Raw genomic sequence first — 121,896 nt, 5'->3', positions numbered from 1 at the left:
GTGCAGGGACAGGCAGGGACATGTAGGGAGGTGCAGGGACAGGCAGGGAGGTGCAGGGACATGCAGGGAGGTGCAGGGACAGGCAGGGACATGTAGGGAGGTGCAGGGACAGGCAGGGAGGTGCAGGGACATGCAGGGACATGCAGGGAGGTGCAGGGACAGGCAGGGACATGTAAGGAGGTGCAGGGACAGGCAGGGAGGTGCAGGGACAGGCAGGGACATGCAGGGAGGTGCAGGGACAAGCAGGGAGGTGCAGGGACATCCAGGGAGATGCAGGGACAGGCAGGGAGGTGCAGAGACAGGCAGGGACATGCAGGGAGGTGCAGGGACAGGCAGGGAGGTGCAGGGACAGGCAGGGACAGGCAGGGACATCCAGGGACATCCAGGCAAGCAGGGCTGCCGCGCCCGCAGTGCCCCCTCCCCTCGGCCAGGGGGCGCTGCCGCGGGCGGGCGGCCCGGAAGGGCGCTCCCTGTGGGGCCGGGGCCGGCGGGAGCGGCGCGATGCGCGGGCAGCAGCGGGAGCAGCACCGGGAGCAGCAGCGGGAGCGGGGCCGGGCGCTGCCCGCCGCCGTCGGGGCGCTGTGCCGGGCCCTGCCGCCCCGCGCCCGGCCCGCTCCCGACACCCTGCGCCGCGCCAGGTTCGACCGGCCGCAGGCGGTGAGCGCCGGCCGCTCCGCCCGGAGACCCTGCGGGGCACAGGGCAGCGGGGAGCAGCGGGACACCCGAGTCCGGCTGGGCCCGGGCACAGGCTGTGCATGGCAGCGCGGCGGGCACCGAGCCTTGGGCAGGCCCTGCGTGCGGTCCCGGTTCGGTGTGCACCCAGCTGACACGTGTTAGAGAACTCTCAGCAGAGTCTCCGCGCTGGGAAGGGCTGTGCCTTGCTGTGGTTGTAACTTGAGGCTTGGTGTTTCACTCTAGTCTGCGACACCTTCTCGGTGTCGCCTGCTGCCCTTTGCTGTACCCAGCTTGGGTCTTGCTGCTCTGTCTCCGAGGCTTCCAGCGCGCACACAGGATACCTCCCTCCCTCGGCTGTTTTAAGGATTTTACAAGTGTTGACTAAAATTCCAGCCGTAAGAATCACTATTTGAGTTTGTCAGCATGGTGTCCTTGTGCAGCCAAGAAATGATTCCCAGTTCCAGCTCATGCTGTTGTGCCTCTTTGTTTGTGAGTTTCTGACACTGTCGTGGTCAGATCTTACCGGTGTGTTCAGGTGCTTGTTTGACTACGGGTGAGCTGTGCCATATGTGGTTGTGTCAGCAGATTTTGGAATGCTCCTCCACACATGGGTCTCACAGTAGAAGTGCTGGGTGTTGCTGTACAGCCAGCATTAACCCTTTTCTTTCTGGGTGCTCTTTTCTGTAGATTCTGTGTTCATCAGGTAGGAGAACATACATGAACCTGCCTGATCAGATGGTGTTGGCTGGATCAGCAGGTGTGCTGTTCCATGTGTGATGTTCAGATATGGGCTTAATTGCCTAATTAAGTCTAAATAATATGGCAGATATTTTTCCTGCTGATCTCCCCTTCCACCCCTCTCTTTTGCAGAGCCTGGACTTCTGGAAGCTGCTGTACGTGCTTCTGAAGCAGATCCATGGGGGCAGGTGGACAGAGTCTGATGCCATAGGTAACATCATTCTGGTTGACTGCAGTTTCCATCTGTCCTGGGACTGGTTTTGTAGCACCTTTGGCTCCTTTCTCCCTGTAGTGAGCACTCTGTTTTGAACACCTGTGCCACCAGCGTACTGGGTGTCAGGTTTAGTGATGAGTAAATGTGCTGTGAGGCAGGTTTGCTACTCTCTGGTGTGCTTTGTCCTGGAAACGGGGATGTTTCCACAGCCTCTTGCATCCCTGTGACATTTTATTGCAGGTAAATCACTGCAATGATGTTATGCATTCTCAGTATCTGCAAAGACGGAAGCAGATTTGGTTTTCCTTTGGTTCCTTCTTTTCCCATTCATACCGTGATTCTGTTGGTACTTTTCTATCCAGTCCTGTGTCAGAGCCAGGAATTGCAACATGAGAGCCATAAAGGCAGTGTTTTGCATTGAAGTCCTAGACAAAACAAGAAATGGACCGTGTGTGATTATTTTAGGGGAACTGCGAATAATACATTTACGGACAGGGCCACTGCTCCAGAGAGGAGCTGAATACAGATTGACTTCTCAAAATAGCAGAAGACTGTTTGCTTCTTGAATGTTTGTTGTTCCAAGTACAACACTACTCTCCATCTTCTCTCTTGAAACATGTCTATCTAGGGCCTTTTCATTGTATGAGAATTGTATTGTGATGAATCAAGGTCTCCTCATACCAAATCCACTTAATATACTCACTTTTGCACTTGAAAGCAAAACACCCCAAACAGCCCTGTATAAGCCCCTGATCAGCTGTGAGCCTGGTGGCTCTGTAAATGGAATTAAGAAAGGTTAAGCATTGTGGAATGCAGAGCAAAACCACCAGCATAGTTTAGCTGGTGGCTCAGCAGGCAGTCCTGTTACTCGCAGGACTGCTATTTTTCATTTGGCTGTTTTTATTTTTCCACTCATGCACAATCTGCTGTGTAGGGCAAGTCTATTTATTGACTGTCTCCCACAGCATTGTGGATGTGGTCCTGCACTTGTGCAACCTTGTTGGATCCTGGCTGCTCCCATGCTAATTGCCTGTAGCATTTGGGGACAGAATTTCCAAATGCATGTGGCAGGTTCTGGCTCTGGAGACAGCAAACACAGCCTCCACTGGTATTATTGTGAGGTAGCAATGTGTGTTTCTGCTGAGAACTGCTCAGCTGATTTCTGAGCAACCTTTTTAGTCACAACTTGGTGATTAAAGCTGAAATTCAGGCTGGAGAGCTGGGCTGTTTTTCAAATGACACTAATTACTTTTGCTTGGCAAGTGAATGAGTTGTCTGCTCTGAACACAATCGATATTTTACTGCTTTTCTTCTCTGCCCCAGCTCTGGCCTCTTGTGTATTTAATGCAAATGAAATAAGCCTTGGGCATAGGCACTAAATAACTTTCTCAGGTTTGTGTAGGATCCTGTTACACACTAGAGAATTGAAACAGATTCCTCTAATCCAAGTCTAGTGCCTTAGTCCACAGATCAAGCTTTGCTTTTCTCTGGTCTTTTTGTACAACCTCTTAATTACCTTGGTTAAAACAAGGAGAGCAGCAGTTGCCAGATCCCAGAGGAAGGCTGTGAAGACTCCTTTGGTGTAGGGGTTGCTGTGAGCTTAGAAACAGCTTTCTGGAAAAGAGAAGCCATTCTCCAGTGGTCTTGCATCCGTTATTTTTCAGAAGGAAACACTGATCTTTGGCCACTTCAGGAATGCCACTGAAGCCTGCCAGTCAGTGGTTATAGAATTCTGCAACTGGCTCCTGGTTTCTTGTTCGGTGGGAATTTTTTCTTCCCACAGTGAAAAGCACTTAACTGTAAACTTTGCTGTAAACTTACTGTAAAATCCATTGCCTTAAACATGTCACAGCAGTGGGTCACTGGACAGTGGAGAGTCAGAGTAAGCTGTGTGAATACTCTGGGCATAACCTTGCTGATGGAATCGTGATTAGTGGTTTCATGCTGCTTGTTCTTCACAGAGGCTGATGAACTTGGTTAACAACCTGACAGCCACACCAGGTAGCAGTGCAATATGCATTTGGACAGTTGGAAGACACATTTACTTTCTGGGATTGCTGTTCCGTTTTTATAGCATGGGAAAGAGGTCTGAAGCTGCAATAGATTTTTCTTTGTTTGACAAATGTAGCAGAAAATGTTTTTCTGAAGCGTTAGTTTCCCATAATCCCACTCCCTGTGCAGGTGTTCCTTGTCTGAGTGCATGAAGTAATGTATCTGTGTCTGTGCTTGCACTTGGTTTGTAGTTCCTTTCCATTTTAGCCTGCCAGGCTAGTGCACAGCTCTTTTTTGAATGCCATCTTGTAAATCATTGAAAATATTTGTCAGGACTCACAGTGGGAAAGCACAGCTTGAGTATAGTTTTTAGTGAGGTGAACCCTGAGGTTCATCCCCAGCTTGGTCTTACTTGCTGAGTATACTTCTATAAATAATATCTGTGGAGAAGGGGATTAGTTGGAAGCCTTGTCAAGGTCTTTCTGTATAAATTTCCTAATCCTAATGCCATAAGAAAACGTCAGATAGGTCTGATCTTCTATCTGAGTGATATTTTTCCTCTCTCTTGGTCGCGTGTTACGGAAGAATCCATCTTGGTCCTGGGTACTCACATAACCTTTACTGCCATTGATACTTTTGCCTTCTAACTTGAGCACTCTAGAGATGGGGAAAACTGAGGGACTTCTCTAAGGTCACAGGAAGGCTCCTTGAGCCCCAGTTCCAGATCCATGTCTTGACTGCTCACTCCCAGTTCCTGCCTGGTACACCAACTGTACCATCTCCTGTGAGGGTAGCATGTTGCAGAGGGAGACATGAAAGAAGTGGAGATAAAGGACCAGAACAACACTGAAATTCAGGTGCTGAATTACCTTGGTGGATCTGGCCTGAGTGATGTGTCAGAGTAGGGAAATGGTGATAAAATAAAAAAACACCTGACCTGCTCTGCTTTCCTCCACTTTGATACGTTATTTTTTAAGGAGCTACTTGAACTGCAGATGGCAGCATGTGATGCTTATTTGCTTTGAAAAAGGAGGAAAGCATGTACTAATCATCCTTCCTTTTGGAGGATTTCTGCCTTTACCTGTTATGGCAATTCCTTTCTTGACAAATGCACACAGAAAAGGAAAGGATGACATGAAAACCCTGCTCATGTAAGAATGTTCACAAGTTATCAAAATAAAATCTGCAATATCTCCATGCTCCTCTTGTGCTTGAGGGATTGGAGTGCACATCTACAGGAAGATTTTTAGGAAGCCATAGGCATTTCTGCCACCCTGACATGGGGAAGGGAAGCTGCTTGTTTCATTTGCAGGATCTGTGGAAAGAGCAAATGGAGTGATTTAGTCTTTTGCTTTGTAGGAATGCCTGAACTGCATGAAACTGTAGATTCCTCTAGCTCTACCCAGCTGTGACAGCTGTCAAAAGGAAAGAAAAGAGCAAATCTAGAAGGATGGTTTCATGGTGGGGGGATATTCCTTCAGCCTCCAGCAGTTTACATCTCAGACTTTCTATTCCAGAGGGGATATGTTTGTGTTTCATAAGTTTCCATGAACTGTTGTTCTGTAAATCCAGTTTCTCCTTGACCCTGAGTGACTCTTAGGAGTCCATAGAGTCCCACAGTGAGAAATTTCAGAATTTTGCTCTGTGTGTGAAGAGCATCTCTGTTATGTTTTGACTCACATGCTTGCTAACTTTGTTGGCTCACAGTTCTTGTGTTGAGTGTTGTGCAAACAAATAATCCACTCTTCACCCATTGCACAGCACTCAGGATTTTGAAGAGTTGTGTCATATCGATTCTTGCTCTTCTTCTTGGCCTACTTCATTGCTTCTTACAATGCAGCTGTTCTGTACTTGTGATTGCACTTGTCCTTTCTCTTCATTTCTTTCCAAATCTTCTGTAGCCTTAATGGGAGAGAAGAAATAAGGGTCACGGTGGGTATTTGTGTTCTGTTCAGTGTCCTTGGTAGGTTTCTCACACTGAGTTTGCCTTTGGATGCCTGTCAGAACCAATTGTGGTACTGTCATTAAAAATCTTATCATCTGAGATTGTGTTCCTGAGCTCACGGAGCAGATCCACTCTTATGTTGTAAGGCAGTAAAGTTAGGAACATTTCTTTATTTGTGCACATAATTTTTCATTTTTTTCTAAAAATACTTTTATCTGTCTTTTTAAAGCTTGGGCTCAGGGTTCTGCAGTCCTTCATGATCTGCATTCTTTACTACTAATATCACATCAGCACCAAGTTTTCTGTCACTGTCACATTGTCTAAGTGTCATTTTGAGTTGGTTGAACAGCAGCTGTTTAGCACAGAGCCCTCATGTGAAACCACTGTTTGTCCCTGCCCTCTGGTTTTTGTCTGCTGGGTACTTGTCATTGATCCAAGGCTTTTCCTCTCCCTCCACTGCAGTGCCTTGGTTTCTTTGTGCAAGCTGAATCCCAGTGGGAAGTCTAAATGTCTTGCATTGGTTGAATCTTCCTTCATCACTTGCTTCTTGTTGCCCTCAGAGAACTCCAGAAAATTTCTGGACTCCAGAAAATTTCTGGAGTCTTCCTTTAACACCTGTTGGTTCTTAGCCAGTATGTGTTGTTTTCATTGTCCCCCTAATTACGGTCTTTATTCTGTTTTTGACTTAGTACAGAGCCAAGGTTTATTGGGCAGAACCTTTTTTAATAATAACTTCCTCTGTGTTTCTCCAGTATTTTACAGTCCTGCAGTGCCTGTCTTGTAGCTGTCAGGTACCATTTGCTGGTGTGAAGGAATATGGATCAGAGCATTCCTGAGAATTTAATAGCCCTTGTGCTGTGCTGCATTATCTCTGCTCTCTGGTGCTCAGAGATCTGCAGCAGGCTGTGAAACTCCTATCTCTAAATTCCAGTTTAGTTCAGGAGTAGAGTGCTTCAGAGTGTTTGCTAATTCATAGCATGCTTGGTGACTCATAAAAAATGAATAGGTGAATTGGAGTCCCATTGTAGTGGGGGTGGCTAGTTGCCTTTGTTGCCTTTGTTAATTTCCATTACCTGTCTTGATCCCAACTTTGAATTTCTTCTTTTCCCTGAGCAGTAGTTCCTGTAATCAGAATGGGGCTGTATAAAGAAGGCTTTTATCCTTTCCCTCCTGTCCTTCACCAGTTGTTGATTGTTGCATATAGATAAAACCTTATAACAGAAAGGCCTTATAAAACATGGTTTAAACCTTATTGTTCTGGCTAAACTAACCTGTTAAGTTCCCATGAGGAAAAAAATCATAAAAATAAAAATCAGTTTACATAACCATCTATTCTTATGAGAAAGAGTTTGCACCTACCAAAATAAGAAGTCTATCCTGTGAGAATCCATGAAGAAAAAATATAAACTATCTGGAAAGAAAAAAATTTGATCAACATGTGCATTAACCATTACCAACCAATCAACTGAGTTTCAATAATTTGCTGACCTATTAAATTCGAACACGGTGCCTTCTAATACCATATAAAAGTTATCTGTGTACAATAAAGATTCAGCTATTCTACACAAAAAACTGAGCATCTCCTTCATCTCATTTCTCTAACGCGAGGCTGCAAGGACAGTTGATACAGACTAAGTCCCCACTGTCTTCCTGAGGCTGGGTTAAAAATGCTGCCCTCTGAGGAGCTGTGGAGCTGCGTGGGTGACTGCACCGCTGCAGGGTTGCTCTCAGTTGTTACTCTCCGTTGTTTTGCTCTTGCAGGTGCCCAGGTGAGGTTTGTGAAGTGGGCGCTGTGGTACCACGGCTACGGCCGGCCCCAGCTCCAGCGGCTGCCGGCCGACGGCTCCGCGGGCAGCCGGGAGCTGCTGCTGGCCTTCTCCTGGCTGCTGCACAGCCCCGGCCTCCTGGAGCAGCTGCTGGCTCGGAACAGAGTGCAGACTGGGGATGAGACCTCTGTGTGCACGGTGAGCATGCCTGTGTCCTTCCACCCCACCCTGTCCACGAGTCACCTGTGACAGCAGCTGTGTCACCCCCAGTGTGTGATGGGTGCTGTCGTGGTGCCTTGCCAGGTAAGTGACTTCCGCTTCAAAAAAGGCCAGCATCTATTTTCTTTCCATTCTCTAAGCTTTCCGTGTGCAAAGCTTAGGGCTTCTTTCTCTTTATCAAACTCCTACCCTTGCTTGAATTCCCTGATTTCTATTTCTAGTCCAGCTGAGACCACTGTGAAGGTAAGTGAATCTCTTCAGTCTCGCTGCTTCTGGGTTTTGGGCTCCCAGACTGAGCTGTGAGTGGTTCTGCAGGGCAGGCAAACAGGTTAGCAATGAATGCTGGGTGTGTTGGCACTGTTGGGTAGAGCGGGTAAGGGTAAGGCAAATAGTACTTTTTGCAAACAACAACGTCTCAAATGGCAGCTCCTGCTCTTGAGGTAACTAAGGACCTTTGAGAACGCACTGGAGTAGGTTGTTTTTTCCGTTACTAAAAGCTGCTGATATCATAGAAAGTCTGTTCTGAAGTAACCATCATCTAGTCAGACACTAATTACTGCTCAGTCTGCTTCAAAATGACAGGCTCACAGAATTTCTTAATTTTTTGGCAGAGGACTTTGTGGGTCGGAAACGCTACCTGCTGATAATCTTGTGGTGTCTAAGGCCTGTAGTCTTTCTTGAACCCATATATGTTTTTTCCCCTGGTTTTCTGGAGCCTTTTCAGGAGGCAGCAAAGCAGGAAAGCGAAAGTTTGGAAATCTGCAATATAAAAACAGTGTCTTCAGAAGGAAAACCCTTGTACAAATGGAAAACATCTTTCCCTTGTACAAAGGGAAAGAATCCTCTTTGTAACAACAATACAGGAAGTATTTTGAGAAAAGGGACCACACTTGCTGCACTACAATTATTTTCTGCACAGAAGAGGGAGCACAGGAGGCTGAGTGGCAGTGCCATCTACTTATGTGAAGAGTGTCTTGAGATTTCAATAAAAACACACTGCTGGAGAACTTTTTACTTTAAACTTCTCTTTTACCTTTTCCTTGTTTTTCATCTGCAGTACCAGGGTTTTTTTTTTGGTTTTTTAAAATTTTTTTTTGTTAAAATTTTCCTCAATTTCTGTTACAAAAGAGTGACAAATGAAATGTGACACGAATTCAGGGAATGGGGCAGCACCTGTATTGTTTTCTCTGAAGGCTTTAAGTTTTGCATTTCCCAAAAAGGGATGAAAGAACTATGGTAATACAACGTTATCTCTTGTGGCCACACATACTGGTGTGTCCTTCTCACCTGCTGTACTTGTGTTTCTCAAAAAGCATAGAATGCATATTAAATGTTTTTACTCCATAACTGTCCAAAACAGTGTTTGGAAAGGCTTAAGAGTCTGATTTTTTTTTTTTTTTTTTCAATGACCAGACAAAAATTGTATAGAAGTTGGAGTTAGCTTGTGTGTGTAAAGCTCATTGTATTAATGGAAACAATTCTTGTATGGTGTTCATCCAGCAGTTTTCATGCTCCAATAAAAATGGATATTTACAAGGGAAAAAAATAATACAGTTACAGCATAACTAGTGGGTTTTGTGATTCTCCATCACAAGAAAGTTAAAACAAATGGAATTTTGAGGGAGAGGTCTTTTCTTTTATTTGATCAACTAGGCATTGCAACAGCAATAAATTCAGCCTTTAGGTGCCAACCAAATGAAGATCTAGTAAGGCACTGGCAAGGATGCAAGGAGGCAGTGGTGAGTGAGGAGGAGATGGGTGGGTCACACACCTCATTTTGGTCTGTGAATCAGCTCCTTGTAAACCACTCACAAAAGCCTGTTGTTTGTTTGTTTCATGAAGGTGTTAAGTTTTATTGTTGTTAGATAATGTTATTTGCTGGCTGTTGTTATTTTGTGAGGTAACCATGTGGCAAAGCCTGCTCATCAGCCAGTGTTCAGCAATAAGACCCCAAAATCTCAGTAAGAGAGGGGGAAGGTGAGGTTGTTACTTTGCTACCTGACATCTTGTAAGTTAACACACCAGACGTGTCGTCTCTGCAGTCTTAACTCTCTTCTGTTTCAGTAAAGTGAAGGAAAAAGGTAAAAGAAGAGGAAAAAACCTTCACTGGGGAAAGCTCTGTCTCACAAAACAGGAGAAAGAAAAGGAAATGCTCTTTGAGACAATTGAAATGCAATTCTCAGTTGAGAACGTGAAAAATCTTCCACTGAATGGAATCTTTAATGATTACAAACAATTTTCCTGAAGTGAAAATGTCGCAAAACAAAAATACAAACAAACCGTGAAATACATTTGGTTCTGTGCATGCCTTAGATCTCTGCCAAAATGAGCAAAGTGTGAAAGCCAGTACTTGCTGGAAAAGTACATCTGTTGGTCTACCAGTGAGAATAAATTTGGAGAGAATCCTTACCCTTTGTCTTCATTTAAAAGGAAAGGAGTCTCAATAACTGTAGGCATAGCTCTAGTTCAAACTGATATTCATGTGGTTTGCATTTAAAATTTTGTCTGAAATCCACAAAGATGAACAGGGTCTGTTGTGTGAGAAGAGAGAATGGAGCTAATCCCTAAATTAAGTGTACAATCATGTTCTGACTGTTCTTTCAGCCTAAATTTAAAACAAAGCCTGCTGAATTGCTGATAATGTGCCAAATACCCAACATATCAACGACCGATTAATTTAAATAATTTCATTTCAGGCTACCACACTCTGGCCTTTTTTTCCTTTGCAGTTCCTTAGCAACACCATTTTCTTTCCCTGCAAATGGAACACTTCCATCAGCTCTAAAGGATTTTTAGAGGTACAAGGGTATTTATGACACATGTTGGACAAGGAGCTCAAGCTCTGCATGGAATTCTTAATCTTTTGATCCTGAGCTGGGAGAAGCCTTCCACAAGCTGACTTTTACATGTAGTTACATCTTCAGAACCAAAAGTTAAGTGATTCCTGAAATAATAAACTCAAAGATGATAAAAGGTGGTAAGAGGTAGCAAACCGTGTAGCTGTGCAGGAGGAGCAGGGGATCCATAATCCATGAAAAACTGGGATCCATAATCCATGATAAACTTTAGAGATGGGCTGCAGCAGTTCAAGTTCTCGGAATTTACTGTGCTCATCTGTCAGCAGGTTGGTGACTCCAGAGGCAGGAAGTGAAAGTTCAAACCTTGCATGGGCCATCTCTAGAAGAAGTAATCACTAACTCTGTTAGATCTATAAAGACTTAAGTACAGTCTGGATTGGAGGCTCACATCGATGCACTGAAGTGTCTGCTTGGGAATTCTCGCCTGTTAATTGCATTAAAGCGCTGCGCCAGTAATTGATGGTTTTCAAAGGCTTTTGACACCCCTTGTGGATTTCCATCTCAGATATTCACTGCTGTGATGTCTCAACGTCTTCTGTTGCTTTGCTGATCATGTACAGGCAGATTATTCTCAAGTGCCATTTATTGATTCCTATTCACACGTAACAAATCCTAGTGTACAAGACACAGCTGAAAATCTGTAGCTGAAACTGTCTCCTTCACTGAACTTGGGAGGCACACCTGGGGAGTTCTCATTCTCTCTGAGAAGCATATAATTGATATAAACTTGCCTTTTTAGCACATTCAATATTTGACTAATTCATATTTACCTCGTATTTTAAGTTTCAGTGATACCATCCCAGCTTTCTCCAAATCTGATGATGGTTTGGGCAGGTAACAGCAGTACTTTGTGAGCACATATTCCTGTTTCCAGGGAGGAATACTGCCTGTGCTTCTTTTATTTCTACAGCTGAAATTAATCTGTGTCCCCTGTAATTTAATTATGTGTGGAGACTGTTGAGCTTTTTAAATGGGTGTAGTGATGTTATATCCCTCATGATCATCAGGAGATGTTGTACAAACACTGGTTCTTGTTTCCACTAATTCCCTCTGTCTGCTGCTGGCCCTCTGAGTTAAATTGGATGCCCCTCCCCTCTTGTGAATTTGTAGTAATCAACAAATAGAGCTATTATGTCTCTTGTGCTTGGAATTCAAGCATGTGTCTCTAGCATGCCAAAGTGAACTCAGTTTAATTACTTCTGGTGGGCAAAAATGAAGATAAACATGCCTTCTGACCCTTAGGTTTGCAATTTGATTCATCTTTTGTCATGGTCTAGTTTGGCTCACTGGCTATTTTCCAGTATAGTGTAAGGCTTTTGCTTAGCCTAATCTTGTTGTGAAATGCCTTTCTTTTACAGAAAACTTGACAGTCACTGCTGTTCCATAAACCATGTTATTAGAGGAAAGTATTACAGTAGCAGCCAAGCTTGATGTTCCCCCCAGTAGAAAATGAGGAAACCTTGGGCACTAGTTTCAGTGAAAAGTAGTTTTCTGCATTTTTTTCCATGTCTTCATCAATTCCAGTGAGGAGAGAGGAGGGAATTTTATTAACCTTATTGATTCTGACTCAGAGGCGTAATTACTTTCCAGGTCTTTATGGGCTATATTAGTCTGTCAGCTTTCATTTTTTGATTTTCCTCCCTTATTCCCTCAGCTTACACTTCTATTCTCTTTGTCCTTCTGTCTTCCTAGTAACTCTCACCGTTTATGTTTTTGCCCTTTTTCTGCTATTACTGTTGCTGGATTCAGTAGCTGCTAAGGAACACTCTTTTTTTGAAAGCCATCTGTGAAACCTGAGCAGAGGGCGCAGGATCCCTGAGGTTTCTCCTGCAGAATTTTCCTCACCTCAGTGTGGCTGACAAGTCTCTTGTAGCATACTTTGAACTTGTCATGGTACCTTCTTCTTGTGCTACACTAGAAGATGTGCAGTTACCAACATTTGTCTTTGCTTGACACAGTGAATGCACAGTTAAGAAGTATTTTAAATTTTTTTTTTTCCCAGACAGCATGTCAAAGTAAAACACTCTAAAAGACAAGTCTGAACTGATCAGAAAGGCTTATAATTTATTGAATCTGCTGTGTCTCGGTAATGTCTGAATTGCTGAGTTTCTTGAACTTGATGTTACAGCTGACGTGTTCCTGGATGGGGTTCAGCAAACAGGTGCTTGAGCAGTGTGAGGACAAAATGATGAGGACTGGTGTGCTCGTAGGAAGGTTTACCATGGTCGTACTGGTACTTTGCTGAAATCCAGCACAGGGAGCTCCTTCCTGGGTCTTGGGGAAACGAGGGATTTTGAGGTGTTTCAGTGCCTCTCCTGCCCTCCAGTGCCAGGGAGCAGCCAGTGCCTTTGGTATGTTCTGATTATCTTCACAGCCTTTGGAGTTAAATGAGAACATCTGTTTTTGGTGTCCCACTGTAAACAACCTGGGTCTGAGGTTGAGAGGATCCTTTGAAATAAAGCACTTTTCCCTCAGGAGGACTTTTCCTTCAGGAACGTGTGGAGAGGGGCATGGCAGGCTCCTACCTGCTCTACCAGAGCTCTGCCTTCTCTCTCCTGGAGGGCAGATGCTGTTCCCCTGTGTCCCTCTAGCTCCAGGTGTGCTGTTGCTGCAGGGAGCTGCATCTTTCTATCTCCAGGGGCTCCCCTCTTGCCACACTGGAGCAAATGGCCATGGGCAAGGGGAACTACAGCTGCAGGCAGGGGAAAAAAGCAGTGCAAGGCATTATCTGTGCATTGCATTTCATGAGCCCTGCAGAACGCTCTCCCAGTTAAGGTCTACCCTGTCACGTGTTGGTTTTAGGGTGTTTAGTTCCCACCTTCTGTCTGAATATATAACACAGTGAGCATTGGGATTTTAACGTTCTTTTTGACCATGCAGTTCCAAAGGTTAGGCTCTTTTAAAGGCATCGTGCTTTTGCTGTATTGCAGAGCTCTTAAATAACATCCCAAGTGAGTGGGGAGGGATGGGATAAAGGACTGATGTGCTCTAGTGCCTCAGGCCTGTGGCTACTGCCAGAGAGGCTTGTTTGAGCAAGGCAGGCATGGGTAAGAGCTATGTTCGCATTTTCTGTCTTCCCTCAGCACCCTCTCTTTTTCACTCTTTGCCAAGAGTAAGCTCTTGGAGTGCTGTTGTGAGTAGTAATTCTTAAAAGAGGCATAGAAATTTAAAAGCTAAAAGGCCTTGCGGAAACACAGGACTTCACTTTTTTATTTTAATTGCTGAACGCGATATGAGCATAACGTCGACGTTGTGAGCACTTACGTTTGTGGAAAACTTACTCTTCTATGCAAATATCTGGAGATTTAATTGGTATGTGCACTATGTGGAATGGGTTTTTACACTATCTATCTTTCCCTGCATAAATCTAATCTGGATCCTGCCTTGTCTAGGAGGAAATCCATTTAGTGTTGTTTATAGTGCTATTAATGAAAATAGTGCTGTCCCTTTTGCATTCATCTGTTCAGATTGTTCCTTTTCACATTTTCCCCTCCTGCAGATAGATATATGGCTATATTAATTAAGGAGGCATGTCTGATACTGTTATTTCTGGCTATGGTGTTTAATTAGGAAAAAAAACCAACAAAAAACTCTGTTCTGCTTAAAGATGTGTAATTACAGAAGTTAACATATGTTATGTCACATCAAAACCATTGTCTGAATTATGAGTGGTTCGGAATGAGCGCTCAGTGAAAGCTGCAGAAGCACTTTATTGGCTTGATTTATGTGATTGCCTTGCCTTTCCTGAGCCCTGCAGCGAGGATCTAAATGTGCTCCTACCCACCTTGGTGATACCAGGCTGTGGGCTTAGAGTAGTTAAGATCTGAGTGGTAAATGAGTAAATAGTTTCTGTCTAGACCCAGAGTCAGTCCAGTACAGGTGAGCAGTGGGCTGGGAACATGCACTGGGTTCAGCTGGCAGTTGCTTTGTGTTGCTCTGCTCAAGGATTAGTGTCAGGGGGTTGACCTAGTGCATCTACCGTGGGGTTAAACATCTTATCCATGTTCCAGCAGGCTTGTTTCTCCACGGGTAGTGTGAGCAGCAGATTGTTTGCTGCTTGTCCAGATGTGGGAGGCAGAGAGCTGGTGCTTGGAAGGATTTGGAAGATGCCTGGGAAAAGCCACAGCTTGGAGGGGATGAGCTGGGCTCTGTCCTGGGCCGACAGGTGGCAGCTCACAGTCAGAAAAGAGCATCTCTGGGGGAGCCAGCCCTGCCATCACCGTGCTTTACAGCAGTGCAGGCAGCACGGCCTTCCTGTTCCATTGCCTGCACGGGGCACAGTGAATTTATTTAGGTAAGGATTCATAGGCCTTAAAGATTCACTAGGAATAGTATAGAAAGGCTAGATGAAGTTGCACAGCAGAGTGTTTCCTCCGCAGTCCTGCTTATGGCATATTGCTGGATCTGCAAGGAATTTTGCATTATATCAGTTTTTGGAGTTTTAGTAATTCAAAGTGTATGAACAGAGCAAGATCTACTCTGTACCAAGTCACTAAAATCCTCAAACAGAGCAAGTAGTGGAAAAAATGCTCCTGTCTCGCATGTCTGTAAACACACTGGTGCCTGTGTTGTTCTTTGATGAAGTATTTATATGATGAAGTACTTGTTTAATTTATCTCCATCCACTGTTGGTACACCTGCTCTCTGATTTCTGATAACGTGGAGTTGCTTTGTATTTCAAACCAAAAAGAACAGCTTCATTTCTGCTGTTGAAGTTGAAACTTCTTAATCTTTAATTTCTCCCTAAGCACGTTGCATGCACATTGTTTCCTCAGATGTATGGAATGTGACTGAAAATTGATAAAGCACCATGTCTTTTCCACACTCTCCTTTCTCCCACCCCTTATTCTTTTCCTCTGAGTACTTTCATATCTGATGGCTTTTTTCAGTTCACTGTATTTCATGACTCTGACTTGTCTGCTCAGAACAATTCTGCCAGGAGGACTTTGGCAGTGTTGGGGTTTTTTATGCACTTGCTGCATTGTCTAACGACAAGCCTATTCACACTTTTTGGGAATGATCTGACATCTTTTTTTTTATAATATTACTTGAAATAGCTTGGGATGGAATGTTTAGGGCAAAACTTGTGTGTTAAAGACTGAACTCTAGGCTGCCTTGCAGAAATTGTTAAATATATGCTTTTGGGACATAAACCATGTTTAGGTGTATTTGAGATTTATTTGTGAGGCTGGGGTAGGTTTTGTAGTTTGTGAGCTATCTTAACTGGGATGGTAATGGGTGGTGCCTTGGAAAGTGTATTTGTTCTGGGGCTTAGCTGTTTATTTCTCCTGGATCTTTTAGCACAGGAGAGCTGGTTCTGCTGAAGTGTGGGCAGGGTGATAGTTCAGAAACTGGCTTGGAGAGAGCTCGTGTAAATATATGCTTGTCACTTTGATCAGGCTTGTGCTTGCTTTTCTTAGTCTTGCCAATGAGAGGATCCTGAAAAGTTCTAACAGCAGTACTTGGAGCTTTTAGGATAGAAAGCTCCTTTGGGGTGAGCTATGGTGGGAGTGAAATGAGGAGCTTCATTCTATCTTATGCTTAATCAGTTTTCCTAATTCTGCTCAGAGATGCTCTGGCAGGTCCACATCACCCAGTTTGACCAGAGCAGCTCAGGTATCACCAGTAATGGGAAAAAACCTCAACGTGGTGATGAGGGCATTGATATTTATTCATGTGACTTTTGAACTGCAAGGCTCTGGCACCAATTCCTCAAGCTGATCCAAGCACGTCCCTTCTCTGAAATGGAATCAAAGAGAAGCATTAATTGCAGCAAACAGTTTGCAAACAAAATGCTTCTCTGGGAGGTGGAATGTTCTCTTCCAAAAGTGGCGTGGAGCATTCCAAGTGTGGGAAGGCCGTTGAGGTCTCTGGGTAGTTGCCTTGGCTGCTCTCTCTCTGTGAACTGGACTAAAAAAATATGCACCTCTGTAGCTCAGAGTGAATGTAGGTGTGTACCTGGATTGCTGCATAGATTAGATAAATTCACAGTGATACTCGAAGCAAAGCCTATAGCTTGCACTCGTGTTTTAGTGATTTTTCACCCCCTGGGAGAGCAGTAAATAGTCTGAGATTGTAAAGATGGGACTGGAAATTGAGGTCACAGTATAATATGCAAGTCCTTTTTTTTTTTTTTTTTACCTTGTTTACTTTATGCCGGGCTAAGTATTTCGTAGCAAAAGTAAATTTTTTGTGCAGTTTGTGAAATAAATAATGGAGAGATCCTGTTAAAAATGCATTGGCTGGCTTCCTTATTTTAATATTAATAAGGCAGGTTGCTACAATAAAATTAGCTCTGCATGGTGTTTGTCACTGTACTGCCAAAGCAATTGAGTCTAATGCCATTCCTTCCTGAAATAAATCCCCAGGAGAGCAGTATTTGTGCTGTTCTGAAACCTCTAACCAGGAAAGTTGGAGTAGGACTGTAAATTATGGACACTGCAGATTTTAATCTGGGATTCCCAAGTCTGCCTTTGGCCTTGTGGCTTTCTAGCTGCTTATATGAGGTGTTTTAATGTTCTTTACATGGGGGTTTTCTCTGCTGCCGTGACTAATATCCAACTTGCTTGGCTTATCATGCTAATGGAGAGCTTGCAAATCATATCTGCATGGTGTCCTGGTCCTGAAACCATCCTGTCTGGGGCAAAACAGCCTGAGCTGTGGAGGTGCTTGGCTTGGACTGCAGTGTCCTAGGACACAGTGCCTTGGTTTAGGAGCCTGGAGACAAAGGAGCAGAGGAAGAAGAGGAACGTTGGAGTTGGCACAAACTCTTTTTACTTTTTTTTTCTTTTTTTTTTTTTTTTCTGTTAAAGATGAATCTTTGCCTTTAAAAGAAGAAGCCCTTTACCAGCCCTGCACCTCTGTGATTTATAGTATTTGTTTATCTGAGCCACAGAGCAAAAGGGAACAAACCTGTAGTACTGATACAGTTTGGTATGTGACCAGAACAGTGTTTTTGTGCTTATAAATAATAGGAACACTCATTGTAATAGAGGCCCTGTCAGCTGGAGATATTTAGGTTAAAACAAGTGTTAGGGGGTTATTTGATCATGGTTTTAGACACACTTCTGTTGAAATCTGCATTTAAGGCAAGATTAAATCTCTTCATTTTACAGTTTGCATTGTTAGTTTAGGATCCAAATTGGAACTACATTCAAGCTTTGCCTGCCAACTGGATCTTTTGAAGATTTTACTGAACGTGGAAATCTGTGAAGCAGGGAAGCACATATGTTTAAATACCAACAATGTCTGTGGGTCCAAATATCTGCCTAAGTGTTTTCTTGAAAACAGTCATGTTTCAAGTAGGCTTTTAAAATTTCTGCTTAAAAGAAATGTCTTGAGAGTCTAAGAACTGGGAGACATTTCCTTTCAGAATGGCAAACATCCATTCTGAATAACCAGGTCTTTGCAGTTCTGTGTTATTTCTATTTCTTATGACATGTTGTGGTAAAAACGTTTGGAATGATGGGTTGTGTTTATTGTGAGTAATTCCTATAGACTGCATGAAATGGAAGGCTTTACTTTAAATGGTGTTACTGGCATCAGAAGTAAAATTACCCATGTCACCTTCCCCTTTTAATTTGCAATCTGCAGGAGTCTCAGCTGAAAACGGAGGGATCTGTCTGTACATGTGAATGATCTCTTTGTGCTGGGGGCTGGGGGGGTGGAATTCCCCGTGTTCCTGGGAAAGAGATACGACAGAAATGTGCTGCAAAAATTTCATGCAGAAGATGGTGTTGGCTGTTGTTGGGTTTTCATCTGCAGCACAAGGAAAGTGGGACAAGATGAACAAATGGAAACTCTTTGCTTTTCTGTTCTTCCTTCCAAATTACTCTAGAAAAAGGCAAAACAAGCAAGACAGATGATGCAACTGTAGCTGGGAGTGCCTCTGTGGAGTCCTGGCTTCTGCCAGCTGCAGGATTTTTTTCTTTTCCTCAATCCTGCCAGACGGGAAATGCTGGATGGAGAAAAGAAAATAGCTGGGCAAGCACAGGCCCACAATTTTGTCCCTATAGAAGTTATTGATTTACAAAATAGGGTCTCAGGAACACACTGCAGGAGCTAAATCTGTTTTTTATGTTCTTTGACATATTAGAATGTAGTCAAAATACAGTTTTTCCCATCTGGGTAAAGAACATGCTTGCTGTCTCAGAAACACTGTGTCTTCCTGGGCATGGAAAATGAAAGACAGGAGGGGAGACAGCTCACCACGTTACAGCTGAGAAGCTGATATTTATTCCACACTTCTCTACTTGTTTAGTCTGTTCCCAGTCCTGTATTCTAATTTCTCTGTGCTGCTGGAATTGACTTCATTTTCGGGTGATTTTCTTCTTCTTTGGCCTATGTATCTTGTACGTTCACTACTGAATGACTTGAAAATATTGAAACTGATTAAAACCAGTCTGGTACTCTTTCCTGCTTTCAGTGTGAAGATGAACTGCCCAACAGCCAGGAAGGCACAAGTGAAGCAGGACCTGAAGACAGAGTGGATGTTCGATACCTGCAGTGGTTAAACGGGAGGCTGAGGTTGCAGTGGTGCAGTTTGCACGCTCAGCACCAAGAGCAATGCAAACTTTTGCACAAGGTAAATGATTCTTCTAACTCACTATGACATAGTTTATTATTTAAAAGCCTTGTCTGCTAGAGCTAAATGTACAAATTATTCTTGTTTGCTAGTTCTGCATTTTCTGTGGGTAAGAGTGAATTACTCTGAATATAAGCACCTCTGTCTTTCCCCAGTGTGGCAGAGCCATGAGAAAATGTAGTATGTTCAGTGTTTGTAAGGTTGTAATTGTATAAAAGTTTCTTTTGCAGGTTGGCACATTAATCACTTCTGCAACCACAGGCTGCTGCTGTTTTTCCTCAGAAAATGCCTGGTAGAAACAAGACAGAGCATTCTGGTTCCCCAGACAAGAAGTAGTGATGCAGAGCTATAAGTTCACTGGAAATGTGGATTCAAAATGTTAAGCATAAATATTGAAAGTAATAGCAAAATAAAATGCAAAATCTCTCTCCAAAGTACTAGGGGACATCTCAGCAGAACCCAGAATTTACCTGCTTTTAAATCAGGAATCAGTAATGGTCCCTACACTGCTAAGGTTCCAGTTCTCCTCCCATTTATGAGTGTTTAGATGCCTGTCTGATCACAGATATCTGGGAGCATTATATCTGTTCAGGATGGAACCAGCCTTCAGTCCCAAATTTGACAGCGGTGGTGACTTCAGAAACAAATTAAAAAATACAGTTCTTAAGATAGTCCTAAAAGTTATTATGTATTGCTTTCCCTAGGTCCCCTTTCTCCGTTTATACCTCTTTAAATAACTTAAATGGAGCCAGCTATTACTGTACTCAAAACCATCACAGAAAACCTTTTTTTGAGACTAAAAATGGTTTGGGGAAAATTTCTTCCCAAAGTACACATCAAAAAGTTGTCAGAACCATCTTCACCTTTGAATGAAGATGCTTTCTTGGTTTTAATCCTGTGTCTGACAGAGCAAGTGCTAAAAACTCTAATGAGGTTACATTTTGTTCTTTCCATGAACTGATTGCTAGGGCAGATGTCTGATGGACAGCCCTAGGGAAGAGGGATCAGGTGCTGTGTGTGCAGCATCCAAAATAACCTTTTGCTTCTCACTGGCCACTACTGATGTGCTTCCCTGGGCTGGGAACAAAGGTGGCAATTCCCTCTAAGTGCCCGTGCAGTCCTTGGCTTTTTGCACTGTGATCACAGACTGTGATGGGGTTGGGAGAGGTCAATCTCAAATGAAATGATTGGCATCTTCTCCCCCTGATAAGCTACCTCTATTTAAGGTATGCTGGTTTTTCTAGTAGGTGAGGCAAATGCCTCCATAACTCATCATCAGTGCTCTGATTTATGTGAGACTTGACAGTAACAAATCATTAGGCAGCTCCAGTGCCTCAGCTTGCAGTTAATGAGGCCAAGGAAGAATTAAGAGCAGGTCAGACCTGGGAGCTCGAGTACAAACAGAGATATTCTCAGCGGTCCAAATGAGGCTCTGAGGTAATGAAGAGATGTGCTGATGGGGCAACATGCTAAAATCTTGTTGGCAAGGGAGATGAGAGATGATGACCCTCCTGTGGAAGTCGTACTTAAATAAACTTGGACTTTTTTTCCCCCTTCTTGGCTATCTAAGGCAGAATGTGTGCTAAAGTTAGGACAGTCAGAAAACTACAAGAGACAGGTTAGTTATGCTGCAGGTCCCTGGACCACAATTTCCAGAATCTGGAGGAATAAGCAGGAGGATGAATTGTGTCTCTGTTCATCCAGTTTCCCAAAGCTGCCATTACTGCCTTCTCCAGCAGTCATTGCTGAGTGAAACTGAAGGCAGCAGTGGTGCTGGAGGTGACTGTCACAGTCAGGGCTGCCACCATGGGGGTGCCCAAAGGAGGGTGGAACTGAGCCCAAGTCCTCCACACGTGAACCCACACTGGTATTATGTGTGCAGCTGTGGGAGTTCTGCTCAGAGCTGTAATAAAGTGCAGTGCTCTGATTTATATTTTGGTTTGAATTAAAAGTAGGAGAATAGAAAGGTAAATGTGACTTTGCAAGGACTATATTGCAGTGCCACATTAATGTTAGCATTTAGGATAACACAAAATACAACATTTACACAATTTAACAGCTGTATAAACAATAATTGATATTTCCTGACTCTTTCTAGAGAAATTGCTTTTACTACTGCATTAATTTCCAAACTTTTAAACTATCCTGTGTGTTAGAAGACTGAACTGACCCAGTATGACCTCTATATGAGCTGCTGCTTTCCTCTAATAAACCACAAGCACAGTATGCAAAAGGCTAATGAGTGTTATGTTTTTTAATTATGTTGGCAGATTTACAGAGGGCTTTCTCTACAAAATGATAATTACGGCTTTTACTCTCTGTGTTTAATAACGTACCAGGTTATGTGTCTCAGCTGTGGAACAATCTTATTTACTGCTCATCAGGAGCTATAATTTTTGTCAACTGGTGGCAACACTTCTGCAGATTTCATTCTGTGACTCACACGGGCTCTAAAATGCTATTTTCTCTATTTGGGCCTTTCTGAGAAGAACACAACGCAGTTGGAAAAAAAATGTTCTTACTTCGAAGATGACTGCTCTTCCTTCCACTCTGTATTTTTTAGTACAAATATTGCTGTGTCCTCTATCTACTCTGTCCTGCCTGCAGCCACCTGAGGTTGATGGGATGAAGTTCTGCGGTCCCCAAGAGAGGGAAGCCTCCCTGGAGCTACAGTTGGTCCTGTGCTGGGAATTGCCTGTTGGGTGGCCTGCCTGGCTGTTCCTCTTTGCTGGCTGCTCTGATGAGCTGCTGTTCAGTGACTTCAGCTCCCAGAAGGCATGTTGAAGCTTTCAGAAGCACACATGTCCTGCTGTAGGAGGAAGACTTCCTGAGGGAAATCTTAACCTCTCTGTTTCTGAGGAAGTTTGCAGCCTGAGGCAATGAGCTGTTGAATAACGTTTTAATGGCTTCTCAACATGGACAGGTTGGCTCGCTTTGAAAGTATAATGTAGTAATACCATACTCATTCCCTCGAAATTCTCAGTGGTGCATATTTACCTGGTGTGCCTTCAAATACATGGGGACGTGGAGAATAAATCACTGTGCTAAGGCACGTCTCTTGGTTCCTTCTGTTCTCTTTCTTTCTGTCAAATGCCAGAAGAGTCTGTCTCCCTGGGTTTTGATCCCTCTTGAACTCATAGGAGAGAGCAGTTGTTTTTACTTAGTCTTTGAGTTAGCACTTCACCTTAAAAAATGTAAGAAGCCTTGCACGGTTTCAGCGAAACAGGAAGGAACCTGTATAGTTTAAAGCTTTCATTTTTGGGGGCCTGTGTTAAATGCACTGTGCCACAGTCAGCATGTTATAAAAAACAGAGGAACAGGTGAGTTTCTGCAAAACTGATGAATATCCTGGGGTTATTTTCCATCCTGAAGTAGTGAAGGGTTAGATCAGGCTCAGAGATGATTTTTTTTTTTTTTAAGGAGGTGAATATCTGATTATGGGCTGTGCGTATGGGTTAATAAGAATGAAATGATGTTAAATGGAATTCTCAATGATAGAAGAAGAGTTTAACATAACTGGAATTATCAGATCATGGTAAAGCAACAAAAATTGTTTCAATATGCTTGGAAACTAAGAGTTGTATTGTTAGTGAGAATGCAGAGCAGCACTGGGAATTACCACCTATGAATGGAGTGGTTTCTTGTGCCCCCTCTAAGATGTTAACAATATAAAATAATTTATCTGTTAGCAATATAAAATAAGATGTAGTGCAGTGGATCAGATCAGTTGTCTCTATGTATCTGAGGTAGTAAGAGTAAAGGGACAAGGACAAAGTCTTGATCTCTGAATAACAGAGGGCAGGGACTGGTGCTGGGTAATTACCTCATTGTCAGTAATTTATGAGTGAGCTAAACTGCAATTGTTAGATGCGTCTGTATCTTGACATGAAAAATCTACCACGTTGCTCCGGGAATTGCTACCTTGTTTATTTATATTTTTTTTTTTGTCTATTTTGTTTGAAAATCTTCGCTTTTTTCCCTACGGTGAATTTGCCATTAGATCTCAGAAGCACATTCTTTAATGCGGTAGAATTTTTTTCCTCTCATGCAAATGTGTGTGAACCATGAGCAAGCCCCCTTTTCATCTTCTCTAGGTGAATTAGGCACCCTGCAGGGAGAGCAGCTTGAGTGAACTCAAGGGCATTTAGGAATTGGTGCTAGAAACTCCCCAGAAGTGGTGCTGAGTGTGGGGGGCTGTGCCTGTGCTCTCTTGAAAGGTTAGTGTGGTGTTAAATCAGACCTGCCTCCACCTCGGGGTATTCCAGTGCCAAGGAGCAACAGCTTGGCATGTTCTGCCTCTCACCCTCTCACTTCTGCTTTGGTGCTCTTTCCCTCTTTAAGCCTTGTTTGTCTTCTATTAGGCATCAGTAAGAGATAGCAAAAATAAAAATGCTGGATTATTTTGGTATCCATCCAGTCTGGTCTCAGGGGAACACCTTATTCTTCTGTTGTTACAGCTTTATTGTATTTGTTTTGGGCTTTACCAGGGATGCTGCTGCCACCTGCCTTGGAAAAGGGGCTGGAATTCACTGCTGGTGCTGGGGGCCCAAAGGTTTGGCAGCCAGAGTTACGCAAGAATGCAGCAGGGAGAGAGAGGAGTGGCAAGTGGAAAGGAAGAACATTGTGTGGGGAGGTGCTCTTTTATTTTTAAACTCGCATAGCTCTGCACATGTGACAGATGGTTGTCACCAGCAGTGAGGTTTGGCAAAGGAACGCTAAAATATTCTGAAGTTTCATGGAAGGGTTGATAATTATCCAGTGCCTGTCAACTTTAAAATAGTTGTCAATACCCAAGTGTGTGATAAAGTTCATATTAGAATAAAGGAAGAAAAGCAGGAAACATTCTCTGTCTTGTGGCAGAAATATTAATGAAATATGAGTGATTGTCTGACAAATGTGCACTGCTATCTTGTTTGGCAGCTGCAGTTATTACAGTTACAAAGGGATCAGCTCTGAATAGGACGAATTGCTTTTTATTGTTCCCTTGACTAACTTGGGAAGCTTCTTCATCAAGTAATTGATGATACTATCACCAGTGCAGCTGGGACAAGGTCTTGGTAAGCAAAAGCCAACAGTATAGAGCAGCAAAAGAGAGCCTTACTGTAACTAGGTGGCATTTTCTACTTAAAGAAATAAAAATTATTCTGAGTGTGCTTTAGCTCAGTTAAGACTGCTGCTGTCTGTGTAAATGGTTTCTCCTTTCATGCCATGCACCCAACATGTGTACTGTAAGGAAAAAGACTTCAAGACAGGATGAAGAGAGAAACCTTCAGTTTTCCTGTGGCAGCAGAGGTTGCAATTCCTGCATGTGGTTCTGGCAATGCTACCAAGGTGGACCATTTGGTGAGGTGGTTGTGGTGCCTGTTCCTCCTTTCCATTCTGGCTCTTGTACTGGTGGTAGCACTCACACTTGTACATGTGCATTGGGAAAGGCTTTGTGAGCACTGGTCACATCACCCTGCCCACCCACACGGCTGTTGGGTGGTAGATAATGATCTTAATGATCTGCTCCTTGCACTGACAAATAGCTTTTAAATTAATCTGTTCCAGATCCATTTATTCACAAGTGGCTCCCACACGGACCAGAACCTCGGACATTTTTCTGTCACAGAAACAGATCTCATTAGACAACCAGAGAACTACAAGCAGGTAATGCTTCTCCTGTAATTCTTGGATGCTCAGTATGCTTTACACAAACATTGTGAAGACTGCATTCCTTACAGCATTTTTTTGGACTTAGTTTCCAGCAGAAATAAGGGCTTATATATTGAATTTTCAGTTTCTTCACTTATTTGTATTCACCAAATTTGGTTTGATAGAACATAAGCCCAGAGGTATCAGGGTAAGTTTTATAAAACCTGATAGACAAGAAGTGGGAAGAGACCTGACTGCAAGTGCTGCTGGAGAAAAGGCTGGTAGAATAAAACACTCCAGATAAGTTGGCTGACTTCCTGTTGTATTCTGCCAGTAACCACATCTGGGCCAGTCAGGCACAGTGTCTGCCTGTGGCCCTGCCTGAACAAGACAGAACCTCTTAGGAAAACATCATTTTTCCCAGTGTACTGTTTTACCCTGAAGGATAAATTCCCACTGCTCTCAATTACTCAATTATCATAGGTGTTTCAGTTCATTATCTGAAGTGGTTTAATTCACTTCTTTTAATGCAGTATAATACATTTGTTTTAAAAAATCACTTTCTAAAAGTTCATTCAGTGTGAAACTGAAACAAGATGGAAATTTCAAGCTCATCCCTAACAAAATCAATATTTGGCAAATTTCTGCAGACCTGTTTGCTCAAAGAAGATATTCTCTCTGCTGTTTGCTTAAGAATGAAAGTGGGCATTGTAAATATTCCGCACAAAGAAATTCAGGAAAGTAGATTTGAAGGTGGGAGGATAGTTTTATGTTCAAAGCCCCTAAAGTAAAGTGCATGTTAATCTTTCATTGCTGAGTATTTCTTGGATGAACAGTTCATATCCAGCCTCTTGGTAAGATTCATCTGTGTAGAACATTTTCCTGGAAAACTACTGTTTTTCTGGCCTTAAGTCAGCTTGGGATTTCTTTTCCACTTGTGCTTCACAGTGCCCCTCCTGTGGTTGGTTCAGCAGCTCAGAACACACAGCAGCACCTTGCTCTGAAGTCTGTAGTCTTCCAGATCTTAGCAAATGCCTGTAAAGGTCTGGCAGGCTGGTGTTAGAAACTTCCAGTCTCTGCAGAGGGACTTTGCAATGACCTTTTTCCCCAAAGCCTTACCCTGAGTATGTCACAGATCTGTTGCAATAAAGCTTAATGATACTCTTGGTATTTGGTTTTGACTGCTTTGGTAATGAGTCATTCCAGGAGTTTTTTTCTTGCATTCTGCTCCTTTTCCTGGATGCTTGCTCCAGGTGTTCTGTTCAGGGGAGGCTCAGGATGAAATGGAAGGAGTTCTTCTGTGTTGTAAGCATTGTGGTTAGGTAGAGTGCTGTAGTCAGGAAGGTTTAGTGGGCAGCTGTGTTGTTTAAAATCTTAGTTAAAGTCTTCGTTCCACCTTTCCCAGGCTTAAACAGCAAATACACGAAACAAAACCGGGGTGTGACTGAGAGGCAGGGTGACAGAAAATGTTTTCTTTAAATAAACTACAAGTGGCCACAGTCTGTCTCCAGTTTCTGGGCTCTGACAGGTGCAATCCCAAACAGGCTTCAGCTCCAGTGCATGTGTGTTGAAAATTCCTTTCTTATGTCGCTTACTGCTCGGACTGATACAAAATTGGGATTATTTGTCAGTATAATCAGCTGTGAAATTCTTAACCTCTTAAAGCTCTCAAAGCTATTCAAGAAAGGTGTTCTAAGCTGCTCTCTTGAGCCTGATTCTAAAATAAACAGGAGAAATGGCAGGAAGTCATTGCAACACTTGAGTATAGAGGCTTTTGAGAGCCTTATAATTGTTATGGTCACCATTTGAACATTCTTTGTAGGTTTTGTCTTCCCTTACCCTTGTTTCCCAAAAGCAGCTTCTGGAAGTCAGATGCTCAGTATGTATGAAGAGCCTGGTACAGCAAGGTGGTGTGGGCTTGAAAAGGCATTGTTGTTTTGGGTGTCACTTTTCCAGATGGATCTAATACTCCATATGCAAAGTGATGCTACTTTGGAAAATGTAACAAAAAGCCTCTAATTTTCCAATATCTTGCTAAGATTAAGTAAATTATGAGTGTTTGAATGGCTTGGTTTTCAAATATTGGTGCAGATGGCAGCACTCTGCCAAATGCTTTCTCCAAAAACTGTGAAATTGTTTTTTTTTTCTTTTCAAGTAAATGAAACATTTCTCTTAATGACACCTCAAGTAAGAACCTGCTGCATGGATGAATAAAAAGAGCAAGCATGTCAGTATGCTTTACTGTAATGCATCTCTCTTGGTGGAGGGCGTTATGAATTCCTTCTTTTCCTGGGCATCCTTCAAAGCCTAGCAATGCAAAGTGGATCTCGGCGTCGGAAATTTGCTATCACAGAAGGGACTTGGACTCTTCTTTTTTAAGCCTCGAGTTCATTTTAATCAAAAATACCCTGCGAGAAAAGTTGCTCTGTTTGCATCAAAACAAGAGATGTTTAGTCTGACAGGAAAAGTGTGATAAGATACAGATAGCTGTGAAGTCAAGCTTCACTTTATGAAATGTAGAAGTCATGCTGCTCCTTTTCTATAGAAGGTGCATATTAACTTATTTAAAATGTTCTTTCCTTGGATTTTTGACTATAAAGTACTTCTAGTGCTTTTATGTACAGGGATTTTACTGGACATTATTATTCCTCTATCATCATAAATGTCTTTGTCACATTCATAGGGCTGGAAGTTTTCCAAACCTAATGGTTTTAATTATGTTTTTCTCTAGTGAGGCATGATCAAAACTCCAACTTCTCCTGCGGTTTGGCTGTGGTGTGTTGTGTGTGGCTGTGAGCTGCAGGTCACTCTTTGGTTCCTGTGCTGCCTGGGGCTCTCAGAGGAGGGGAGGTGGGGTTATTTCAGCTGGAGCTCAGTTCCCAGTGGAAGCACAGAAGTGCCTTGGTCAGTGGGGATGGTTCAGGAGGTGTTTGCCTGAGCCCATGCTGGAGCACACAAATTTGGGAGCTTGGGGGCAGGTCATTGCATCTTCTCTTGAAAATCTCTTGCACTTAAGTGTCCTAGAATATAGTCCAGAGCACCCTGAGTCTCTTGTGTTCTGATGCATTTTCCAAGCTGATGGGTACTGCTTGTGTTTAAATGGTTCCCCCCAGCAGCTGGGGTGAGGCAGGGGGCTGCTGCTGTTTGCCAGCCTGAAATATCTCCAGGGCAGGAATGGGGTTGTGGTCTCTGGCACTGCAGCTGATCCAGCTGGAAGGCACACTTGGGAGAGCAGGCAGGTGATGTGGCCACATCTGCCCCAAGCTTTCCAGGGCAGTAATCCTTTCCAAGGATGTGGTCTCATTCCTCTTTCTTGTCTATCAAGTCCACCTGTCTTAATTTTACACGGCAGAGTTCTGAAGTTTAACTTGGGCTCAAAAAAGTGTATGTTGCACTTGAGTCATTAAAGGAACTTTCTCACCGAATTGTTACTGTATAGAGATCAATGAATTTTAAATCAAAGCACCTCAGTCCTTCAGTTTCCTCTGTCTCTTCATATACTGCTTTGTATGTGGAATTCAATCTTAGAAGAGATTAAAAGTTGAAACTCGGGTCATTGGTGCGATGTTGGCAGTGCTGGAGTGATCACTGAAATTGTAATGAGTAAAGATGACACCTTTAAATGCCCGTAAATCAATTTACTGAGTGTGACAGCAATAAATAATGCAGATGTCTGCCAGATGGATATGCAGTGAAATTTATAGAACTTGGATGTGAATAGCTAATAATTTTGTTTCAGAATTTTATGAAGAATGTTTATGTTTGGTGATCATTAACATGTTTTAAAGGTGATTTATTTGGCATAAGAAGCTATGGTTCTTGGTAGCAAGTAAATGGGAGCAAACAAATAGTCTGTCTGACTTTGCATGCATAATGTATGGTCAATTCCATGTCCATAAAAGATTCAAGGGAGCTTTAGCCCTCCAAGCAGCAGGGGTTGGGTGGGATGGGGTAGGATGTGCAAGCACAGCACTAATCTTCTTTCTGGACTGTTGATTTATCAGGAAGGGACACCAGTGTGAAGTACCTGTATTGCTTCCTTCAGTCAGGTGGGATCCATAATTTCTTATTGGGTCATTTGAGGGATAACTGATCAAGATGTAAGGTAGGTTGTCAGTGAACCCTAAATCTTGTGGCAGTTTCCATTTAAAACATCTGTCCCAGATGGCTGTTACAGATGGGAGACACAACAGGTTTATTCCTGTGAGCAACAGCCTGTGGTTTGAATTCATGCAAAGCACTAAAGAGCTGCTGTTTTTTTCCAGAACAAGTGCATTCAGATTGGATTAGGAGCTGATAGTCTTGGAATTCTCAGAAATGTTGAATGTGCATTTAGCAGTTACTTTTTCATGAAAGTTGAGTCTTCAGTTGGTGTCACGGGCTCGTGCACGTGCATGAAGTGCCCTGTATCTGCTGAAGTTCTTCTCTGCAAAGACAAACCAGTGATTTCAGTACATCCAGGGGACAGCACCACCTCCTGGAATGTGTGTGGGGGCAGAACTGCCAAAGTAAGGTCTGTCAGCTAACACAAGGTATTTGTCTGGCTGCTGAATAATCACTGTGCTACTGCATTATCTCCACAAATGGATCCCTGGTTGTTCACCCCCTTGGGTGAAAATGGACTGACTGTGGCAGGACAGTTTCAGCTGCTGTGTCCCAGGCTATATTTGGTGTCCTTGTGTTGGCTGCTGGGGACTTCCTGGAATGTTCCTGGTGGTGACAGGCGCTGCAAGCAGGCGCTGAATGAAAATAAGCAGTTAAACCTCTCTGATAAGCTTGACACCGTGTCACGTTATTGATTTGACACAGACCTGTGCTAGTGTTTCTGTAATCAAAGCTGTTGTGGTCTTGTATGGTGAGGTGAAGGATATGTAACCTTATTTGAATTTCAAAGAGCCTGTTAGGGGGCCATCTGATATTTTATAATGTCCTTCCATCTGTTGTACAAGAAGCAGTTCAAGCAACATATTTCTCAGAGTGTAGATACCAATGGGAAAAAATGACATTCATCCTGTAGACCACGTTGCTGCTGGGCAGAAGATTTAAGTCAGGAAATGAAGGCTTGTACTGCATGTAAATTCCAGAAAAAAGGTTTGGTGTTTAGTGAAAAAATGTCCTTGAGCTTCAAGGACAAGCTGCCTTCATTGGTATGAATTGTCATAGATTCATGATCTTCTGTGGTGCTCTGGATACTAATTCTGTTTGGTCTGGCCTTCAGCTTTTTATGTGTTTATTGTTTCATTCCCTTGGTAAAAGCCATCGTTCTGTCATTTCTGTCCTCGAATGGGATCAGTATTTTGTGTTGTAGCTCCTGGTCTAATTAAGGGCAGCTTTACCTATTTGTAAAATAAAATCATGTTTTACTTTCCTGGGAAAAAAAAAGAATACTTGAAATTTCTCAAATGGCTCCTCCATAAAAAATAATATAGCATAAGAGTAGTTGCTCTGGGGCTTGTGAGTGTTTGTGAAAACGTGGGGTTTTCCTGTTTTGGTTTTCTTTTTGTGCCTGTTCTGTCCAAAATCCCTCGTTGGCCAGTCCTGATGTCTCAGAAATCGTCATGGAGTTTCATTTTACAAGGAGCTGTGCCAGGGTCCGTGTGAGCTTTTCTCAGAAAGAACCAGTTTTTGAGGTGGGCAGAGACTGTGTTGCTGCAAATGAGATTTTAAAGGTGGAGAACAATTTTCCCCAAAGGAGCACAAAGATCTGCGACAGTTCTTGGAGTAGTAGCTCAGACAGCCAAGCCCTGGAGAACCTAAACACAGTGAGATTTTAGACTTACTCTACACACTGCTGGAATTAACTTAGTTTGAATCAGTAGTGACTTCTGACCATTTCCCAGGTCTGCTTCCAGGGCTTCAGATAGACCCTTGAATTGAACCCTTTGGATTTTGGCATTGTTAAATTTTTAGAACAACAACTAAAACTGCTAGGTTCTGTAGCAAGAACATTTTTAAAATTTTCTTTTACAGCTTTTTAAAGCTGTGGTTTTGCTCGTCCAATGCATCAAAATTTTTACCTGTTTCTAAGCAAGTTTATTTTTCCTTGATGATTGGTGATGGCTGCATGTTAAATAAGTTCTTCAATGATTAAATGAAATTAAGTTTTAGAGCTGCTGACCTTTAATAAATTTCAAGGTTCACCAAAGAATTGTATGTTAGGCCCATGGACACACATGTTTTGAAAAGGTCAATTATGACAAGTTTTTTGAATTTACATAATTATGCTCACCCCGATACTTGGAATAAAAATAGCAAATGCTTTGTCCTTTTACAGTATTTTCCTCTCTTCCTGTCTTTAACTTGCTTTTACTAAGCCAGTCCAACATTATTCATTGAAGAACATAGAGAATGTGGACTGTGTTGGGAGCTGAAGCAGGACTCTGGGAAGGGACAGGATGGAGAGTGAAGAACCTTTTTGCTCTGGCCCTTGTCCAGTGAAGTCAGCAGCTGGGAGAGGCTCATGGACAAGAAGCCTGAATGAGGCATTTTGGGAGCAGGGTAGCTCTGATGTGAAAGAATTCAGATGACAGGGGGAAAAAGAAACTGGGTGAGGCATAAGGGGCTGAATATAGACAGGAAGACCAAGATTGGAGGGGAAAATGAGGACAGGGAGCTGGGAATGGGGAAGATCTGTCTAAAGACTTGGATCAGTGTCTTGCTCCTTGTGGGAGTCTGAGAAGTCATCCTCGTGCAGGAATTGTCATCCCCCTCCAGTGAAGGTCCAAGTGTTCAACCTCCTGATGCTGCAGGAGGAGTTTCCGAAAGTGTCTTTCTAAAAACATCAAACTTTTCAGTAATGTGAATGGGAGCACAATTTTGGAGTGTAAGGCATGTTTATTAGGAACTGTGGTGTCGTTCAGAGGGCAGGGTGCCTTGTTTGTGGATCACGGCTGTGCAGAAGAAAGTGGGTGATGAAGGTAAGAACGGGGGGAGAACCATTGGGAGAGGAAGGAAGCCTTAGCAGCTGAGGCAGTTGTCCTTTGTCCTGGAGTGCTGCCAGACTTCTGTGCCTTTGGATCCTCAAGTTAACTAAACTTTCCATGGAGGGCTGTGCAGAGGGTTGCAAGTTGTTGAGCTGTGCTGGGTAGATGTATCCATGAAGTGCTTTATCGTAATTTCTAAATTTCCTGAAAATCGTGTCTTGGAAGTCTCAGTTAAGGCATCCAAAAGCAATGGAAGCATTTTACTTACATCTCCTTGTTTTCATTTCCCATTTGTGGCCTGGCAGCAATGCTATTATCTTGTTTCACATGGGTCATTAGTGAAGATAACTTGTTTATCTTCAAGATAAAAATTCTGCCTTTAGAATGGGATTTGAATGATGTGTGACAAATAAGGCTATGGTTTCCCTCTGAAGAACACACAGAATAATATGCCATTTGAAAGGAAAGGAATAACATGTGGAGTGAGCACCAGCCAGTCTGTGCCCTTGGTGAGACAGATGATGAAGGGAAACATTTTGGTTGCATAAGGCTAGACCTTATACACATGGGAGGGTCAAATTAGTGTTGTTCAGGCAGCTTGAATTCTGGCATTTTTAACTTTCAATGCTGCAGTTTCCAACTTTAGCATTTATCCTGCTGGGCTGTGCATTAGAGGTGTAAAACACGCTTCCTGCCACGTGCTCTGAACAGCACTGCCAGTGAAAGGCAATGCTTTCCCCCCCCCCCTTAAATGACTTAATGTTTTGTGTTGCTCTTCCAACAGCAGTTACTTTAGACATTTTACATGCATGGTAGTCAGGCTGGTGAGAAATAACATGGGAACTGGCATTAATATTGCAGAGGAGAGCAGATCTGATGATGTATTGCATTATATATGAGGCTCCAGCACCTAAATGCTGGAGGCCTGGAGGCTCACACAGGAAAGCTTGAGGGAGCTGAATGATCCAGAGTGCTGGAATTGTGATGGTGGTTGTTCAAAGGAGGTTGTAAGGATGGGTTTAATATGAAGGTCACCTGCGGGCTAAAATGAAATATACCCTTTATACCCTTGGTGCTGCTCCATGATGGTCAGGGTCAGGTGTGTGGGCAACCCTTTTCTGAGCTGACCTTCTGACCCTGCCAGAGACTTCTGGACTGCTGCTTTCCCCTTGGTGCCCTGCCATCACTCAGATGAATGGTGGAGCAAGAATGAGCTGTAAACCTCCCTGGGTTCTGTTGGTTGAGGGGTTTATTCTCTCTCTCTAGCTGTCTCTGGTGTTTTGGTGGTGTAATGTCTGGAGCAGAGTGGCTGCTGTGGTGCTGTGCACCAGAATTGCTGTGCTGGGATGGGTGGAGTTCCAGAGCCCCCCAGGGAGGATAAGTTCTGCTGGAAATCCACGTTTACACATGTGTGAAAATGCTCAACACAATCCCTTTAAGTGTTGTGTCTTCTTAGTGGGACTGCCTCGATCACCTTTAAAATTCAGGATAGTTATTGCTCGTTGCTTTTCTGTGAGAAGGCTCTGTTGGTTTGAAGCTTGGTGCACTGAAGGTTGTTTGGATTGGAAAAAGCTCTGGTGGATTTTGTTCCTTCTGCCTGTGTGCCTGGGAACCCCTCCCCACCCCTCCTGGTGCAGCAGTGGGTGCTGAACTACAAAAGAGGTGATTTGGTGGTTTTTATGTATTTCCTGTAAAATAGGAGAGTGGCTACTGAGAAAACAATTTAAAGAGAAATCCAAAGAATGCTGGGCAATTCAGATGTAGTTTTTCTTCCTCACATTTCATTGCAAGGCAAGAGTAAGTGCTAAGAAAGCAAAGGAGCTGTCAGTGACAGCGTGTGCTGCCCACCCTGTGCTACATGGCAGGAACAAAGAGAATCATTCCTGCCTTTTTTAATGATTCACTTTACAGGAGGAGAGGGTAGGCTGCCATGTCATTTTCCTTCTGAAATGCTGTAGGCAAATGGTTTTCAGTTTGTTTCCTGACATTTTTCACATAAAACATGGTTTGCTGTAGAAGTTGTTAAAACCTCTTGGAAACAGTGGATCCAGGTACTCATTTGCAAAAATGAGGTAGAACAGATTCAACCCTTGTCATCCGTGTACATTCAGGAAGAATTACAGAGGTCAAATGGCTTCAAAGCTGCTTTTAGACAGCGCCTTCTTGTAGCCAAGTTCCTGATCCTTCTTAAGAAAGGAAAATCTTGGAAATCTCTGCCCTGCTGTGCACTGTGGAAGCAAGAGCAGTCAAATTGTGTGTGATAATGTCTATTGGCAGTTTCTAAGGCAGACTGAAGTCGATTTCAGAAGGGAAGGCTGAAAAAATGTTTAATATAAATGACTTGCCTTTCAATACTTTGTGTAGTCTCCTCTTGGGGCAGGCAATGGACCAGTTGTCTTTGGTGAGGAATTCTCTCCTAACTTCCCTGTTCATCCCTGTGGTGCTGCTGCTGGAGGTTTTACTTGCCCTCCAGAAGCAGGGGGACTTGGCTTCCAGATCCTGTCTGGAAAATGGGCGAGCACTATCCAGAGCCATGGAGTAGGTGGAGGTGAGGGTGGAAGTTCAGGCTTGGCAGGAGAAAGGAGAGTTAATTGAGGGAGAGTGGAGAGGCTAGAAATGTATGAATGACTCTTCCTCATGCTGTAGGAAGAAAGAAGCCTCTGCAGGAGCTAAACTGCTCTAAATCTCAAAAGGTGAATATGATCAAAACAATTCTCCTTCCCTGCAACTGGCTGTGGCATCAGATGGTTTCTGCTCCTCTGATGCCTGCTGTTCCCAGCTGGTTCAGTTCCACCTGCTCTGGGACAGGCACTTTCCACCTCTGCAGTCCCTCAGATCCTGCTGCTGGTTCTCTTTCAAAGCAGTGTGGAGTGTCCCATCCCAGGAGGAGGCAGGGACATGTCATTAAGGAGCTTTGAGAAAGGCAGGTAGGCACAGAGAATGTGCCTGTGTTTGTGTATCACTGAAGGAAAATCCTGACATCCTTATGGCCAAATTGGTTACAGGGGGGTTGCATAAGGGAGCAGTGGGAAAATGTTTGGGGCACTGAGCTCAAATTGGTGTCTGGCCGTTAGTGGTGTCCCTCTGGGGTCAGCTGGTAGTCCAGGAACCTTTACCAATACCTGGGGGCTCAGGTGGGCAGAGGGTTGCCCAGGAGTCAGCAGTGTGCCCAGGCAGCAAAGGCTGACTGCACCCTGAGCACTGTCAGCTGGAATGCTGAGAGGGCAAGGGCAGGAATCCTGCCCCTCTGCCACATCCCTGGGAGGACAAGGGCAGGAATCCTGCCCCTCTGCCACATCCCTGGGAGGACAAGGGCAGGAATCCTGCCCCTCTGCCACATCCCTGGGAGGACAAGGGCAGGAATCCTGCCCCTCTGCCACATCCCTGGGAGGACAAGGGCAGGAATCCTGCCCCTCTGCCCAGTCCCTGCCAGCCTGAGTGCTCGGTGTCCCTGTCCCAGCACAAGGACCAGGAGCAAATCCAGTAAGACCACGGAGGTGGTCAGAGCTGGAGCATGGAGCAAGCCCTTCTCAGAGGTGCACCGGGACAGGAGAAGAGGCAGCAGGCACCAGTTGGAACATGAGAAATTCTGGCCGGGTTAAACGGGAGAAAAATGCCATGAATTGATCGAACTCTGGAAGAGCAGATCTGGAGAAGGGGTGACATCTGTGATGTTGGTGTCAGGACTTGCTGGGTGTGCACCTTGCTTTGAGCAGGAGATTGGATTACAGACCTGCAGAGGTTCCTTCCCAGCTGTGTGGTTCAGCAGCATTGGCATGAAGCCAGCTCCTTCAGCTCGCAGGCACTAGATTGTCATCAGCCATGAATCACTTAGTTGTTGAACTTTTTACCCAATTTTACTTTCCCAGTGCTTCTTCTTGGGAAGGATGCTCTGGGTTTTTTTTTTTTTTTTTTTTTTTTTTTTATTACTCCAGACAGGTTTAGTGCTAAAATATTTCTTCAGATATTTTTTTAAGCAAGGTGGCCTCTGGCTGCAGTTAGTGTCCAGTTGGAGGGAACTGGCAGCATTATATAGCAACACTAAAGCAAATCATTCTACCTCATAGCATTATTACCTTGATCTGAAAATTTCCCCAGGCTGCAATTTGTCACTAATATTGCTTTCAGCTAAACTTATCCATACAAAAAAAAAAGGACTTAATAGAGCTGCAGTTCTGTAGTTGCCATCACAGTTTTTTTTTGGGATGAGTTATTGCTTAGTACATTTTACTGACCAAGCTTATAGAGTTCTTGGACCTTGAAAAATGATGCAATGGTTTATCACAGACTCCATAAATTGTTGGACTATGTAGCAGTAATATGCTAAACTCCTCCACCACAAGAAAGGAAGGTGTCTCTGAAACACATGAAACACAGAATATACATACTGCACTGATGTGAACACGTGGCTGTGATTGCCAGCAGCAGAACTGATGAAATGATACTGAGCTTCACTGCTGCTTCTGTGCTTTTGCTTGTTTCATGCCATACTTAACATCATTTGAATGCTGTGACAGTGACAGTGACAGTGATATACTATAATGTAATTCCACCTGAGACAGTGCAGCTGGAATTAATAAGCTGGAGAGACAAGGCTCAGGTATTTTGTCATCAGTTGGCATTCAATTTTTTTTTTCTTTTCCTGGTGGAAGTGCTAAGCAAACCCAGTGTGAGGAGCAAGTGTCCAGCCCAGAGGATGCTTTGGGTGTGCACAGGGAGGACAGGCAGGCACTGTGGTCCCACAGTGCTACAGCAAAGGTTGCACCAGCATCATACCTGATGATGAAGCTGAAGATGGAACTGCCACTGACCAGCTGAAGCTCGTGTGGTGAGAGGAGTGTCTTGTATCCACATCCAAATCCCCTGGTCATGCTGTGCTGTCTCTTAACTTTCTGGCAGAGGAGACTCAGAGTGAGAGTGCCTTACTTGCTGATAGGTTTTGGTGATGGAGTCAGAAAGGGTCTTGTTGGTGCAGCCTAGGGGATCTTATCTGGGGTATTGGATCCTGAATGAGCAAATTAAATGTCAGGGACAAAAAGTTTGGGTGAAGAGCTTTAAAACTCCTGACTCATCTCTTGAATTGTGCCTTGAAGCTAACAGTAGTCACTAGAAAGTGCAGAGCTGCTTCAGGAGTCTACCCTGTTGTTGTTTTCATGCCAAAGAGAAAAGAGTTATCAGCTTCTGACAGAAAAGAAGCTTCCCATCTTCTTTTGTGCCAAAGTACAGCTATTGATGAAGGCTGATTCTGAAGTGCCCCAGAACTATGTGATCTTTTGATCCCTAACTGGGGCCCTGTGTTGTCCTGCATCCACCTCAGAATCAAAAATACACATAACCCATCCAGAAAATCAAGCAGGACAGGAGCACTGCACTCTCCAGCCTCACTGCTCACTAAAGAAGCAGACCACAGCTAAATTCATATATTGCAATGGCTTTGGCCACAGCTGAGCTGTTGCTGGAAAGCTGAACTGAGCTGTACTGCTTTTCTGGATGTGAGAATGCAGCTCAGATTGTGAGGAGCTGTTTTTATAACCTTGTAAAATTAAACTTTGTGTGCAATTGGCCCATAATGTTAACTCAGCTCTACTGGCAGGTATTTTTGTTTTTTTAAATAGCCAAGGAAATAGAGTTATAAAATCAGCTGTTACTTATGTTTTGCGAGAGATCTTGGATTTGTGGTTCTTTTTAAAGTTTGTTGCTTAATTTAAAGGAGTGTGAAAGAGACTAGAAAGATAAATTAATTGGCATGAGGAACTATAGCAGACTTTAAATTAGTAATTTCTCTAGTCAGTAACACATTTTAAAATGTGTGAAAATACCTGCATGCACAAATAGTCTATGATGGCTTGTCGAAGAGCTAGGCTGGGAGAAACTGTACTCATATCAAGTGGCAATCTTAGACTAATCCACATATTGAATACATTTTTAAATTAATTGTCTGTGGCCTGTTAAAAATACTGGGAAATGGGCAAGTATATGGGGGGGAGGAAAGGAAAAAATGAGTATGGATAATGCTTTGTTCTGTGTACAGAAACAGTCTGAATAAAAGCAGAAGAATAATGGTCTTTTTTTGACATCAGCTGCATGGGGGTTTTGGTTGGCAGTACAATAATAACAGCTGTCAGGCAGTACTGTGATACAATTTGATGCTTTTCTTTGAAATCCTCTAGCTGAGATTTCTCTAAAGTAAATTGTGATTTTTGGTATCTGCTGGATATGCTTTAACTGAGCTAAAGGTACTTAGTACTGCCTGAAAATTTGGCTCTCCAGGGATGCCAAATTAGGCACCCAAAATCATTGGTACCTTTAGGGGAAGAAAATATGTACCTTTTTCATTCTTACATTATTGATCTTGACTGTTGAAGTATAAAACTTCAAGCTTCTATTTTTTCCATATTTTAATATGTTTCCATGGGGAAAATGCCAAGTGGTCCCTTCATTGACCCATTCCTCTGCACATGAATGTCATCAATGCATCCCAGTTCACTGCCTATCAATGTGAAAGCTGTAATACAATTTTTGTCTGCCAAATGCCTCATTCTGTTTGTTTTAAATATCATTTTCTCTGAGTTGCATTTTAAACAGCTGTTTTCTGAATCCCTCCACAAAGAGCAGTTACATTTTATAATGATGGTCTTTGTCATTTAAGTTTTTAACTAGTGGTTTGATTTTCTGCTCTCTGAGATAGCTCAATTGGAGTTTGAGCTGTGGTGGCATAAAACTGGTGCTGGTGGGTGGAAAGGTCACATATTTTGGTTTAGGTGTTGGAGATTTTGCACTTATCCAGGCATCTGGAATTATAGTCTGGCACCCAAAACTGCTGTGTTTTGTATTTTATGTATTGTGTCTTCTGCAAAAGATTGAAGTCCTGCTTCTTATCCACTTCTGTCCTCCAAGAGCCTTTCAGATCCACTGCCTCGTGATGCTTGGGCTGCAGTGCTCCTCCTCCTCTGTCTTGGCTTTCAAAGGTGTTTCACAGGCAGGGAAATTAGAGAAGGTCTTTGTCTGCCTTGTGCCTAGAGGCTGCTTATTGTTCTTTAGGTTTGTGCTCTTCGGCTGCTTGTATTTCACACTACTCTATCGTGACTTTCTAGTTTTCAGGACTATTTATTTTTGTTTTAGCCTTCAAGGGATATGTGGCAATGTCTTAAAACAGCTTTGCTTCTGGAGAAATCACGATGTGGAGCTGAAACTTGGGAGCACTGAGTGTGTCCACCTACAGTGTTGTTGGTTTGTCCCAGCCTGAGATGGTTGTGATACTGAGATTTTCTCAGTTTCTTGTGGTGATGGGGGGGGGGTCTTAAAACTTAGCCATGCCAAAGTTCAATTTGGGTTGTGTGTGCCATTTTGAACCAAATTTAAACCTGAAAACCTGCCTGCTGGGAGGCTCTCATTCGTCAAGGTTTGCAGGTTTTTTCAGTTAAGGGAGTTTTGTATTGATAGAGGAGAAGATGTGTTGAATTCTTTTTGTTTCATCTGATGCTTGGTTAGGTCTCTAAAGCCTTAATCCCACTTATGGTTTACTTCTGGTACCATAAATGGTATAACTTTCATGAATGTTTACCTCTTTTGTTTGCATTTTTTTGGAATGGACTTCTCCACTTACCTTCTCTCCTGTGCTTTTGAGATATTCAGAACTAGAATTCAGATTCCCCAAATGCACGCTGAGTAAAGCCATTCCCTATTAAACAGTTCTTGAATAGTCTAGGGTAGTTTCCCCATATAAGCTTTCCTGCTAGCCAACCCTGTCTCAAGCCTTGAGTAATTCTCCAGAGATGTTGGCATTTAGTGAGGTTTGCAGGGCTCAGGAGTCCAGTGCAAGTTTTCTGTCTACAGACATATATGAACAGCGATGAATTAGCAGCGTTTTGTCTCTGAGCCAAGAAACAGAATTTATTGCTGAAAGACCATTTTTTTTTGGTCTGTCTAACAATAAAATGATTTTCTGAACATTTAGGCGGAGCAATTTTTGATTAAAAATAGTTTTGCCAGTGCTGTGGATGTTGAATTATGAGCTGTGGGCATCGGAGATTAAATACTTGTTGCGGGGAGCTCTCTGGAACTGAGCCTCTGAAAAGGGTGCATTATGCTGCAAATTTATTAAATATTGATTTCCATAACAGTCTACAGGCACTAATGATTTTTCTAATATGGTGGTAAATAATATGAAAGAGATTAATATCTCTACAGAAAAAGTAATTGCAAGTATCTTTAAACAACATGCAAATTGCACGTGGGGATGCTGAGGAAGGTTCGACTTTGGCCTCTTGTTGAGTATTACAGGATGGGCAGGGTTGGAAAGGACCACTGGAGGCCACCTAGTCCGACCTCCCTGCTCAAGGAGGGAGCACGTTACTCAGGGCTGTGTCCAGATGGCTTTTGAATATTTTCAGGGAAGTGTCCAAAACCACCTTGATCATCTTGTCACCTCAGACTTCTGCTGCTGAAGCCCCCGCTGTTTCCTGAGGTCTGTGATCTGCGCTGGATGTTTGGTTTTGGAGGTCACAGCCATGTGCTGGAGGAAGTAAGGCGTACTCTTTACAGAGTTAGCATCCTTGTGCAGCACGCTGGGGTTTCCTGGCAGCCTGCTCTGAGGCAGCTCAGCTGGGCACAGTTCACCCTCTGTAGCAAAGCTGCTGCTTGCACCAGGGGTGGTTTCTGTACAACGGCTTAAAGAAGTTGTTCCTGCAAAGCGTTAGCTCTCAGCATTCATTATGGAATTGCCTCTCCACAGAGATTAGCAATTTGAATTTGTTGTTACTTTTTCAGTCAGTGTAAATATTTTAGAGCAATAACTTCCTCCAGAAGAATGAAGGAAATGGATTTGGTTGTCTTAATTTTGTGTAGAGGGAAACACAATTTTCAGGCATTATCCTTAAGCATCACTTAGATACCCACGTGAGGCACTTTTTTGACTTGCTGCTTCACTTTTTTTCATGATACAAAATTGATGCTCTTCTACAGACTTCAGTCTTTAAATTTCATTAGGAGGTGTGACACTGGGTCCTTAGTTGACTGAAAATGGGCTAGCAGCTTCAGTTACAGCTTGGGAATTTGTTTTGAGAGGTTTGTGTAGCATCAGAGTTGAACTGCTCGTGGCATGTGTGTGAACTGTTGTTGGTAGTAAATGAACAAGAAGTAGTGCTGTGTTTGAGGGGAGGATACAGAGGTACAATTTGGGCTTTGGTTTCTGAAATACCAGCTCTGTGATGTGTGACCAAAGACAATGTGCATTGTGGCCTCAAAGTCACAAAAAGCAGAGTCTGTTAAAGAACACAAAATGCTCGTGAGAAGCTCATGAAAAGGATGAGGCTGGGGGAAGGGGGCTGCCTGACAGAAATGCTCATTCCTAAGTGTAAGCATGTCAGAGGAAAAACCTGTCACCCCTGGGGCATATGGACCCTGTCTTTGTGACCAAATTCAAGGCACACGGACATACAATCCATTGTCCCTTCCCAACCTTGAACATTTATTTGTTTTTATGATTTTTGCTAAGGTATCTCAAGGATATTTGTAGTACATTATTTTTTTATTGCGTTCTGCTTTATTCTCCGTGCTGCAATAACATCAAAGCCTTGCAAGGCCTGTAAAGAAAGGATGTTGGAGGATATTGGCATTCAGGAGCAGTGCCTAAAGTCCCTCAGGGTGGAAACTCAAATGTTGGCTATTGCAGGCCTGCCTGAGGCTGCCACGGTATATTCCAGCTCTGCTGGAAACTGTCCTCCAAGGATAGCTGGAGTCATCCCGTTACTGATTTATGACTGAAGCAATCCAGCACAGCACACAATTGCTGCCCTGCTGTTTCTGAGGGTGTTAATACCTCAGTGAAAGGTGAGGATGCTCTAAGTGGGTGAGTCAGATGAATCCTTTCACACAAGCTGCTCGAGTTTTATAGTTAGTGTAGCTAATGAAACAGTTAAAAAAAAAAAAAAAGGGCAACAAGAGCACCCAAATACAAAAGATCCCAAAGGGTTTGAGATTAGGAGACTGCTCAGGAAGCTTTGATTGTTGTTGAGGTCAGTTAACGGCAGCAGATCCTGTAGAGGTTTGGTGAAGTTTCAGAACCATGTCCTTACAGTTGTGCTGTGCAAGCAAGTGGCATATGGTGCTTCTGACACTCCGGTGAGAATAAAGATGATGACTGTGTTTTTATTAAGATCACTCTTTTTTTGAAGGCTCAGAATGAAAAACTCCCCATCCCAACCTTCAGCCCTCTTTAGCTGTAATAAGACATATTCTTACTGCAATCACACGCAGCTCGTGACCACGTTACAGAGCTACTTTAAAGTCAAGGAACTCAACTGTTGCCTGAATATTTAATCAACTTTTTGGCTGGGTTTTCTTGCAAGCCTCAGATTCCATAATGTAAGCCATTTGTGCTGTAGATGTACCTATGAAAAAAAAAAAAAAAGGAGAAAAGAAAAAAGGAGACAGAAAGCCATTCTTCCACCTTTTATATCCCAGCTGAGCTTGAAACCAGCAGAATCATTAAGTGTAATGCCAAGTGTCTGGTGTGAGCAAATGTATAATAATTGTATTTTGGATCCAGCAGTGTTTTAGAGCAAACTGCGTACAATTTCCAGCAGTTACCCTTGCAAAGTGGTTTCCTTTCTTTGGTTCTTTTATCTTCAAGTAATACCTGCATAATAAAATTGCAAAGTCAACTCATGCTTTGCACTTACGTAAATTATGTTATGTACTACGTAACTAAATGGAACAAAGCTAGCAGAAGATAGTTGTCTGTATAAAATACAATCCATAAAATGGATTTAGCTGGTACTGGTCTGGTCTTTATCATTCTCCTCAAGGCCCTACACTCTTTGTGGTCATCTTAAGAAGTTGCCTTTGGTGTCAGATTGGTGTTAAAATTGTTCATTTCAAAGGTATGGTCAGAAGCAAAATTGTTAAAGCTGGTGAGCTCTGATTTATAGCAAATTTGCTCACCTTATCACTCTTTACAAGAGCCTTTTTTTTACTGATATATAAATATTTAATCTTGGAATGTCTCCTTCACCATGTAAATGTCTCCTTCACCATGTATGGGTGTGCACACATGTGTATCATGCATATATTTGTGAAAAGATTATAATTTGTGTACCTATAATGCAGCATCTCTCCTTTGAGTGCTCTCAGGCAAAGGGAGGGATTCCTCATACAGCAGATGATACAGTTTATGAAATACATAACATTTTAGATGGAGTTTTTCCATGCTGTTTCAGAGTGAAGGGATGGACACGGAAAAATACTTTTGGAGAAACAGCTTATTTTGGTGGTCAAGAAACATAGAAGATTTGAAGCTGGCCATTCACTAAGCATGTCTATCAGAACTGTGTCTCTTTGTTCCCTCAAAACAACAGGAAACACACATTTATGTGTGGAAAAGCTGATGAAGTTGGTACATTTGGGGCGAGGGATAAATCAGTGCTACTGGGACAAGTGTTTTACTTCACGTTTCCTCATCTGTTTTTAAAATGTTCTTGTAAAGCCACCCACTGTTGTCCCATGTACCACTCACACTCTTTTTATACTTCAGTCTAAGCACACATTTCATGTAGTTCTCAAGTGGCCAAGGTTACCTGATGTCCTTTCCTTTGTTTCCTCTCCTGTAGCTGTTACAGCTCCTGGAGTCTGAGACCATGCAGCTGGAAGCCTTTCTGAAATGGAAGCAACTGGAACCAGTTTACTGGCAGTGGATGGTAACAAATCAGACTGATTTTGAGGGCTTGACTTTAACATAGCTGGCTACTCCTTAAGTTCCACAGAATTAAATGTTGCAAACCATCTGTTCAACAGCACTTTTAAAAAAGGGAAAAAAAAGTCTCAGTAAAGTAAGGAATGTTTTCATAGTTCTCTTTTATTCCTGTTTTTTTTTTCAGCAGGACTCATGCAGCTAAGTTGAGGAATTGCAGAATTTCATATAGGTAACACAAGTGAAAAGGTCTGATCTTCATATTTCTTAATAGTTTTTAAACATAGCAGTTGCACATTTTTGTAAAATTAAATGGCTTTTCAGAAGAGGGCCTCTAAGCTTTATTGCAGTCTTGAGAACAACTAAATTTGCAGGCAGCTGATATTGAAAACAACTTCATTTTTCCCCAGCCAAATAGTGTGTTGACATTGCTGATTTCCCCTTGAACTGTGTTGAATGATCATAAGAAAATCAATAACCCTTCCTCTGTGCATCTTAGGATTTCTCGAGTGAGTGCAAACGATGCCATCCATCTCACTTCTCTCTACGACTTTTGCCCATTCAGTGTTGCTGAAATAATTCTTTAGCACACCACATTAGCTCTATGAGCTTACAGAATTTTGAGAATCAGTTGAGCTGACTGCTAATTGCCCATGTGCCTTTTTCCACACTAAAAGCAAGGCAAAGGGGCAGTGTGAAATTGCCTCACCTGTCTTGAAGAGTACTTCCAATTTCCATTAATTCTCTAATGGTTTTTGCTTTACATGTTTACCATCTTAGGGTTTTTGGAAAGCATAAACATTAGCACAGGCCTGGCTCCCAACAGATAACTAGAATTATTTCTGTGTATCTGCCAAAACATTTGCCTTTGACATGTTGAAGAGTGTTAGCCTGCTTTCTGGAGTTAAGTTCTAAATAAATACTTGAAAATTGACCAGCAACCTCTTTTTAAGCTATTCAGTGTGCTGGATGGTGAATGTGCCTTTTTCTTTTGTTTTGCTGATGGTGGTGGTTGATCTTGGATGCAGTAGGATGTATGGGGATGAGATGTGCTTAGACAAGACAGTAGTTTTCTCTTTCTACCAAACACTCTTTCTGTGTGTTTTGCATTGTTGATCTGATGGATGGGGTGGTTCTTGCACAGCTGCTGCCAGCTCTGCCTGCTGGTGGTGGGCAGGAACACAACGGAGCATGACATCTCTGCAGGAACTGGAGTGACTGCAGTAATCACAGAATATCCTCAGCTGGAAGGGATCCACAAGGACCACTGAGTCCAACCCCTGACCCTGCACAAGACAGCCCAAAAATCCCACCACGTGCCTGAGAACATAGTCTGACTGTTAATGTTACTTTACAGTTCTGTTGTTTAATCAATTTCAAAATAAGGTATAAAGAGAAGAACCCCCAAACCCCAAAAAACCAAAGCCCTTTTATTTCCTTGCAGTTTGTTACCCTGTCCATGTCCCTGCCATGTCTGTGTGCTCGTGAGCTGGGCCATGGGGCAGCAGGAGCTGCTGCCCTCAGTGCTGCCTTGTGCCACTTCCCAGCACCAGTGCTTGCCTGGAAAGGAGCTGTTGCAGGGTGTCCTATGCCATTCTTAGCTGTCTTATGAAGCTTTTTCTTGCATGAGTCTAAGCATCTTTTGCTCTGAATTAAGCCAGAGTTTTTAACCTACCTTCTGAGAAAAGAGGAGAAAGAGGAGAAAAAATAACATTTCCTATCCCCTTTATAGCAATCTTTTATATAAGTGAAGGCTGTTAGCATGCCACTGCCTTCCCAGTCCCTGTTTCTAGGCTAAGCTAAAGTTTTGATGTCTTTATGTGTCCTTGTAGGCCATTCATTTGAGCTTTTGATGTTCGTTGCTGCTCTCATCTGGGACTTCCCCTCCCGTTTGTCTGTGTTTAACTTCAAGTGCCTCACCTGTATGTCAGCATTACAGTCAGCACTCTTCTATCACTGGCACTTGTGTTTATACTTTGTGACACGGTGCTTGACTGCAGCAGTGTGACACTGGTGACTTCTGGCTCTGACGTCTCCTCCAGCAGTGTTGCTGCTGTGCCAGTAATTATGCACTTGGTTTTTCCTTGCTTGTGTATAGACCACGCTGCTCAACTGCTGAATTTCCTGCCAGCGTTTCTAAATTACTTCTTCAATTGCTAAAGATAATTTTGGATGCAAATTATGTCCTTAAAAGAGATTATGACCTCTTCTATTGAATGTCTTCTTGATAACAGTATGGAAATAAATATTTAATATTCCATGAGTGAGGCCTATGTCCTTTAGTTATGCTGTGCTATTCAGGCTTGAAAAATGTGTGTTTCTGCACAGTCTGTGCACCAGAGTGTATAGATGGGCTCTGAATGTTTTGTTTAAATGCGTTTGGTTTTGGGTTGTGGGTTTTTTTTTTTTTTTTTTTTTTTTTCCTTGAGTATTTGAAATAGCACTTGCTACCTTGGAAGGCAGTTGCACAGTTAATTATCAAACCAGCTAGATGGTCATGGTCAAGCAGAGCTGTCAGCTCCTGACCAGGCTGAATCAGGGATCCCAAGTTTCTCAACTTGTGGAGTTTTCCATGGGCACAAGTGACCCTGTGGGTGTTAGAGCAGGTGGGGCTCTCCTGAGCAGTGTAGGCATGTGCCTCCCTGGTCATCACTTTGTTACTAAAAGCCCTAGAAGTGCATCCAAGCTCAGAATTTGAGAGGAAGGGCGTATCTAGAGCTGCTGCAGTGCTGTTCACCTCCATCTCAGGAGTGTTCCTTCATGCTTTAGTGCAGTGGAGAGTAGCTGACTGTGCAGTGCTTTCTAAAATAAGCTAGGTTAGCAACATAAGTTTTCTGTTAACTTGGAAATATGTTATAGTGAACTGAGGGGGTTCTCTCCTAAAATAACTCTGAAATTGTGGAGCAACTGTATATTGAGATGGCAGCAGTGAATTCCTAGCTATGAATTACCAGGAGGATGGGGGGAACCATTTTAGCTCCTGCTGAAAAGTAACTTTTTATTGTCTTTTGTTTAGGAAACTGTGTTGGATAATATGGCTGAAGAGGGAAATATGTGTGAGTCCCAGGATGTTCATGTGGAGAAAAGAAGGCTGCCAGAGGTGACCTCCTGCTGCCCCTGGGCTGACAAGGTGACTGAGCAAATGGACAGGTTATCCAGAGACCTGGTGGCTCTCCAGGAGCAGCTGCATCAGCTCGTAGCTCAGCGAAAGGCTGCGTGGTGGGAGAAGGTAAGGCCTTGGGTGCTGTTCATGACCACTGGAGGTTTTTAGGATCCTGCATTTTTCAGTTCTCTGTCCATGGCCTGTCCTAGGGCAGGTCCCTGTGGCTGCTCCGTGCCACCCTTGCTGCAGTCACGGTGCCAGGGCTGCAGCTCCTTGGGGCTTTGTGCCCACAGCATGCTCAGTGCTCTTTCAAGCACAAAGTAGGCATCTGTCCCGGAGAGGACAAACAAAACAAGTGTTCTCTTGGAAGGGCAGGCTTCAAAGCATAGGCATTGCAGAGGAGAGGAGAAAAGAGAGAGGAGGAAATCGTGGCAGCCCCCAGAGGGGATGGATGCAGCAGGCTGAAAGCAGTGGTAATGTCACAGTGAGAAAATGAAGTATTTACAGGGAGAGAGGCCAGAGCTTGTCATCTTTCATTGAATTAGGAGTCTTTGAAATGTCTGATGGGGGAAGGAATAAGAGGAATTTGAAACCTGTGAAGTGAGGGAAGAGACTGAGCACAAGATTTGATGGCAGAACAGACTGGCTGTGGGAGGCTGGCTGTGGAGGAAAGCAGGTGATATGAAGGAAGTGTGCCTGGTATTTGCTGTATAAGGATGGGGAGACACTGGGAAGCACCCGGAGCGGGTGGTGGGGCAGAAATAAAGGAGATTTAGGTAGTGTAGATGTGGAAGGTGAATCTGAGTATCAACATACTGGCACAAGGAGAACAATGAAGATGCAGGCATAAAAAACTACTGATTCTTTCCAGGCAGCAAGTGGAGAGAAGGCTACCAGAGAATCTGCAATACCTGTGGATGGAGAAAAAGTGAAAGAAACAGTTGGGACCACAGAGCAGTAATAAAATTGCTGTATCACCACTTTGTGTCTGTCTTAAATCAGGAGAGGGTTTTTTTTAGCCCAGAGTATTTAATTTTTTTCCTTTTCAGGACAGAGGGGAGTGTGTGGTTTTAGACAGGAGTGTTGGTAGACAGGATTGCAGGTCAGCTGACAAAATGGAAAGTGGCAGGTTGTCAGATCAAAAATACCTGCCCAAGAGTTCAAAAGGCGTCTGGCATGGAAAAGGTGTGTGGAGAGGCAATTGCTCTCTTCCACCATACGCATAAGCAGCTAATTAGGATCAGTTGGATAGGGATGGCATAAGGAGCTGCTGCCTCACACAGGGTACAAAACTTCTTCCCACAGGGCACTGTGGGTATAAGCAGTGTACATGGATTTGAAATCTGCCATACACATTCTTGGGAGATGAAATCCATCAAAGACTATAAAATATGCAGATACAAATTGCAACCTTATGAGTTAGTGGGAGAACAAATCATTGCAGGCTGGGGGAATATTCTGAGGAAGCATATCCATGTATTAACATTTGTCTTAGAGTCTTCTCTGGGCACTTACTGTCACTCACTGTCACTGACGGGGTACTGGACCAGACAGATCTCTAGAATCAGCAGATTTGGTTGTTCCTGGGCAAAATGGACATGACTGTTGCGGGACCACTCAGACCTCGAATTCTAAAAATAAAACTTCCAGTGCATGATTTCTAAAGCAAGATATGCTCTGACTTCTCTTATATGTAACAATATATATGCTGTTAAATATGATGTTAGGTATTATATAGTATCACACTGATTTTTTTTTTTAATACTTAAATTCAGGGTTTAAGTCCAGAAAGATTCAACTGAGGATTTCTTCTTTAAAATTGATGCACTGATTGGATTTGAATAATGGTTGGTCATGTTCCAATGTTTCTGAGATTCTCTGGACGTCATATGAGTTTGTGGCTGTGATAAATGGAGTGCATCTTAAGCGTGTTGTTAAAAGGCTGGTTTACCACAAATGCCTTCTCTTCTACGTATGCCCTGAAACAGAATTGTTTTGTAATGCTACATAACAGCATTTTTTTGCATGCTTGGGGTCAGATGACTCCATCAATCCTCTTGATATCAAGCCTTGCTTTGCATAGTGCTGCTGCTTGTGATGCTTTCTTCCTGTGGTCTGTCCTTTTTCCCCATAGCCAGGATGCTTGCTGAATGCAGGCTCGTCTATCAAGTGTATGTTTCTGACCCCTTCTTTTCCCTGGAGGAATAGGCTTACCAAATCTTTCCTTCTGTATTATTTTTTAATCAAACCAAGAGAAGACACAGCGGTAGCTGAAGCCATTATCGCTAACTTTGTATCTTGCAGTACTGAGACATCTGGGAATTGTCTTGGCTCTTACAGGCGTGCCCAGCTGAGGGCCAGCACAGCTTATTACAGCTCTTATGTCCACTGCCTTGTACTTGACAAAGAACCTGATAATCCACAGAGTGTTTGTGCCTGTTGTTGCCAGTAGGCCTGATGTCTGTGCCAGGCAACGGGGTAGAAACTGTTCTGAACAGCAGAACTGAGTGCTGAAACGTGATGCACTGGGGGAGAGACAGCACAGTTCCTGCAGGGAGAAATCCTGACTGGAATCTGCTGGAGCTCTCTGCAGGGACTGGTGAGCGTGTGGGCAGGGGCGGCTGCATTGATGCCGCTTAATCGCATTTGCAAATGGCATTTGATGAAAGCCCTGAAAAGATTCTCAGCAAAAATAAACTGCCCACGTGGCTGTGTTCCCTCTCCCCCTTGAGCAAACAGCAGCAGGAAGCCGGCAGGAGATGGCTGGGGTGGGTTGGTGGAGGTGGTCACTGGTGGAGCCAAAAACCAAGCCAGGCAAAACCAATACGGGGCAGCATGGAGAGGTGCCGACAAGGAGAGAGGAGACTGAATCCCTAGAAGCAACAGCAAGGGATTATTGAGGGTCCTTGTGCCGAGTAGTGAAGTGGTAAAATGTCAGAAAAACTGCATGGAGATAAATCCAAGCTAACACATCTGAAGGGAGCATCATAATTTTACACGTGTTTCTTTGGATTGTCACGGCATGTGAGTGAGCTCTGTGGAAAGGTCAGCGGTCAGAAACAGTAAACTGGATCCTAAAACTGTTAGGGAAGCAGAACAAAAGTAAAACTTAAAACATTCCCATCACTTTCTGGAATGCGATGTGCAGTGCTAGTCCCATTCACAAATTTTAAAAGAAGTGTTTGAGCTGGAAAGGAACAGGGAGGGGATGCAGTGATGACCCAAGCTGTGAAAGGGTTTCTTTGAGGATATTTACTGGGCTCCTTGCATAAGAAGAGGAGAGGGTGGAAGGGGTATCACAGTGGAGCAGGAGGAAGCATTTTTTATGTTCTTCTGATGCTCCTTGGTTTTCATGATGGGTGAACCTAGAGGAAATTACTCGACCTGCTCTAAGACTGTGGATTGGGCTTGAAAACCTGTTGAAGTGTCTTTCATTTAGGAAAGCCTGCAGTTGATTAATCTATTTTGGACTGTGCAAAGGTATTTCAGATGTGTTAAAGTCATTGCTATGCCACGATGCCTGGTTTGCACCACTGAACATAATTTGTGATTCAGGATGTGGTTTCAGGGGGAATGAATCTATTTGTTGCAAGTTTGAGCATTTGCACACTGTGATTCTGGTAGTTACAGCTATCAATCTTAAGTCCCTTAAAATTAAGAAAATTATTTTTCTTCTTTGTTTCATTTTTCATTTCCTTGTTTTCTTTTGTTTGTTTCTGCCTACCCCCAGCTGTTTCTTTGGTTATGTGCTTGGAATGACCCTGAAATGATTTAACCTTTCAGGGACATTCACTAGAAGACAATTGAATGCTGCCATGGGATTTGGGTGATTTGTGAAACCCTGATTAACAGGACATTTTGACTGCTACCCATCTCTAAGCAGCAATGTGTTCAGTATCTTGGAGGAGAAAAGGCATATGACAGAGGTGTGATCTGAATATGGGGCTTTCTTTCTGTTAGCTTTGCTCTTTTCTGTGCAGTATTGGGCAAATAATCATTTCTTTGGTGACATTTTGTGGATCTGGAAATGATCAAAAAGGGGAGGGAAATGGTTAAGCTTTAAGAACATTTCTCCTCTCAGAAACAAACTTAACTGTAAAAGATGAAATCTCCTAATCCCAGAAGAGAACTTGTTTGTTTGCTTTTTCCTTTCTGAATATTCAGTTACCTGCTCCTCTATTAGAGGGGAGGATTTGATTTCAGTCTGTGTTAAAACATTTGGCATCCACAAGCTGGAATGCAGAGTGTTTGACTCCAAATGGTAATCGTTTCAGTTTTCATCATGTAAATGCTTGTACCGTTCCCAGCTTTTGTTGAAACTTGGGATATTGCTGATATCTTGGGACCCTCTGAGTTCTCTTGCATTTAAAAGCAAGCCAGACTCCTTTGAGATGATGGCATGATTGGGATGGAGCTTGCTCATGCATACATCTCTGAGGCACAGACCAGAAAGGCTTGGAGCCATTAATCTGAGCTAGAACAGGCTCTTTCCACACCAGAATTCCACCCAGAAATTCTGGTGGCTGTGCTTGCTCGGCTGGTGGTGTCCGAGTACCCAGGCGAGACTGACCTGGACCAGACCTCCATCATCACAGTGGGAGGGCACTGGAACCTACATTTTATCTTTGTTTCTGTATTTTTCTCCTGATCCATCTCCTCCCCTCCATTCAGTAATCCCCAACCTTCCCAAGCCCTTGCAGCTGTCTCCTGGGTAGGGAGGGGAGGATGCAGGGCTGCCCCATGTCGGAAGAAACGCCCTTTGAATTCACAGTGGGCTGGGGAGGGCTGGACAGGATAGGGATGTTTTATTTTCTCTTCCTGGGGACAGGGTGGGATACAGGGGTGGCAGGAATGGCCTGGGGCACCCCGTCAGGTGAAGGTGGTGGGGACTGAAACACAGAGGCATTTCCACCCCATCCCAAGAGATCTGAGGTTCATGTAAACTTTTGCCATTGCCAGCAAATTGCCAGCCATCACAGCTGCCAGAGACCTCACAGAGTCTACAAACAGAGATCTTTCTTCTGAGGTTCTTACATTTATAAAAGACTAAATGGTTTTTGATTCATTTTGATTTAAGGCTTCAATATTTGGAGTACAGAAGCAGCTTCAGAAGCTGATGCTGGAACATGGTCCTACTTCTGTTTCTGGTTGGGTTTTTTTTTTTTTTTTTGTTTCTCTTACCAAGATTGAGTTGAATTTTATCAACTCAGAAAAATGCAGTTCCAAAGCTTTTCTTTATGCCTCATGATGATTGGAGACGGGGGCTGAGGAGCTGTGGGACCCTAGTAGCCACTGCTAGGAAAAGATAAAGTCTTGTTGCTTTCTGCAGCACGGGAATGGTGAGGGGCGTGGGTGTGGCTGGGCTGGCCCCGTGGGCTGAGTTCCTTCCTGCACTGGTGCAGGGCTGGGTTGTGTTTCCTCTACCTTAAACCAGGGATCTGTGGCAAAGCTACAGCTGACTCTCACTGAAGAACCCTCTGAAGCTTGTCAAAAGCACCTTTTTTTGTGTGGCTTTTTTTCCCTGTGGTTTTTTTTTGTAAGCACACTGTTCCCGTTTCATCTTTGCTGTTGCTGCTATTTATTCTAGTTCCCTGGGCTTTTTGCTAATATGAAGATGTTAGTGTAGCAAGCAGTTATTTATCCCTTCTGTCTGGGGTGGAGGAAGCGGGGGAGTGGTGGGGAATGGTTCAGTGCTGGTGTATTTCCTCAGTCAGCACATTCCCTTTCCTGGTCCCAGCACGCTTCTGTGTTCCACTTTGTATTTGCAAACCTCCATCTGGAGCACTGAGCAGCTGTCAGTGGAGCTCCTCATGCGAAAAGGAATTGAAGAACTAGCAAGACCACAAGAGCAGCTTTTGGAAGTGCATGGTTGGCTGGGCCCAGATGCCAGGGTAGGGGGGAACCCGCAGAGATCAACCAAAACATCCATCAGAGGCAGCAGTGGGGGACACGGACGGGAGGCTGTCAAGGAGGGACAAGTCTGCTGGCTCTTATGTGCAGTTCTTAGTTAAATGTAGGATTAAATTTGCTGCTGGTGGAATTGCTGTGGCTCTAGCAGATTTAGACTGTTAGAAAACATGAAGCTGCTGTAAACAGTAGGAAGTAAATACTGATCTTTACATTCACTCTTTGCTCTTGGATTTCCTTGCATTGGTTTGTTCCTCTCTCATCAATATTCCTAGCAGGAGGTCCGAGGCTGCTTGTTTCTGGTAAGTGCCTGTAGAGATCCAGGTGATTGTTGATGGAAGGCACTGTGCTCTCTCTTGTGATGGAAGGAGACAGGGAATCACACCTGTGCACCTGGTTCTCCTTTTGGCAGCAGGATCTAAAATCTGCTTTAGACCTGCAGTCCCAAGTTGGCCTGCTTTAGAGCTAGAGTGCATGTGAAAAGTTACTGTACATAAGCAGGGCTGGAAGATTGTTTGAAAGACTCTTGCTCGCTTCTGAGAGCTCTGTGTAGGCTGGCCAGGCTTGAATAGTCAACGTTAAGCTTGCAGCATACAAAGGGTCAGAAAGAAAAGTGTTTATTCTTCGTTTGCAGATGCAACCTTTTGTGCAGATTGCTGTGTGAGACACAGAGGTACTCTGTGTACCAGTGCCTAAATCAGCAAACTGATTTCAAACACAAAAACTGTAACTGGAAATAAATTACCTAGCCTGACATTTTTCATGGGGCTTATGTAGGCTGAAAGACTGCAGCTCCTTAGGGAGGAGGGGAACATTAAAAACTCGAGTGCTGTCTCCTGTTCTGTGTGCAGAACTCTGGGGTTTGAAGGAAGCGTGGGTGAAAGTTGTTCTTGCTTCCCAGAAGATGCTGCTTTCCCTTCCTTTGCCAAAACGCAGAATGTTTGCTCAGGTGACAGGATCAGTTAAAGTATAATAAATAACCAGAGTTAATATTTTACTTGCATTATTTACGAAGATGTTCGATACTGACCAAGGCAATGAAACATGTAATAAATGCAGCTGGAGAATTATACTCCAGTAAATTTCAGATGAGCTTTATTTAACGATAAAGTGTAAAAAAAAACCCCACTGCAGTGAGAGAAGCCACTGTTTAGTAGCCACTGTAAATGTTTTAGTGCATTTTTAAGAAATAAGTATAGCACTTGGGCTGCTCTCACAGTTAAAGCACACCATAAAACAAGGATGAAGACTAGGAATGTCTGCAGGGCTCAGATGCACAAGATATGGAAGCACAGGTCCCAGCACCACTATTTTTTGAAAAGCTTCCAAGTCTGATGGGTGGGATTTGAGGAACCAGAAACCACGGAGTTGCTGGATTTTGTCCTGCAAGTGGTGAGCCACAACAGCACACATCCTCCACAAGGGCAGCACCTTGGGGTCACAGCTAATTCTGGCTGACAGAGGCCGTGTTGAACCCCACAGCCAGAGGCTCGGTTTAGACAGCTCCCCCTGAAGCTCTATTAGTGTGCTTTACTGCACCTTTCAGAGTGGGTTTTGGGGACAGGAACTTCAGGAGGCACCTGGCTGGCTTTGCAGCTCCAGGCAGACTGTGGGGATGGGCTCCCCTCTGCCAGCAGGAGCAGGGGGTGTGTGCTTTGCAGCACTCCTTGGGTTGGTTTGGGGTTTTTGTTTTTGGTGAGTTGACAGAGGTGCTTTTAGAAGGATTCTTTGCATCCAGGCATTCGAAGCTTAACTTTGTTTCCTTTGTTCTTGAAACCTTGGCCTTGTTCTCTCAGTTGCCTGCCTGAAATCAAGGGTTCTTCTTTGTAAAAGAAGAAAGTATCCACCTTGTTTCTGTCTTTGTCCCCTGTGCTTGTGGAAGAGCTGACATAAAAGTACATCTGTAATTTAGTGTTGTCACATATCTTCTCTCCAGCCAGAAATGCATCTAAATAAAGCCTTAGTACTCTTCTGAGCTCCAGACTCACCATTTTTCTTCATTTTACTGGCTCTCTCTAAGCCCTGAGAGCTGTTTGATTGCCTCCCTTTGCAGGCTGGCTGTAGGGCCTGACCTTTAGCTGCTGCAGGAGTCACAGGGGCCATGCAGGCAGCCTCACATCCACCTACAGCTGCTCCTCACCCTCAGACTGTGAGATAATAGACCCTGCTGTAAGAGCCATGGCTTTAGAAAATGTCTGCACCGAACCTCCGAAAGTGTTTTCTGTAGAAAATCTCCACCTGGGAGTTCAAGTTCATTTTCCTTGTGCCTGTGAGTAGGAATTTTTTTTTTTTTTACCCACATTTTCCTGTGGGTAGGCTGTGTTGCTGGAATGACCTTTACTGCTCTGGATCCCAAAAGTTGGGATAGGAGCTGCAGGGCTGGGTGCTGGGGGACTGCAGTGGTCATGCAAAGCCCCTGGAAGGGACAGGGGAGTATTTTCTAACTGGGAACAAAACCAGTTTGGGGGTGAGCAAATTCCCTAGAAAGTCATGGGGTTTTTTGGGGCTTTCTTTTTGTTTGTAATTCTTGGGTAAGAAAAACCCTTTTCTGAAAATGTGTATGACTAGGTGGTAATACCTTCTTCTCACCTCGGTATTTTAGGAGTGGTTTGTATGAACATTGCTTTTGTTGGCTGTCCACACAAGGACCCCATTGCTTGAATTTCAAGTTTCACATGCTGTTCTCTCGAAGCAGGATGATACAGAGAAGTGCAGGGCACAAGCAGCACTCTTTCTGAAGTGGCTACTTTCATGTTGTGCAGTGATAAAAGTATTCTAAAAGCAAAGTGGGACCCTCCAAGCCTCTGCAGGCCACTTAGATCTGAGATGATCTATCATCAGTGTTTGTCTCTGCTGCCCAAGATAAAAGTTTGGTAGAACAAATTGAAAAGTAAGTGAGCAATTTATTATCCAAAGCAATACTTGTCTGTTGCCTTCCTTTGTAATTTGTAGTTGTCAGGGTCTTTTTCAGAGTAGCACAGCAGCCTTTTTGCAAGTGTCTAAATTACTTACACTGACATATTCTGGTTTTCATATCATATATTTTCAGAATGTGCCTATTCCTACTTTAATTTCTGTGATCTTCTAATGGAATTCAAGGGATTGGGAAAGTCTAGAGATAAAACTTTTAAAATTACTGTAAAATGCTCAAGATTTGTAATTTGGAGATGAAAATAGGTTTTTTTTTTCTCTTACTTCCTGTGGTGTGCATTCAGAATTGTGTGGCCTATGGGACTTTCACAAGTCTGGACTGTGCCTCCTTGCAGTTGCTGGTAAAGAGTCTGCAAGTTTGCTAATGCTGCTTGGAGCTGTCCCACTTCTCAGGGCAGAGTAGCAGGCGTGCACATCTTAGGAAGGAGCTGAAGAGGTTTAGGTGAGCTCCTGCCTCCAGAGCATAGGGATTCTGGTCAGCTTGAATGCTCTTGCAGCTCTCTTTGTGCTGGCATCCTCTTCAGGTGAGCAGAGGTGGCGCAGAAGTTTCTTTGAGGACCATTTATTATTTTAAGACCTGTCCTTGTCTGGATCTGCAGAGTTGCTGTGGTAATATAATTACATTTTTGACTCCTGTTTGTCTTTTTGCTTTGATTTCAGTTGTTCTCCTCAAAAGTTAACCACTGGGAAGCAAAGTACATATGCCAAAAAATCAGAAACAGAAAGTACAGAAAATCTTATGGAACAGAATCGTGGAATCATAGAATCATTTAGATTGGAAAAAAACTGCCAGGATCATGGAGTCAAAGCCAGCACTGACAAATCCAACACTAAACTATGTCAGTGCCACATCTACGTGTCTTTTTAAATTCCTTGGGGATGGTGACTCAGCCATTTCCCTGGGCAGCCTGTTCCAGCATTTGCTAACCTTTTTAGTGGAGAAATTTTTGCTGATATCCAACCTAGACCTCCCCTGGCACAGCTTGAGGCCATTTTCTCTTGTGCTATTGCTTCTTGCCTGGGAGAAGAAGAGGCTGATCTCCACCTGGCTACCACTCCTTTTGGGGAGTTTTAGAGAGTGATAAGGTCTCCCCTGAGCCAGGATACCTGTTCATAGCTCCATGGAAGAGGGATGGATGTGATGAGGCTCTCAGCACAGCTGAGTCTGGGCTGTTTGCCTCAGGCCTGGCCCTTAGGGATCCATCCCAGGGCTGTCTCTGGAGGAGCTGCCTCTGCAGATGCAGGGCAGGAGGAGAGCTGGGGCAGCCCTGGCCCTGAGCAGCTCTGGCACACGGGCTCACCGGGCAGCTCTCACAGAGCTCAGCTGCTCTCAGGCCCGAGAGGATTCATTTCCCCTTGGCTTTGTAGGCTCAGCACACAGGCAGTGCTTTTATCAGCCTTTGTATTGATATTCGGGGGGGTATTTGTAACCTTCTGGTAAAGACCCTGAAAAATATTAATGTTGTTCTCTTTTCTTAGTCCTATATCCTTTTCCTTTACCTTAAGCTAAATTGACATTTCTGACTCCCACCAAGGAGTTTATAGACGTGAGCCTTAAGTACAGAGCCATTGGATTATCTTAAAGAAAAACCAAAGTGAAAAGCTCCCAGAACAAACCAAGCAAGCCCCAGGAAAATCTGTTATCCATCCTGACAAGATCAGGTCACTCCTTGCTATGAAATTATCCGAGTCAAATGCTTTAATTAGCATCTGCCTTCCCATTACTGTGCTTCCTCACTGTCTTCCCATTGGAGAGAGCAGTGTGGATGCTGATCTGAAGGCTTAGGAAGTGCTCTGCAGTATCTGATGTTTAACTGAAGCAGGGAGCAGCAGTGCCAGCTCTTCTCCTCACATGCAGCTAAGGGTGTTCTGGGTATTAAAACTGTATTTTTAGTTATCAGATCCGTTCCTAGGTAAGATAGGTAACCATCTTCTCCCTGGCTTCCCTGTCAGCATGTTTTGGAATGACAGTAGGTGCACCAGGAGCCAGCATTCTGGTGGTGAATGTCTTGCTTCAAAATGCATAAGATTGGAGATGCATACATTCCTCCCTAATTGCAGGAAATTGCAGATCCCAGCAAAATTTGGAATGCAGCTGCTTGTATAATTACATCTTCTGTCAATTGCTATAGCTCAGCTTTACAGCCCTTCTGAAATATCTTCATAGTTTATGGGACAAATAATGCCCCTGTTAATGTTACTTTGGGATCACCCCTTTCATTTATTCACCACCAGTTCCAAAGGACTGAGATTTTTCCTCATGCCGAACTAATAACAAGTGTTAAAAATTAGTGATTATATTAAGGTGACATTTTGCTTTAGCTGCTGTAATTATTGTTAAGCCAAAAGACATCATTTAAATTTCTTCCTGTTGCTGGGGTTAGGTTTAGTAAGAAGTACCCATTCCTGTACCTCAGGACAGTTTGATTTTGGTTACATGCAAACCTTTCCATTTTATAGCCTTTGGAAATAGAGGGTAATGGGTCATGGAAAAGTTGTTAGGTTATTGGCAACTAAGTGTTGCTATGTGCCACTGGTCATTGAAGGACAGGTGAGATATAGATCACAATTCAGAGTTTAATGAAACGTGCTGGCACCACTTATACCACCATCACAGGTGGGAAATGGTTGAAAGGTTGGAAAGGATTAACGGAAGGCTGATAAAGGAATTCATTTGGTCTGGCTTTTTGAGAAGTGAGAAAAGTGTAATTTAACCAAAGCAAAGTTCCTATCTGGACCATGTTGTGCAAATCCCTAGGCAGCAGTGGGATTTTGAGGGTATTAGACTTTGGCTGAAAGATGGTATGAGCAGACCCAGTGGCTGAGGTGGAACTTGCTGAAAAGGGGCGTGTTTCGAACCATAATTGCATTTCACTGCTGGGCTAGTGCAGTGATAGGGTAGTATTTGAATCTGCTGGAGTCTGTGTTTAGAAACCCAAAACTATATGTTTCTAGTTTACCAAAATGTAGCAGAACATTGCAGAAGTTACCAGGTGAGAGACTGTAGCCTGTGCTTTGTGATAGATTAGGCTATTCAAACAGTTTATTATGACTTTAATCCTCCAATGCATGAAAACTGGCATTAAATGGGCTATTTCAAGTCTCTTTGTGTACAATCAATGCTCTTATGAGAAGAAAGAAACCTCATTTAGAAAGGACAGTGTGGGAAGTCTTCAGCTGTTAAAATAGAAAGGGATGGTTTCTAGCTTTTTGAACTGGTTAGTTTTAAGTATGTAGAAATTGCAGCAGAAAATTAAAACCCTTGAAAGCTGACAGCAGAGAAGCTTGATTCAATGAGACAAGGTTTATAGAGCTGCAGTACTAACTCTGTAACTTCCTTACAGGCTTGAAATTACATTTGGGCAAGTTACTATAAGACATGAATTTGAAATTAGGGTAAGGTGTTTTTTATAGTAGAACACCTGCTTACTCAGTGTTGTAGTGTTTCCAGAACAGCTGATTTCAGATATTGCTTTGGCTTTAACCTGTGGGCTTTTGTATATAAGCAGCAAATGCCTTTAGATTATTTCCTGAAGATTGGGGGCCTGATTTTCCTTCTCAGCAAATGTCTGAACTTATGGGTTCTGCAGGGTCCTGTCCCCCCTGCTTTATTATTTTTCCCAGCAGTAGGAGCTGCAGGATTTGATTTTCTGTCAATTATGCATTCACAGCATCCCTTGAAGTAGTGCCTTTCTCTGCTCCTCTGAGCCTGAATGGGTCACTCTCCACAGCTAAGGAAGGAAAGCAATTGTCAAACCCTCAATCATCATTGTTCAAAAAAAAAAAAAAAAAAAAAAAAAGCAAACATTTTTTGTTAAAAGAAACTGGTGCCCCAGCCAAATTATTGTTCATTGTTAAATAAGGCTAAAGCCCTCACCCTATTTATGTGTGAAAAAAGCTTTGTTTTTATGTCTTTGGGGTCACACAGGCCTCTTGGGTTATTGATTTTCGTTCTGTACAAAGAGAAGCAGTGCTGGCATGTTCAGTTCCTGCTGTCTCTGAGGATATTTGAGACAAACTCTGTTTGGGCATCCTCTTTGGATGCTGCTTTTTTATGGCTACTCCATGTGCAGCAAGGTACAGAATGCATGTTGAACAGTGAGGAAATCCTTGCACAGGAACACAAAGGGCTTGTGGGTGGGAATCCTGGGATCCCTCTGGCTGTTTTGGTTGTATTCTACTTTCTTTTCATATTTACAGGTATTTCTCCTGCATTTAGAGGGGACTCTGCTCTTCCCCCTACTATGTTATTGATACTTCTGGTTATTATTTCCTTTTGCTCATTTCTTTTGTACTTGATGCTGGTTTTTAAGTGCTTACAAGGAAGACTTTCTTAAAAGTAGTCTGCAAATCCTTCTTTATCTCTTTTTCTGTATCCTGCTTTCTGTATCCCAGACAGACTGTCAGCTGGGATTGCAGCTCTGCAAGGCTTTTCTTGGGGGCTGGTATGGAAAAAACACTAAACTGAAAGGCAACACAAGGTATAAATAATGATCCTTTATCAAGTGTTTGTACCAATTAAAGACAAGTGCTTGTAAGGTTCAGCCCCTGGACTGATTTGGATTCCAGTCTGGAAAGGGAGAGCTCCTAAAGCAGAGTTAATTTGCCATTCCTGGTTTCCAGTGGCTGGCTGTCAGGATTTCTGCTCAGCATCCATCCCAGCGATATCTCCGTGCTTATCCCGCTTTCATTCCTCACTTACAGATCTTTATCTAAAATTGATTCTTGTCTGTTGAATTAGAGTCTCCTGAGCTTGCATGGAGGCTGAGAGCCCTGGGCAGCTCCTCCAGGCTGGTGAACCCATTGCTGGAGATGTTGTGGTGTGCTGGGGAGCTCTTTGGAGCCAGGGTGGAGAGTGCACTGGCTGGCCTGGCAGGTCTCCTCTGTTCCTGCACTCTGACCCTACATTAATCTTACATTGCCAAGCATGTAATATTTCACTTCATCCTTTTCAACTCCCCAGGCAGAGGGCCCTTCTTAGACATGATGGGTTTAAAATAAAACTTGGAAATGAGCAGCCTTTGGGAATACAAAGTTCTGCAAGTCAGATGCTGTTTGGTGCCTTCAGAGTTTATGAAATGTGCTGGGTTATTATGCCCTGATGGCCAAGGAGCATGACTTGGTGGCTTGGATATTTTGTCCGTTTATATTTCCTAATTTCCTTTCGCTCCCCAACCCCAGAAGACAAGATCTGAGATTTTTTTCTGTTTGTTCCTTGTGTCTGGGAGCACAAAGGAGGCTCCCAGGCTCATTGTGTTTTCTGGCAAAGGCAGTCATCACAGTTTGTGGTATCTGTACAGCTTGGCAAGGATAATTTGTATTTCATCCTCTATGCATATGGGCTCTTCTCCCTGTTCATAAGGGAAATATGAGAGGAGGAGTGGACAGATAGGACTGGAGACAGAAAATGTGCCATTTCTAGGCTTGTGCAGTGTATTTTTTTCTGAACAATACTATTCTAGCTGTTTCTGCAAAACTCCTAGAATAACGTGAAGAGATTGTGATTTAAAAGTAATGACACGATTCTGGTCTTTCATCATCCACTTCAAAAGAAATTCCAGCCATTTGTTTGCTATTCCTTCTTTGAAGCTGGCAGCAATACAATCATAAAATGGAAATGCTCCTATGATTCCCCCTCCTCTTCCTGGAAGTAGATGTTTGGACCTTTCCTTGCTGCTGCTTTTTAAACCTTCCATCTCTAGCCAGTGGCTTCCTTCAAGGATGCAACTGTGAGGCTTTCAGGTTGCCATGTGAAGTTTCAACAAGCTGAAATGTTGACTTCCAGCATTTGGGAGATTGTCACTTCAGCTAGGTCATTACTGGAAATGATGTAAGGAACATGATATGGTTATCTAGATCTCTTAGCATCTCTTTGGGATGTCTTGCGTGTTGGTTACATTCTCTCTGAATAAATTCACATTCAGCTTGCTTTTCAGCAGAAAAAGAAATCATTTGTGTGTAATTTTTACTGCACTTTTTTATTAGTGAGTTATTAAAAATGGGAGAGAGATCAGCCTCTCTGGCATGATGCCAGACCCTGGAATGAAACACAGAGCTCTGGGAAGCTCATTACCAGAAAGGTGCAGGCAAGTGTGAGGGAGCTGAAGAGCTGGAAGGTCTCCTTTTGGGGAGGGATCAGCTGAGCTGAGTGTGTGGGGCGTCCAAGCAGGTGATGGAAGCAGAGCTTCGCTAGGTGGGCAGCAGGAGGAGTGGGGCTGTCCACAGGGCAAATTGTCACATGGCCAGGGGAGGTGAATGGGGTAACACCTTTCTGGCCTCAAAGCTGTGGAACATGCAAAGAAACTGAAAGGCAGCTTACTCAAAAGATGCAATGTTACCTTTGCCGTGATTTGCCCACTGGAGTCACTGTTACAAGATTTATTCAAAGCCAGAGGATTCCCAGGGCTGAAAATAGGTGAGGTAGTACTGGCTGTTCTTTTCATTCAGCTAGCTGTCTTTGGGTAGAAGGCATTTCAGAGGAGGTTGGGCTGAGGAGGTGCTGGAGGAGTTAATCATGTGTGTAGGTGTTTGCAGGCTCAAAGCCTCTTCTGTGCATTGGTGCAGGAGTTAATCCACCACGGTGGATTAACCAAGCTGCCTGCTCAGCCTGGTGTTCGGATGTGCCTCCCCTTTGGATATTCCCCTTTCCAGCTCTGTACTGGGCCCATCCTTTTCTGCTTTGGCTTGGCCATTTTCCTCAATCAGATGCCAGCCTGAATGGTTTTGTGGAGGCAGCATCCCAGTGATGTCCCAGGGAGGTGGTAAATCCTTTCCATACCTGCCCAGTGTCCTGCCTGGCTTGGTTCCACCATGCCACCACCAGTCTCTGCCCACCCTCCAGCCGATGTTGGAGAGGTCTGTTTCATGACAGTGCTTGTTCCTTTGCACATTCCTGCTTGTGGATGTGCCAGCAGGATCTGTGCCTGTGCACACTGCAGCCCTTAGCACCGTGCCAGCTTTGGGGAGGACAGCCCAGGCTAGCTGTCACTTTGGTCCCTTTTCAGTCTGATCTCAGATGCAATACTGCTCCCTGCAACTCCACTGATTTGTTGGCTTCTTCTTAGAATATCTAAGTTATTACAGTTTTCCTGTTAGCTTTTAGTTCCTAATACCTTTTGAAGACTGAAGTTATCTAAAGGAAAACATCTGGGCACACTCAGGGCAATTTGGCCACTGTCCTGTCCCAAAGAGCAGCCATGAAATTAAGAGCTGGGAAGGGAGAAGCCAACCCCCTGCAGACCAGGATATGTGTCAGTTTGAAGATGCTGATTCTTCATCAGCCGATTCCCTCTGTGGTTGGAGTGAATTTCTCAAAGTGCACCGGGTCCCTTTTGGATGAGGATGGTTCTGTACAACTGGAAAAGATGATTATCATGTTGTGTTTATTTGGAGAGGATGTGCAGCAGTTTTCAGACGGCACTACACACCTAATTGGGAATTCAAATTCCAGCTGGTAGATTGAGGCTGAAAGGCAGAGCTGTGGGATGGAAATGGGCAGGCACAAATTGCTGAGGCTCCTAATCTTTTACAATATGTTTGTTTAATACAAAGTGGTCTATTGAGATTGTTTTGCAGAGTAGAATAATCATTGTGTGCTGACTAATGGGAGACAGCAAGCTGTTAAAGAGCATCAATTAACCATACGGGAGGAGATTATTGAGTATTTTCACAAGCATTCAGGATGTGAAGAGTAAAGGATATTGCTTGAAGGTAACCCTCGGAGATTTTTAGCACTTGAAATCTATAAACTGCAACAAAAGTATCTGTGGCCATACATATGTTTGCAGAGCCTTCCAAGAAGAACAGAACTGGAGTTAGCTTTCCAGTTCCAGATTGTGCTGATAGGAAATAAACAGTGCTTTGCTGAACTTGTTATCTTATTTAATATTGATAATTTTAAAAAATTCCCCTCTTTAGTTTTATCTGATGCTATCTCAGGAAACACTGCTCCTCTTTATAGCAGATGGCATGTGCAACATCCTTCTGATACTTGGGTGTAGGTTCTGTTACACTTCAGTTTCCCTGGCTCCAGGGCTGTTGTCCTTGTCCTTGCAACTGCTCCTGCTTCCCTGTAGTAATTCCTATCCCTGCTGGGGGTTAGAACTCGATGCTCTCAGTGCTGAGAGGAGCATGCTGCTCCTCCATCATGTGCCTTGCTTAATGGATAATAAAATTCTCCAGTTTTGACTGGTGGAGAGTATGAAAACCTATGTTTCATTAAGAATGCTTTTATACAGCCTTACTGTGCTTCTGCTGGAGTTTAATGTGAAAAATAAATAACATCTTGTGGGCTCTGTTTGCTGACTGATGTTGTTGTTTGTAACTGATTGGAAATTTTTCCCATCCTGGATTCCAGTGTTAAATCCACTTTGTGCAAACATCATTTTCCATTTATTCATTGGCTGTGGGGAGACCAGATAACACTGAATTTATTTTTTCAGTTTTGTTCCTTCTGAAGTGGTGTTAGAGGATTGCGCCTCAGTTATTCTTACAGCCAACAGCAAGAGATGTCCCTGGGATTCCTTGGGGATTATGATAAAGAGGGACCCCTGGTTCTTGGACAAGGACAAAGATAGACTTCCCTCAGCTTCAAGTCTCTGTTCAAATGCCTTATTCAACAGAGGTCTCCTTTGACAGATGGTTCTGCATCGATAAAGCCTTTAATGTGTTAGTAAAAATTCAGAGAAATTTACTCCTTTTCTGATTTGATTGATTTTCTTAATCTTCTTTAAGCCAAGGCTGAGGGGTGAGAATAACTCATCAGAAGACTATGGAGAGGATTAATTACTTGGCTGCAAAACTCATGAAGATATTCTGAAGGAAGATGTGGGATGAATGAGCGAAGCTGTGGTGAAGCTGGTGTCAGTGGAGGAGTTTAACTGTGACTGCAGCCGTCACACCTGCAGTGTTTCACTGTCAGAGAGGGCAGACTGATCCCCTGCGTGTCATACCCTTCGGAACTTGTTTCAGTAATAAAACCTTCCCCCCTGATCTGGGGGATAAAAATCCTTTTCTTCTCACAGACAGCAGCTGGTCTGACCCTGAGCAGCTGTAGCTCGACACGGGGAAATGCTGCAGGTGCTTCACTACCTTAGGACTCTTGTCCTTGCAGCTGGGGCTGCTTTGAGCTCTGCCTGATCTCTGATGCTTCAGAGAACTGCCAAAATATCCCTGACTTCACAGGGAACTTGTCAAAGCTGTGATGTCTGATGTACCGATATCTTAATGCAGATCTGCAGATTTAAAACCCCGAGGAGTTGTTCAGCTTCACCCACGGGCAGGAAGGGGAGGGGTTGCAGAGCAATTTCGAGGCTGGAAGGGGTATCATTAGCACTGAGCTTGACCTGAGCTGAGCTTTGGCCAAAGGATTCATCCCTGGAGCTGCATTGAAGCATTTCATGGTTCATTATCCTCACAGTAGGAAACAGTGTCTTACTCTGAAGCTGAATATCTTAACTCGAATTTTGATCTTCTTACGGCTTTGTCAGCAAAGTCTGAACTTTACCACCTTTTTTCCCACTTCCTTTTAGGAAGTAAAACAAACTGTGTGTCTGTCTCCATGAATGGAATATTTTGAACTCTCTAAGTTTCACAGTCTACGGTTTGTTTTCTGGCTCTGGGTCACTGGATGCCCCGCCTGTGAATCCTGTTTCCCGGTGGATTTTTGAGGCACAAACTCCAGAACTGTGCACAAGTCCCAGGAGAGCTCTGGGATTTATGCAGGTTGCCGAGGCAGCATTGCTTTTGGGAAACTTTGCTGCTTTTTGACTAAGTTGATTTGGCAGCTCTTTGCCATAGCAGAAACAGAAAATCCCATTGGGGCAAGAACCATTTCCCTGAAGGCCTTAGCAGGGTACCTCTTTTACAGATGTTTCCCCACTGACAAGTGCATTTTGAGATGAGTCACTGAATTCATATTTAATCCACTAGTAAAATTGGCAAGGCAATTACCGTCTTGCAAGTTCTTCAAATCAAATTGTTAGAGAACATTAAATCAAATGCTTTGGAAAAATCCCAGTATATACAATTGCTTTTATAATCCAGACGGTGATGCTGTCACAAAAAAAGCTTTTATTTTATTGGGGTTTGTCTCCATTGAAAGTGTGCTGCCTGGTACTCATTTGGGTCTGGGCCTCTGCTTGACTCTGTTCCATTATCTTCCTTTTCCTAATTGTTACCTGAGAACTGAGAATTAAGGAATTGCTTGCTTACAGTTGTCACTCCTACTTTTCACCATTGCCAAGCGCAGGAAACATTTGCAAACCGAAATAATGCTGCTGTTCACCAGGCAATTAATCTGTTACGACAACCTGGTGGCTCATAGCACGCAGGGATGCAGGTGACTGCTGGGTCTCCCTTTTTGCTGTGTGTGTTTTGCTCTGAAGCCACCCCACCCACTCCCAAGTGAGAGGGAAGAATGCAGAGTATGTAAATCATCACTGGAGGGGCTGCTGGACTGGGAATCTGCAAACAAATGACTACAGGCAGCTCTCTGGGTACTGAGGCTGCTGCCTGGCTGAAAGCACACGATGGCTTAATTCAGTTTGCTCTGCCATGTGCTTAGGTTTACACTCACAGCTGGCTCCTCTTTTTGGTAGGTCCTAGTCCAAACATGACGTTTTGTGTTGTTTCCTGGGGGGAGGATTTCTTTCACAGAAATGTGCCCTACTCTTCCCTTCCTGTTCTTTTTCTTCCCTCTACAGGTGGCAACAAGAGAAGAGCTACAGAAGGAGAGGTTCTCTGCCACTGCTAGAAAGATACGGGAAAGCATTGAACTAAAACTGGGAGGTGTCACATCCCTCTGTGCTCCGAAGAAAAACAAGAGGCATGGTTTGTGCAGGCTGGTGCTGAGGAGCAAACACCCTGCTGGCAAAATGAGCTTAGGCTGGTGTGTGTCCAAGGAGGCTGCTGAGGCTGTCAGTGCTGCAGAGGTGATCACAGAGCTGCGGGTGAGAGAGGCCAGCCTGCAGAGAGAGCTGCAGCAGCTGCGGCAGCAGTGCAGGCACAGGCTGGATAGAATTGCAGGAGGCTTGGAGGGAGTGATTTGTATCTCCCCTTGAAGAGAGAAACCTGGGCTGGAAGAAGCAAGGGGGTAGAGTGGCTTGGTCACGTTCTGCAGCCTGGCATGGGGGAGTGTGAGCTGAGGAACCAAATGTAATTTCTAATTCTTTAGCCTGGGAATCATAACTTGTTACTGCTTTGTGAGTTGTACTGGGACCACAAGCTCAGTGCTCTCTCTGCAGCCCCTTTATTGCTAACCCTGCCAATTAAATTCTGCATTAGGCCTTGGTGGGAGTGTGCATAAATCTCCCTTTTATCTTCTGGATTTCTAGTTCTTCTGCCAAGCCCCAGGCTCTTTCACAGTGCTCAGCTGCGAGGCACGGCGTACATCGAGGCTGTGCATTGAAGTACTGATTGCATTCAATATTTTCCAGCAATTGGAAGAGTTCATTAGTCAGAAAAATCCAAGTATTGGAGAACATGAAAAATACCAAGGCTTAGAGAGACTGGAAATATTCAGGAGTGTGTTGTTTTAATTCAGCTGCTCGGAGTATTTGTGGCAGCTATAATGTAGTCACAATAAAGAAAAACAAATGCCTAATAATAAATAAAGCACTGCACTGATTTCATTTACTGGTGTGATGCACTTGAAGTAATTGGGTTCTCAAAGAGAACAAACTAGAAACCCATTCCATCAGGTTATGAGTCACAATGAGACGGATAACTTACAGACCTGCTATAGGGAGTGGCTGTGGTACAGAAACACAACCTTAACCTCCAAGCTGAGGCATCTCCAAGCTCTGTCTCTGAAGGCTTCTTCCCTTGGAACAGTGAAATGCTTTTCCTTTGGCCTTAATTTCCTACCCTTTTCTGGTTTGCTTTCACCAAGGAATATTTTTTTGTTCTAGTTGTACACTTTGAGGAATAAATAATATTTAAAGAAACTGGTCTGCTTTTCATTTGTGAATTGCCGTGAGCAGTGGGATTTCTTTTGTCTGGGGAAGCAGCCCCTGGGAGCAGGGTGTTTGTGTGTGTTGTGCAAGGCTGTCAGTCACAGCCAGTGTTCCTGCTGGCAGCTGACACTGGGAGTGACACACAGTCCTGGAGCAGAAAAACCCTGTGGGACTGGCAAGATCCATGTCTGGGGCAGGTGGCCCCAGGCTGCTGCTCCTGGAAGAGTCTCCGTGGCTTTGCAAAGCCAATCCACACCACCCTGCTTTCCAAACCATCTCTGTAGGTGCAGGGTACCTGTTTCAGGCTGGTACAACTTTGGGCAGGTGTTGGCTCCAGGACTGTTGGCATTTAATGTACAAGGGGACTCATTCAGACACAGGTTTCACAGAAGATTATTCGTGAATGGGAGTGAAGCAGTATATCCCAGAACTAGCAAGAGTGCAGCACCAGTCCCTCTCTCTTGGAGTATTTTATATCCTCCTTTAGCTTTTATACAGGGAAATTTTCATACTGCATCATATTTAGGTTTAAAATGTTGCCCTCAAAAGATCTTTCCTTCTCCTGGGATATTCCGCAGAGAAGAGTGGGCAAATATTCAAGAGCTCTCAGATTCAAGTGCAGGTCTAGCTCGTGCACTGAACCTGACAGGAGTCACTTGGGGATGACTGATTTCCTGGGATCAGCCCTTTGTCACCGCACACACACTGAGTGCCCTGTGCTTCGGTGTCCAGCCGAGGGCCCCCTGCAGCAGAGATTGCAACTGGCAGCACCTTGCCCCTGCTTGACCCTGAAGAAGTGGTTTTTTCTCAGGTCAAGAATGGCAGTGCTCAGTGTGTCTGTACAACGTGTGTGTGATGTGCAAAGTGCCCACAGCGAGTGGCAGAAATCTGCATGGCACAAGCCACTCTGCTGGAGTGGCCACACGGGAGCTGTCAGGAGAGCCAGTGGGCTGGAGCTGCTTGTCCTGGAGTGTCCATCAGGAGGGGCTGCAGCTGAGGCAGCTGAAAGGTTCACCTTTCCACCTGGGGTGCTGCGAGCGTGGCCGGGTCCCGTTTGGATCTTCTGGCACCGATTCTGCACTGCCTTGTGTTTCAGGTACCAATTAGCTTAAACCAGAACAGCTGCTCTGCGGGCCCTGGTGAAGGTCAGCGGTCTGTTCTGAGCTGGCAGTGGTTTTAAATAAAGTATTGCAGCTTCCTCTTTCCTTTGCCTCTCTTCTCAGCACAGAGTGTGCAAAGTGGGAGATGCTATGAGGGCTTAGTGCTCTCCCACACAGAGTTTTGGAGGGTCATTTTTCCTTTTAAAAATCACAGCACCTCCCCAGGAGCTGGGCATGCAGGGGCTGAGCTCTGGTCATGCTTTGGTGACTGGTCACAACTTCTGAGGCATATCAATGCATCTGGAATACAGCTCTCCAGTCCTCGTGAGCTCGGTGAGCCGTCAGCTGTCTCTCCAATACTGCTGGGAGCTGATGAATGATAAACACCGCTTAAAAGCCCAAGAAAACATCCCTGGATTAACACCAGCTGCAGTGAGGGCAGGAAAGTGAACGGAGTGACCACAGTTACACTGAAAGTGGTATGACCTAGGAGCAAATAGTTGTTTGTGACCTCACACGGTTAGCATGGCATTTGTGGTATTTTCCTTTCAGTCCCTGAGGCCTGGCCCTGTGTCAGCAGCTGAGGATGCTGCAGAAGGGGGAATGGCTGCCCTGGGAGAGTGTGATAGCCAGCATCCACGTGCCTGGTTGGTCTGTGGCAGATGCTGTGGCAGGAGGAGGGGGACTCAAGCGGTTCATGCCATCCATGGGCTCCTGCATGCTTCTGCAATGTTAAGCATTACTTCACAGAAACTGCAGAGTAAACAGCCCCCTGCAGGCTGAAAACAAAGCCAGAAGCTGTTAGGAGGTTTGCCCTTTGCCATACCACCATTTGCCATACAACCATGCTGGTTGTACATTTCCCGTGAAAGCAGGAGCCTGCCCTAACACTGTTGATGGAGTTGAGCAGAGAAGAGTAGGTGGGTGCGAGGCAGGGAAGCTGTGGGAGTGTCCCACTGTGTGCAGGTGTATGTTGAACTCCAGTGGTGGCGGAAGGCTGGTGGTGATGCTGTCCAAGCATTTGGGGTGGGCAGCAGGGTTTGGTTTGCTTTCTGCTTTGTTTGAAGCAGTTCTCCTTGTTGATGAATCCTGAAGGGTGCAGTTTGGGTTTGGATCCAGTTGGGAACTAAGTGATGCTGGGAAGGAGAGGAGCCTATGCTGGAAAAGCAGGAGACCAGGTTTAAACCAGCACCATGCTGCATGTGCTCATCAGATACCCCTGGCGAGGGTCAGGCAGGGAAGAGCTGTCCCAGATGTTCACCTGGAGACAGCTGACAGCACAGCCTGTCCACGTGCAGCCCCCATCACAGCTAACCCTCCCTGTGGGGCTGGGAGCACCTGGCCTTTGCTTCATGCTCTGCTGATGCTTCACCACAGGCAGGCTGAGATACTGCTGCAGTGTTTAAACCACGCTGCTGAGTATTGCTTTCCAGCAGAGCCTTAAGAGAAGTTTTTACAGGACTTGTGCAGGCTCTGGTGGGCCAGCATGGAGGTGTTTGTAGGACGGCGCAGTTTAACCCATTGCTCTGATGTAACTGAGGCTTGCTTTCCAAGCATCTCGCTAGGAAAATGGAATTGGCCATAAATACTTAATTGGCTGATAACTCTGGCTCACGCTGTGTAGCTGGAAATGTTCCTCCCCAAATAACTGAGCATCATTTAGCTTGCAGTCAAAACAGGAGGTTCCCTTTGCAAAAGGCAAGCGCGGCACCCGCAGTCACCGCTCCCGACGACGCTGAGCCTGCTGGTAAATAAGAGCTGCAACCTGTGTTTAAAATGAGAGCTGCTGTGAACAGTGATTTCCAGCCTGGAGTGTTTTGGGTTCCCTCTGGGATTCCTCCACCAGCCCCGGCTGGAGGACGGGCTGCTGGCAGCTGGTGTGCGTGTCTGTGTGGCAGCGTGGTGCAGCTCCGTGGGAGTTAACGCATGCCTGGTGGTTCAGCTCCCTCTCCTCTGACCCTCAGCCTCTTCCAGCGAGAGCCTCGGGCCTTTCACCCTCAGGCTTCGCCTCCTGGAGCCAAGAGCTCCTGTGGAGCAGTCTGACAGTGCTGCTGCTCCTCAGCTCACAGCCCAAGCCCTGGTCGCCGGTGTCTCACCTCTAGGCTGGGAAGATCCTTGTCCTTGCAGCCCCTCCATAGCCAGCCTGTGTCCCAGCCATCAGGCCACGGCCAGATCCCTGTTCCTATCCCTACAGTGTCCTGTTCTGTTTCTGCTCTGAAATGGGAGGCAGGGAAAACAAAGGTGTGTGTGCACCCTCATGTGAGAATCCAGTCTCCCATGAAAGCTCCTGGCCCAGCCTGGGGATGTCTGGCCTGGCCCCAGCTTCTGTCTCTGATGGGATCTGTGCTTACAAATGGCTCAGCCAGCCACGCCATCATCCCCCAGCCATGAGGTGACCGTGTCCCACTCGGTCAAGGAGCTGTCACCTTCACTGGCAGCAGGTACCTTCACTGTCAACTGTGCCAGCTTATTTCCCACTGTGAATCTTAGGGTCTGCATCTGGTCCTGCTTCCTTCTGAAGGGCTGCAGAGCCCTTTACTCGCCCAGAAATACCCCTCCTGGAGGTCCAGCTAGACACTCAACTTGAACAAAGGGAACACAAGCAGCTGGGGAAAGCCACCCCTGTGGTTCCCTGGGCACTGGGAGGGTCAGCAGGAGGAGGGGGACAGGCATGGCCCCCCAACCAGCCTGGGCTGGGGGGGCAGTGGGGCTGGGAAGAAGCCGGGCTCTCTTGATGGCTCCTGCTTTCATTTACCATCAAGTACAGCTAAGAAATATTTGAGCGTGGCTGCCTGCATCGGAGACCAGCAAACAAGGGATTTACTGGGGTAGAGTCAGAGCGGGCTCTCAGGCCCTGCTAATGCTCTTCTTCTCCCATCTGACCTTATTAAATCAGCCTGGCTGTTTCACAAGATGCCTGCTTTGCCTTGCAGCAGCCCCCAGCTGCTCTGGAAAGACCGCAAGGCTCAGTGGAGCAGTGCAGGGAGTGGGCTGTGGGGCACCAGCAGGGCTGTGCCAGCCCTGGGGCTCGTCCTGCAGGAGCCACCAAACACCTTTTATGTTACAAATACAAATCCAAGGTTAAAAGCTGGTATTTTCTGCCATTCCAACTGCTCAGTTGGCAAAATCTCCAGCACTTGGCAGGGGCAAGTAGAGGACTTCGCTTAATCCTACCAGCCTCTTGTCCTCCACGTGGCACTTGCAGCTTTCCTGGGCCATGAGCCAGTGGGTGCCAGGGCTGTGCTGACAGCCAGGTCCCAGGAGGACCCAGGGCATGAGAGATCTGGCTATGGAAGGGCAGGGGGCAGAGGTTTTCTTGGGGTACTATTCCACAAAGGCTCCTTGTTGAGCCCGGTTGGCCTGGAGTGTGGTGTGGGAGCCCTCAGGCTCCTGCTGCTGTGGCCCCGATGGCAGGGAGGGATGAAAGGCAGGTGGAAGCCTGTGTGCTTTCTGTAAGCACAGCAATCAGTGCCTCTGGCCCCTCGACAGCCTCAGGCCCTGGAATGGCTCGGCTTTTCCAGGTTGCACCTACTCCTGCCACGGGCTCCGCAGGGAGGGGGAAGAAGCCTTGGACTGACCACGGGCTCCGAAGCCCAGTTCATCTTTTGGTGGCTCATGGTGGCCTGAGACTCCTGGGGCAGGAGTAGCCTCTGACCCAAGGGAATGAGCCTTGACTTACGTGAGGTGTGGGTGAGCCACGAGCCTGAGAAGGTTCGCTCTGGGAGAACGCTTCACAGCCCTGAAGTGCGATTTTAATTCATCAGTGTCCTCTAAGGAAAGGAGCTTTCTAATTAATTTTTATAGAAAGATCTTTCTTGTTTACACTGATTAATATTAAAAATGCTAATATGTATTTTTTAATGCTAACCACTGGCAAGGAAGCCATGCTATCACCCTTGATTAATGCCAGCTTTCATGGTGTTGACACAGTGCCTTCTTGCTTCCCAAACCCCTTTTAAAAATGAAAATACACTGTAAAGCCCGCAGTGAGGGGTCCAGGCTGCCTGGAGGCTGGGGCAGATGTCCTGGCCAAGGCTGTGTGCCTGTCTTCTTGCCTGCTGGGTGCCACCACAGGGGACAGGGCAGCGTGCCCAGCCTGTGCTGTGCATGCTGATGTCTCCTATTAAACCCTGCTTCCCTGCAGTTTCAGGGCATGCATTTATTTCAGGCTTGTAGAGGTTTCCATTTGTATTCCCCCATTTCTGTTGCTACCCTCTCGAGGCCAAGGCCAGCAACCAAAGGCGTCATAACAATAAAGCTCGACTGCAAGTTATTTGCTTGGCATCGTTGCATCTGCCAAACTGCAATATTAATTTTGTCTCTCAATGAAGGAAATATTCTTCTGATTAGCCACGGGGGCAGCATTTGTTCTAGAAATCAGCCTTTAATAGGCCTTTATATCATGCTGCAATTCATATTGCTAAGCCAGGAAGAGCTTTTCATTGACACGCTTGGGGTCTCCACCTCCCGGGCTGGGCACGGGGATGGCACGGGATGGACACAGACTGGTGCCCTGCTGGAAAGGCAAATGCCATGGTTTGGACTGCAAGTGCTGTGGGGAAAGGGGGGCTGCAGGACGGGGAGGGCACTGGGGAGGGACAGTGTCACCCCAAGGTGCCATCCCTGTGAGGGTCCTGTGGGGACAGGCAGCCGGGGATGCGCTGCCCTGCTGCTCCCCTGGGACCTGCACTGGGGACAGGAACAGGCTCCCCAGGCTGGGAGGCTTCCCAGGGAGGAGATCCCAGCCCCAGGGGGGTTGGAGAACACACTGTGCAAGCACACACTGCTGCCCACCAGCCAGGGCCGTGCTGCAGCCCCTGCGGCCGGCAGGGATAGGGGTGATTTATTAAAGGAATATGGATATTGATCTAGCACCAATATCCAACTGTGACGGACAAAAACTCTCTAACAGTTTAAAGTTAGAAAGTGTATGTTTATTGCGACGCCGGACAGCGTGCGGGACAGCTCCCAAATACACACTGCACCTTTCCAATGATTACAGAGTCCTTTTATCCACACCAGAATTGAATATTTAAAATACAAAGACATATTCATCATTTTGGTACATCCCATTCCTCGCTTCCTATGCTAATCATTTCAAAAGCTATTAAGCATGCAGAGTTTGTTCCTTGAAATGGGTCGGTGGTCCCTTTCATGGGGAGGGGTCCCAAAATGAGGAAGTCAATGAAGTCTTCCTCATTCTGACCTTTCTACCTTTTCAATGCAAATATGAACCTTGGTAGAACTCCCATTCCTTGTCTTCAGTTGGTTTCCAAACAGAGGAGGCCCATGATTGTCTTATGTTCCTAAAAGCTATTTGTCAGTTTCTATATTCTTCATTATAAACCCAGCTAACTAAACATTGTGTTGGCAAGCAATCAATTATTAGTTAGCTACTAACTCTTAACTTCATCAAGGCCTACTTACAGAATCCCTTTATTTTAATTAACTCTAGTAAGGCTTATCTCTAACTAAAATCTTAGCTCCTCTAGAATCTCTAAATCTCTTCAAGTTTATGTTTCAGGGGTGGCAGTGATTTATGGTCCCACAGCAGGGATTCCTCGCTCCCCTGTGCTTCACATCCTTTGGAGACGATGGTGCTTTTGAAAAAACCAGCTCTCTCCCATCCACTTCAGGAGAGAGCCAGGGCAGAAGTCTCCTGGCTGCAGTCAAGCCGTGTGTGGTTAATGTGGGCATTAAATGCCGAGCCTGCCCTGTGGGGACATTCCCCCCGTGCCAGCTGCAGCCCAGCACTGCTGCCCACATCCTGTGCTGCTCCCACACGAGCCCTGACTGGATCTGCACTGGGCCCCGACTTCACTGCTGCGTCTGGGGGCCCTGGCAGCTCCCTGCCCACCAGCAGTGCCGTGCATTTTCCCTCTCTCTCAACACTCTTTTCTCAAGCACGGGAATGTGGCACCGGGCTCTGAGCTCTGTTTTTCTGCCAGGGACCCTACAGAGCACGGCAGTGCCTGTGGCAGCCCGGGGGTGGGCACAGGTGGGAGCCAGCTTCCATCCACTGGCTGCTCAGGGGGAGGCAAATGCCCTGGGCAATGCTGAGGGAGCAGATGGCATTGAATTTCTAAGAGTGCTTTTTTAAAGTTGGTTTCTTTTCCCCCATCAATTGCTCAGAAATTGGCTTAGAACAGAGCAAGGAACAGGGATTTTGCTGTTTTGGCTGCAGGGACTCTGTGTGCTAATAAATTGCCAAAAGGACCTGTGTCCCCCTAAGAGTCCTGCTGTAAGAGATGCTGTGGCTGCCACTCATCCCTTCCATTGCCACCTCTGGCTCTGGGGACGGGGCCTGTCCCTGCTCACCCATCTCAGGAGCAGCCCCAGCCAGGAAAAGCGAGAGGACCTCACCGGGCTGTACCTCCTGTCCTTCCCCACGTCCCTGGGGATGGGAGCTGAGGTGTGTGCTGCTGGAGAGGGTGGCACAGGGTGCTCCAGGGGTGCACTGACCTGCTTCGAGCCCAGCCAGCCTGGATGCCCCCTGCGTTTCCTCTCCCCTGCCAGGGAGCAGAGGCAGCGATGTGGGGTGAGCTCAGGGAGGGTTTGGTGCCAGTGCACGGCCTGGAAGCCTTGCTGGCGCATGGGGCTGCTCCCAAGGAACCCCTGGAAGGGCAGGCAGAAGGCTGCATTCAGGCAGGAGCTTGCTTATCCTGCAGTTGGAACATTTCAGCCTTGCTCAGTGGGAACATTTCAGTGATATGGAGGCATTTCCCTCAGCTGTTTCTGAAGAACTGCCACAATCCACTCCTCAAGATGAACATTATACCCACAAAGTTATTGCTCCATAAAATATTTCTTTAATAGTACGAACTTATAATGCCGTTTCAAGTGTGTTTTTGTGTGGGAAGTACAAACCTTTAGGGATGCTTATTTGACAACGAAGACCCGCTTAGCTGATAACTTACGACCTTTCCCGACGCTCAGAATCCCCGGGGTGCTGCAGAGCTCCCAGGCAGAATCCCCTCCCCAGCATCGTGTTCACGCGCGTTTGTTTGGAGGAGGAGACGCGGGATCTGTGCAGGGAACGAGGCGGTGTCAGCCCCTGCCCGGCACCTTCAGCTCGCTGCCTCGGCAGCCTCCCTGCGTGCGTCGCTCCTCATCCCGCCCCTCTGCTCAACTCCGACACCTCTCACGTGGCTGCCACTCAAAGCAAGAGAGAAATCAGGAATTATTTCAGATAGACCCAAAGCTTTTAATCATTTCAGTCTCCAAAATATCAGTTGAAGGGTCATCTAGATATCAGCCCCAAAATACAGTCCGGTAATGTGTAATCAAATAATCACGTGGCCCGGTTTTCAGTTGGATTTTCTGTTGTTGTTGTTGTTGCTTTTTGTTTTGTTTTCCTTTTATTTTTGGATATTGCTGCTGCCCTCCCAGTCTTGCACTGTGTGATGACACGTTCACACACGAAGGGAAAATCCCTGGCATCTCTGCCGGAGCTGCAAATCCCAGGCGCCCTCCAGCTCGAGAAACAAACGAATACAAGATAAAAGGGAATTATGGGTCTAATAAAAAGGATTATTTTTCCACAGGACAGGCCGTGTGCCTTCAGCCCCGTCACGCAGAGCATCTCTGAGCCTCACTAAGTGTCAAATGAAATGGGCTAATGAAATGGATTAGGATCTTAATAGCACATTTGATTAGTGAAGCTCTCACCTCCGGGCACTCTCTCATGTGTGTTAATGGGCGCTGCGGGGGACAGCTGCCTAAATGAGCCTATTAATGAGCAAGAGCTCAGCCAGAGCCCCTGGCAGCCCACGGGGAAAGCCGTGCGTCTGTCCGGCGCGGGAAGGTGCGCTTCTGTGTCTAGAAGGAAAGAAAGAAGAAAAAAAAAAAAAAAAAAAAGAGAAATGCTAATATTTTTTTGTCTGACGGTAGAAAAAAAAAAAGGCCGGTCTGTTCTTAACTTGTCACAGTGGGAGGGCCTGACATTTGGTGACGGATGGGGATCTGTGAGTGGGGCTGCCGTGCTAAATGCAGCCGCGGAGAACGTACTGGGAAAATTCCCGAGTGCATCGGCTCGGTGTCACCGGGGGCTCGGGCACAGCGACAAGCAGCTCAGCCTTAGCCCGATGTAATTAACGTAATTAACGCTTCCCGGAGCGGCACGGGTGCAATCGGTGTCTGCCACTCATTAAGGTGATGCTGCTGCGGAGGGCTCGCAGGAGGATGCGGGGAGGGACGCGGGCGCGGCTGCTGCGGGCTGGGCACCGAGGTTTCCACGCACCACAGCTGTGCCAGCGCCTCCCCCCTGCCTCTGGGCACCCGAATAACTCCTGAACAAATTTTCATAATGTTTCTTATTTCGGTGCCAGGCAGTGAATAACACAGAGCCATAAACAGTTAGGATGCTGTAGGGAGGCAGGGGTTATAAATTGCTGATGCAATAAGCTATCACATATCCTTAAAGAAGGGATTTAAAATATTTAAGTGAATAAATATTCAGAGCTGGCCTGGTTGGGTTTTGGTTTTTTTTTTTTTTTTTTTTTTTCCCATCAGATTGGCTGCAGGATCCAGCAAATTCAGGGAAAAGCAGCCCACAAGCTGTGAGCCCTGCACCCACAGCTGTCTGCTGAGAGCAGGAGCTTCGCTGTCCTGTCCTGTGAGATGCCTCTGACTGGGGCTTTTTTATGCTGTTTGTTATCTCAAAATGAAATCATTGAAAGGCCAACCCCCCGAGTGCCCCTCACGTCAGCTCTGCTGGCAAAGCACCTTCTTCCTGGAGTTTTGCCTTGTTCTGGAGTCTGATGAATGCTCTGCAATTGTGGACTGCTGGGATAAGCAGCATCCCAGACACTGCCTGCCTTCACTGTTGGTTGTTCAGGCCTCTCTCCAGCACCTGAAACTTCCAGCATCTTTCCAGTACTCCTGAAAACCAGGGAGAGGGACATTTGATGGGGGAATGGCTTCAAACTGAAAGAGAGCAGGTTTAGATTAGATGCTAGGAAGGAACTGTTCACTGTGAGGGTGAAGAAGCCCTGGCACAGGTGCCAGAGAAGCTGTGGATGCTTCCATCCCTGGGAGTGTTCCAGGCCAGGTTGGAAGGGGCTTTCAGCAGCCTGGTTTAGCAGAAGGTGTCTCTGCCACATTCTCTGATTCTGCCAGAGGCAGCAATGGTTCTCACACCATCCTTGAGCATTAGGAGGGGGCAAGTGATGCATCAGCTTTCAGTCTTGCTGTTGAAATGGAGCAGTTTCTTCTTCCTCTTTGGGGTTAGCCGTTGTGGGTGCAAGCCCTGGAGTGCACTGTGGGGTTGCTGTTCCCTTTCTGAGCTGCACAGCTGCAGCTGCCCTGCCTGGAGGGGTTCTGGGCACGGCAATGGAAGCTGGGAAGGGTTCTGGAGTAGGAGCAGGAGAAGCAGCTCCCGTGAAGGATGGGGGCAAGGAGGCACTTGCCATGTGTGCAGCTTCCAGTGGCGTAGCCAGCGACAGAAATGGCCACAGGGGCAGCTGGAAGCAGCGTGCTGGAAAGCTGCACTTTCTGGGAGGATTCACAGGAGCCTCGTCCTGTGAGCCTTCGACTCAAAAGAGCCACGGAGAAGGAAGAAGGCATGTAAGGAGGAAAACAAGAGAGTAAAAAGACCAGGCAGACTGCTGTCAGCAGCAGCAAGTACCACAGATCCCTGTGAGCTGGAAAAACAGGAGTACCCCCTGAACTGGAGTCTTGGCACTACCCAGGCAGCTTAGATAGGTACAAAACAGCTCTCAAGGAGCACAGAAAATTAGGATTCAACAGCTTGGGTGCCACACACCCAAGCCTGGACAAGAGTCCCCAGCTGTGCTCCCACGGCCCTGCCCGGCATCCCTGCAGGTGAGGGACCCTTTTTGGCATGTGCCTGGATGTTAAATACAGATCTCTGGGGCCTGGAAATTGTTTCAGTGATTTGGCTCACCGTTGATAAAGCAATTAGTCATTGGAATAACGTTAGCAGTGCCTGATGTCAGCACGGTTTCCATGGCAATGGGCAGATTCCCGAGCAGACAGGAGCGAGTGTGTGTGTGTGCAGGGGGCTGGGCGTGCAGGGAACAGCCAGCCCCAGCCCAGCCCTTCCCCAGCCATCCCAAAGCAGAGGGGTTCCAGCCCTTTGGTCCTTTGCCCCTTGCTGGCTGCTGAATGGGAAAATGATGGCAGGAGGGAACATCTCCCCGGGGTAAATGCTTGAAGGAGGGACAGACACCCTGTGCTCTGCAGCAGCAGCCCCAGAGCAGAGGGAAGTGACAGGCTATTTATTCATGACAAATGTCACTAGAAATTATGTGGAAATGCAAGGTCAGGTGAGTTATGGCCTAACTTGTATCATATTTTAGCACGCCAGCTCTGTAAGGACATTTATTCTGCTTGTTTCCCTAAGTGCTGTGGCACCAAAGTGACATCTTACTGTCTGGAGCTTGCAAGGCTCCAGGTATCCCCCGGGAACCTGCTGGGACGGGAGCAGAGCCAGGCTGAGCTCAGGACACAGGAACAGCCTCCAAAGCCCTGGGTGGGAGCAGGGATTGAGGAAAGTAGCGAGGCTGCACCCCTGCTTAACAGAGAAGGTCTGCCTGGTCTCCCTCCGCCCTAAATTAACCCTTGGTGAGGCTGGGTGAGGATCTCTGCCCAGCCTGCTCGCCTCCTGGCCCTCCCCTCCAGCCTGCATCGTGAGTTTGGGAAACCTGGGAGGGCCTTTTTGCACCCATCCTTCCCAGCAGGGTGTGTCAGGCAGGGCAGACACTTTTCCACCTCCTGAGCACTCAGATCTAATCTGTGTTGGGGCAAACTCGGTGAGCTGGTGGAGGTACAAGGGCTGCGAGGGAGTAGAACGCAATTGCTCCATTCAGAGCAATTAGAGCAGAGCAAACACGTTTTTCTAAAGGAACCCAATGGTGCTGAGTGTTAGGGCAGGGCTGAGATGCAGTTCTTCCGTGTGTTGGGGGCGGAGCAGAGGGCTCACTCCTTCGGGGTAGGGCCCACACTGGGAATTTTCTGCATTGGAATGAGCTGCTCCCTTTCCTGGTGAGTTTAGAAAGGGGCAGGGACAAGAGGCGCCTCCCAGCACCTCCCAGGCTCTCACTGGTCTCGGAGTCTGTGTCTCTGTGAAGTCTTGATGACCCCAAGACTGTAAAAGTCCTTTTTTCTCCCAGCCTGAGCCACCAAAGAAGGAGTCTGGAATGCTTCAGATCGTGTTCTCAAGGTTGTTTATTATTTCTTATCTAAAAACGTTCTTTCTCTGACCTGCCGAGATCCTCTCAGCAAGGCAGCCGTGGCATTCTGCCCTCCCCTGTCAGGCGGTGTTTACCTTTTATATCAAAAGTTATGTATAAAATGTTTACAATTTATTACCAATATCTATAATTTCTGTTGGACAGTGTGTCCCTACCTTAAACCAATAGAAAAGTGTCACCATCACAGCAAGACATGGAGGGCAAGAAGAACAAGAAGGAGGTCAGGACATGCCCAAATCCCTCCCTCTTGTCCCCCGTAACCCTTATCTTAAAAACCCCAAAATTCTACTTTTCCATCCTGTTAATTCAAATATCGCACTACTCAAACCCTTGTGGCTTGTAATTCCTCATACAAAGTTGACAGCTTTTTCCACAGGCTAAAATCGAAGCCACGGGTGTTTTTGATTTTGTGCCAAGGTCTCCGAGCCCCCTGCCAGGGTCTGGAGACAGCCAGGGCAGCCAGAGGGATGTGCTGGGCTCTGACATGTGGTACCCGTCACAGCTTGGGTCACAACAGCCACGCCTCAGCAGCACTTGTCCTGCCCTCCCGAGACAGCTTCCAGCCTGGAAACTGCTGCCAGGGAGGGATGCAGGGGGATGCCTGCGGCTGATGGGGTGCGGCCGGGGCTACTGAGGGACATCACAACGCCTTATTCCAGCCAGCTCTTGGGAGAAAGGTTCTAAGGAGAGCTGGAGTTTAATCCCATTGATCCTGCCTCGGGATCAAGGCTGGGAGATGACAGTGTGATGTATTCAGTCTGCAGATCAGGAGATAGCAGCAAGAACAAAGGAGCAGGGAAGTGCTGCCATTTCCTCTGGCACACAGAGACGGAGCCGAGGAAAGTCATTCCCCATAAATGCCTTTTTTATGGCAAGGATTCCATGCAGGAGTCAGAGAGGAATTGAGCTGTTGCCACAACAGAACCTGATAGCCTGAGGTGTTTCTACACCTGTGGAGAAGAAGATGATGATAATAATAATAATAAATAGTAATAAGAATAACAAAAGCAACACGAGGAAATAGGTATTAATGCTCTGAATGGACTGTGAGGCTGATCCTATAATTTGTGTGGGAGTTGAAGGGATGGCTGGTTCCTGGGAAGGTCACAGCCACATCCTGCTGCCTGCAAAGCCCTCACTGCCTTCCTGTCCCCCCATCCCTGACGTGTGGCTGCTGTGGTGCCAGGCACAGTGGTGTCAGCCGTGCCCCTAAATCCACGCAGAGGGGACACAGAGCTGTGGTGATGCCTGGCCCTGGGCAGGTGGAGCTGCCTTGGCCAGCAGCTTGGTGGGCTCCTTTGGTGAGGCTGAGCCACGTGGCAGTGGGAGCCCAGTTAGTGACCAAGGGTGTTTGTGTCTGCAGCTTGTGTCAGGGCTGGCCGCGGAGCTCCCTGGGACCATTGGCTGTAAAGGAAAATGGGAAGCAAAGTGTTTTGGTTTGGGGGCTCCTTCCGTGCTGGCCCTGGGCTCTGGGTCCCCTCAGGGGGCAGTAGTTTTGGCTGACAGAATTGGTGCCTCCGTGGTGCCTCTGTGGCACAGCACAACTCGGCTCAGCACGTTTGGTGAGCAGTCCCTGTCCCACATGCCAGCTGTGCACAGAGGGACAGATGCAGGTCTGGGCTCAGGGCAGCCCGTGGATGTGCTGGCAGCCACACAGACCATGGGGCAGAGCAGGCAGCATGCCAGGCACCAGGAGAGGCTGGAGATCTCCAGGACAGCAGCATCTTGTGATATTTATCCAGCCTCTCCTCTTCTCATCCCAGAGCACCTACACCCACAGCCCTGGCTTAAAAGTCACAGGCTGTGAGATTAATTGGGCTGTCAAGTCTATTTTCCAGCAAATGAACTATCCAGAGAGTCTTTTCCAAGGTCCTATTTCCAGTGGGCAGAAATGTCATTTCAACATTTGGAGAGAAATATAGGTGGGAGCTTTGTGAAACAAAATTTATATCCTATTCTTTCTGTTTTAAAGCTGGAGCTAATTGGAGCAAGCCTTAATGGCCAAGGAGAGGATGTGTTTGATTGATTTGAGTTGCTTCATAGCTGTGGGGTGAACCAAGCCCTAACTGATGCACAAGTTCTGCTGTGGGGTGAGGGGAGGGGTGATGAGACCTCCCATCTGGAAGGAGAAGTGGACTCTTTGGTGTCCAATATGCTTTAGATTTGGGTCAAAACTTGTCTTGCTGGCGGGGTCTCCATCTACCAACCCCAGTGCCTGCTTTCACCAGCCTGCTGTTGCTGCTTCTGCCCAGCCAGGACCTCAGCAGCATCTGGGGAGACTGGGGGCAGTCTGTGCTCAAGGGGGAGTTCTGATCCCCTCTCTTCCCAGCACTGCCACAGCACCTGCCTGCCTTCCTCAGCAGCCGAGCCCAGCGACCAGCAGGGCTCATCACACCCAGCCTGTTAATAACCAGCTAGAAATTAAGTTGTATTAGCTTAAATGCAGATGCATTTTCAACAGCCCACTAACCTTTCCATCTCGAGTCTTTGCTTATGTCTTAAAAATCCACTTTTGGTATAAGACTGTCAGATTTAATCCTTTTTAAATATCCTTTTCCCTGGTGAGGCAGCCAGATTTCCCAGGCAGCCCTGAAACTTGCAGATAAGATTTCACTGCAATAAGACATCCAGATTAAATGAAATCTCTATTAAAAGCAGCCTTTTGGGGGGTATCCCACTTTGTCCATGTTTCTCTAAAAGTTTTAGTGTCTGTTTTCTCACAGGACAGCTCATTTAGGTGTGGCTGGACAAAAATCAAAGCTCTTTGTGCACCTGGAAGCTGGCATGTCTCTGACAGCCACTCCTCTTGGTGGGCAAGCTCCATTCCTGCCACACATCCCCAAAGGGCTCTGTAGGGATCTCCTGGGCTTTTTCCTTGTGGATGAAGACCTCAAGGAGCCAGAGGAAAGGACTTGCAGAGCAGTTGCAGCACGAGGCTCCACCGGTGAACGAGCCCATGCTGGTCAGCACCAAGTCCTTCCCCAGCCCCCGAGGCGAGTCACACTGCTCCTCCTTTTTTAGCACCTTGCAGCTCGTCACTGTAACGTGAGCACTGGAGCACATTGATCCTGAGCTCTGGGATCAACGGGAGCATCCATGAGCATGTTGGTGGGACCACAGGGAGAGCGAGGGGACAGCAAGGAGAGGTTGGGGTCGCAGGCACGGCAGGGGAGCAGGAGGGTCAGGCTGGGCTGGGCTGCAGTGGTGAGGGAGGGCAGAGACCTCTGCCCTCCACCCGTGTGCCTGTGGCCAGGGGCTGGGCCAGCGGGATGGGGGCTCTGTGTCCCAGGGGGGTCAGGCCACTGATTTACTAAAGTATGAATATCGGTCTAATATCGATAGCCAACTGAGACGGACAAAAAACTCTCTAACAAAGTTAGAAAGGGTGTGTTTATTGCAACGTGGGATAATTCTCTAATGCACACTGCAAAAATCACAGGCGTTACAAAGCCCCTTTATTTACAGAAGTCTTGAATACACAAACTATGAATGCATATTCATATCCCTGTCACTCCCTCTGCTCCGCTCCGTATGCTAATTGGCAAAAAGGCCATTGAGCATGCGTAGTTCTGTTCCCTGAAAGGAGTCGGGGCCCATTTTGGGGAGGGGTCTCCAAAATGAGGATGTAAACTAAGTCCTCCTCGTTCTGACCTTTCTGCCTTTTCAATGTGTAGGTGACAAATGAATCCTTGTAGTTTTCCTGTGTTCAATGGATTCCTCAATATGGGAAGTCTGCAGCTGTTTTTGTGTCCCTGAAATCTGTTTATCACATTCTGTTTTTCATGATAAGCACAGCCACCCAAACAGAAAGTTGACAAGCAATGAGTTACTGGATCCTGGATATCTTATCTAAGATCTCCTGCTAAAACTATGAACAAAGCCTATCTATCTACTTCCACTAACTCAGCAACATCTCATTTAACTATCATCTGAACTTTCCTAAAATTCTTAATTCTTGAAAATTAATGTCTCATTACGAGGCCTCAGCAGCAGGAACCCCCTGTGCCATCAGCGCTCACGGTCCTTGGCACTGCGGGCTGGGGGAGGATGTTCTCCAAGGATAGAGAGGTCTGCTGGTGTGTCTCTGTGTGTGTGAGTTATTTGTTTGTTTGAAAATTAATTTTCTGGCCAAGTGTGGAGCTACCTGCTTCTGGGTCACTAAAAATAGCTGTAAACACGACGCTGAGGAAGCGACAAGCAGGAGTGTGGCTGTGTGCCTGTATTTCAGGGATGGCATCGCCATTTAGAGATGCACACCACACTTAGATTAAAGGCTTAATGGCTGCAATTAAACTTCCTGCAGGAATGATTTCCTTGCTGAGCTTTTCTCGGCAGCAAGCCCTGCGGTGCCAGCATTTCTCCAGCAGAGAGGGGGTGAAGAGGGGAAGCCCAGCAGGAGCCCAGCCAAAGGTGCAGCCTCTGACCCCTTGGCCAGCTCTCAGGGTTAAATAAAAACCCCGCTGCAGCTATCTCAGCAGCATTTCTGCTGCACCAGATACTCTGCAGAAGTAAGGAGGTATGAGGAAAACCAGTGGGCAGGTGTCAGGGTGCCATTGGGCAGCCTGGGAAAAATCCACCCACTTCCAGCAGCCTTTCCATTGAAATGAACACGAGATTCAGCTCAGACACAGGGGGAGAGGGCCTGGTAGCCACACGGCTGAGGACCTGGGGATACAGGACATGCTTTGGTGGCTCCAGCTACCTCTGCAGCATGAGGACAAGCCAACAGGGCACAGAAGCCAGGCAGCTGCTTACTCCCTCTCAAATCAAAGCCAACTCTCTCTACTCAGTGGGAAGACAAAAGGAAAAAGGAGGACTCAGCCAATCAGGCAGGGGCAAACCCTTCCTTGGCCCCAGTGCCAGTCTCCGTGGTGCATCACTGGGAACGTGTTTGCTCAGCCAGGTGGGCACTGGCACGTCCCGGAGGAGCAGGAAAGCCTTTGGGTCTGGTTAAGAAGCTGATTTGGGGTAGAGAAACACAGCAAAGAAAGCAAAAGCTATATTTCTGCTCACCTCTACAAACTGGGCTGCTGACAGTGAACTCTGTTGTAAAGCACTTTGCTGCCTGAGGATGAAAATTGCTAGATGAAAGCTTTGTATATAATTTTTGCTTGAAGTACAACTGTTATCATTTAAAGCGATCTTTAGTGCCTGATTTTGACATCTTCTTTTCAACGTTGCAGACTTGTTTTCATTGGCCTGAAGAGCAAATCTGCCCATTTCCGAGCTGAAACAGCTTTCTGGTAGAAATTGCAGCCAGGTCAGAATTAAGGCTAATACGCTGTTGTTTGGAGCCGCTGTGTGGAAATGGTTCAGCTGGAAACAAACGTAACGAGGGCCCCAGAGAACAGCCAGAAAGTTAGAGCACTGAACTGCTATCTTTTTTCATTACAGCAGCAGTGCTTCCTTTGAGCTGCCCATTTATTTCTAAGTCTTTAAAAAAGAGGAAGCAAGAACAAGTCAAGAAAGGAGGATCAATAACACCAAAGGAATGAAAGGCAGCCAGACCAGGCTCATATGGAGGTTAATGCCCAGCTCTCAGTAATTACACCTTCACTGCTGTGGCACATTCAGAGTTCAGGAAAACAAAGACTCCTCATTAAATCGTTGCTGCTCTCCTTGGGATCAACAGCGGAAAGATTTGAACCAAAAGTAAAAAACACGATGAAGTTGTTCTGGTCCAACAGGAGAGCAGGCTGACTGACAGCTGAGGAGGGGATGTCCTCAGCCATGCCAGCAGTTCTCCAAATGCATGTGGGCCAGGCAGCAGATCTGCTTTCTGGTGGTTATGGGAACCTGGAAGCCAGGGCAGAGGGGTCTGTGGTGCTTTCTGCCAGGCAGAAAGGGCAGTGGGATGCTGAGCAGTCACTTACCACAGTGGTGGTGTCCCTCAAATGAGTAAAACTGCTGGGAGAAGAGTGGGCGAGCAGCGGTGCTCCCGAAACAGCTGTCCCCAGGGATGTGGCTCCTCACCTGCACCAGCTGGGCTTTTCCCCAGGGAGATGTTGCCTACTGCAGCCAGGAGCTGAAAGCTGCCTTCATTCATGTGGGCTTGAAGCAGAAGTAGAGCCCAGTTCCAGGGGGTCACATCAGGACCACAGCTGTCACCCAAGAGCCTGGTGGGATCTTCTCGGCTCCCAGCTGCTCTTGGCCCTCTCTCACACAGTTCACAGGCACTGGTGGGCACACGGTGCCCCTCATCACCACCTGGGGCCCTCAGCCCTGCACAGGACCTGTGGGGAGCAGGGGGCAGGAGGAGGGTGGCATCACCACGCCCCGGGCACAGTACTCACTGCCATCCGCCCAGCCCATCAGCTTCCATCCGTTCCCATATGCTCCAGGCAGCTGAAAGCAGCTCCAGCCTGGTTCAGCAACTAAACCCGGGGCTGGAGTGACCTGGACAGTGCTGCAGGCTCCAGACAGGCAGCTAGGTAGGTCAGCCAATTTTAAATATGCCTCTTTGGTGCAAATAGAAGAGAGAGCATCCATCACCTTCAGCTGGTATAAATGCATGCCCTCCTTCTTTCAATCACACCTGCCTGCCTCTTCCACACTGCCAGCCTTTTCTGCCCACAGGAGGATCCTCTGTCTCTTTCCTCGCTCTGTTTAAATTTGCCTCCTTGGAACAGTGGCATCTACACTAACAGTGAAAATTTTATTATTACTTTGCTTCTCATCCCAATTTCCTGTGCTTCTCATGCCATCTTCTTCAGACACCTTTCCCTTTCTCATTTCCCAGCTATTATTTTCTGATTTCTAACAGCTGTCAGCCTAACGTCTGGCTAAATTGTTCCCTTCACTGTTTCTACAACACTTCTTAAAGAGCTCTTTCACTTTCCATTCACAGCCGTTTAGTTACTGGTTTTTTTCCACCCAGTCAGTTTTGCTGGTAATTTCCCCTGATTTATTTCAGCATTTTTGAAGCAGTGAGAGGCTCTATTGCTGGCTGGGGCTGCCCTCTGCTCCTACCGACTATAATCGGATCACGGGCACTACTCCCCAAGCAATTACCTCTTCTTTAGCAATTAAATCAATGCGGCCATAGAGCATCCTCTTGCATCTGGCTTAGTGGCTTCTGTATCAGGATATGTCAGTCTGAACCCTCTGGAAATTCTCCTGACACTCACCCTGGTCACACACATGCCCAGAGGAGAACCTGGACCCTGTGGGTGGGAGGCTGCTGGCACCAATTTCTGCTTTAAGGCAGCAGACATTTTTTTCCTTTTTTTTTTCTTTTTACTTGCCAAAAATTTAAATAAGTTGTAAATTGCCAGGTGAAGCCACCTGCATGAGTGATCAAAAGGTTTTTATTTTTTGTATTATTTTTATTTAACACTCTCCTCCCAGGGTGCAGGCCTTGAATCTTCCAGGCACATCTATTGCCGACTGCATTGTCTTCATGACATTAGCCTGCAACTCAGCAGGAGCAGGAAATATTTCCCAGGTGCTGTATAATTCTCCTACAACCATAAAACAAGTGGCTGGGCCCGTTTGCCCGTTTATCCTGGATCAGATGCAATCCCCCACACGGGCATTGCTCAGAAGGCCTGTTAAGTGTTTTTGCTGCAAGACTGTAAGAGGAATGATTTATAGCCCAGGGATTTAGTGACATCTTTTTCTTGTTAAATCAAATCTTTCTCACCCAAGGTGTAGGACTCGGTGTCTTTCTGACAAGAAAAAAAAATTGCTTTTTGTCTTGCTTTTTCCAGTGGCATCTTAGAAGGCTCCTTTTTTTTTTTTTTTTTTCTGTTGCATCTTCAGCACAGATTTTGGCTGTGCAGGTCCAGGGAGACCTGCTCCTCAGAGCTGAAGGGGAAAGAAAGCCTGAGCCCTTCAGATGACTTTTGCTGCCAACGTACTCAGCTCCCCTCAAGGCTAGGACTTGGCGGGGGAGGACCTGAATTGCCTTGTTTTTCCCAGCATCTCCTCTCCTCTGGTGGTGTCGGTGCCAGGCAGGGAGGGAGCAGTGCTGGCCAGAGCCAGCAGCTCCCGTGGGAGCAGCTCAGCAGCGGGGCACGGCTGCAGGGGTCACCTGCAGCCCACCTGTGGCACCTCAGAGGTGAGGTGAAGCCTCGCTGTCCTGCCTGTGCCTCAGAGAAAGCCCCAGGCAGAAAGAGCCCCAGCCCCAGCCCCGCTCCTGGTGTGCCACGAGCTGAACCTGCCTCCAGCCTCTGCAGCTCTTCCCTGCTCCTTGCCTGCAAAAAAAAAAAAATGCTTTGGAGAAAGAAACCAACCCAACCCACAAAGAAATAAAGCCTGCTTTGCCTTTCTGTCCCAATTCCAAGCAACCTTTAGTGCCAAGAACAATAATGAATCTGTGGTTTTTTTCCCTGGGAAAGGCTTTCTACCTTACCATGGTACCAGTCCCAGACAGAATGGTTTCAGCCCCTGATTGCTCTTGCCCTGCTGCCTGTTTGTGCCCTGTGGAGGTGCTGGGGGAGCAGCTGTGAAGCCTGTGGGGGTGGTGGGGGTTACAGCCACTTCTCTCCATGGCCGTGGTATTTTACACATGGCTCGGTCTCTATTTGCTGGGTTCTGTGCTATATATTTTCATTACTGGAAAGAGCTGAGGGCTAAGGATGCTTAAACTGTAATAAATACATAAATTGTTCCTGAAGACTCCCAAACACCCTGATGGAGGCCTGGGGAAGACACAATTACCTTCCCGTGTAATTGAAGCCCTCGGAGAGGTCACTTTATTTTCATAGCCCTGAATTTTTTATGACGAATGGTTCCTAATATGCAGCTGACAAAGATGCTCATATGGTGCTGCTAAGTGAGAATATGAGAAAAGGGAGGGAATGTGATTATGGGGCTGCAGAGAGCGACACGCTGTCTTTCACAGCACCACTGCCACTGCTCCCTGTGCCAAAGGCATGGCAGGGCTGGAGTGGGAGAGGGGCAGGCTGGATATGGGGCCAGCAGCAGGATTGCACCTTAAACTTTGGGGACCTTTAGTCTTCCCTCTCGGACTCTTAGGAGGACCTGGATATGGGCTGGTTCCCCCCAGTGCCACCACTGAGTGGCTGTGGGGTGGCTCCTGGGCAGTCCCTTGAAACGGAATCATGGAAGAGTTTGGGTTGGAAAGGGCCTGAAAGATCACCTTGTTCCAACCCCCCTTCCATGGCAGGGACACCTTCCACTATCTCAGACTGCTACAAGCCCCGTCCAGCCTGGCCTTGAACACTTCCAGGGATGGGACACCCGCAATTTCTCAGGGCAACCTTTTCCAGTGCCTCACCATCCCCACCGTCAAGATTTTTCCCCCTCTATTTCACCTAAATTTTTCCGGGTTCAGTTTGAACCCTTTACTCCTCGTCCTATGACTACAGACTCTGATGGAGTCTAACCCTCTTTGGCTTCCCCTTCAGAGAGTGCAGCTCTGGCAGGAGGTCAGGGAGCCCCTTGGCTGCCCGTGCCCTGCAGGACTTGATGCTCTGGGAGAGGAAACCTCATCCCTTGCAAATGCAGAAGCTGCTTTAGCTGTGGGGCTTTGTCTGCTGCATTAACACCTTGGGACTACAACTTATGTAGCTTTGAAATGGAGCTGGGAGTTTGGATGGAAGGGACTGACAGCTCAATTTTTCAGGAGTTTATTGTCCCCAGTGTTAATTATATGACCCACTTTGGTTGCAGGGTTTTATCTTTGCCTGCCACTCGTTTTACTGTAAATCTCTGCCCAGGCATTTTGGCTCATGGGGTACCCTATAATTTGGTTCTGTGTATTCATTAGCACTTTCTGATACCGCAGTAAAACCTTTTTGCATAAAAGTGGCTATTCATTTTCTGGCAGTAAGCGTAAAAGACAACCAATGTTACCCATAAAAATAGCAGTTTATTCCAGCAGCGAGTGTCTCCGTGGGAAGCAGAAGGATCACTGCCAGGCCAGCTGCACGGGGTGCTCAGAAAGCGCCCGCCTACGAGGAAAAAGCGGAGCCCTGGGCGGGCACTGCTCTGTCCTCCTGCAAAGGGGACGGCTGGCGCAGGCTCTGGGGGCACCCTGGGGACCCGCCAGCCCTGTCCCGGGGGACCCTGGTGGCAGGAGCGTGCCGTGCTCCTCTCAGACTGACACAAAATGCCATGTTCTGTTTGTTCTTCCCCTCCCCAGCCCAGACACACACAAGGCGGCGTGTCTTCGGGCCGCTCTTCACACTCTTTGCTGTCGTCTCCCCCGCCACAACAAGCACTTCCCGTTTTATCCCAGCTAATAAATGACAGGCTCTATTATCGGGCTCATTACCGAGGCAACTGGCTCGTGTTCTCGGGCCGGGATGCTGCCAGAGCGGGTCCTGCTGGCTCCTGGGGGGCAAGCAGCCCCCCCGCTCCCCAGCCCCAATTAGGCATTCAGGAAGGGTTCATATCAGAGGATGTAATTCCACTCCCACACGTTCCCCAGAGAAATGAGAGTTAAACAATGAAAAGATTGATTTTCCAGTGAATGTCAATTTGTTTTCTAACTGAAATATCAAATTACAGAGGGCTGGGAGGAGGGGAGCACGGCACAGTGCAAGAGGGGACTCGTTTTAAATGGGCAAACAATTAATTCCCAGATTCATTACAACGACTCTAAGTGAGGGTACATGAAACAGTAAATGCATTTAATTTGGAGCCCAGCATTTCCCCTGATGAGCTCGGCAGCTACAATACGCTCTCGCCATTGGAGAAGCTTCCCTTCCACTGCAAAATTTAATTACCTCTTCATTACTCCAGGAAATGGATGGGAGACTGACGTAAGGCTGGGATCTTCACAGGATGCTCCCTGAGCTGCCTGCCCCGCCATGTGGCAAGGGCTGTTGAGCCAGGGCTGAATGGGACCTCACAGCCCAGAGAGGCTCCGGGATCCCTCCTGTCCCCGCAGTGCCGTCCCTTTCTGCGGGAGCAGTGTCCCCTGGCTGCCCTGGGTGTCCGTGGCCGCTCTGCAGGGATGGAGAGCCCGGCCAGAGCAGGGCTGGATGCCTCGTGCCAGCTCCCCAGCGTGCCCAGACGTGGCCGCAGGCAGCCAGGATGGGGGTGTTGGCAGAAACAGCAGCACCTGGAGGACAGGACAAGGCTCCTGCACAGATGCTACCCTGCAAAAGGGCGCAGAGAGGGTGGGTGCTGCTTTCTGCTCCACCAGAGCAGCTCAGTGTCTCCTGACGCAGATCCTGAGGATGCCAGCCTCTTGCATCAGTGCCTGGGAGCAGCTCTTCACAGCTCGTGGGCCTGGGAGAAATCAGCAGGATGGCTGTGCGGTAAATAAATGGATCCAGGCAGGCCCAATTGACTTCCCAGGTAATTACCTAATGACTAGCCGAGAGAAACACGGCAGAGAGAACAGCACAGCCTCCAGGAGGGCTGCTCCAGAGCCCCTGCACACCCCAGGCACGGCCAGGAGGCCAGGTTTGGATCTAGCTGATGCGACAGGTGATGCTCAGCGGGGATGGTCATGGCACTGGCCACCCCTGGCACCAAACCCTGCTGATGGCTGGGCAGGACCCAGCTGCCAGGCACTGCTCCCAGAGCAGGCAGCACCCCAGGGGGACCTCCTGACCTCCTGGCACTGGTCAGCAGGGACAGGTTTTGTCCAGCAAGGATAAGGAGAGCAGTGTCCCTTGACCCAGGTGCTGATTTATGGGTTTCAAGTGCATGCAGCTGCTGTCTCCCTTCCACACTGCCTCCGGCACTTTTGAGGTGCTTCCCCTGGAAAATCAGCTGCAGACAGAGCTGTCAGCAGTGCCAATGTGATAACAGCTTCCGTTGGCAGTGCTGGTAAACAAGTGCCTTGGAAACCTCCGCTGAAAATAGAGTTGTGGCTGTCTCCTGCTCTCCTAAGGAGAAAGGAGCATTTCCCCCCACCCAGGCGCTTTCCCTGAAAAGCCCCCAGATCCCTCAGCCTGCTGGTGAAAAATGCAGCAGTGACAGGGCCCAGATGGAGCCCAGGACGTGGAGCCTCCCCTGGGTGCTCCCAGGCTCCCCAGCCTGCGCCAGGGCGCGAGGCAGAGCTCAGCTGAGCTGCTGATCACCTGCCCGTCTCTTTTAAGACAGATGATCCGTTTTATGGGCAGCCATAAAAGCACAAGGAAACTCACACAAATCAGGCAAAACTGCCATTTCCCCAGAGTGATCCTTCCTTCTCTCGGCAGCCAGGACCCACGTGGAGCCCATTAGCAGCGTTCCTAGGAGATGCTGGCTGCTGCTGGGGAAGCTGCCAAAGCACACAGCCCACCACGGGAGAGGTCCCAGAGGGTCAGCCCACCTGGCACAGGCAGCTCCCCGGGGCTGAGGAGGCATCACAAGCAAGCCTGGATGCTCCCAGGGGTACCCGGCCACCGCAAGACCCTTTGGACAAACTTTGGCTTCCCACAAATAGATCCATGTCCTGCAGACTGACCCTCTGGCTTCCAAACTGCTCTTTCTGGTACAATATATTGCAGTTGTGTGCAGCAAGGCGATCTGAGGTGTTGGAAATTGCCCGGGGTTTGGGGAAAAGGCATTTTCGAAATTATTTGTTTTGCTGCAGAGCGAATGGTGAAATGGCCCCTGGGGTGCCTGCCCTGGCTCCCCCAGCTTTGCTTTTACCTTCCAACACTGCAGACATATTGAAACCCTCAGATCTGAGACCAGCCAGACATGATTCAGCACCTTTTAGGTGTGAAATTAACGGTCTCTAATTAGGATGGCAATAATGAGAAGTTATTTAATAATTAATTTATCCCTATGAATTATTCGGCGTGTTCTTAACACCGAGGCTCTGTTACTTGGCAGAGAACACCTCTGAGCCCTCACGGGGCATCCCCTGGGTGCTGCTGGCAGCAGAACCCCCTCCCCACCAGCTCCCCAGGGGCCAGAGGGGCAGCCTGGGGAGCTCTGAGCTGCTTCCCCAAGCGCAGCCCCAAATGCAAATCCCTTCAACCACAGAAAATCTCATTTCAGGCAATATTTCCACAAGAGGCTTCTGCTTCTGCGGAGGGAGGAGAGGCCTGTCATCCGCATGCCAGTGTTTATGGTTTGAGCCTGTTTGCTCTTGTTAACTCCAAGTTACTAAATTTATAAGGGAGCATGTAAATCAGCCTTGGCCCTTCACAGGGCTTGAGATGTTGTCTGCAGGCTGGGTTATCCGCAGAGGGTCTGAGCTGAGCTTTCCGAATAAATGAGCTTTGCTGTAGCCGTGGAGCCATCTGTGCTGCCAGGCTCAAAACCCGGGGAAGCATCGTGCTGGGGCCTCGCGGGTGCTGCTGCTGCTGCTGCTGCTGCTGCTGGTGCCAGCCATCCCCTGCCCACAGCCTGGCCTTGCCCACCTTCCCCTGCAGCCCTGGGAGCCTGGGCACCGCAAGCCCCTCGGCCCTGCTGCCTTTGGCAGCCCCCTGGGTGAGGCGCTGACACAAGCAGGGCCATCTCTGATTGCATTTCTGGCTGTGCTGGTTGGCCTGGCCTGCTTGGAGCCCCGTGTCAAGGCTCATCTTCTGTGAGGCAGAGCAGCTCCTCCCGTGGGGCTGGAGCACAGTTAAATTCATCACCCACTGTTGCCATGGCAGGCTCTGGCTGCTCTTTTCACTCCCCTCACCCGTCAGAAAGACGGCTCAGAAGATTTCTGCCTCCATCAAGAGCCCTGAGTCCCAGGGTGCTGCAGGCCACTGGTAATTCCTCCCTCACAGCCCTGAGCTCCCTTGCCAGAGGGCCCAGCAGCACGGGCACACAGCCCTCGCCCCACCTGAGTTTTGCACCTGCACTGAGCACGCAGCCTTTCTGTGCAGAGACTCTTACCTGGGCTCCTGGCACCCAGGGCTGCTTCAGGCCACAGAGACACCGAAAGGTGTGTCACTGACACACTTTGGTGGCCGCCTGAGTGTGGAGCTTGCTCCACTGGCATCTCCATCCTCATCGCATTTCCTGCTTCACTTCTAGCCGAGCCTCACTGCAGCTTTTGGGGAATATTGGGAACACTTGCTGGCTCCTTCCCTCTCCCTCCTCCCTGGCTCGGCGTCCATGGTTGTTTCTCCCCACGGCTCTCTGTGGCAAGGGAAGGGTGGTGTGCCAGGACCTTGTGCAACTCGCACATCCTCTAAGCCACTTGCTTGCTCAGTCAGCCCGCGAAAACCTCAGCATCTCCCACCCCCTCCTTTAACCCCACCCGTCCAGGACCTCTGCAGCTCTGCAGAGGTGTTCCTGGTGGTTGGAGAGTTTTCACCCTCACATTCCTCTGCCCTTTCATGCATCATGACTGTGATCTTCAGCACAGAGCCCCGTGCTTAAACCTGCTGCACTGAGGGCTGGCTCTGCCCTGGCGTTGGGAGCTGCTCACAAACACATCCCTCCTGCAGGACGCTCCTCTTCCCTGGCCTCTGCTGCTGCTGAAGGAGCAAGGGACCTTGCCTGTCACAGCTGTACCTGCCTGAAGATCCAGCCTGGCAGAAGGAGCTCACAATCACAAAAGTGCTTCAATCGCAAATAATTTTAAATTCATAGCTTTTTTTCTTTTTTTTTTTTTTTTTTTTTTTTTCCCTGTGTGCTCATTATTGAGCAAAACCCCCTTGGTTCTTTGCTGCATAAATCTGTTGGCATAAAGCAATCAACACACTTCAGCCCTTGTCCTGCCTGCCTGGACGCTATGGAAAGGATGAATTTGGAGCAGGGCAATGCTCTTCTGGCCCCCAGTGGGATGGCCCAGCATGGCCCAGCTGATGGCTGCTGGAAATGCACAGCTACAAGGTTCCCATGATGTCCTAAGCAGCTTTTCTCTCTCACAGACATGACTCACTCACAAAGCACGCCAAAACAGGCTCAATCTGTCCCTGGGATTCCCTCATTCAGGTGTCTCTCCATTTCTGGAGTTTTTACAGGGACTGCAGAGGGACCATTCACCTCCTGGCTTTGCAAAATGAATTGTGTTGGACATTTACACTATCATTACATTTTCTTTTTGAGACATGCTTCAATTAAATGAATTTTCCTTTCATTTTGCCTTTTTTTCTGGCCGATCAGGAATAACATTGAGAATTTAGATAAACCCAGAGAAAAAGGTCATTTGCAAAGCAATAATTTTATTTTTTTCCACCTTCTTTCCCACTGGCAAGGATTCAAGCAACCACCCACAGGCTGGTTTCAGTTTGAATTTAACCAAGTGCCAGTGAAGTGCCTCCTCCTCCCACGGAAGGATTGCTCCTGCTGCTCTAGCAGGCATCCGTGCAGTGACAAAAACGACGCTGCCAAGGTGGGATGCTGCTTCTGGGATGGGCACGTGGTCCCAGATGGGCACTCTGGAGCTGCCACAGCAAGCTTCAACTCTTGGCACATTTTGCTCCGTTTTGTCCCACCGAGCTGGCACGTGGCACCTGGCAGTAATTCTCTAAATAGCAGCAGGAGCACTGATTTTCAATATTCAGCAGTGCATTTCCTCTCACCCTCTCTCCAAGGGGGGTGCAAAGGGCAATGCATCCCACAGGAGCTGAGGCAGCAGCTGAACCCACTCCAGGTGCAATCAGCTCCTCTCCTCCTGCCAGCCCTTTCACAACACCCACTGCTGTGCCCTGCTGGTCCTGCCCCCTCTCTTCTGCTCTGCCATGCAATTTCTTCCCTTCAGGATTGCCTCCCAGCAGTGTCCTTGCAAATTTCTCTTCAGGCTGGCATGGCTCCTCAAGAGCCCTACCTTACAACGAGCTTTTCTGAGCTATTAGATGGCAAGGGTTTAATTTTCTTGCCTTTTTTCCTCTGCCTTCTGAAAACCTTTACCTGCAGTATCCTCTTGTTCCCTTCCTCCTGGGTTTACGTCTCAGTGACTGTAATAAATTGCAATGGAAATAATGCTCTGTATTTCCAGGAACTAATCAAGCATGATTGTGCAGCAGCAAAAGGCCAGGGCAGCTGCTCAAAGGAGCAGATCCCAGGGGAAGGAGGGATTTCAATCCCTCTCTGGCCAAGACAGCAGGGAGGATGGAGGGGGAATGCTGGCTCACCTGGCCCCTGTCCTTCCCCCACTGGTGGGGATCAAACCCAGCACTTTGAAGCATTAGCTATTGAGAAAAATAGTTGCCTCTCATTTTACTCAGCCATTGATCTGGTGGAGCTGGTTGCAGTTCAGGCATGCCATACATAGGAGAAGTCATCCCATGGAGAGCTTCTGAGAGGAATTTGGGACCAGAGAGCTGCTAATATCAGCAAGATGAAAAGATTTTGTGAGTTATGTACACCGATGTCGATCGCGCTTCCCCTTGGTGCTTCCCTTCCTGCGGGCAGGTGCAATAAATCACACGCAATTCCTGAGTGCAATCCTGTGCTGCTTGGCCTTGCAGGCAGAAGATGAAGCCCAAGCAGAATGAGGGTGGGGAAAAGCAAGGACTCCCATGAACATCACGGGAAGCACCTGCAGCCGGCAAAGCCAGCCATGCCTGAGCTGGCCCAAGGCCCCACACAGCCAAAGAGGCTTTCAAATGTCCTGGGGAAGAAGCAGCTCTGCCTGAACCCACGCATTATGTATTTCTCCCCGGTCTGCATGAGATCAAGGAGGCTGCATCCCTCAGCAGGCGGTTCTTTGATGAGCAGGGCGCTGGATCCTGGGCAGTGCCTGGTGCTGGGCTTGGGCAGAGAGCAGCTCCAAGGCAGGAGGAGCAGAGGCAGAATGTGAAAAACGCCAATCGCTTGGTTCTTAAAATTTTTAAAAGTTTAATAATAATGAAATGGTTGTAAAACCAGTAATACAATTAGAGTAATAAAAATTTAGAGTCAGTGCAATTACAAGACAATAAAAAGTAAAGAATTACGGATGTCCAGATGTTTTTGGGCACTGAGCTGCCAAAACCATGCCTTGTGAACAGAGGAATAACCCTTAAAAGCAACAGCCTGCTGCATATTCATATATCTCATACATGATGCACAAATTCCTTGCAAATTAAGAACTTTTCTGGTTTTTGTCAACTTCTTCCCCTTAATCCTGGTGGTTCCATGAAGACGGAGAGAAGGTGGAAGAATGTCTTTTCTGATAAGGAGGCTGGAACTCTTCAGGTTTCCTGTTGCTGTTGTCTCTGTGCAAAGAGTTTCTTGATTATCTCATCCCTTTCTTGAGCTAATTAAAAAGTATCTTACATTTTAGAGTTTCTATTTTAACATTGTGTTATAACCTAAAAATATATTTAACACACTACTTAAGAGAATTAATACAGCATAACTTTCTAACATCACACATATAATATTCATTTTAATATTTGCGAAAAGCCAATCATAAAATATGCATTTTTCACACAGAAGATGAGGAGGAGGAGGGTGTGCCCCAAAGCTCAGGAAGGTCACCTGGACATTGGGATGCTGCTCTGGGTTAGGGCACAGAGCTGCCTCTCTGCAGCTTCTGAATTCTTTGCTGTTATTTATGGACTCTCCCCTACATGCTCTTATTTATACTCCCCAAGGAGAGCTGGGCAGTGACCCACTGCCTTGTGAAAAATCCTGTCATGCTCATTGTACCTGATTTAGTACCTGCTAAGTAACAGTCAGGAGATAGGCGTGGGGCTGCTTCACATCTCTCTTTCTGAGAAATACAGCACTTTCCTGGACCGCAGCAAACTCTCTTCCCTGCAGCTTTCCTTCTGCCACAGGGAATGAGTTTCACGGCTTTTCTCAGCTCATTATTCTAAACATTTCCTGTTAGGTGTCTGATTAGTGTGTTGTGATATAAGATCTGCTTCTGACAGGGCTGTGGCAGGCAGAAGAGAAATCTGTCGCATTTTAGCTGGAGATAACAGTTTCATCTGGTCTGCACTGGGGAGAGGAAGATCTGCCAGGGGAAGCCCAGGTGTGCGAGGCAGAGGCGCTGCTGGCTCCCAGCAAACACCACCCGTGCAGAGAGGTGGCAGAGGTGACCTGTTCCCTCAGAAAGCACTGGCAGGTCTGACTTGATGCACGTTTTTCAAGCTGACTTTAAGCCTGCAGTAAGACCCACGAGCAGGCTGTGAAGGACGAGAGAAATTGAAGCTTTCCCTGGTTTTGCGTACCAAACATAGAGAACCTCTGGGAGTTTGCAAATGATGCAGGAGGAGCAGCAGAAGAGGGTTGTGCTTGAGGTAAAAATCAGCCCATGGTCTGAAAACAGGGCAAGAACCCCTGCTTGGTCAGGACTGTCCCCTTGTACGCCACATCAAGGGCTCACTCTCTGCTTGTCTCAAGTGCTGCCACACCTATGACAGCCTTGAAACCTCAAAGTCGGATTTCATTTTAGGAAGAGCAGCAAACAGATCCGTTCAGGTTTGTACTCAAAAGTTTTTAAGCATATTCCTTCTTTGGTGTTTTCTTTTGGTTGGTTTTTTTTTTTTTTCCTTTTGTTTTTTCCCTGCTGCCTGTAGTTGCATTAAAAAAAATCTAAACCTAAAAACCAAGCAAAGTTTCTGATTAATCATTTCTTATGTTTGAAGAAGAAAGGCTTTGGTTTGGAATTCTTCTGAAAACAGAGTCCTTCCATGCTGGGCAAACAGAGTTACCTGGCAACAAGGCAGGGGAAAATAAAGGGAGCAGGAGGCGAGGAGGGAGAGGAGCAGAGCCTGTGTTCTCCCCTGTGTTCTCCCCATGTCCCTGGTGGGCTCAGGTGCAGGTGCAAGGGTGGCTGTCCTGCTGCTGCCTCTCCTGGGCCACCAGCACCACCTGTCCTCCTCCCAGCACTCATCTGGAGGCTGCTGTGCAATGAGCCCCCTCCCTGGCAGGCTGTGGGGACAGTCCCCAGCCACCCCTCTTGTTCCATGCAAAGGCACCTGCTCCAAGAGACCCCGCACAGGACACTGCTCAGACCATCATTTCCAGCTTGTTCCAGACAGTTTGTTTCAGCTACACCCTGGCTCTTTGAAGAGTCATCAAAATCTGTCTTTGAAATGCCACATGATGAAACAGCTTGATTGGAGTTGTGGTAGAACATCTGAGGGTCAATTACACTCTCTGCATAAAAAACATTAGGGCATCCTGTCCTTAATCTTTTTTATGGCTTTGCCTGCTTTAAAAGGCCTGTGTATAAACAAGCCTTTAAATAAATAGACTTGGAAGCATAATCTCCTCACACAGATTTTTACAAAACTCTGTTCAAACCCTCTCAATCTTCAGGACAAACTAAATAGGTTGAAACCATTAAGTTTCTCTCTGTAAAGTGGCTTTTAGAAATGACCCTTCTTTGAGCTCTCTGGGTTTTCCTACCTGTGCTTTTAGATGTGTAGGCAGATCAGTAAATGCCAATATCAGCCATATCTCTCCTCAGCTTTTTCCTTTTTTATTCATCCAAAGATCTCACCAGTCCATTTGTGCACAGCATTAAACTCCTCATGAGCACTCATAATTCCCCTGCATCCTGACAGTGCCTTCATCCCCAGCTGCACAGCACTTTAGAAGAATTACACCGTATTTGCTACCTGGCTGATCAGCACAGTCCTCAGCCATTAATAAAAGCCCGCATGATCAATGCCCCGTTGAATCACCAGAGGGATATTTTTAGAGGGATAAGCCTCTAAGAGGGGCTTAGGGCTAACCTATGCTCACCCAAGTGCCAGCTGGAAGCTGTGAGCTTCTTGTTCCTGACCAGGACAAAGTGCTGCCTCCACCCTTTGACTCTTTTTCACAACAGAGAAGTTGTAGCCAAGCCGTGGTTGAGAGAGGGGTCGGGCTCAAGATTTATGGTACAAGTAAAAGTTCATTGTAGCTCCAGCTGGCAGCTTCACAAGGCAGACATAACTCACCTTCCCACATGGTGCTGTTTAAAGAGAAAGAGATTGCACCAGGAGGGGTAGAAGCAAAAATCCCTGTGAGATGCTCTGCCAGCTCAGGAGGGGCAGGAGAATGGGAGCACAGAATGCAGAGATGATGGAAAGCGCTGGTTTCCTTTGGGTCGTTTCCTTGGAAAGCTTTACTCTGAATTTCTTTGTGTGGCATTCACCTGTTCCCTCATAACCCTCCCATTTTGCAGTTCCAGCCAGCAGTAGCATCCCCCAGGCCTTCTGGTGGTCTTGGCCTCTCCTCACCTGTGCTCAGTCCACCTCAAAGTCTTGCTGGACCTCACTGGGCTGGCTCCAGCATATCCACAGCCTTCTCGTTCTGCTCCTTTTCCTTGTGTGTCCAGGGCAGGACTGCTTCTCTCTGAGCCTGCAGCCATGCAGCCAGGCCCAGTTTGGAGATGAAAGGCTTTCCTGAGAGCCTGCCCTGCAACTGCTGCTCCTTATTGATGTGCTTCCTCGTGTTTGAGCCAGTGTCGATGAGCAGCCGAACGCACGGAGAGGAAAATCACCACAGTGCACCAGTTCCTCCTCTCTTCCACTTAGTGAATCAAAAACCACGCAGGCAGCAGAGCTGGAAGCAGCATCCTGTACTTTTAGGCAGAGACACAGCTGAGTCCTTCCTGGGGTGAGAACAGCCCTGAGCATCCCAGGGCCCACAGCCAAACCAAGGAGCTCCAGGCTCTGCAGGGACAGGGTTCACAGAGTCCCCTTGGAGGACTCTGGTAGGGACAGGACAGTGCAGGCTGCTGGGCCACCAACCTGGTGGGTCTGGGCCACAGCCCGTGGCCAGCTGTGCCAGGATGTTAATGGTTAAATGCTCCAGAAACTGCCTTGGTGCAGAGCACGCAGCTTTATCCAAGTGCTCTTCCAGCAGGACCTGAAGCCACCAGAGCTCCTCTCCCCAGCACCCAGTCCCAGGCTCTGTCTTCTGCATTTATTCTCTTGCTGGACCCCCACACCTATTTCTTTCTCCCTCTCCCTCCCAAAAGGCAGGAAACCCCCTCCCTTTGTGCCTCCCTGGAGCAGCATCAGCCTGCTTTTGTGGGCTCCATCAGCTGCAGAGCTCTCCTGGGGACAACCAGGAACCCACCAGTGCTGCTGACACAGCAGCACATCTCCAGCTCCTTTCAGCCACTGTGCATCTCCTCCTCTTCCCAGCTTGCCTCAAGGGAAAGGGGAATCATCTTTTCAGTCCCATGCAGGATGCTAAACATCTGTATGGAAGCCTATATCCAACTCAAAAGTCATTATTAGCCTTGTTCATTAAGCCATTAATGATGCTAAAGCATGCAAAGTACATTAAAAACCTCTTCTTAAACAGCAAATATGCCCTGTGGCTGTTAGGGTCAGTGCAAGCTGATATATATGGCATTAGTGCTTATCCTTTTTCCCAGTGTATGAAGTTACACAGATCTGACCACCCCAGTGAATAAACAGGTTCTTATCAAAGGAGCCATCTGGCAAAAAACCCTGAAAAATTCGCTTTTATGGGAATAATAAATATATCATACCAAGCTTCCTTTGGCATCCTCTGTCCCAAAGACCTGCAACAGACTCTGGAGAGACACTGAGGTACCTTGTCCCATTTTCTCACCACCAGGATTTGAAAGGGACAGCAAATGGTGGCTTTATTCTGACTGGGAACTGCAGACTAGGATGTCTTCAGCATGTGGGGATGCAGCATGGCCTTGGCAGGGCTGCCACCACCCAAGACTTTGGTGTTCACTGTTGCTACCTTCCCCTTGTTCTTTGGAGCAAGTGACGGGAGGCAAAAGGGGAGTTTGGCCTCTGACACTTTGATCACTCTCGGGTGATGCCAAGGTCATTTCTGTGGCACTTACAGCACCCCTGGCAGCTGTGGCATCCCCTCTCCCATTTCAGGCAGCACTACCTCCCTCCTGGAGGCTCAGCCTTTGTGCAGAGTGCAGGGCAGCCAATATCAGCTGGTTTCAGGTCTGCCCCCAGCTTTCAATGCCAGTGTGGTGTCGGCGAGGCCTCGCTGGCTTCTCCCAGCATGAGATAAAAGTGGTTTGTTACACAGTGCTAACAATGGCATCTGTTCACACATTACCCAGAGGTGGCACGATCTGCACTGGTTAAAGGGAAATGTTAAACCTGTCACTTCAGCAGGAGACATTCGAATGTGCTAAATGGGTCACGCTGTTAAAACAAATATTCCCAAGCTAAATTTCTAAAGTACTGCAAAGGGACAGATGTGGGAATGCTGCAGCATCCAGAGCCTCTCTGTCACTGGCAGCTGCAGCATCAGGTGCCAGAGCAAACAAATTCCTGTGCAAGGCAACAAGTGCACTGGCAAGGCAGGTCATGTTCTCAGAGGCCCTCAACAGTGGCCAAATAAGCCAGTTTGGTTGCCAGCCAGCTGGGGTCTGACACAGCCCCCAGGAGGGCAGGTGCCACCTGCCCAGCCCTGGGTGGGTGAGCGCGCCCAGGGCTGAGGGGCACGGGGCTGGGGAGAACACGCCGGGCGTGGGGCTCGCTGCACAGGCACAGCAGAGCTGTGTGCTGGCAGGGCAGGCTCTTGTGATGCTCTGCACGCTCCCAGTGTGGCAGAGAGATGCTCCCCGAGACAGGGGATGGCTTTGTGTGCAGCTCGGAAAGGGCCCCACGGAGTCTCCGAGCAAAAGGGAGAGCATGTCACCAGCCCTGCCCGAAACGCTCTGCAGGGAGCTGGGCTTGCACAAACGATCCCATTCTCACCCAGCACAGACATGGGGAGGGGCTGTCCGTGTGCCCGGAATTTCCCGTTCTCCGCCCAGTTCGCAGGAAATAAAACGTGAACCAGTGTCAGGTGCTGGCCTGGCCCACGGCGTGTCTTGCTGGAGGAGAGCAGAGGTGCAGCCCAGAGCCTGTGTGAGCCACACCTTGCCTTCCCCTCCTGGCTGTGAGGGTTGATGGCCTTGTGGAGATCTAAACCTGCTGTTTCCTCCCTCAGGTCAGCTCTGGCATTTAGCCCTTGCTGCCCATCGTCTCAAAGGTGCAGGCAGAGCTTCTGCCCTCCCTGCTGCCTGTGGGAGGGATTCTGACAGTGCTTCAGCCAGCAGTGCTCAGTTAATTATGTGGAGAGACACAGCAAAAGGCAAATCCTGCTGTTCCTGAGACAAGAGAGTCCTCAAGGGTGCTGCAGTCTTCCTGCTTGCACAGCCCTCTGGTATCTGAGAGAGGCACTTGTGCTCTGCCATCCCCATCAGGTGTCTGCTTTGCTTAGATCAAAAAGGAAAAACCAGCTGCCTCATGTCCCAGCACTCCAAGGACTGTGGCTTTTGTTTCTTTGCTCTACAGCCAAGAGGTTTGCCTCCTTATCTGGCGTAGGAAAGACTGGGAACTTCTCTGGTTTTCAATCCATGCTGGACCCCAACAAGGTTTGTGCTTCCAGACGCTGGGGAAGGAGGAACTTGGAGCACTGGTCACCCTGGCACCATCCAAGGACCCAGGGATATTTCTTCAATATCTTCATCTACCAGATGGTGCAGCTAAACTTGTACATCTCCCCACCTCCTTCCTTTTCCTGTGTTAGAGCTCTACTATCTGATCTCTTCTTCCGTGGACATGCCAGTGAAAGTAATGAAGGTGCTGCCTGCACTGTGATTGGGAGCACACTCAAGTGCACGCAGCTGTGGGTGTCTTGCAGAAACTCTTTCAGGCTCTCTGCAAATCCCAGCAGCTGTCTCCAATTCACTTACACATGTTTTCCATGCTGAAAACAATAGCTGCAAAGCAAGAGTGTTATTTTGGCTAACAGAGAAGGTCAGGGGATGAGGGAGAATTCCTGCTTCCCTAGGCAGCCTGTTTCCAATGTTTGACAACCAGGGAAGAAATTCTTTACTGTGTCCAGTCTAAGCCTCCTCTGGCACAACCCTTTTGAGGCCATTTCCTTTTGTCCTGTCACTTCTTACCCGAGAGAAAAGCCTGACCCTCACCTGGCTACAGCTTCCTTTCAAGAATTTGTAGAGAGTGAAAGGGTTCCCCCCGACCCTCCTTTTCTCCAGGCCAAAAACTCCTCAGAGTCACTCCTCCTCAGACTTATGCTCCAGACCCTTCCCCAGACTTGTTGCCGTTTGCTGGACACTCTCCCACCCTTCAGTGTCTCCTGTCCCTCCATTCAGGATTGTCCAGGTCCCCCTGGATGGCATCCCTTCCTTTTGTTGAGTCATACACTGTTTGGCTTTGTGTCATCTGCAAACTCATTGTCGCTGCCATTGATGAAGATACTACAGAGCACTGTTTCCAAGACAGAGCCCTGAAGGGCTCTTAATATAATATAAAGCAATCAACAGCAATAGAAAAGTATCTTAAAACTAGGTATTGATTTCCTGTCCAACAAGATATATCTCAGCCACTTCCCAGCCTCCCTGAAGCCACACTGTGGGGCTGTGGACCCAAGATTAGGCTGAGCAAGGAGACCCTTGACCTCCAGTGAGACCCTGGCTCACCCCACTGTCTCCCAGGGAGTTATAGCAGAGTAAAACAGGAAAAAATGACATGAGGTCAGCTTCCGAAAGTGTCAGGAGGAGAAGTCCCACACCAATAGCCACGGTCTGGAAACGATATTTTAAATTAAGAGTCATTGTCTACATAGTCCCCAGGTGCTTTCTTACCTACATTTGCAGTCCCCTGATCTTTTAGTCTGCAGCAGCCATCCCCCCACCCCTGCCTGTCACAGGGTCCTGCAGATGGAGGATCCACAGGAGGTGTGCAAGTCTCTGGGGCAGGGTTCTTTTCAATTACTTGTTCAGTAACATCTCAAGGCCGTGCAGATGCTCAGCACTCACTGCACCCTGTGCTGCTGGGCCCAGTGCCTCAGTAACCCACCATGGGGAAAGGAGCCAGCGTGTCCAACATGCAGGGATTTGTCCTGCCCTTCCCTCCCTCCCCAGCACAGCTGCCTGGGCTGGCCTTGGGACCATGCTGGCACATGCAGTAGAATGCTTTATTCAGAGGATCTCAGGGTTGCAACCCTGCCCAAGCGGAGCACAGAGTCCCTCCAGACCTATTTATTATTGTCATAGCAGTGCAAAAGTACTATTTCTTTTGCTTGCTATTTTGGGAAATCAGGAAGTGACTAACAGACCGGCAGAAAATGCAAAGGGGCTCCTGTCTGCTGCCCGTCATTTTCCTACTCCTGAGCAATCCACCCATTCTTGACTGCTCAGGGTGGAAACAGCCAGGGGCAAAGAGCAGTGCTGCTGGGCTCCTTTCATCATGCTCTGCTTTTCCTGGGATTTGCCAGCAGGTCCATGAACCAAAGGAAGAACTGACATCCTCTCCACTGCCCGCCTGTCACTCCCACCCATGGAAATGCCTGCCATTGCTGCAGATTTGCAGGCAAACTGGCAGGGATATCTTCCTCGGCAGAGGGAAACGTAATTGGCATAATTGACAGCATAAGGAATGTCTTTATCAGTCCATTGATCAGAAAAGAATTTCTAGCAATAACCTCTGGGTTGCCAGCATGCTAAAAAACCCCAACCAAACAAGAGGGAACAGAGTTTTCTGATCTTTTAAATGTTACACTGAGTGTCACTAAATAATGATGACCACTAGTTGCATATTAGGACCTAGGTGCATACCTGGGTTCAGTAAAGTAGAACACCATCAAAATATCTCAGAGGAGCTGGAGGCACTGGAGGAAGGCTGGGATTTCCTTTTTTGCTAAAACTTGCTTAGGGCTATGAAATCTTGCGCTGGGGGTGATGTATCACACTCAAAACACTTTCCCATGGGCAGGTGTCCTGTGTTCTACCTCACACAGCCCTCGATTTGGTAGCAGGCATCTGTGTGTATAAGTCAACATGCAACAGCCCAATGCAGTCATCTCGTTGCTGTTGCCTTGTTAACAAACAGCCTCTGCTGCTCTTGCTCTGCATGACAGGGTCCCCTGGAGCCCCCACGGCATTACTGTCACTGCAGGTCACGGGTAGGACAACACAGCCAGGAAAAAAATAAAAAAGGGTCAGTGGATGTTTTCCATGGGCTGCTGTCCCTGCAGAAGAGAAAGGCAGAGCCCAGTAATGCCCCCACACAGCAGTGACTGTGATCCTGCCCCGTGCCAGGAAGGTTTCTGCTCCCTGAGCTGCACCAGCAGCGAGTGCAGGGCTGGGACCTCAGCCAGGTCTCGAGCAAGCGGCCCCGAGGGAGAGCAGAGCTCTTCACCTCTCCTGTGATCAGGAGGCAAATTACTCAGGCTTCAGAGGCTGCCTGAGGAACTTTATTTTTAGAGGAACCTCTGAATTATGCATGAGAGAAGGTGGCATTTTAGAGGAGATTGTAGCATGGGGCTGCATCAGCCCCTTCTTAACACAGCACTGGGGGTCCAGCCAGGTACCTGCAGAGTGTGGGACTGCTCCAGCAGGAGCTGGAAGGAAAGATTTGCTGCAAGTACACCCTCCAGACCCATGCCAACCCCAAAGCCAAGCTCAACTTCAAGCACAGGGAGGCTCAGGGGGGAGCTATAGAGGATCGGTGGATGGCGATGCAAGGTTCCCTTTGCTCAGTGGCCACCAGTCCTGTGTGGCACGGGGACAGTCCCAACACACTTGGATCCCACTCATCTGAGCATGGTGCCTGCAGGCAGGAAACTGTGCCAAGGGGCTGCCTAACTGGGCATGGCTTGAAGCACCCTCAGCAGGGAACCTGGCTCCATCCTCCAGTGCTCACCCTGCCCCCTCGGGAACCCGCCACAGCTGGGTGCAGGGGACAGCTCCCAAGAGCTGCCAGAGGTGGGTCCAGCTGCTGCCCACCTGCCAGCCATCCAGCTGCAGGCAGGTTTTCAGCAATGGCCATGCAGGCTGCAGGGATGGAGACACTGGGGGACACTACGGCTGGGAGATGCCGCAAAGCTCCTTCTCATCTGCTTTGCCCGGGACATGACCAGACAAGAGAGTTTGCTAAAAGACAGAGGTGATTTTGGCGTCTTTTTTCCCTTCCAGCTACACTATTTGAAAAAGTTGAACCCTGCTGGTTTGTTTTCCTTGATCCTCCTTTCCCTGGTTCCCAAGAGGCAGGAAACTCCTAGAGGCGACTTCCAGATTCAAGCACAGTGACCTGGGCTCTGGGAGCAGCTTTGGAGCAGTGGATCCAGCTCAAGACAGGCAGGAGCATCCCCTGTGGAGCGCAGCACTGACCCTTCCTGGAATGGCACAAAGCCCACGGGTTTTGCCCTTAGAAGAGAGTTCAACTTGAGAGCTTCAAGCAAACTCTTCCCACATCCCCCCCAGAGGCAGAGAGAGGGGCTCAGCCATGCTGTGACACCTGGCCTGGGGCAGGGGGAGCGAGGGCAGCCAGTGGAGAGGGGCCAGAGGCATCCTGTGTGTCCAAGAGATGGACAAGGATGGCAATGGAATAAGTAAACATGTTGCTAGGAGACACCAAATTTGAGATCAATAATTCATGAGATCTCTGCAATGAAGTGAATAATTTATGGCTGTGGGAGGCAGGGGGAGAAATGGGGAAGAGGTTTAAAGGCCTGCCCACGATGACTGGTTCCCTGCCTGCACGTCTTGCCAGATATCACCCAGCCTCTCATGGATGGAGAGGAAGACCTGGGACTTTTCCATGCTTGGGAGAAACATCCAGGACAACAGCTCAACCTCAGTGTCAGTGGGCCCAAACAAGGCTCAGAAAACATGGCCATCTGTGCAGAGGCTGTTCACCATTTCAGGCTCGCCTAAACGACTGTACATTTGGCAAAGTGTTTTTCCTTCCACCAAATGTGGTAGTTGCTAAGTCATAATGTTAAATAGAAACAATCCTGAAAGGCTCCAGTGATCTATTAGAAATGTTTCATTTAGAAATCAAGCTAAATTTAAATGAGAATGGGTTTGTTCTGCAGTACTTACCAACATGTTTGCTTATAAGTGGAATCAACTGCTCCATTCAATGTGAAATAAGGATTTTTTTTTTTTAAACACATCTCTGGTCAGTGAAACAGTAAGAATTTCTTTTTTTTCCCCAGAATGCTACTTGAAATTAATTTCTGCAAATGAGTTTAGGGAGGGAAGTTGGCTGATAACACAGCCGTGCTTGGATGCTTCCTGAATACAAGTTCAAGGTTTCACCCAGACTCTCAGGAAACAGGACTCAGCCTGACAACCAGTTTTTCCCCCAAGCACCCAGGCTCATGCCAGCTTCCCTGTACATCCCTCCCCAGCTTGGCAGTTGCTGGAGGATGGACCAGCTTCTTTTTCTTGGGAAGGGCAAGGTGCCCTTGGGTGTCCCAGCACAATGTGCAGAATCATTGGGGAGCTGGGAGCCATCCTACCCACTGCTGGCTTGAAAAGGACCCCTGAGCTAGGAGAGGAAAAGAATAATCTCTCCCCCACCCCTCTCAAGAAAGCCCAGTATGCTGAACCTTCTGGGAAGGTCTCTGATGGCTCTGTAAAACCCAGTAGTCATTAGCATTCAAGGGGAAGATCTCTGTTTGGAAATGGCTCTGCTCCTCACATGCCAGAAACACAATTGGTAGAAAACAGCCAGAGTTTGATTTGCTCTGAAATTGAATGGACTTTGGACAAAAACTGGTTCCAAAATTGCCTGGTACTACCCAAGCAGTAGCAGTAAGTGAGTGAGCTGTTCACCAGGTAATGAAGAGGGTGTTCTCCCCCACAGAAATATCACTTTGCCACTAGCAAAGCCTTTGTGAGCAAGGAAGGTCAAATACAATTTCCAGACTCAGTTATATCCTACTGCCAGACTTGGGAGCGAGGCTTTTGAACCCTGCAGCTCTGAGCTGGGCAATGGAGGTGCTGGGCACCCTCTAGGAAGTACTTCGGGAAACACTTGAAATGGAGAGAAATGATTTACTCAGAGCCTGGCAAACAAGCCAGTGACCTGCGGGGTTTTCAGCAACAGAGAAACCAATTTTGCTCTATCTGCTCTATTATAGTCCCTTTCTGTGGGCTTTATAGAGTGCTGGGCCCTGAAGAGCTGACCTTTTCCTCTGAACATATTTTTGGGGATAGAACTGCAAGAAGCTCCGTGCAGGAAACTAAGCGTAAATTAAACAAAATAAGCTCTGATGTGCTTTTGGCTCCAAGAAGACTGGGAAATACTGTGGCAATAACTCCAATTTGCGCATCTGACAGGAAGGAGACGGGCTGGGCACGAGGAGCAAACCGCACGCCCGCCTCCTGCAGCCTCTCCATGCACTGCTGCCAGCATCAGGGCTTGTGGGCATCACCTCCCTGTCAGAGGGCTTCCAGCAGGGAGATCGATCAGCTGCCATCCCGGGAAGGACAAGGCTCAGCTGGCCCGGACATCCCTCTCCTACCCACAGCGTGCAGTTGTAAGACACAGGCACATTACCGTGATCTGCAGGATCTCCTGCTGGAGCCCTGCCGCGTCCTGGCTGCGTTCCCGGAGGTGCTGGCACGCCCTGCGGAGACAAGGGCTCCACGTTTCCCTCTCCCCGTTAGCCCCCTTGTGCCTCCCCCCCAAAGGCACTCCTCGTGTGCAGACATCCCCCTCTTGGAGCTGCTCCTTGTGCCGACAGAGCAGCGCTCGCAGCACGTGTGAAGGCAAGCGCCGCTGGTTTTTACTTTCACAACAGTAATTACTCCACAAGGAGCTTGTCAGTTATTGTGCTCTGTGGTAATCAAAACCTCCACTTTGGAAGTGCAGGGCGGATTCCCGTCTGTTTCTGCTCTGCTCTGTGTGGGAAGATCACTCATTCACGGCTCTGTCTTGCAGCCAAGTCATGACAGATGGGTGGGCTGCAGTGAAATTCAGGACGCGGTGACACATGAAATTCTTCCAGCGGCTCAGGGGTGTCACTCTCTGCCCCAGCACCCAAAATTGTGCCCCGGTTGCCGCTCTCTGTGCAGCATCCCCAGAGGAGGGGATGTCCCCCTTGCAGCAGCTGCCTGGCCCAAAAGCTGCGTCATGACCTTGTGGCACTTCATGAGGGGCTGTGGGGCTGCAGGAGCCCTTTGCATTCCAGCAGCAAGGAATGGGAAGCCATCACTGGTGATTCATGCCCATTAAGGGAACGAAAGCAATCCTCACCTGTCTACATCCACAGCCAGCTTCATTAACTCCCAGCTCCCTCTGCCTCCGGATCAATTGGAAGATAAAGCAGCGCGTCAGCACCTGGCAATCTGCTGGTCCTGACTCCAGCCAGCTCCCCCACACACGGCCTGACTGAGCTGGCTGAGCTCAGCCTCTCCAGCCAGGCCCTGGGGACCCCTGTCCCAGCTCAGGAGGGCTCTGCAGGGTCTGCAGGGTGCAGCACAGGGTGCTCGGAGGGTCTGTGTGCAATGCCAGGGCTGCACAGGCAGCTTGCAGGCCCTGGGGTCTGCTTGCCAGGGGCAGAAGGAAGCTCTGCACCGTGGTGGAAGGCAGGGACACAAACCCCAGGCCGTGGCCACTTCAGAGCACTGTCCACCCCCAGGACCACGAGTGACTGGCCCAGCTCACACCACTGCCCGCCCCAGCTCCTCGCAGCCCTGGAGATGTTTGTGTGAGCTGAGCATTCCCAACAAGACACACATCCCACGAATCCAACCTTTCCAGCCTCCCACCTTGGGGCTGGGAGCTTCAAAACCTCAACTTCCCTGAAACCCATGGCTAGGGCTGTCTCAGTGGCCACTGAGTGTTTGCTACCGGGGTGGTGACTGAAGATCTTTCTTGATCAACTAAACTCTCGAGCACTTTGGCTGAAAGGTGCGCACAAAAGGTCGAGTTAATTTTTGTTCGTGCTGGAAAATTGCTCTGCAGAGCTGCCCCCGAGAAGGGCCCACCACGTGCAGAAGCCCAGCGAAGCAGAGCATCCATCTGACACGGTGTCAGGCGGGAGAGCAGCAGCATCTCTGCCACGAGAGCCAGTGCACAGCACTGCGGTTGTTTGGCTACAGGTGCCCGAATCTAATTAGGTATCTCAGCACAACGATCATTTTAATTAAGTAAAGCCAACTGCCTCTGCTGGAAGTGCTAGTGTCCAAAATTCCCAGGCAAGTTTCCATTGCATCTCCCCCACTCTCTTCATTTGCTCTTTGTAAACGCTGAGCTTGAACAAAACTCCGATTTTCCCCCTCAGGTATGGCATAACACAACCAGGCCCCAGAAGCAGGCAGGAGGCTCCTGAGGCAGCAGGAATGGGGCATGAACTGCAGATCAGGGGCTGTGCACACTGTGCAGAGCCTGTGTGAGGCTTTGGTCCAGGCTGGATCCACTGATCAGGGGACGAGATCACAAGGGCAACCTTTAACCGACAGCATCAGCTGCAGTGGATTTCCAGCTACAAAGGGACTGACGGGGCCTTAACCAGAGCAGTCTTTCTGTGACAGTGAAAAGCAGCAGCAGGAGTAAGAAGCATAAAACACAGACCAAAAGCACAGTTCCTTTAAAAAAAATCTCACCTTTAGAAGTGATGTAAAAAAAACAGAAGAAAATTGTGAAAGAAACAGCTTTAAGGACTCAGTCCAATTTCATTAGGGGGCTAAGCCTTTCTAAGATCTGTGGTACATCTCATTTAACACATGTGCTTCCATGACATGCAGAGACCCTCTCCATCACTAGCAGCACACTGCAAGGGACCCCAGGAGCTGCACTGGCCTTTGGGCTGGACTAATGGAATTTGCTGGCTGTCCCACACAGCCCTTCTTCAGGAGCATCCTCACCTGTGGGCTCAGCCCAGTGGGGCTTCAAGAGGCTTCATCCCTTGGTTGCTCCCTCGCAGGGAGAGGGGCTGTCCCAGCAGGCTGCTTAACCCACAGATACCATGAGAAGTAGCAAAATGTCATGTTTTCAGCCATCAATTCACCAGCTTCTCACCCTGCAGCCTCCCAGAGCAGCTGCTGCTTCTCTCTGAGAGCCCGTGCTACATCCCCAACCCAACTCCCACCACTAAAATATCCCCATGAGCCTGGAATGGGGCAGCACTGCTTTTCTCCCCCAGCAGTGCTGCCCCATACCAATTCCCATCACTTGGGCCGGCCCTGGGGCATTTCCACTGCATTCCCAGTGTTGCCCAGATGTGCTCAGCAGCCACGGGCCAGGCTCCAGAGCACGGAGCAGGGAGGATGGCCTGCAAGGGCAGCAGCTGTCTCGAGCTCATCATTCCCAACCTCGGGAAACCCCTGGGAGCCAAGTTTGGATCTGGCCATCCCAAGCTGGCCAAACAGCTGCTGGGCTCCTTCCCTTGCTTGCTCTGCAGGCAGCCTCCCAGGCAGGAGATATTTTCCCCTAAATGGATGTGCCAAATAGCTCCTCCTGCAGATCCCCACCCCCCGTACAGGAGCAGCAGCAGCAGCACCTCTGGGAACTCCAATCTGTCAGGTTCTGGGGGAGCAAATGATCCACAAGTAACAGCTTCTTCAAGAAATAAAATAAACCTACAGTGTATGGAAAGACCACATGCCTAAAAAGAAATCGTTGGGGCTGCTGAATTTGTGAATCCAACCCTACTTAACTTTTTAAATTACTCCCATAAAGCCAGCAGTTTCAAGCACACACATGCAATACTGCGAACAGATTCAAATCTAATTAGCTGTGTTCACGTTAATTAGATTCATTGTGTATTTGATGCTCAGCTCTTCCTTCAAGTTTTATCTTGGAGCATGTGTTCATAATTAACCTTAATTTAGTGTGCAGTTAAGGCCAGTTCTCCAAGAAAGGCTTTGCTCTTGTTTTCCCTGTGGACAGTCCCTCTCCTTTGTTGCCCGGGGTCTGTGAGGGATGCAGAGAACTGGTCCTGCAGGCAATGTGGCAGAGCAATGGCTCTTCTAATCCTCACTGAGGTGTGACTCGGGGCTGCAGAGAAACATGAAATACCCAGAGAAATCATCGAGTTTAATGAGTGGAGCCAGCACAGCCCAATAGAGAGAACCTCAGGGGAGATCCTGGCACCTCTGGGTGATGCCTGGGGGCTGAGTGCCAGGACAGATCCCCTTCTGACCCTGCTCGTGGCTTTTTGGGGCTGAGGCGCTCTGGCTGTGGCAGCCTTGGAAAAAGGGTTGTGCTTCCCAGATGTTACCTCTGGTGATGCCTTTTTCTCTGGCCCTTCTACACTCTCCTCCCTCAGGATGAGATCTAGGCCCTGTTTACAGAAAGCTGGTTTCAGCTTTGGTTTCTAAGGAGAACCAAGATAGCATAGGGATTCGGGAATTTGTTCTGTCTTTCTGCCTAGGAAAGGGTTGAAACTAAGCCACGATATGAAGCTACAAAGCTACACGTATATGTGTAAAGGATCCAGAGACTCTATAAAAGAGAAAAAGGGTAAAACTAAACCAGCATCGCTGACTCACTGACACGGGGGCCTAATTGGTCCTGCTCTGTGAGCACAAAGGTGCAGAGGTCCCTCATGGCTGAGGTACCTGGCCAGCCAGAGGAGCCGTGCTGGGGACGCGACAGAGAATGACACTGCTGTCGGGAGGGATGTCATTTGTATAAAGCCTGGTCAGCTCTCTTTTACCCTGATTTCTTTAGCCAAATATTTGCTCCTACAGGATGCTTATGGTTAGATTAATGTGTATTCCTTGCTTATGTGAGAGCGGGTTTGGTGGGCACAGAGGTTGCTGTGCTGTGCCTGCCTGTGGCTGCCAAGGAGCAGCAGCATTTCCCCACAGCTGTCCGGGAGAGAGGAGGGAGAGGATGGAGGGGATGGAAGAGATGGAAGGTAGCAGCAAAGCTCCTGGTGTTGTTTTCCCAGCCAGGGGTTCCTGAGCACTGCTGCCCAGGAGAGAGGGAAACCTTTGGCCAAATGTCTTGGAGGAGAATTTGGAAAGTTGGATTTGTCTCCTCTTGCCCAAAGAAGAGAAAAAAAAGTGGTGAAGCATTCACCACTGGGTCACCCTCTGACCCCGATAATATTTCCTTTTTTTTTTTTTTAATGGGAAGCAAATGGGAAGCAAATGGGAAGCATTTTTTAATGGGAAGAATTCTTGGTTCTATTCAAAGCAAGTCATAAAGGACAGTGACAAACTGGTCGCAATGGGAAACCTCTTCCATTTAAGAGTCAAGGAAATGGTTTCTTGCATATGGCATGACATTATTATTTGCTGTTTGCAAGTCACAGACGAAGTGTTCTATTTTGTTGACAATGACACAAAATAACCATGACAGATCATTCCTACCCTTCAAAACTATCAGAGGAGAAAAAGAGCGGAGATTTTGTTGACTTGTCCAGCTCTGCACCCAGAGAGACCAAAGTGGTGCTGAGGCAGAGCCCTAGGTGCCATCACTGGGTGAGGGCAAAGCACCTCTCTAAAAGGCAATTTTTAAGAACAGCAGTACACAGAACAAACAAAAAAGCACTAACTTTTAAATTTATTTAAACAGAAAAAAGGCTTGTGACTTTTTTTAAGAAATAAATTCCTTGAAAGGACAACCCCTTTGTTTTTCTTTAATGTCTGTAACGACACCTTCCAGAGTTCAAGGTATTTGGCTGCTGACAGATTCTGGCTGTCAAAGGGAACTCCTGCCAGCTGGCAGGGTGCAGGCAGCCTCAGCTCAGCCAGAGATGAACTGCACTGCAGGAGACACAGGGAGCTGGAAGGGTGGGCAGGGAACAAAACCTTAGCAGGCAAAGTCGACCCTTTTGCAAGGAAAGGATGAAGTTTTCTGGCATTGCTGGTATTCTGCTTATAGAATCGTGGAATCCTGGAATATCCTGGTTTGTAAGGGACCCACCAGGATCATCGAGTCCAGCTCCTGGCCCTGCCTTGAGGGCTGAATTGTCCTGTTCCCCAGCCCCTCACCCCTCCAGCCCCTGAGCCACATCTTGCTGCTTCCTTCACCCCCAGGACACCTGCTAAGTTCAGTACAGCTTCTTCTAAGAAGTTCAGTACAAACTATGAGTTTGACCTTTTCTAGTCCCAAAAGAAAAAAAAAAAAAAAAAAAAAAAAAAAAAGGCAAATGGAAAGAAAGTCCTTGGTCTGTGTTCACAGATAAAACAGATGTGGTAATGCAGAATAGAGTTGGTTGGACACCTTTTAACACAGTCATTCAATTCAAAAATTGCTACTTCATCAAAAGCTTCTGGAGGAAGATGTGAATTTGGGTATAATTTCCCTTCAGAAGAAAGAAGAAACATGTAGCCTGCAAAACTCTTTATCTCCCCATTTGTGCCTTTTACAGCCGAGTGTTTTCCCCCTCCTCCTCAGTGGCTCTTTCAGCTTCTCGTTGATTTTCAGAAAATCCTTCAGCAGTTCAAGCTATCCCTGCAGTTTCCCATCGCCGAGTGCTGCTCAGCTCCCTAATAAAGAATTTCAGCAGAGCTATAGAAATCGATATGAAATTCATCTTTGCAGCTGAGTTCCCTGGCACGCTGCACGCGGAGCGGGGAGCTCAGAGAGCACAACATCTGCAACACTTTCCCACTTCCAGTCCCCCTGGGGGCAATGGAAACCTGCCCCTAGAAACAGCCTCACCTGGGACTGGCCTGCAGAACACTGCAGCCATTCCACTGCAGATTATTTTGTCAGAAATCACCCAGCACTGGGGTCAGAGGGGCACAGCTCCAGGGAGATGAGCTGGGGGAGATGCAGGAGCCTGGCAGGGAGCCTGAGCACCCCAGGGACTGCTCTGATGCTGTGCCGTCCAACACACTTGCTGTGGAGGTTTTATGTTTTTTCCCCTTCCTGATGGATCGCTGGGTGATTTTTCTTTGCTCTGGAATGAGATGCAGAAAGCTTGACAAATGGGGAGGAGGGAAACTTCTCACACCAGAATAATTCAATTTTATTGTATTCTTCACTGCACACCACGCTGCCTCGAACTTGCTGGGGGTGAAAATCACTTGACAGAGAGAATAACATGCAGAAAGTGTCAGAAAGCTCCCTAGACATGGCTGTGCTTTTGTGCTCCCCTCTCCAGCCTCACCTGCACTGTCAGGGTGGGAAATGCAAAGTAAAAGGGCTCGGGGTGGTCTGACGTCGGCACCTGCTCCCCAAAATCGTGGTCTGGTGTTGGGCCCAAAAGGAAGCCCCGCATGTCTCTGACAAGCAAGCATTTCCTTGGCAAATTCCCTGCTCTCCATCTCCAGCCACAGCCACGGTCCCTCCTGGATAATGGCATTATTCTTCAAAATTCTGCTGGAATTTCTGGTGAATGAAGACTTTCCCGGTGTCCCCAGTTCAGGAGCTGAGATGCAGGACAGACACCGTGACCCTGTGCCATGTGGGGTGGCTTGTTAAGCCCTTTGCAGTGCTCTGCCATGAAGAGGGAAACAAAACCAGCAAACCCCACTAATTTTTTTTGGTTTTTTTGGTGGTTTCTTTTTTTTTTTTTTTTGTTTGGTTTGTTTTTTTTGTTTTTTTTTTTTTTTTTGGTCAATTTATCACTTAAAGGCCCAAGAGACACTCCAGGCAATCAGAGAAGTATAAAAGTTGCTTGGAGAGAAAAGTCAGCCCACTGTTCCTTTTTGTGGCTCTTTTCAGCCCTTTGGACCCAAAAGTCAGTGCTGGAGAGTGGAAGATGGCAGTGTGGGAACTCAGCAGAGCCCCGACCCACAGGGCTTCTCATTCTGGGGGGGATTCAGCATCTCTGTGACTTTTGGGAAGACGAGCTGCTGCCTGCTCGCTGCAGGGAATGTGTTACTTTGAAGGTGTCTTGATGCTGCTGCACTTTTAAAAGCCTCATGGGCTAATGCTGTTGGACAGGAGGAGGAGTGGGGCGGGGGGGGGTGAATTAGACCCGAGAAATCTGAAGTACCTCAGTGAGTGCTGCTCGCAGGGCTTGCAGAGAGGGCAGGAAGCTCCTGCAGTGCGATGGGCAGCGCGAGACAGGAGGGGCTGTGCACAAGAGCCCTCCTCGTGCCTCCTGGAGTGAAACTGCAGCCCTGTCCCATCCAGCAGCCGAGTGTGAGTGTTTGTGTGTGTGATTGTGAGTGTGAGTGTGAGTGTGTGTGTGTGTGAGTGTGTGTGTGTGTGAGGGCCACAGGACCACTCCTGGGCACTGCTCACCACCTGGCATCGCTCCCTGCCCCTGGTCTGGCCCATCCTGGGGCCTCCCTGGGTCAGTGGCAGCAGCTCCCTGCTTGTGGCAGTTTCCAGCCTGGCCAATTTTTCTGCCTCTTCTTGACTTAAGCTTCATTGATGTTAGGCAGCATTATTGTTTAAAAATAGAAATGTCACGCAATGCTTGAATCAAGTGTCTTGCAAAAACCTGGGGGGATAAATATAGTTAATTTGCACAGTAACCTTCACCTGCCAAGTCAATGTTAGCAGGAGAGCCGTGCTTGATGGGGGAGCCTGGGGCTGGAGTTTAGCTCCTCCGTGTGTAAAGGCACTTGTGGAGGGAGGAGCAAGCAGAGGAGCCTGGGGAATGGTGTCAGGAGGTGATGGTATGGGCAGTCCCAGTGAGGATGGGGGTACCACGGAGGTCAGGTAGCTTTGGAAGGGTGCAGGCTGCACCAGGTCAGCTGCCTGAGGGAGAAAGGACCATCAGCCTTGCTGGTGTGGGGTGAGAGAGGTGTGAGGAAGGTGCTGCTGCCCTTCCCTGGCTGTCACAGCTGGGTTCTGCTTGCCTCAGGTAGTTTCCAGTGCTTCTTTCCTCTGCACTAATAGGATTTAGGAGCTTTGTGCAGTAATGACTGCTCACCCCAGAGTCTTTCAGGCATGGCTGCTTGACGGCCTAAAAGCCTGGAAAACTGCTAATGAAAAGGAATTCCTGGCCGAGCCTGGCACCCATGGGAGGGCAATTCAGCCACAAGCTGGGCCATCCCTGCTGGACGTGCTGCCCACAGGAGCTGCCAGCCCCCCAGTGCCCCACGGCATGGGGGTCCTCTGGGGACACAGCTGCTCGCCCTGTGCCTGTGTCACCCACCCTGCACCCACAGTGCTCCAGGGAGCTGCAGGAGGCCAGGGGAACCTCACGGCTGCAGAGCCCTACCTAGCAAGGGGGGCATCTCCAGCAGCAGGGGTGCTTTTGATCTCACAGGAAAGCCTTAACAAAATTCAGAGTCCAAAGCAGTTTTGGCTGGAAATGGGGAAGATGTGAGTCTTCAAAAGCCCTTGGCTTTCCTACACCCAGGGCTTGGCATCCATCCTGACCTCCTCACAGATGCCCAGGGAAAGGCTCATGTTTTATTTAGCCCTCTTAGCCTACTGAAGCAGTATTTCCTCTCCTCTCCCTCCTTCCCACCCAGCTGTTTCTTTTATTCTTTGACACAGCCTGATGCGTCCTCAGGTGCCTGCCCTCCGTACCCAGTCTCTCCACCACAGGAACACAGCCTGGCTCTGCCCTGCAAATGCTGCTGAGTCTAGGAATGATTTTATTTTTTTTCTCCCCAAAAAAAGATGAACTGTGCAATTATTCTCCTAATGGATGTGACACGTTCTCCGCATACTGACACGTAACATATGGCACAGGATTACATCCTTCTAAATGATTCATGCAGTTCATCACCACCACGATTATCTGCTGCTTTCCAGAGCCGTGTCTTCCCATGCAGCTGAAATTCCCAGCCCCCTCCCTCTGGCCCCCCGTGGCTCCAGCTGCTGGGGTATTTTCAGCCTCAGGTAGACACTGGGTGGCTCTGCCCATCAGAGAAGTCATCTCCAGCCCAGCCCCTTGTGCAGTGCAGGGGCTTGAGCAGGCCAGGGCTTCCCTGCCAGCACCTCTGGGATGAGGCTGCAAGGTCTGGGAAAGCACATCCCACAGGTGAGGTGGCTGGAGCAGTTTACCCACAAGAAGAATTTATTTCTCCTATAATGAAATATTCCTTCAAGGAAAAAGCATTCATTGAGATGCAAATTCGCCACGCTCGCTGAAGAACATAAACCCATTTTCCCCTGCACAGGGCTCCAGGAGCCTATTTGTAATAGCCCTGCTCAAGAGCGATATCTCCAGCTCCCCAGGAAAATTAGTGCACATTAGCACCGGGCAGGGTATGGAACCCGAGAGCAGCGCCCTGGCCTTGCTTATCCTTGGGACGTTCGGGACAGAATTAACACAATTTAGCTTTTCTGACTCACGCACTTTGCCAGGGAACTTTAAATGAGTTTTTAATGTAGAAGCCTGGTCTGCAGCATGTGAATCAGGAGCCTCTTGGGGCATTTACCAGCCAGGCTGTTTAGTAGGAAAGCCCCACCACACGCAAAGCCTCGCGCTGGGAGAGGCAAGGCAGCGATGCCGTGTTCTGCTCACTTACAGCCAGGAGCTGATTATCCACTGAGTTCAGTGGGACTGCAGCTGATACCAAATTATTTCACATCCTACAGACAAAAAAGCTCTGCTAGAAAAAGCATTGCTCAGGCAGCGAGGTAAGTACTCAGATGTTGGGAAAGGCCAGATTTGTGGTTCCCGCGCAATTTAGTTTTGCTCCGTGTGCACTGAAACGAGTGCAAAGCCCCAGGAGGAAGGAGCAAGTGGTCATTTAACTAAACACTGCATGGCAATATAGATGGGGGCAGAACAGAGGTCAAAGCAACTACCATAAAACTAGCCCTGCCTAATTTCTCATGCTTGAGCTTGCAACCTTCTAACAGGGAGTTTGGCGAGATTTCCCAACCTCTTTTCTTTAAGTTTTCCGGTGGCTGCAAAGCCCCCAAGGGGCAGGAGCACTGATGTGCAGAGCCTTCCTGGGCCTGTGCCTGGCCAAGCTGGGCGAGGAGCAAGGCCAGCAGCTCCAGGGCTCGGCTGGCCTGACAGCTCCAGCCGGGCTTTTGGAATAATAAACCTCACTAATGGATCTCCCTCACAAAAGAGAAGTTCTTGCGACCCAGACATCTCTGGGCCTGAATCATTTGTCTCTTCCTAAAGCACATCAAAAGGCCACCGGTTGCCTCCCAGGCTGTTCCTGGGCAGTTTGTCTTGCCAGGACCGACCCTGCCTGCCCACTGCCCTGCCTGGGGGTCGTGTGGTGCTGGAGTCACCACGGCCTGTGCAGCCTGCCTTCCCCTGGCGTTCCTCCTGCCTGGGACTACTCCTCGCTGAGCAGAGAAATCAGCACCATCCCAGCTTCTCCTGAAAAGCTCAGCAGGTGCCTGTACGCTGTTTGCAAAGAGCCTTAGATGTTCCTCAACTATATCCCTATTAGCTCTCAGCCTGAAATCCTCCCAGAAATCAAATGGGAACCCTCCAGGCATTTGAAATTAAATATAGCCCAACTTTGCAGCTGCCTGGGCTTCTGCAGGGAGCTTTTGTCTCGCCCGCACAATCCCCAGCCGTGCATTCCCTACACAGCCATTTGGTCTCCAACCATAAATTGCACAGTGAGACTGTGCCTTGTCTCAGCCCTGACAGGTTTGGGTACAAGAGAGTATTTCAGGGCATCACTAGCCTCTGACAAGAGCTGCAAGCCAAAGCAGCCTGTCCAAACTGACTGATTTGAAAATGTTTATCTCTAGTAAATATTGTTTAATGCCCTTAACATCAGTTAAAAATGGACTGGGAAGTATTTCCCCCAGCAGAGGAGCAGGAAGAGTAATTAGCAATAAAACCCCCAAATCCACCAAAAGGCAGAGTGGGAAAATAGACAGCGATCAATGTGAAAAGCAGCAAACTGTTCTGGGAAGCAGAAGCGATGAGCAGAACAAATCTCTTGTCCAAGGGGGGCAAGAAAGCAGCAAAGGGGATTTCCCCGGCTCTGAAGGAAGCTGAGCGATGGGCTGCCGGGGACTGGAGTCCAGAGCTGTACTGAGGTGGAAAAGGCAGAGATGGGCAGCGTCTGTTCCTGCATTTCCTACCGAGTGCAGCCAGCCGGCTGCGGAGCGTGGCCCGCCAGGAGCAGCCTCGCCCTCCATGCCAGCGTGCGCTCCCAGCCCCTCATCCCGCCGCTGTGTGACTGTGCCCGCACAGCCAGCAGCCTGCCAGCTCCCTGGAACTGCTCCTGCAGCTATAAATAATCTTCTCTCCGTCTCTGCTCTTCCCACGGCGTTCCCTGGGATGCAGAGGCACGGCGTCCCCGTGACTCAGCCCCTCGGCGCTGCTCAGCCCCTGCTGCCGGGACTCTGCCTGGCCCTGGGGATGGCACGGCCCTGGCAGGCGGTGAGCAGCGAGGACAGGCGGGGGACAACAGGGACGTGGCTCTGTCTTGTCCCTACAGCCGTGCAGAGCTGCGTACTGGCCACGGGCTTCATCCCACAGGGGTGGGTTTGGAGCCGGGGGAGGGAGTTCCAGGGAGGGAGATCGTGATAAGTGAGTTTTGTTTGCAAAGGGAAGCGAGGGAGGGAGGGAGAGAAAGAAGGGAGGAAGGGAGGAAGAGAGGGAGGGAGGGAGGGAGAGAGGAAGGAAGGGAGGAAGGAAGGAAAGGAAGGAAGGAAAGGAAGGAAGGAAGGAAGGAAGGAAGGAAGGAAGGAAGGAAGGAAGGAAGGAAGGAAGGAAGGAAGGAAGGAAGGAAGGAAGGAAGGAAGGAAGGAAGGAAGGAAGGAAGGAAGGAAGGAAGGAAGGAAGGGAGGAAGGGAGGAAGGGAGGAAGGGAGGAAGGGAGGAAGGGAGGAAGGGAGGAAGGGAGGAAGGGAGGAAGGGAGGAAGGGAGGAAGGGAGGAAGGGAGGAAGGGAGGAAGGGAGGAAGGGAGGAAGGGAGGAAGGGAGGAAGGGAGGAAGGGAGGAAGGGAGGAAGGAAGGAAGGAAGGAAGGAAGGAAGGAAGGAAGGAAGGAAGGAAGGAAGGAAGGAAGGAAGGAAGGAAGGAAGGAAGGAAGGAAGGAAGGAAGGAAGGAAGGAAGGAAGGAAAGAAGGAAAGAAGGAAAGAAGGAAAGAAGGAAAGAAGGAAAGAAGACAAACGAGCATTTTCTTTTCCTTCCTACTGATGGAAGTAAGGAGAGCTTGCAGTGATATTTTTTCTCCATGTTTTGCCTGTGTGGAAGGGAAGCACTAAGAAGCTGCTGCGTTTCCACCATCTCATTGCCTTGCCATAAGAAGGCATCACTTGACCCCAGTGACCGGAGGGATGCTGTGGGAGCTGTGTTGGCCTTCCCCCAGCACCATTCCTTGCCTATCCCTCCACTACTTTGCCTTATCAATTCCTCCCTTGCCTTGCCTTGCTTTGCCTTGCCAACCCCTCCTTGCTGTGCTTTGACTCTCCCCTCTTCTTGCCCTTGTTCCCACAAGACAAGCCAGGTCTTGGCATCTCCAGGGGCGTTTCTCAGCCATGGCTGCAGCAGCAAGGTGCATCACTGGCATGAGCACAGCACCTCCTTGTCCCAGTCCTGGCCTGGGACAGGTTTGGATACGGTTGCCCCACCAGGAAACCCATGGGGACAGGCAGCTGTTAACAGGCACGAAGAAATCTCTCAGTGGAAACACTGCTCTCCAGAGAACCACCTTTTCAGCAGCAGCTATGAGATTTGAAGTCATTTTTCCCCCCTCCATTTAAGGAGATACCAATAAAAAGCACAAAACGACATTGTGGCTCCATTTTTCTGTGTAGAGGAAAGCAGAAATTACACCATTTTCTAGGAAAGACACGATCCAAATGCCCAGGGTTTGAAAAAGAATTTTCCTTCTGACAACAGCCGTTTTCATCATTATCAGCTGGACGTAAAATCCACAAAGCTTTCCGCAGTTTCCTGGCCCTTTGGGAGCACCAGCTCCCTATTGGGTACCGACGTGGGCTCAGTGTCACCCCACTGGAGGACACCAGTCGATGTGCCCTGTCCCTGGGCACCCAGCCCTGGCTGCTGCCCACCAACCAGAGCCAAAGCTGGCTGATAATTGGGAGCTAATTGAATCCATTGCAAATTACCTTTTCCCCAGTTCTGTTTCCCTCCTGGAAGGCTGAGCTCTTTTGGGCTGAGAGCAACAACTGAAATTGTCAGTTCTAATTCCCTATGGCTCCGTT

General features: G+C 47.3%; 1 protein-coding gene across 1 annotated transcript; it reads left to right on the top strand.

The window, feature by feature from the left end:
• The first annotated feature begins 501 nt into the window (after positions 1-501).
• On the top strand, positions 502-67,117 carry TEDC1 (tubulin epsilon and delta complex 1). The gene is made up of 8 exons (XM_053985484.1): positions 502-657; positions 1,546-1,624; positions 7,326-7,528; positions 18,833-18,991; positions 24,542-24,640; positions 43,158-43,244; positions 46,254-46,466; positions 65,882-67,117. Exons 1-8 carry the CDS (start codon positions 502-504, stop codon positions 66,236-66,238), a joined length of 1,353 nt encoding a protein of 450 aa, XP_053841459.1. The 3' UTR covers positions 66,239-67,117.
• Positions 67,118-121,896: the final 54,779 nt, after the last annotated feature.

This window comes from Vidua macroura, chromosome 9 (genome assembly GCF_024509145.1).
Source record: "Vidua macroura isolate BioBank_ID:100142 chromosome 9, ASM2450914v1, whole genome shotgun sequence".
Lineage (NCBI taxonomy): Eukaryota > Metazoa > Chordata > Aves > Passeriformes > Viduidae > Vidua > Vidua macroura.
This window is presented reverse-complemented; position numbering and strand designations above follow the sequence as displayed.

What these genes read in the sequence shown, in the direction of transcription:
- TEDC1 (XM_053985484.1), top strand. Translation starts at nt 502, where the DNA reads ATGCGCGGGCAGCAGCGGGAGCAGCACCGGGAGCAGCAGCGGGAGCGG. An exon ending in GACAGAGTCTGATGCCATAG is followed by an intron (nt 1,625 to 7,325) that starts GTAACATCATTC and finishes TTGCTCTTGCAG; the next exon opens with GTGCCCAGGTGAGGTTTGTG. An exon ending in ATGAGACCTCTGTGTGCACG is followed by an intron (nt 7,529 to 18,832) that starts GTGAGCATGCCT and finishes TCCTGCTTTCAG; the next exon opens with TGTGAAGATGAACTGCCCAA.